Here is a 143026-nt window from a genome sequence, read left to right on the forward strand (position 1 = left end):
TTGCAGTTTGGTTTCCCGCTGTCCCAATTCTCCTCTATGGCCCAGCTGGACTGCATATCCCATGATGTGTAGGGTGACCAGACGTCCCGATAAAATCGGGACTGTCCCGATTTTGAGGAGTTTGTCCCACGTCCCAACCGGGCCTTTTTTTTTTTTTTAATACTCACCCGTCCTGGTCTTCGGCGGCAATTCGGCAGAGAGTCCTTCAGTCACTGATGGTCTTCGGCGGCATTTCGGCGGTGGGTGCTTCTGTCTTTGACGGCAAGGTTTATTACCCGCCGCCGAAATACCGCCGAAGACCGTCAGCGACTGAAGGACTCTCCGCCGAATTGCCACCGAAAACCCGGACGGGTGAGTGTAAAAAAAAAAAATGCCCCCCCTGCGGCGGTCCCAATATTTTCCCCTTACCATCTGGTCACCCTACATGATGTGCCATGGCCAAGGACTCTGATAATGCAGCCCCATCCCCTCAATAATCATGAGGGGAGACCAGAGTATATCAGGGGAGATGCAGTCTGACCAGGGAGCCTGGCCAAGAGAGAGGAATGGAAGCATAAGGCATCACAGCAGCATTTCAGAGTTGAAATATTCGGGGGGTTGGTTTTTCACTAGAGAGCGCTAACTTTTCCCTGGGAAACCAGATTTTTTTTGTTTTCAACACAATTTTCCACAAAAAAGCAGCTCTCGTTACAACCTATTGCGACTGAGTGGGTCTAACTGTCCAGACAATGGAATAGCCATTCTCCTGGATAGATGCTCCCACTGAGTGGAATGAAGCAGTTTGAACAGAGAGAGAACCAGACTGAGGGTTTGTCTACACTATAAATGTGTCTACGCAGCTGCACTGCTGTAGCGTAGACACTTACTACACCGATGAAAGGGGTTCTTCTGTCACTGTAGATCCTTAGCTGGTTTGAATCAGCGTAGCCTGAATCTTCGCATTTTCCCTGCCTAAAATTCACCCATGCTGTTTCAGTTCAGTCATCTCCTTCACTTCCTGCCCAGCACGGTTAGCAATGCACTGGTCCCGCGCTCTGTTAAATAGTTGTTGCACTCTACCCAGTGCTGAAATTCCCCCACCGCTGGGGAACGTGATCCCTTTCACAGTGAAAATGTAATAGGAAGGGCCAGTGCCTGTAAATGGAGCTGCCCAGAGATCTGACTCAAGTGCAGGGGTCTGTCCACACAGATCCAGTTACAGGATCTGGCCCTTAATTTTGAATTTAATTTAAAAAAATAAAAATCTCCAAAAGTGGAACGGGAACAGTTTTCAACAATGTATGTTTTAACAACACTCTTAAGAAAAAGACAATTCTTCTTAATGGACTTAGGGTACGTCTATACTTACCGGAGGGTCCGGCGGCAGGCAATCGATGTGCTGGGATCGATCCCGGAAGTGCTCGCCGTCGACGCCGGTACTCCAGCTCGGCGAGAGGAGTACGCGGCATCGACGGAGGAGCCTCCCTGCCGCGTCTGGACCCGCGGTAAGTTCGGACTAAGGTACTTCGAATTCAGCTACGTTATTAACGTAGCTGAATTTGCGTACCTTAGTCCGAAGTGGGGGGTTAGTGGGGACCAGGCCTTACTGATGATGTAGCTCTTTGCACTGTACCTCAACACCAAAAACACCACCTGGGGCTAAATTCAGCCCTGATAATAACTCCATTGACGTCAGTGGAGTTAACCAAGGGATGGATTTTGCCTCAGTCCAATTGTTGCAAATCTATGAGCATGGTGACCCAGAGAATGCCACCGGCTGGAAGCTGTTATCGACAGGTTTCTGGGTTAGACCCAGATCCTGCAAAGGCTTATGCAGGTGTACTTAGCTTTACACATGAGTAGTCCCATTGAAGTCAACAGGCTTATTCATGCGAACACGTATAAGCACCAGCACAGGTCTTTGCAAGATCGAGGGCCTAAGATTGTAAATAGTCTGTCACTTTTCTCATGCATTATCCTTCATTTCCACACTTATCTCAACTCAGAGATGATTTAACACACTTTTGAGGAAGGATCCACTCACTGAGTTCAGGGCCGGCTCCAGGGTTTTGGCTTCCCCAAGCAGCCAAAAAAATTCGGCAATTCGGCGGGAGGTCCTTCGCTCAGAGCAGGAGTGAGGGACCGTCCACCGAATTGCCGTCGAATAGCTGGACATGCCGCCCCTCTCCAGAGCGGCCGCCCCAAGCACCCGCTTGCCAGGCTGGTACCTGGAGCCGGCCCTGACTGAGTTAGAGGTGTTAGAGCAGCAGTTCTCAAACTTCAGCAACTCCAGGACCCCCATTTTAATTTAAAAATTTTCGGGGACCCCCTAGAGCCTCACTCCGGCCCAGGCTCTGCCCTCACTCCACCCCCAAGTCACTACCCCCACCCCACCTCTTCTCACCCTCGTTCCACCTCTGCCCCTCCTCTTTTCCACCTCTTTCCGCCGCCTCCCCCGAGTGCGTCCCATCCCCTGCCCTCCCAGCGCCTCCTGCATGCTGCTGAACAGCTGTTCCCCGGCGTGGAGGAGGCGCTGGGAGGGAGGGAGGGGGAGGAGTTGAGGGAAGGAGGGGGAGGAGTTGATCACTGGGGCCCACGGACCCCCCTGGAGTACCCTTGTGGACCCCAGGGGTCCATGGACCCCAGTTTCAGAAACGCTGTGTTAGAGAAAGTATACGCCTCCAAGTTACCAGGACTTCTTTTGACTCTGGGTGACTCCAAAATGGCTGAACTTTAAAGCTTCAGTGCTGACCTGTGTCAGCCATAGATATCACATAGATCTGGAAAAGTAATATTGAAAGAAAATGTATTAAAAATCTGGATCCACAGGATCCATAAAGAATTCTATGAAGTGTTTCATTTCATAGCTGTCTGTAGTGCTACTGCATAACTACTGCACAGCTCTGCACTGAGAGGCAGTAAGGTCTAGTGGCTAGAATATTGTACTGGGATCAAAAGAGCTGGGTTCTAGTCCTGGTTTTACCACCGACCTGCTGTGTGTAACCTCCAGAAAGTGGTTTCCCCTCTAACTCTCTTTGTGGTGCCTATTTACATTGTAAACTCTTTTGGGGGGCAGGGAGTGTCTTTTATTATGTGCAGTGCCTAGCACAATGGGGCCTTAATCTCAGGTGGGTTCTCTCGGTGCTACTATAATACAAAATAAATAAAAACACTATTTCTAGATATCGTCTATACATACTTGAAAGTGGGGCTCAGCAGGGAATAGGACTTATTATGGGCAATATTAATAGGACCAATGGGATAAAAATAATCAAGAAAAGGAGGATCTATCTACCTCCGATTTTTCCCAGATTCCCATTAGCATAGTATTAAGCACTGGATTTGGACTATCTCGGAAAGCTGCACAACCACGAGCTCTTTTAGCTTGTGGAATAGTCTCCCAAGGGAAACAGTGGGATCCCCATCGCCTGAGACATTTAAGACTAGACTGGATAAAGCCATTGGTTGATCTGGACCCAGACCTACTCGCTTTGACTTTAATGCGATCAGGTCGTAGGTTACCCCGTGGGATTTCTTCACCTCGTATTTCTCTGATTACACAGTACAGCACTACAATAAATCAGGTGGAGATGCCCAATAACTACATTCCTAATACAGACGCATTGGCGTGTCACAAAACAGCGTGTAGTGTTGCTCATCCTTAGATCTCACAGCAGTATACAACAATGGAAGTACATCATTAACAGTGTCACAGCTAATGCCCCCCTCTGGCACTTCGAGTGCACAAGGTGGGGACCCGCAAGGATTCTAAAAATTAAAACTGGCCACTCCAGGGCTGGTATTAAATTCCCAAGGTTACAGCTTCTCTCTGACCTTGGATGGGTAGATGCTGCCACCACCCAAGGGCAAAACCTCTTTGAGAGCCCAGGAAAGTGCACTTGGGAATTCCTTCCTGTGGGGTACCCTCAAGCCCTTTCACCCCCGCCCCCGGGGAAGAGCTGAGAAAGAAAAAAAGGGAATCAGCTGTTGCCACCAGCTAATTAAACAACATGTGCACAAACCTCTTAGGACACAAAAATCCAATCGTGGTCTTAAAAAAAGTAAATTTTAATAATAAAATAGAAAGAAAGAAAATACATCTGGGAACTCAGGCTAGTGCTAGATTTTAAAAGAGCAACTACAAGGACTAAGCACCAAGAATAGCTTTGTTGAGGTCCAGCTTAAAGGTTACAAGCAAAACAAAAGCACCTGGGGTTAGCACAGAGGAATCCACAAGCCATAACAAAATAAAAGGGATAAACCTAATCGTGTCTTCCTAGACATTTCCTGATCTACTTACATATCTGGGGTTTTAAATAGGTTGTTTCTAGGTGTGATACTGATGATTTTTTCATCCCTGGCCCAAGCTTCTTACAACATAGCTCTGCCCCATCCACCTCTCCCCGGAAAACAACCAGAGACAGACAAAAGGGGAGTCTTTATTCTATTTTAAAAAGTTCTAGCCTTCCCATTGGCTCTTTTGGCCAGGTGCCCACTCATTTCCTTTTACCTATGCATAACAGTGAGACTTTTTAACCCTTTACAGATAGAGCAATTAGAGAATAGCTACTAAGAGGGATTTTATAGCTACTGGCTGGCTAGGTGTCCATAAAAGGAAGCCACCCCCCCCCCTTCATTATCACAAGCAGCTTACAGATGGGGATACTGAGGCACAGAGTTAAGTGATTTGTCCCATCAGTGGCAGAGTTGGGAACAGAACCCAGGATTCACAATCCTTTAGATCACAGATGCCCTCCTATTGTTAAATGGGAAATAGTTGTATTGCAGGAACATTAGCAACAAAAGACCTTACATGAAGTGTTTGATGTGTGCAACACAAAGCGTGCTGCATTAGGGAGCACGTCTAGTGATTAAAGCCAGGGATTAATTTTCAGGACACTGGGGTTCTATTTTTGGCCCTGTCACTGACAATCTATACAACCAGGGACAAAGCCCCTCTGACTCAGTTTCTCCATTTGCAAAGTGAGAACAAGAACACTTACCTCCCCGATAAAAATTGCTTTGAGCGCCAAAATGCACAGCGCTATAGAAAAGCATAGTATTTCGGTTAATTTATTATTATTGGCCAATGTTCTCAAACTCAGGCTCCTAAGTTAAGCACCTATGTCCACATTTAGGCACCTAAATAAAAGTGACCGGTGTTTTTAAAGGTGGCTTCTGCTGGGAAGCTGTGGGTGATCAGCATCTTTGAAGAAGAGGCTACTTCTGCTTAGGCGCCTAACTATGGATTTAAAGGTGGGATTTGCAAAAGTGTCCCGTATCGGTCCAATCCAACTGCCTCCCCTTTACCATTGACTTCAATGGACTGAGATTAAAAACCAATCCATAGCACTACCTAATCTCACCCTCCCTGCCTCAGATCTTTCACAACTGCCCCATTCGTTATTTTTATCAATCTTGCAAGACACTCCAACCCGCTGGGGGGGGGTGAGTGTGTGTGTGTGTTGGAGCCACTGCTGTACTGAATCAAGGAGAAAGACTGAGTGATAGGTTTAATGGATTAGCTAATCCTCAAATATGACAAATGATTCTGGCTGCAACTGATACTGTACAGACCTTTAGAACTCAAGTCAAAAACAACATGACAAAGGTTAGAGTCATTACATCAGACGTCTGGGGAAAATACAGATTGTTGTGATGCACATCCATGCGTTATTGCCCTGACTCTGGTCTGAGTAATGAGTCCCCCTCTGCTCACGTCTCCTTGTTACTCACACTCCAGGGGTTTTCTAGAATGCTTTTTAAGTGTCTCAGGTTTCACATTGGTCATGCTACCACTTCCACCGTCTGCTTTTCGAGCATGAGAGCCGGCTATAAAGGAAAGGCAGGCTTTTGAAATCCTCCACGAAGAATCCAGGCCTTGAGGGGTGACATGTTCACAAGGCGTGAATCACACAGGATCCTCGATTGTTGGCAGGATTGCCCAGCACTCAGCTCTGACTCCTCAAGTCTTTTCTATGCACAAAATTTGCACAGACATCGCTTTCTTTCTTGTGGGGGAACTGTCTTGTGTCTGCACCTAAATTATCCCCCCCTTCAATATGTCTTGGATCTTAAATCAATATAATTAACCATAATTAAAAAGGCTTTAAGACTCTGAAGAGGCAGGGGCTGATCTAGCTAAGAGAGAATGCAGAAGCTATATATAAAAAAGGCACAGGGAGATGGAATTTTATCTTTCGGATACTTAGGCTGCTAAACAACTGGATACATTTTTTTTTAAGCTTAAATTCCATTGATTTTCCATGCGACTTAGGCATGATAAAGTGAGAGCTTTATGCCTATAGTGAAGAGGCTTGTCTGCATTTTAAGCACTGTATATTTATGGATATAGGCGGTACATATTATACTACATATGCACATTCCAGAATTTCCAGTGCAGTTCCGAGTTCCCCAATAGCCTAACGAGTGTGGGAACTGAGCCCTGTGAAGTCCCCACTACGCAGAGCCAGGGATGGACAATTCCAGAGACATGTTGCATTCATTGTGTCCATCTCGGAATAGCAGCCTGATCTGTCACTATAACCATCTCTGCAGGAGACCCTCAGTGGACACTTAAGGAACAGGAGGAATCAAACTCTAGAGGGAATGTCAGGCCTGACTGGTTCCGGGCATGAGGTCACATCAAGTGAGGCTCATTTAGAATATGTATTGATCGGGGAATCCGGGGAAGAGGGACTTTCCTGCAATTTCCTTGGAGCTCTGTGGCTCTCCTTACTTCTCTCTTCCACCCAAATGAAGGAGGACAGAAGAACAGGACCGCAAGTCTGAGCTCACAACTTCACCTCTGAGCAGGCTCCACGGGCCTAAACTTCCCAGCACAGCAACAGCAACCACAACTGGGGATTCACACCTCTGGCTTTTTTTTTTTTTTTAATGTTGCGCTTACTGGCCGACACACCAGCTGCTTTCTGACTCCCTGCACACAGTCCTGTGGCAATTCAAATTTGAAGACACAAGGAAGCTTACCCAGAGCTCTATTTCCTTTCTCCCAGGCCTTCAGCTGTTCCCCGAGGGCTCTGGGAGCTGAGAGGCATTCCCTGTGGAGAATCTGACTCGTTCTTACAATGGGGCTTCTTCAGCTCTTCTATAGGCACACATCCCATAGTTCGTTTCAGAGCACCCGGATCCTAATGACCACATGGTTCCACTTAGGGCCTCATGACTTGCAGGAACTAGAGGGCAGCAGGACATGTGGCCAATGCTCACCTCTGCCTTCTCTCCCCTTTGGTCAGTCACCCCTGGAGCACTGGGATAATAATGCCAGCTTCTCAGGAGAAGCTAAGGGTTGCATTGTTTTGGAGAGTCCACAGAGGGAAGCCAAAGAACTGAATTCCCAGCTTGGGAACCAAGAAACACGCTTGCATGTAACACGTTACAAGCTCATGGAAATAAAAGGGGAAAGATTTGGACATCAGAGTTCTTCGACCCCTGAAAGATCTTCTCCTGAGTCTGAATTACTTTGCCAAGCATTGAATGGAGTGAAATCTAAATTTCACATCCCTCTTCAGCCTTGTCAAGGAATATTCATAATAGACATGCATAAAACAGGTGTATCGAACAGCCCAGATGGCCTGTAGGAATGTAGTGTATAGACCCAAAGGGAAAGGCAAATATATAGAGGAAGTGCGTGGGAACTTCTCTTTCTGTTTCTTATACAGTAGTCTGAATCTGCATGCATAGGCAGGGCCATCAAGGAGAACTCAGGGAGTGGAATGGTGAAACTGGAGAAATCATCACTGTGACTGTGGCATCTCAGAGACGAGATCCGGGTAGGAGACCTTAGGGCAGTGCCTTGCATAATGACAGGTTTCAGGGTAGCAGCCGTGTTAGTCTGTATCCTCAAAAAGAACAGGAGTACTTGTGGCACCTTAGAGACTAACAAATTTATTAGAGCATAAGCTTTCGTGGGCTACAACCCACTTCTTCGGATGCATAGGGCAGTGGTTCCCAAACTTGTTCCGCCGCTTGTGCAGGGAAAGCCCCTGGTGGGCCGGGCCAGTTTGTTTACCTGCCGCATCCGCAGGTCCGGCCGATCGCGGCTCCCACTGGCCGCGGTTCGCTGCTCCAGGCCAATGGGAGCTGCAGGAAGCGGCACGGGCTGAGAGACGTACTGGCCGCCGCTTCCAGCAGCTCCCATTGGCCTGGAGCAGCGAACCGCGGCCAGTGGGAGCCGCGATCGGCCAGACCTGCGAACGTGGCAGGTAAACAAACCGGCCTGGCCCGCCAGGGGCTTTCCCTGCACAAGCGGCAGAACCCTGATATGGAGGTGATATGTCAGGACCACATGCAGTAGACCTTATCAGAGGGCTGACCGGTAGGTTCCCACACTGCCCCCCTCACCCCTCAGGAGCCAGACACAACTGGACAGCGTTCGAGGGTTGGCAAGTTCAGTCACTGGCATAGAGAACAGGTTCTTTGTCAATTTCCCCAGAGAGGCTTTCCCTGCAAATTAGACTTTAGAAAGACAAGGAACCTTTCTCTCTGTTCTCTCCCAGGCCCTTGTCTGACTGTCTCGCTGCTTCTGGAAAAGGAACAACACATGCAACTAGAAATGAGATACAAAGGATGTTCTGCAGGGAACTTTCCTCCGGGGGTATGGTTACCCTGCAAACAAAATAAAGGTCTGACTGCAGCATGAGTAGGCATACCCGTGTTACTTTTAATCTAGCTAGCACAGGTAACAATAGCAATCGTGGCATTGGGCTAGCAACCAGAATATGTACCCAAAGTCCCTGGAAGTCTTGTACTCAGGTTGCTAGCCCCCGCTGAAGCCTGTGCCACCATGTCTACATGACTATTGTCACCTGTTACCTGTTATCTCTTCTGAGGCTGCATTGCAAATCCATGGCCTACCCATGCTACAATCAGACCTTCACTGGCCGTGCAGACATACCCTTAAAGTACAGCTACGCTTGTGGTGGCACGTGGAATACAGACACAGCACCCCTAGCTAGCATGGGTATTTCAATAGCAATGGAGACAATGAGGATATAGCTTAAGCAAGTAGAGTGCCCTACATGCCTGAACCCTAGGGTATATACACAACTGAGCCCCACATGGCTCTCTACACACCCAAGCAGGGCCTCCCACGACTACACTGCATGTAGTGAACCACTGCCTCCCCGCTGCCTCCCTCAAGCCACAGCCATGCACTTCAGCACATAGCTACGCGAGTAGTGCCTGACGTTACACGTCACTAAGTGTAGACAAAGCATTAGAGAAGTGCTTGCCCAATATCCCCACCTGCTCTTCCAGAGGCAGCGAAGGCCCTAATGTCCCCGGGCCACACAGAGAGAACAGAAAAGCAGCTAGGTTCAGGATCAGAAGGACTTGAAGATACAAGGGGTGATGGCTTGTCTCTGAATTCTCACAATTTGGCCAGTCCTGGGTGGAGCACAGAGCTGCAGTGTCTGCTGTGAGGAGAAGCAGAGCATGGCGTCCCAGGGGAAATGCCACACGTTTGTCCATAAATTTGCAATACAGCCTCAGAGGAGATAACCCTGTCACCTCCGCTGTGGGAACAGTGGCTCTGCAGTATTAATATCATCCACAGAAGAGGGAAGACACTATTTAGTAGGAATGGGTGGTGCCCTGGAATCTCAGCGGCACTTTGCAGAGGTTGGACTTTAGCACCATCAGTGAAGGGGAACTGCTACTCTGATATTGCATCTGGGAATGTACAATGAATTTCATAGGCATTAGAGATGCCAAAGATTTTGAAGATCATCCCCGTGATGATGTGAAACTCTTACCTTTGATGGATTTCAAATCTAGTTCTAAAGTCCCACGAGATGGGTGGGGGTTAAGGACTCCCTCCTTGGGAAACTATTCCACAGCCCGATGGACCTCAGACTCAGGATACCCTTCCACATATTCCTTTTACGTTTTCCTTTTCCTCACTACGTCCCATTATTCTTTGTTATAACTCCCCAGCCCTAGTCTAGGAAATTCCTCTCCAACCTCCTCCACAAAAGGGACTAGCAGGGGCCTAATCCCCAACAGCTCCAATACAGCACACACAGATCATCCTTCCCTCTAGATAATGGGGAAGTCACCTGCCTACCATTAAAAAGTCAGGGAGTCCCATCACAAAGTCAGGGAGCTGTAACTCAGTGCAAGTTACGGTGCCCAGATAGCAAGTATGAAAAATAGGGAGGGAGTGTGGGGGTAATAGGCACCTATATAAGAAAAAGCCCCAAATATTGGGACTGTCCCTATAAAATCGGAACATCTGGTCATCCTAGTGCAAGGAAGGCAGCAATATCATCAGAACTAAGTTACTAAGGAAGGATCATGTTGTATCTCAAACTAACCAGCTGACGCAGCCACTCCTTTCCCACAAAGACAGGATCAGAGGAAGCCCTTGTAGGAGGCAGATGATGCAGCTGTGGGAAAGGGAAGCATCAAAGTCCACTACAAAAAGGTCAATTCGTTATCTTTTCCCCATTTCTTCCATCCCTCCAGCCCATCAGGCTATCAGCTGTAGGGACACATTTACAACAATGGGCCTCTGCTAAGGCCAGCTAGGATTCCAATACCATTATCTTCACCATAGCAAATATGGCTCATTGCCAGCTGCATGACCTGAGCTTATTCAAGACACTGCAGGGGCATACTGAGCACATCAGAGTAACCATTGCTCCACTATGCAGCTTGTGAGCTACCAAGGTGCATTTCCTCCCACCAATGCCGACTAATTTTTGGAGCCCACTGATTTCTGCCAACAATACAAAGGGTTTAATAAGAGAAGGACATCTCACGCAGTCTCTGCATGGAACATTCCCCATTTTGTACATTCCTTTTGCACATTTCTTGCAAACCCCATTGCCCAGGTCTCATCAGTCTCTCCCAAAGCTGCTGTCGTCTGAAGGGCTGGCCAGATAACAAGAATTGTTTCATGAAAAAGTTCAAGGTTTTCCCATTTGGTTTTGTTCCAGCGTGAAACGAAACCACCGCTGCTTTTCAGATATTTTTTTGATAAAAAGAAGAGAGAGAAGAGCCTAGAGCAATCACCTGGAATATGAGAGACCCCGGTTCAAATCCTTGCTTTCCCTAATTTGGAGCAGGACCAGGAACCTAGGTTTCCCCTAAGTGTGTTACCCGTGGAAGGAGCAGAGCTCCGAGACCTCCATGAATCGTTGTGTTCTATCTGGTGGACGCTATGCTCGCTCGCTCTCTTTCTAATACCCATTTCCTGGACTGAATTGGGAGGATCCCTTAAAAAAAAAAAAATCTGATCCTCTGCATTCCACCGTTTGAGGGAGTGGAGAACGTTCTGTGACTCCGGCAGACCAGGTGCCAGCTCATGCCAAGGCCCTGGGCCTCACTGCACACTGACAAATGCACAGCTAGGAACCAGTCTGGCTCACCCGTGTGTTCCTATTGTTGTAATAGATGGTAAGTTGATAAGAATGTGTTTAGTGTTTAGACTTGATGAAATGCTTGTAGGGTGCTGCACGGACCGGTTTCACTTATAACATCTGTATCCATTGAGTGTTTGCATTGTAAATCTCTGTAACTGTGTAACTCGCCAGACAGGAAAGAAGCAATCATGAGTATGGAGTGCGGGTCCTGCACACAGTAAGGCCCTTTGAAACCAAATGAGCCATTGTGAAACATCGAAGATCAATGACTTTGTTGATTGCCCCTCCACACACACCCAGGAAGAGGAGACAGATGCTCTAGGGGAAGGGAATACAAATCCCTGACCAGAAGGAACTTGATCACCCTGCTGCTTGGAAAGTGGAGAGGACAAGAGTTCTAAGCATAAGCGAGGGATCCACACGCTGCTTTGCTTAGCTCTGGAGGTCATAGAAAGCTCGAATATCGCAGCCGTTTCTATTACCTTTTGGGACCTAAGGCTGTAACTTGTGTGTGTGTGTGTGTTTACCTGCTTTAACCTTGTACATAACATTTCTTTTTCTTGGTTCATAAATCTATAATCAGTTTATTACAGGATTGGCTATGGGCGTTGTCTTTGGTGAGAGATCGAAGGTGCAATTGATCTGGGTAAATGACTGGTCCTTTGGGACTGGGAGTAACCTGAATGATGATGTGATTTTTGGTGGAAGGGACCATCTATCACAGGGGTGGCCAACCTGAGCCTGAGAAGGAGCCAGAATTTACCAATGTGCATTGCCAAAGAGCCACAGTAATATGTCAGCAGCCCCCCATCAGCTTCCCCCTCCTCTCCGCTCCTAGCACCTCCCACCCACCGGCAGCCCCGCCGATCAGCGCCTCCCCCTCCCTCCCTGCACCTCCTAATCAGCTGTTTGGTGGCAGGCAGGAGGCTGGGGGGGAGGAGGGAGGAGCGAGGGCACGGCAGGCTCAGGGGAGGGGGAGGGAAGGGGTGGAGTGGGGGCAGGGCCTGTGGCAAAGCCAGGGATTGAGCAGTGAGCACCCCCCGGCACATTGGAAAGTTGGCGCCTGTAGCTCCAGCCCCGGAGTCGGTGCCTATACAAGGAGCCGCATATTAACTTCTGAAGAGCCGCGTGTGGCTCCGGAGCCACAGGTTGGCCACCCCTGATCTCTCACAAAGGCAGGCTTGCCTAGGTGGCAGGATAGATTGGAGTTCCTACGAGGACTGTCTGACTCCATGTTAAGGCTGCTGCAGTGTTTGAGGAGTTCACACTTGATTACTTGGCTGGTGAAATCTACGTATAGACCCCCCCCCCAACCAGTTTGGGCCCTGTTTCTTAATAGGCTGCCCTGAGGTTGGCACACAGTCATGAGCCACTCTAGACAGCCTGACATATACAATGGGGCCTAAGTGAGGTAATAGGAATTACTGGATAGATATCATATGAACTCTGGCTCATTCACACGTGTCTGGATGAGATCAACATTCCCCATAGGCTCCCATAAGAACTTGATTTTTGTTTCTGGGCTGCCACTTGGTTTCCATTATGGTCACCTTCTCCTGAGCTGAGACTTTGTATCTGACAGTATTCACCCTCAGCCCAGGCCAATGACGGACTTCCCTGGCACCATGTGTCTGTCCTGAATTTCAGCTCCTGGAATATCTTGATCATTCGGTGTGTTTACTTCAATTTTCTCTCTTCAGGATACGGTGACCAGATGTCCTGATTTTATAGAGACAGTCCCGATTTTTGAGTCTTTTTCTTATATAGGTTCCTATTACCCCTCACCCCCTGTCCCGATTCTTCACACTTGCTGTCTGGTCATCCTAGTTCAGGACCCTGATCAGAAAAATTGCCCAGGAAAAGATAAGTGAAGTTTCTTCTTCCCTAAAGCCAATATTAGTACTCCCCTGATTCTGGAGACAGATCCTGAGAGCACATCACATCAGTATAGCATTTTAATATGACTAAATGTATGTAAACAAAGATTGTGTACACTTAAGACAGACTTACATGCTTGGGGACTTTATTCTGGGCAGCAGTGACTTAAAAAGATTTGGGGGTCAGGATGGATAATCAGCTCCCAGTGTGACGCTGTGGCCAAAAGGGCTAATGCGAACCTATAATGCAGAGGTTGGCAACCTTTCAGAAGTGGTGTGCCCAGGGCCGGCTCTAGTGTTTTTGCCGTCCCAAGCAGGGAGGGAAAAAAAAGAAGCCGCGATCGCGATCGGCGGCAATTCGACGGCAGTTCTAGCGCCGCTTCATTCTACGGCGGCAATTTGGCGGGAGGTCCTTTGCTCCCAGAGGGAGTGACGGCCCTGCCGCCGAATTGCCGCCGAACTGCCGGACATGCCACCCCCCTCTTCACTGGCCGCCCCAAGCACCTGCTTGCTATGTTGGTGCCTGGAGCTGGCCCTGGGTGTGCTGAGTCTTCATTTATTCACTCTAATTTAAGGTTTCACGTGCCAGTCATACATTTTAACGTTTTTAGAAGGTCTCTTTCTATAAGTCTATAATATATAACTAAACTATTGTTGTATGTAAAGTAAATAAGGGTTTTAAAATGTTTAAGAAGCTTCATTTAAAATTAAATTAAAATGCAGAGCCCCCTTGACCAGTGGCCAGGAGACCCAGGCAGTGTGAGTGCCACTGAAAATCAGCTCACGTGCCGCCTTCGGCATGCGTGCCATAGATTGCCTACCCCTGCTATAATGCATAAACAAGGGAATCTTGAGTAGGAGCAGAGGTTATTTAACCACTGTGTGTGACACTGCTGTAACTGCTGCTGGAATACTGTGACCAGTTCTGGTGTCCTTAATTCAAGAAGGATGTTGATAAATTGGAAAGGGTCAGAGAAGACTCATGAGAATCATTAAAGAATTATAAAACATGGCAAAGGTGATAAATAAATTGAGCTCTTGGAGTTTATCTTAAGAAAGAGAAGGTGAAGGAGTGACATAGACTAATCAAAAGTACCAACATAGGGAACAAATATTTAATCATGGGCTCTTCGCTCTTGCAGAGAAGACACAACACAATCCAGTGGCTGGTAGTGGAAGCTAGACAAATTCAGTCTAGAAATAAGGTGTACATTTTTAAGTGAGAGTAATTAACCATTGGGACAATTTACCAAGGGTCCTGATGGATTTTCCATCACGATTCAATCTTATATTCTAAAAGATATGGCCTAGGAATTGTTTTGGGGAAGGTCTATGGCCTGTATTATACAACAATCAGACTAGATGATCACAATGGTCCCTTCTGGTCTTGGAATCCATGAATCAAGGAAATAGTAATGACAGAAGCTAGGGAAAGAAAAAGGCTGCCATCCGTATGCAAAGCATAAGAATTGTTGAGGATGGTAAATGCTTTGAAGATAAATCTCCTGTAGGAACTTAGTTAGATGTTTCAGCTGGGACCCTGCTCTGCTTATCCCCGATTCTCTGCGGCTAGAAAAAGGATGGGAATTGGGTTGTAATGCTCTCCTCAGAAGTAGATAACTGACGATTTCACTTATATTGTGGCATTTTGAGGAGTTGCCGAGACTGTGAATAGGACACAGCTGTTCCTGTAATTCTTGCATAACTCCATAGGTTACCCCTTCTGGACCATGCCCACTGACCTCATTTGATCAAAGCTTTAGGCAATCATTTGCTCCTAAATTGAAAGAGCCAGCCACCAGTCCAGCCAGGGTTGGTGGGAAGTCAGCAGATAGCTCTGAGACAACTGAGGGGCAGCCACTGACCTCGCCTCACCATCCTGCGCTTGTTCTAGCTACCGCTTGCAAAGAGGTAGAGTCTCTTGCTTCACCTTGCCCTGTGACCTGTATTCTTTTCCAGAGCATCTGGCAGGAGCCAGGGTTGTAAGTCAACTATTCCAATGACTCTGAATTGTCTCAGCTTTCCAGAAAGCCACCTGCTGTAGCACTAAGACAGCCGGGAACTGATTCTCTTGAGTGTCTGAGTTCTAGGACCAAAGCCCCATATAGCTGCATGAAACATTTGTATCCCTGTGTTCTCCAGGGAGAAGCCTGTGGGGCAAGAGGGTTTTACATAGGAGGGACCATGTTTGCAGTACTTAGGGTGACCAGATGAGAGGAAGAAAATATCCAGACACATGGGGGGGGGTGGGGGTCAGCCGGCAGAGCCAAAAAACCAAAAAGCCAAATGCTGCCAGTGGAGCAAAAAAAGCCGAGTGCTGCGGGCAGAGCGAAATATTGGATCGGTCGGCACACGGGACAAACACCTAAATATCGGGACGGTCACCCTAGCAGTACTGTCCAACCATGTTAGTATTGCTTGTGGGGGCATGCAGGGTGTCAGGTGAAAGCACATGGGGGCACTCGGGATGTCATGTGACAGTTCATGTTTATTTGGCCTGATGCCACTTGACTTTTCATGCCTAAAGGAGGGGGGCTAAGGCCAGGCCTACCACAATTTGAGTGCTTGTCAAGGCCCTGTATAGGGAGGAGGCTTCTCCTTCAGGTAAAAATCTCCCTAATTTATAAACAGAGCGTCTCTGCCCATCAGGGGAAATTACCGCAGGTAAATGTGGTGGTGACACCAGGACAAATGGGGACTAGTACATACTGCGGAACCTTCTGGCCTTATAAAATAGAAGGTGGCAGAGCTAGAAAGAAATGATGGGCCAGGCGGCCCCTTCCTACTTACTTGTTCTTTCACTTCTGGACTGCTGTCCTCCTTGTCCCTCCATGGGCTGCTGGCAGGGGAGGAAGGTCACGCCAGACATGGCACCTTGCAGCAGGAGCTGGGAACTACCTGGTCATGAGGGCGTGGTGACCCACAGCAGCAGCTGGTGACAACAGTCTGATACTTTCCCAGTCTTTCAGGAGTGGCTGGAAATCCCCATCCTCTGTTACATCTGCCCCGGGAGCAGGAGCGGGGGATTGACAATTATACTTTGTCTAGGGCTGCTGTTGACATCCTAAGCAAACATTCCCAACACGCCAGAAAGTCTGGCCTCGTGCATGTGTTTGTGGCTCCGTCTTATCGCACAAGAACCTGAGCGTGCAAGGCCTGTCAATAAGCACCAGTGGGACCGACCTGTATTTTGCCAGCGCCGTGAGAAAGGTGCGTGGGTTGGAGAATCCAAGGGGCAAAAAACTACTTGGGCAAAGTGCTCTGCTACAGTCTTCCTGGGTGCCCTTGGGCAAGTCACTTAGATCCTCAACGGTATTTAGGTGCCTCAGGCTGCTGTTGATTCCAATGAGTGAGGCACCTAAATACCTTTTGAGGCCTCAGTGTCCCCATCTGCACAAGGGGGATAGGAGCACTGCCCACAGGGGGGGCTGTGAGGATAAATACAGTCAAGCCTGTGAGGTGCTCGGGTGGCAGTCACAGCAGCTCCATGGATGGATAATTTGTACAGCGCCACAAGCTTGTGTTGTATTTAGCTGGGGGGGGGAGAGGGAGAAGCCGGGGGCGGTGCAGCAGGCGAGCAGAGCCGCCGCTGTGCTGTTTGCACGCTCCGGCTGGCTTGCTCCGACCTGCCAGACGGGGCGGGATGCCCGCGGGAGCGGGGCCGGGCCGGCTGCAGGAGCAGCGGAGAGAGCTAACGCCGCGCCCTGGTTCCCCGCCGCCCCCCGGGGGCCCCGCCGCGGCGCAGCGCAGGGCAGGGCCGGGAGGAGGGCGCCTCCCCCTCGCGGTTCTTAGGCACCAGGTGCTGGTGGAGGGAGCAGCCGCCGGTCTGGGAGGCGAGAGCTGCCCTTGGCCAAGGCACGTGAGTGTGATGGGTGGGGAACGACCCTGAGCAGGGGCAGCTGGACCTAGGGTGACCAGATGTCCCGATTTTATAGGGACAGTCCTGATTTTTGGGTCTTTTTCTTATATAGGCTCCTATTACCCCCCACCCCCTGTCCAGATTTTTCACACTTGCTGTCTGGTCACCCTAGCTGGACCCCTTCTCCCGTGGGCAGCTCCCCCAGGCTCTCCAGCCTTTGCTTTGCTCCCCAGGGCTCCCCTGGCAGGAGTGATCGAAGGGGGGGAATGATCCTTCCTTAAAATCCTACTCTGTTTGCAGGTCTCTGGGCAGCTCCTGCTATGTGGGTGGGAGAGACCAGGTTGCTTTGTGTGATATCTGTAACCTAGGGGCAAGTGGCAGTTAGTTGTGGGGTGACGTATTAATTGTAGGGTGTTTTGGTGGGTTTTTTTTTTAAGCCTAATGGCCTTAATGGGTCCTTTGGAGAATGAGATCTAGATACCCAAGGCTATGTCCTCTGCTTGCAGAAATAGGCAGTGGAAGTCCCGGGGAGCGTTCTTGATTTCCACCTGGCTTCTAAAGACTTCTGCGTGTAAAAACCCGCTTTAGAACAAACAGCGGTTCCAAGTTCAGGCTGAAATGATTGAGTTGGAGGGAGGGATTGGAGGAGGAATGTGGGGCAACCAGATTTTCTGACTTTAACTGCTGGTAGCCTTTAAATCCAGAAATTGTCCTGCCTCCTACACTTCTTCAGTGTCACTCTGGGGTAGCCCACAAGTGTTTGCTGTTGAAGAAATTTGGACCAGATCCTGCAGTGCTGAAAGCCAGTAGAAGTTTTGGTATTGACTTCAGTGGGTTCAGCAAGCTGGTTCCTAAGGGTTTTGCATGATGTTTTAAAATTTACATTTGAGAGTCTTGATTTCCTAACCCAAATATCATGGTTTTTAAATAGGTGCTATAAATTTTGGTATCAGTTCTTAAAGGCCAAGGCCATAGGTTCTTAAGAAATACCTACAGTAAATAGAGTTCATTTTGTTGTTGTTAATATTTTTATTTTATTGTTGTTTGTTTTTGTTTTTTGCACTGGTGTGATCATTTAAACTAAGGAAAACCCCACTTTCAACTAGTAGGAAAAGAAACAAAATTCCCATTGGCTTCAGTTGAAGATGGGTTGGGCCTCATGCCAGTTTGTTTACTCTAAAATTAATGAAAGGATGTAAAGTTCGGAGCAGTAAGGGCTACGATTTATTATCTGTGCAAGTTTGTGTTTTCTAAAGAAGGTAACTGTAATGTGTTTCCCAGCAATTAAATGATTTCTATTATGTTGTTGCTATGACACTATTTAGAACCATTGATTTAATACCTTCATTCATATATAAGCCCAGAAGGCACCATTATCATCTAGTCTGACCTGTAAAATTTCACCCAGTTACGCCTGCATTGAGCCCTGTACTTGTGTGTGACTAAATTATATCTTCCAGCAAGGCTAGTGTTGATTTAAAGATGTCAAGAGATGGAGAATACACCATTTCTGTTGGTAGATTGCTCCAGTGGTTAATTGCCCTCAGTGGTAAAAATGTAGGTCTTATTTCTTCTTTGAATTTGTATGGTTTTAACTTCCAGCCACTGGTACCCATTATGCCTTTCTCTGCTAGATTATCTATTACTGTTTGTTTTTCTTATCACAGACAAAACCTCTGCCTTGAAAGGGAAATACTGAAGAGAGGCTTTAGAGAAATAAATCAAACAAGGCGCCTGTCACAGTTACAGAGCTAGCTGTAACTAGCTCTGTAACTGTGAAATAATAATAATCTCCAGGGTGAAATCATGGGATTCTCCTACTCTTTGACCAGGCCTGTGGCTGCAATACTCTGTATATCAACCGTGCTTTCCCAGCAGGTCCAGCTGGGTTCAGCATCTGTGGTTCTTCCCTTCGGGGGTCTGTGAACAGAGTGTCCAGATGGCCGCCTTAAACCAAAGCATTGTTTGATTTCAACAGTAATAATAAAGCACAACATAAGGGGGGGGAGAAGGTTTTGACATGGATCTAGGCCTTCCTAGGGATGGTCTAACTTCTTCACGCCTCCCCAGCAGGTGTCTGTATGTGTCTGAGTCTGACCAGCTTCTCAGCAACAACGGTCTCCCTGTCTTAAGTGAGAGAATCGTTTGTAGCATTCTTTGTTCTCTCGGTTTGTGGGCTTTGGGTCCCTGCTGTCCAAACGCAGTTTTGTAGGCTCAACGGGAGGTCTCCACAGGGCCAGTGGCTCTCCCCACTGCCTTGTAACAACCCCCACGTGGGCACTGAGGTATCCTCTCAAGTCATTCTTTAGCCTTCCTGTTTAACCCAGTGTAGTCATACAGCGAACATCCCAATAACCGGCTCACGGACGGCATTCTTAAATTATTACAGAGCAGCCCCTGGCCATCTTGGTGCCCAGCTGTGCTTGGATTGGTGCAGTGGGATCTTGGGCCCACAGGGAGCTCTGTGAAAACCAGGGGCTCTCAACCCAGATAGAAGGTTCCATCCACATGAATGTAACTTCAGGATTGGGACTTGAATATGCCTTCCTAGCTTTAAACACAACCATAGGTTTTACAGTAACCCAAACTGAAGAGAAGGAGGAAGAGTATCTAGGTGCCAGAGCTGTTAGTGATCAGTGACTTTAACATCCATGTGGATGACAAGCCCTCTGAATGGGGTCCAGGATTTTGTGGCTACCGTGATGCTAACCGAGGAGGCTGTTGGTTTAACTCGCAGTGAGTCCCAGTTTGGACCTTGTGTTTGGGATGGGGGTGAGTAATCCTGAAATCCCTACCCACCTCATTGATGGACCATTGCTTCCCTCAGTTTCCCTCTCCCTCACGAGGGGGCCTGTTTGGATGGTTCACCCTCAGAAACTAATGACAGTTGAGTGGGAAGCTGAGGGAGAATGCCCTTCCCCTGACAGACTGTGCTATCTAGTGAAATGTCATGTGAGAGGTTGTGGGATCATTCCCCATGTTTTCCAGCTTGCTACGCCTCGGGACATAAAAGCTTTCTTTGAAGTTCTCGTGCCTGTGTTCTACAGAGGGTGGGACTAGATGAGCTAATCATAGAAGTATAGGGTTGTAAGGGGCCTTGAGAGGTCATCTAGTCCACACACACACCCCATCCTGAAGCAGGACTAAAATCGATGAATCATAAGGCTAATTTTCCTCCTCCATTGACCAGGTTGCCCCTAGGCATCCACTTCTTGGACTTTGGTCTAACAGGTCACCTTGGCTTAAGGTGACCTGTGGCAAATGCAGCAGGAGGGAAGTGCTGGCGTTCCAGGGCCAGAAATCCTATCCTGAATCTGATCAAATGGGATACAAAGACTTTTTAAAAAAAAAACTTACATTGTGGCTGTGAAGTAGGCAAAGAAATGGTTTGTCTCTGCTGCAGGGTCTCCACTAGTGGGTGGTCACCAGTCTGCTGTACTGGACCCAGTCTTTGGATCCCATGTGCTCCCAAGCCCACGGAATCTGAGCAGCATCCAGAGGCTATCTCTAGTCCTTACCTCTTGGGCACATTCTGTCTGACACCCTTCTGTGGGATGGTGGGACCCAACAGTCCAGCTGCCCTAGGTCCCAAAACCAGTTCTGAACCTGCCCCAAGTCCTATGCACACTCTCCACAGAGCTCTACCTTCATGGGCGCTCCAGCATGTAGTTTAACTCTTTGGTGACACGTGACAGATAACGCAAGGTACTCACTCAGGCTTTGCCAAGAACTTCTTAAACACACATGCACCTTACCTATAGACGGCACAAGACAATTACAGACCTATGGGAAAAAACAATGCACAGCTGAGCGCATTTCCCTCCTTCAGAGTCCTCACCACTCCTGAGTGTCCTTTAGGGTTTGGTCATAGGGGACCAGGTCCATCTTGCCCCCCCACATCTCCTTCTCGGTCTCCTCATTCCGGTGATGGTCTTCGTCCCTTTGCTAGAGAGCCTGTCCTTTGAAAAGCGGGGTCGGACACCTCTTCCTGCTTCTCCTCTCATGTTGGGGGATTTTCCATTCTCCCCTTCCCTCACTTTGAGTGGCAGAGGATTGCTAAAAACTAGTGGCTCTGTCTGGCACCCCACTGGAGTATCTTGGTAAGACTATACAGTTGCTGATAGCCCTGTTTCAGATTTTCAGATGTGGTGCATTTTCTACCATAAAATAGAAGCTATAATCCACACCAACGGTCACAGTCATAAACAGAGTGCATAAAATCAAATGGAATTCATGAGTTTACATAGACAGAGTGACAAAACTTCACAGCCTCCACCATAGCGTCTGTAAAGTCGTGATCAGTGGGTTTTCTTCGGGGAGTGGGAAGCTTGCTTGAACAGAGTTGTCTCTGCTCTTTCGCTGGTTCAAGTTCCCCCTGTTCTGAAGAAATATCTCCTGACTTTGTGGCTAAAATCATTCAAATCCAGTGGGAGCAGATTCTGGAGGAAACATATGCCACACCTCTGCTTAAGTTTCTGCTATTTCTCTGTCTGAGCTGTTGCCCACATCAGGCCCTTAATTAAGTCTCTTTCTTGATTATTATTTTTGTTTAAATGCATTTTATTTTGAACATCTGTTGATTTATACTTTCTTTTACTCTGTAGAACTCACAGGTGAGGTTGCTGAGATGACTTCCTCAAAAGAATATGGATCCAATTCTTGGGAGCTCATTGTCACAGTCGATCATCAGTATGAAGAAGAGCAAAAGGAATTTACGCTTCGGGTCTCGGGAGATCTACATATTGGTGGAGTGATGCTCAAATTAGTAGAACAAATCAGTGAGTAGAGAGAGAGTTAATTTGCATGCTGTTATTGAAATTACATGTGTAGATTTCCCCCCTCCTCCCCTTCCTTGGCTCAATAGGCAAGGCAGAGGAAAGGTTCAAGAGGAAACAAAGATGCAGCAAGGTGAAGTAACTTGCCCTCGATCCCACAGCAGTTCAGTGGCAGAGACAAGAATAGAACCCAGATTTCCTGAGTCACAATCCAGTGTCCCAGCCACTAACAAGCTGCATCCTGAAATAATTATCCCAGGGCCCTGATCTTGCAGTTGGATCCATACAGGCCAAGAAGGAGCTTCCAGATACAACTATACCTGAAAAAATATTGACTATAAATATCATTGTCTCTAGATTTCCCATAATACAGATATTTCCTCCACCACACTCTCCACAAGCATGATTCTCTCTCTCTTCAAATCTAGCAATTTTTGGTTACCTTCTTGCTGACTGCGGAGCAGGGCTTGTCTATATTAGTCAGATGTGCATGCAGCGGGATTTGCATTCCTCAGACTTGGAACCGCTACAGAGTGGAGCACTTGGTGCAGAAGAGGTGTTATCTGGGCACCACTATTCATATCTTTGACTTCTCGTCTTGCTTCTGTGACTCCTGTACACAACAGAAGTGCTGCTGTCTTCTTTGGTCAGCTTGCTCAGGCCATAGCATGGCCTATCGTGACTAACTGTCTGTACCTCTTTTGTGACTGTGAATTGTAATTCAGGATAGGTTTACACTACACATTTACACCACTCTAGCGCTTCTGGTGAAGACGCTCTAAGCTGCCGGGAGAGACCTCTCCCCTCGGTGAATAACTCCACCTCCGTGAGAGGCAGTAGCTAGGTTGGCAGGAGAAGCTGGAGCGACGTTGTTACATCGAAGTAATTTTGTAGTGTAGACCAGTGTCATCCAAACTGAGAGGCCAGTTCTTCTGGCATGCAGCCGACACAAGGCTGCCAAAGAATTCACACACAAGAAAGCCCTGGCATTTCACCATCAAACATGCTTCTGAGTGGCTTGTTTCTTTTCCAAGGTGGTAGTTGTTATAGAACAGAGTTCACTAGATTCATTTGTAAGAGCTTAAAGAGTGACTATATCCTATTCAGCCGGGAGCTATTGAAGCTGATGGGGAAGCCGGGGTAATTTCAGAACTCAAAGGAAAATAATAAGGTCACAAAGTCCATTCCCTTAATCCCTCGCACTCCACCCCTTTAGCCAAACAACCGCATGGACTTTTACTTGTGACGTTTAACAAAAAGAAATCTACAGTACTAAGTGAACTAGATGGTCAGCAACACGGCCCCCAGATCCTACATGATCTGTGTCTGTTCTTTCGATGTTACAACTTTCTGGAAACAAATGAATTTGCTTTGTTCAATATATTTTTAATTTTTTGTTTTAAAATGAGAGCTGCTTCTTAGTTTAAGGCCAGAAGGATCCAGTCGGACTGCCTGTATAACACAGGCCATTAAAAATCATCCAGTTACCCCTGTATTCAACTCACTACATTAGATTTGGTTACAGCATATCTTCCAGAAAGGCATCCTGTCTTTGATTGAAGACATCAAGAGGTGGAGAATCCACCATTTCCAATCTTTTCATCAAAGTTTTTCATCAAAAAAGCAAAATCTGGTGGTGGTGGCTGTTGTTTTTTCAGGTTTGGCAGCAGAAAAACCAACTTTTTTTTTTTTGAAAAATATTTGGCTTTTGAGAACCAAAACCTGAAAAATTTCAACCAGTTGGGCAAAAATTTTCAGTAAACCTAAAATGTTCCCACTGAGCAACAGAAAAATGTCAGGTTGGCAGAAACTGAAACATTTCTGTGTTTGGAGTGCTGGGGGAGGCAGTTTGTTAGTTTTTCAATAAAAACTGAGGAGAAAAAATTAAAACTTGACATTTCCCACAGAAAATTTCATTTTGATGGAATAGATGTTTTCCATCAAAAGCACTTCAGAGCTGGTCCAAAATTTACCATCAATTAATAATTTTACCAGGAAACTGTTCTGCCAGCAGTGGACTAGCACTGTCACTAAGACGTGCTGCAAAACACAAGACCTTGTCTCTTTCTAGCAGCTCCTGCATTTAAAAGATAATGTATCCAACAACGTTTTAAATTTCTGGTTAAATTTCATTAGGTGGTGGGTGAAATGATGCTCAGGTTGTTCATTATTTAGAAGCTCTTTGTAAGAAGTGTGTTCTTGCAATAATGTAGAGAATTCTGGATTAAAGGAACATCTGTCAAATCATACAGCTACCAATTTGCTCTAGTTATGTGTGTGTGTGTGTGTGTGTATATACACTTATATATACAACTATATATATATAGTTCCTAAAGGTCCAAACCAAGATCAGGGCCCCACTGTGCAAGGTGCTGTACAAACACATAGTGAGAGATGGTCTCTGCCTTGAAGAGAGTATAATCCAAATAGCTAAAATGGGCAAAGGATGGGAGAAATCTTAGAAGATGTTAGATCTTAGAACTCCTAGCTCTGCTGTAGCCGCCTTGGGCAAGTCACTGCATTTTTTCAGTTCCTGAGTCCCCCGTCTTTCCCCTTGTTCCCCTTCACAGACACCACTGCAATCCACAAACTTCCCACTCGGCTGCCACCTAACCCTGTAGTAGCTAACCTCACTTGGTATTGCAAGTTTTTCCCATCTGGGCAGGTGCACTGCAGCCTCTCTAAGTGCCTGTCTCCTTCCTGAGCGTGCACACTACTGCCTCGATAGGCCTCTGAATGCCTGTTTCCTGCTTATGCCCTGGAGCAGTTACAAACTGGGGAAGGGGTGTGCAGCTCCCAAGTCGCATGCAGGGGCCCAATCCAGTAGGTGGGTTTTGAGCCTGCCTCCCAGCTCAAGCCCCTCCGGTGAGTTCACACAAAACAGTTTGGGTGGGACTTCCCTCCCAAGCTGCAGTGGATTGGGTGCTCATCCCAGGATGTGGGAGACCCCCAGTTCAAGACCCTCCTCCACCTGAGTGGGAGAAGGGATTGGAACAGAGATCTGTCACCTCTCAGGTGTACTAGGCTGCCGAATCTTCCTCACGCTCTCTGGCCCAATTAATATTTAATTATTAAATTAAAGAGGAACAACAGCAAAAGGCGAGATTGAGGGAACCCTACACTAGAATAGCCCGATGGTTAGGACACTCGCCTGGGAGATGGTAGATCCCTGTTTAATTCCCTTTTCCTCTTCGGGGAACTTGAACCAGGGACTGTCTCTTACTGGGTGTTTGTACAGTGTGTAGCATACTGGGGCCTTGATCTCAGGGTTTCTAATTATTAATATTTGTACTATGGTAACAACAGTCTCATTGTTCGTCTGATCCGTAGCTCCGTGTTTCAAAACAAGACTTTTGAGTGGATCCGCTTTATAGTTTGTTACTGATCGAGTACTTTGCATTCCCTTGTTTGATATTGCCCTAGACTTATCCCGGGACTGGTCAGACTACGCTCTTTGGTGGGAGCAGAAGAAGTGCTGGCTTCTGAAGACCCACTGGACGCTGGATAAGTGTGGGGTGCAGGCAGATGCCAAGCTGCTCTTTACCACGCAGCACAAGATGCTGCGCCTCTGCTTGCCGAACATGAAAACCGTGCGGCTGAAGGTCAGCTTCTCTGCGGTGGTGTTCAAGGCTGTCAGTGACATCTGCAAAACCCTCAGTAAGTGACGCTTCATCTCTGATTGCAGCTGTGTCTCAGAGCTTCCTGTTGGCTCGGTGTCTGCAGCCCCTACTCATGCAAAACTCCTACCACGTTCAAAGAGACCCCTCGTATTCGAGGCCGGGAAGAAATTTCCCCCCAGTCGGATTGGCAGTGACCTTGGTGGCTTTTCGCCTTCGTCTGTAGCATGGGGCGAGGGTCGCTGGCTAAGACCATGTGGGCATAGCTCCCTTAATCACGTCCCTGCCGCTACCAGGGTCCCAGGCATTGGTGCACCGCTGTCCCTCCACGGTACTGCAGCAGAGAACAATAGTTTAGTCTCCTGAGGGCTGTAATCCTTTGGTCTCATTCCGATTGTTGGGCTTGGTGTGGGGGTGGCTGGGTGGTGTTGGTGGCCTGTGCTATACAGGAGGTTTGATGGACCCTTCTGGCCCTAAACTCTATGACCTCAGTCCCAGACCACAGGCCTGGACCTTTCTGAAGAGAGCACAGACTTTTATGTTCAGTATCCAGTGCAGGTTGGCTAACAGGGTGAGTCTCCGCCCTTACAGATCCCTGATCCATAACATTATCAGGAGCTTCTCCTGCGACCCACGTGGTTGCTGATTAGTGAGAGTTCTGAGGGTGGCTTTAGGTGGCTGAAGCCACCAACTTCTTTCACGCTGTGCGCAGAAGAGTTTGAGCCCCGTTCTGCTCTCACACCGGCCTTACCACAGGGTAGCCCCGCAGGGTGGGTGGAGTTACTCCCAGAGTACATTAGCATAAATGAGGTGAGACTTGATCAGGCCCATTGCCTTTATTTCTTTCCTATTAAGAAGTGAATTTTAGTGCTTGAGAAATGTGTAGCACTGCTCAGACCAGGACATCCATCCTGCTTCCCCGCACAGCCCTGTCAACATACTACGGTCCTGAGCCACATCAACCCTGGTATGCCAATGATGGATTTCTCCCAAGCAGCGATTAGGAGTGGATTATTACTTGCAGCTGGATTGTGGGTGCTTCCATGGAGCTGTGTTGTAGGATACAGCCCTGAACACGGAGGAGTCCCAAGTGCCGTTGCCGTGTGTGGTTTTTATTGGCCATTATCTAGTAAGATTCCATAGCCTTAACTTCAGCACTTATCATTGTAGATATTAGACGGCCGGAAGAACTCTCTCTGTTGAAACAGTCGGAAGATACTTTGAAAAAGAAAAAGAAAAAAGACAAGAATAACAAAGAACCCGTCATAGAAGACATTTTAAACCTGTACAACTCTCCAGTGATTTCAGGATCACCAGGTAACGAAAACCCAGGTGGACTTTATTCAGCTGATTTTTTTTTTTTCTTTTAAAGAGAAATATTTTGAGGCCGAGGAAGGGGAAACCGTTCTTCATGTTGTGCAGTTAAAACAGGAGGCGGCACAGAGGTGTGCAGGGAAGCAGAAGTTAAAGGGTTGCTGTTGACATGAAATCTAGCCAGATTTTTTTTTTAAATGATTTGAAAGTAGTTTCAGGTCCTATCCCAGCCTTTGAGTCTCCATGCCAGCGTTTGTGGTTTTATGTCACTATTTTTTAAATAGTTTTTCTGTCCCGGTGCTCCTGAAAGGCCCACACAGACAAAAAGGGTATCTGACGAAGGCCCCAACCCTGCAAACAGTATATGCTGTTGCTTCATTGGCAGTGTGAGCCCGGCTTTGGAATGGTCAGTCATTTCTGACATGCTGCAAGAGAGAGAATGGAACTCCTGATTTTTTTATTTTTTTTTTAACATTTTATATATCAGCCAAACCTGAGTGGAATTTCATGGGACAAAGAAAAGGCACTTCTCTACCCAGCGGGCATTTCCCCAGGCAAATATCTAAGGCCTGCTTTGAACAATGGAGGTGTGAGAGCTTCTCAAAGAAATGGTTTAGAATCCTGTATAACAAAGTGCTAGGCAACATAAAGATAGCGGTCACTCCCAGTTCCCCTTATAATAATACATTCTTGTTTTTAACTTGCAGCAAGTCCTGGTTTATACAGTAAAACTATGATTCCCATTTATGATCCTGTCAATGGAACACCAGTCTCTTCTACTATTACTTGGTTCAGTGACAGCCCTCTGACCGCACCAAACTGCAGCATCCTCGCCTTCAGCCATCCCAACTGTTCTCCGGAAACACTGGCTGAAATGTATCAGCCTCGGACCTTAGCTGACAAAGCCAAACTTAATGCAGGGTAAGGATGCTTCTCTTTGGCATGTCAGCTCGCTTAGCTGAATTGACGCTAATCCAGCCTTTTCAGAAATGAAACACACAATTTGAAAACCTAACTCTTGTATTTAGTTGCATGGTATCTGTGACAGTGTACCCCATAAGGCTTTATGGGGAGGGGGTGCTTATAAATGTATGTATGACATAACTGGAATATGTTTTGTGCTGCCTGTGCCATGTAACATAGCTCCGTAAGGGTTGTGGTCTACTATATCTATTCATCCTATTTGTACGTATATATCATTTTCTACTCGAGCTTAAGAATATGGGCTGTATGCTTGCCTGATTTCTAAGTAAGCTTTGTGAGGCATTTGGTCAGCTTCTTTAGGAAGGAATTTGCCAGGTTAAGTACCTGATCAGGAGACACTTAGGGAACAATGCATCTTGGAATGCTCCAATCCACATGAGAAGTCTTCCTGGAGACATGCAAGATGCCATGTGGACAATGCAAAGACTGAGTCATGCAGGGGCATGTGACTTGCCCAGGTGACTCCAAAACTCCATCTTGGAGCTGGGCTTTGCAGAGGAGGGAGGTCTCCACCCACAAGAGAGAGTCTACTTAAACCTGTGGGAGACCCCTCCATTTTGTCTTCAGCTGGCTAAAGAAGGAGCCTCTCCACCCCCCCCAGGATACTTGAAGGAGACTGAAACAAAGGACAGTAACTGCAGGGGGTGTGAGTGATTGCTGGACCCAGGCTAAAAGGAGATTAGCCTGTAAAAGGGAGCACTCTGGAACTGGTGAGGAAATTATCTGTATTCAGTTTGATTAGTCATAGATTCGCGCATTTTATTTTATTTTGCTTGGTGACTTACTTTGTTCTGTCTGTTACTACTTTGAACCACTTAAATCCTACTGTCTGTATTTAATAAAATCACTTTTTATTTAGTAATTTACTCAGAGTATGTATTAATACCTGGGGGAGCAAACAACTGTGCATATCTCTCTATCAGTGTTATAGAGGGCGAACAATTTATGAGTTTGCCCTGCATAAGCTTTATGCAGGGCAAAACGGATTTATTTGGGTTTAGACCCCATTGGGAGTTGGGCATCTGAGTGCTAAAGACAAGCGCACTACTGCGAGCTGTTTTCAGGTAAACTTGCAGCTTTGGGACAAGTGATTCAGACCCTGGGTCTGTGTCTGGAGCCAGACAGGAGTGTCTGGCTCAGCAAGACAGGGTGCTGGAGTCCTGAGCTGGCAGGGAAAACAGAAGCAGGGGTAGTCTTTGCACATCGGGTGGCAGCTCCCAAGGGGGTTTCTGTGATCCATCCCGTCACAGTATCTTTAAAAGGGGTCCTTTGATCTAGCTCTTGTCTCATAAATGCTTCTTTGACTCTTTTCTACTTTTTGCCTTTATGCCACTTATTTTGTTTTAAGTGATCAGCAACGTAACATAAAAAGACTCTAGACTAAATTTTTCTTTATCAGACCACTGCAAATCCACTGAAGTGTGTAAGATCACATTGGTGTAATTGAGAGGAGAATTTGGCCCTCTATCTAGTAATGGTGGCTTCTCCTTAAATAAAGCGCTGAGGGCATGTGTGATGGCTGCCATCTTCATTGACACAGTGGGGATTGAACTGGGGACCTCCAGAACTAAAAGCGTGACCTGCTACAGTTTGAGCTAAAGAGCCAAACTCAAGAGCTTGGACTTTAACAGAAAAACTGGAAATTTTTCAATCAGCCCTACTGTAGACTTAGATTTTCTGCTCTGGAGGACCCAGTTTCAATCCTTAGTGTATTGACCAAGATGGCAGTTGCCGTATAAGTGAAGGCTGTAACAGACCCACATCCTCTGTAGATCATGTGTCGATCCTGCTCCTCTGCGTGCATGCCTAGACTTCAGCCATAATTGAAGACCTGGCAGAGGAATCACTGAGCCTGAGAGCGCTTTCCACAAAGGAAAACTGCATTTTTTTTTTAATTTAAGCTTTTTGTCACCTAAGCAGCTCCACTCCCTCCTCTCAATAATTGCAAATCAGTAATTCCTCCCAGGAATGCACCTTGACTAAACAATGCACTACTGCAGGCCACAGACAAATTCTACTCAATAAGATTTACAAAAATGACTGTGTTGTGCTCCCTCTGCTGGCTCTTCATCCCCAACAAAGACGACTCCTAGGTCTTTGCTGACATATGATGATATTGGTGCATGCTTTGGCATGAGATGACCACCAAAGTGCTCTTGTTAGATGGGGCCTATCAGGATTTGTAATCCCACAAGCTGACCTACTGCACACTGACAGTGATCCTGTCTTTTAGCGTTTACATTGTCATTTAGACATTGAGGGAGCTGGTCAGCAAAGCACTTATGAGTAGCCCCATTGACTTCTGTGCTTAAAGTTCATACTTCAAGGCTTAAATAACATCTTGCTAGTAGGGGTCAGGAGGAAACTTCTCTGGGGGGGCAGGTTACCCCATAACCGCCTACTGCAGGGTTTTTTAAACCTTCTTCTGAAGCAACTGGTCCTAGTTACTGTTGAAAAAGAACATAGTGGATTGGGTGGATGTGGGGTCTGACCCCTTTGAGCAGTGGGTTGGACTAGATGACTTCCTGAGGTCCCTTTCAACCCTGATATTCTATGACCCAGCCTGGTAGTTCTTGTGTTCCTTTGTTTAAATACTTTAGACACCCATGCAAAAATACAGTGTGCTTTAGTTATGTGAATTTGCCTGTGCTTGTAGGAGCCAAAACTATTTGTTCATTAGAGTTACTCTGTAGCTTTGTATCTGACATTGTTTGTTTTCCTGGCACAACTGAATTTATTTTTTGTTTTTTCTCCAGCTGGCTGGATTCATCACGATCGCTTATGGAACAAAGCGTCCAGGAGGACGATCAGCTTCTCTTACGCTTTAAGTACTACACTTTCTTTGATCTGAATCCAAAGGTAAGAGTCTCTTAACTCTTGGTTTCTGTCGTTTCTCTTTGTTTGGCCAGCTTTCGTGTTCAGGAGCTGCAGCACAAGCCTCTTGCGATTCCTAGCTAAAACGCAATAAAGGGTTGCTTGGAAGTTTCATATTCAGTGAATTCTGCTCCTTGCGGATCTTTCAGCTAAGAGTTCGCCCTCTTCGCTGAGTATTTGATACCCAAGTGGCTGTTCGCACATTCTGGTCCCCTCCTGTATCAAAGGGCCTGATACTGCTCCTGCTCCATTGAAATCAATGGAAAGGCTCCCACTGGGAGTTAGGTTGGGTCCAGAGAGGCCAGAAGAATGGGAGAGAGGCCAGAGCTGTGTCCCCAGGATTGTCTCCTTTCAAATACATTCCTGATATCTGTTGGGATTGTTGCTGGGGGTCCTGTTTCCTCCTCCCTTCCTGACTGCATGCCAGAGAGGTTTTGCATCCCCGTGGGCTGTTCCTCTCTGTTCCCCGCGTTCCAGATCTCCAGAGCTGAGACCTGCCCCCCAAGCCTCCCTCCCGGGAGTCACTAAAGATTCCAGTCCCCAGGCAGCAACCCATCAAGGACACTGAACTCAACCAGGATCCATGCAGTGCTCTGTGAGCAGGGAGTGTAGCCCCAACTGGGCTCCGGGCCCTTAAGGTGGCACTGCCAAGATATGGCTCAAAGATTTTCTTAACTATAAGGGCCTGGTCCAAAGACCACCAGAAGAAGTGGTCAGGCTTTCAAAAGAGCTTGTTTATTTCCTGCATTTCTCTCAACGTAGGCAACAAGAATAATCGGGGTAACATTTGCAAAAGTACTTAGGAGCCTAAATCTCATTTTCAAAAGTCACTTTGGGTCAGATTTTTAAAGGTATGCAGGTGCCGAACGCCCATTGAAATGCCACTGGGAACCTCAGTCTCCTTGCCTTTTAATAGGCCTTAGACTCTTATGTGCCTAGGTCGGTTTTGAAACTGGCACTTAGGCTCCTAAAGTTACTTGAGTGCTTTGGTAAGTTTGCGCCTTAGTTCTTTGCATCTGCACTGATAGTGACTTACACAAGATTACAGGAAGTAGAGTTCTGCTTCTGTTTTATTTTTAAAAACATCAATTAATTAGGGCCAGATCCTTAGCTGGTGTAAATCAGGAAAGTTCCATTGTAAATGGTAGCTGTGCCGGCTTATACCAGCTGAAAATCTTGCCCCCTTTTTTTTCTATTGGTGAATTAATTTTTTCCTTTCAGGCATTTTAGATAAATAACAATGTGCTTTCTAGTCTGATTAAAACAAGGGGTGAAATCCTGGCCCCACTGAAGTCAATGAGAAGTTTGCCATGGACTTCAATGGGACTAGAATTTCATCCATTGTCTCCTCCAGTCAAGGAGTTCCTACATGAACTAATGCAGCATTTTGTCTCTCTGCCTCCAGTATGATGCGGTGCGAATAAACCAGCTATATGAACAAGCCCGGTGGGCCATCCTATTAGAAGAAATCGATTGCACGGAGGAAGAAATGTTGATCTTCGCTGCATTACAGGCATGTACTTGATCCTAGTTGAAAAACCGGTTTTCTCAAGGGGGTAAACACAAGCTAGGGCAGGAACATAATGGAAAGAGCACGAGCTAATTCCTCGACTTGAGCAGTTGTTTGCAGTTGTGCTTAGAGTTCTTCCAGAGATTGATTGTTGGATTCTGTAAAGCGTTTCATGCTCAGGTTAAAACAATGTCCATTATTTACATGCAACACATATGCCTTATGTAACCATTTATTAACCGTTTCTAAAGCAACTATAACCACATTAAATCAGAGCTATTTATTTTCCATTTCAGAAAGCATTTCTTCTTCAGTATTAACTGCCTACAGGGTAGCCTTTTAATAATGGCTTCTTTGGAAGGAGGTTTTAGACAAAGTTGCTTTATTTACTACCTGTCAAAATCCCACTTTACCCCGGAGGGTTTCTACAATGCAGTTATATTTTGGCAATATAAAAATCTGCAGCACATTGAAAACTGAAAATGTGGGGACAGGGTCAAGTACATTTGAGATTAACCTGACAATAAATAGCACAAGGAATAGCGTTGTGGTGATATAACACTGCAGGGTTCTGGTCCAAGACTGGACTACTGCCACACAAATAATAGTTGATGATAAAACCCCTTCATTTTAAAATGGAGTTTCCATGGAATTCAAAGTTTGCCACCTCTGAGTGCCACAGAATCCTGCAGTCTTGCTGCAGAATTTAGATCCAGTTTGCCCCAGAGTATGGATTGAAGGCTGGAGTTATGGATTTGTAGGTTACAAAGCCAGAAGGGACTGCTGTGATCATCTGATCTGACCTCCTGTATAACGCAGGTGTCACAGGGTGTTCTACTTGCTGCTGGAGCGCCTCCTTCTGGCTGCATCTGGGGATTAGTTCTGCCAGTCCAACATCCCTCCAGCTTTTGCTCACTGCACTTTCATCGTGGCAGTTCCCATTAACTTTGGCCCAGAAAGTTAGGTCCAGTAGTTTTGTTCACAGCGTAGCTGCAAGTGAAATGCCAGTTATCTGTAGTGCACATAGAGGTGTTGTTCTAAATGTGCCACACACCATTTGTAGTGCCTGGGCTTGCGTTAAATCTAATTTTTTAAGATTTGATTTTGGTGCTGACCCAAAAGCTTGTCAGCCATAGTCCATAACTGGTGTGATTAAGGCTCTGTATACCATCAGCAGTGTTTTCTTATCCACCCCCAGTTAGTCTCAAGGAGCCTTGGACCCAGTTTCATCCTTCCTGTATATTTATCTTTAACATTGTTTGGATGATCTTTCCAAAGTAATTTAGTATCAAATATTACCCCTAAGAATTTGAACCTTTTAACTATATATGTTCTCCATACAGATACTGTTTACATTCCTTTTTCTAAAAAACAATCCTTTGGTTTTAGCAACAGAGAACTTGAAACCCCCAGGTATTTCCCCAGCCAGAGGTCTCTCAACACTTTGAGTCGCTTTTGTGTCACCTCAATAGTCCTGCTCCTCGTCCACAGAGCCAGGTGAATAGAGTGACACCTACCCCAGCACTTCCTTGTTTTGGGAGATCATAATATTAAATAAGGTCAGGCTGATAACACTTCCCTGTGGCGTACCATTTTTAATATTATACATATCCGATATAACTTTCCCAACTCTGACCTGCATGGTCCTTCGACTCAAAAATAAAGACCCTTGAACCTCATACTATTTTTGTATTACAGTTTCTAATTGTGCCATGTGATCAGTGGTGCATCTTCTTTATAATGCCACTGTTTTCCAAATAGGCATCCAGTTTTCCATTCAGCATTCTCTCCATAATTTTACCCAGACTGGATATGAGAGCTCCTGCCAATGTGGCTACTGCCTTTCACGGAGGCAGGAATGATTAAGCCAATGGGAGCGCTCTCTTTTGTCGGCTTAGAGCATCTTCACCAGAAGTGCTACAGTGGCACAGCTGTAGAGTAGACATAACCTTCGTCTGAATTCCATTCCTTCTCCTAATTTGCCTGTATATTTCTGATGTCTTGGGATCTTAGTTTATCCACCCACAGTACTTACTCCAACTCTTTCTTTGATTTTGTTTTTTATAATTCTTTGTGCTATTGCCTTACTTCTTTTATAGTTCATTAGCTCTTCACTAGTCATTGTATTTTTTGCTTTTTTTATAGGATTTGTTCCTTTCTTTAACTGCCATTTTGCATTTCTCATTCCACTAGGGAAGTGATTTTTATTTTTATTTTTTAGTTTTGGGGGTATTTAAATATCCTAGGTATGGTTACAGTAGCTGCTGCTATTAATCCCTTTGTTACATTATTACTGAAATTCTCTGTCATCACTCACCCAATGATTATTCACAAATTACTTGTAAATGGCTCCCAGTTATCTTTCTTAAAATTCCAGGTGGGTAACTTTCCATTATCTTCCACCTTACTTTGCCCTTGAAAAGTAATAAGTATAGGGAAATGATCACTCCCCATTCCTTCTTCCATATATACTTCTCAGTTGCATTTACTTGCAATACCTGTTGTTATAATTCCCTGATCTAATTAGGAAAGACTATTATCTGCTGCATTAAATCTAGTTGGGATGCCATTGTTTAAAACTACTAGATTGTTTTCATCAATGAACTTTTCTAAGCATGCATCATGTTTACCAGTTGTCTGTCTTCCCCACAATTTAGGTCACTGCATATAACATATGGTCTTAGCATTCTTCACTATCTCTTGTAGCTCTGAACTTCCTAATTTGCCACGCGTTACAAATATTATAAATCCTTAAAGAAATATTACTCTTCTGCGTTGGGATCTCAACAGTATTGTATTTTAGGCTTGCTTCTTCATTCTCTACTGCAATGCAGTTTAATCTTTCCCTTTTGAAAGTACAGAACACTTCCTCCTCTTCCTAGTTTTTGGTCTTGCCTAACAGCAATATACCCTGGAATTTTAAAGGCAAGCTTTTCAACCAACCATGTTTCCTGGGTACGTATGACATCTGGTTTAGCTTTCATTTCCAGGATATTTTCTTTTAGTTCTTGACCATGTGCTATCAGGCTGTGTGCATTGAGATCCGCATACTAGTCATATTTCACCATTCACTTAATTCAAAATTGCACGAATGTGGTCTATTGACAAGTTGCTAATATACAAGTATTTCTCATTGCCCTTGTGATAATTTTCATTTTTTCTGACTTTTTTCCCCCCAGTTTGTGATATATAGTTCATCACTTCTATCACTAATGCAATAAACCTTTCTTTTTTCATTACTGGTAGATCATCACCTATTCCTTATGTGGTGTTTATCATATTCTTTATAGAACAAGGCTATGTCTGCAGTTCCCCTTTTTCTGTGCCGATTGTCTCTTTCTTCTCCACCTGATGCTTTGAAAGTCTCCTTACAGTTTTCACATATGTTATTGACAGTTTTTGTCTTTTGCATCTCTTTAGCTTGCCGCAATACACCCTCTATATGCCAGTCTGTGGTTACCACCACAGTTACTACATTTGACCTCTGTCTCTTCTCTACAATTTTCATAGGAATGCTTTCCCCCACATTTACCACATCTTGTTTTCCCTTTACAAACAGCCACTACGTGCTCATACCGTTGGCTGTTGTAACACCTGAAGAGAGGGGGGTTATATGGCTTGGTTCTCAATATCTGAAACCCTAGTGTTACTTTCCCAGGTAGAGTCGCTCCCTTGAATGTAATCAGTACAGCTGTGGATGACTTGCTTTCTTCTCGTTTACTCATTAGTCACTTCCGTACTAATACTTTATCTTCTCCTATACTTTTGGTTATCTCATCATTGGTCAGCTCTAATCGCACTCCGTCTAATACCCCCTTTATTTCAGTCAAATACTTGGGGAGTTGGCAACTTATTTTAACTTTCCCCAGCATTTTAGTTTTTAGCAGTTTATCAGCTTGCTCTTTGTTTTTACATTCAACTAGAAGACCATCTCGCAGCTTCCTAACTCTTACAATATCCCCTACACTTTTGTTTTAATCCAAGCAGCGACTTTCACAGGGTTAACCTCATCTAAGCCTGTTTCTTTGGCTAGGGATCTTACCAATAGAACATTTTGGTTTATTTCCTTCCTCAGCTTTGCTTTTTTGCTGATATCATCTGCTTTTATTCTTTTCTTTTTTCCCCCTACTTTGCCCTGACCTGCACTACAACTACAAACAACTGTCAGTACCACTACATCGCTCAGGGGGAAATCTATACCCCTAGTGTAGGTAGTGTCTTCACTAACTGCTGCAGCTCTGTAAGTGTAGATGAGCCCTGTGTATCCATTCTCCCTCTCTAATAGATTCTTCTTCAGTTTCTAGAGTGACTTCATTTGGGGTCAGGGAATCCTCCATTGCCCCGGCCCCTTCTGCTCTTAGCTATGGGCTTTATATAGGCTCCCCCCATTCCTGTCCAGTGGAGCCTCCCCTTTAATTAGTCCTCCTTGCTCCCTGGGTCCTCCTCCAGGTGTAGCCTAGGTGGGCAATTGGGCCTCGCTTACCCCCTGCAGGCCTTGTGTGGGGGTGGCTACCCCATCACAACCGGCCATAGAACTTCCCCAGCATAATTCCTGTTTGAAACAGAACATCTTTTAGAAAAGCTTGCTGGGCCAGGGTGAGATCGTTAGTCACGGGGGGCACCCTGACAAAATGTAGAATTATCCAAGAGTGGAATGTCACCGTTGGCAATCGCCATACAAGCTCTTTGGCAATAATTGTATTCGAAATCCTATTGTATCTACCCCACTGTTTACAGTCAATGGAAATTCCATCCTAATTCCTCACTATGGAGGCCCACACCAGGTGGACCCCGCCCTAGAAAATTGATTGCACTCTTTTCAGAGTCTTTGCTTACAGGTAGCCAGTGATATTTACAGTCCGTTTTTGAAATAAACTAGGCCTTTCAATCCAACTCTCTCTATTTTATTACAGTATCACTTAAGCAAGTTATCGTTAGCATCAGAGGCACAAGACTTCACAAATGAATCTGAAGTTGATGAAGTGGAAGCTGCGCTTTCCAATCTGGAAGTGACGCTGGAAGGTGGAAAAATGGATAACATTTTGGTATGTCATTTGGGGTCCCGAGGTTGCTCCCACTGAAGTCACTGAATCAAATACCTTGGCTTTATATCTTGAGAACTCTAGTAAGAAAGCAGGACCTGAAGGGTGTGACAGCCCTTTAGGAAGTGTGTTGTAATAAAATTTATCCTTGATTATCCTTAGGAGGACATTACAGACATACCGAAACTTGCAGATAATCTCAGGCTCTTTAGGTGAGTAAACACAAAAAGATTAAACAAAAAACAAAGCTATGCATGTGAAGATTCCTTCAGTTTTGTTGCCTTTTAATGCTGTCCAAGTGATCTCTAAGAATGATTTTGAGGAGAGCAGTGAAGATATCTGATAAGTGTATATAACAAATTACAGAACTGACACTTTGGCATAATGTCCTTTTTTGCTGCTGCTGCTTCTTCCTCCCCTCCCCCTCCCCCCCCCCGATCTTCATCTGGTATAAATCCATTGCAGTCAAGGGAGCTAAACAGATTTACATCTACTGAAGAGCTGGCCCTTTATACATAAGAGTTCACTGAAAATTCTCCATCAAAACTTTTTTTGACAAAAAAAATTGCTTTTTTTCCCTAAATCAAATATTTCACAAATTTTTGTTTTTTCCAATTTTTCTGTGGTTCCCCCCCCAATGTGAAACCAATTTTTTATTTTTTGCCTCCAAAAATGTATAAATTAAGGGGAAAAGTCCTCCTAAAATCGTGCATTTCTTTCTAATATTTTTAACAGTAAATACTGAAATATTACAGCTGGTTAGAAACATTAACACACACAGGGGGCCAGATTTAAATGATTTCAAACGGAGTTATACCAGTTTGAAATTGGAGTAATGCTGTGGTGAATCATGTCTCTAATATCTAGCCTTCAAAGGGTTAGATTTTTATTGGTAAAGGTCAATTTCACCATACACCCACAAACCGATGAAAAATTATTTCTATTGATAATAAAATTTGCAGATAGGCAAAGTTTAGAAAAATGCTACTTGAGAAGTTAGTAGAGTTTGAATTAAGGCTATTTACTTTGTATATTTTGACATATGATGTGGACAACTTGTGTTAATGATTATAAAACTTAAACTTTTTTAATCTCAACATCGATTGTCATTAAATAATTGTCTGACCTTCCCATCATCTGAACCCCTGTAGGTTCCCACAACTGTGAAAATTTAAGTTGATTAAAGGTGGGGGAAAAGCTTTAAAATAAAAATGTCAAAAAAAAATTTTAAATTGAATTCTGCCAAGCCTAATAACATGTAACCTGCACAAGAAACAGTCCAAAAAGTACAATTCCATCATCATATTACAAATGATCATGAGTAGGATGTTGTACTGAATCACATCACAGCGACTGCAACGTTTGTAATATTTGTTGTTTCAAAACGGACCCAGTTTTTAGAGAAACAAAGCCTTCTATTGTGGGATTATTTATGTTTCATTCTCTGGACAAATCATATTGCACTGACCTCACTTGCTAAATGGCTCAAATAAACCTGCAATGTAGAGCTGTCATATCTGCATATGAAAGTTGCCTGGTCATTTCCAGTAAAGAAATCAGTTCAACAGTTATGACGCTTTCAAGGTGTGTTAAGATGAAAGCAAACTCAACCCTTTTAAGTGCTATCAGTTCCGTAGTTTTAGTAATGGATTGTTTGTTTCTCCCTTCCCCCTCCACCTCCCTAACAAGGCGGTTATCTTCAGACAGCATTCAGTGGTTATTTTTAACCATTAAGAATGTTATAAATCACACAGTAAACCAAAGGCATTTCAAAGGATATATGAAAATCAGATTAGATGTAAAACATTCCTATAAAAGGCTAGTAGTGTTTTGTTACTAATACTTGCTTTGTTGCACTGCTAAATACACAGTTTTGCAAACCTGAACATGTTTGCACTGACAGATGCATTCACATGCATCATGTTGAATCACAGTGTGTGTCATTGCAACATATTGGGAAAACAATATTTGCATTTGTATGGGTGATAATATTGGGTAGTTCGCTCACATCTGGCCCAAAACTACTGGACTATATTTTTTATTTTAAATGAGTAATAAGTAAGGCTGGTTGAAAATTTTCTATCCGAACTTCTTTTTTGGAAAATTGGGTTTTTGACTAAACAAAAGTTTTCACAGCTGGTGTCCGCTTTCCTCTGAAATGTTTGTTGCTTTTGTTTTTGTGGTTTGGGGTTTTTTTTTCCCCATCAGAAAAATGAAAACCAAATATTGTTCATTGCCAAAAAGTTTTTTAGGTTTTTTTTTTGACAAAAAGTCAAAATTTTCTAGATGGAAAAATTCTCATTTCCCAATCAGCTCCAGTACTAAATGGACAGTAGTGTTCTGTAATTCTTAAAGATCAATAATGACTTTTTAGAATTTGTACATGAAGGGTTTCACTACTCAAGTCAACAGTATTTTAACTAGATTATGTTTTTAACTTAAAATAGTGATTGTTTCTTCAAACATATTAGGTTTGATCCTCCTCTTGCTAGTGTCTTATCAGTGGAGTTACTCCTGATTTAGACCAGTATAAACAAGACGAGAATCACACTGAGTTGTGGATAGTCCTAGAGAAAATGTTACTCAATTAATTAAACAATTGCAACTCCTCCCTAAGGTAGATGCATTTAAACTGGTTTAAGAGGTTTAGCTTGCATTGGTAAAGTACTGAATTAAATGAAACTGATTAAAGCCAGAGTCAAACCGGTTTAAGTGTGTCGATGAGGGGTTTACAGCAGTTTTACTAGATTAATTTAAAATGATTATTTATTATTATATGCCTAGGAGCCCTAGTTAAGGACCAGGACCCATTGTGCTAGGTGCTGTTCAAACACTAAACAACAAGACAGCCCTTGCCCCAGAGATTGTACAATCGAAGTATAGATTAATTTAGATGCAATTTTTGTAATAAAGACAAGGCCTCGGAAACCACAGTGGAGCATTGGAATTAATGTATACATTGTATTAGCAGTAGTGTATTTATCAGACAAAACCTCATTTAGCCTTTTTAGAAGAGATTGATACTGATTATTAATGTAAAACTTTAAAGATGGACCTTAATCAATATTCTGGGTATAAACATCCCTGGACTTCAGGGTAACTTGGAGTTTGTTCTGGACAATGGGGATTGAGCCTTCTCTCACTTACACAGGTTACACAAATCATGAGTAACTCCTCTCAAGTCAGTAAATGAATGACCTCGGTGGAGGTACGCTGGATCTATACTGGTGTATCTGAGAGCATTCTATGGCCCAGCGATTTGTAGGTTGTAACGTAAGCCATAAAACTGATTCACATCCTCTTTATTTGTAGGCCCAAGAAGCTAACGCTAAAAGCCTTCAAGCAGTATTGGTTTGTCTTTAAAGACACTTCAGTATCTTATTTTAAAAACAAGGAAGCTGGCCACGGAGAACCCATTGAGAAGCTAAACCTAAAAGGTAGGCCTTTGTTTTTCCTTTTCCATAGTATGGAAAAATTAATCGAGAACTCACTGTAAATTGTATACTAAAAGATCAGTATGGTAGCACTTAATCCTACGGCTGTTTACAGATATTGGCCTATTTTGGGCCTGATCATACAGGCTTTACCTGCAGAAAGAGGCCCAGGTGAACTGTACTAGCCCAAAAGGATGTGTTCCCAGCCTATCTGGCCTGACTTGCAAAGTGCTTAGGGCCACTGAACTCAGTGGAAATTGAGAGAACTTGCAGCCATGAAGATCAGACCCTCTGTTTGCGACACTTCTGTTTCCAAATATTTGTATACTGTATGTTTAAGGCAAATTCTCACCCCTGTCCTTGCAAAAAAGTAAACTGGTAATAGAGGATTTGGGTAAAATTCCAAAAAGTGCCCAAGACCCATTTTCAAAACCAGTCACTTTTGAAAATGGGCCTTAGCCTCCTAAATCACTTAGGTGCTTTTGGAAATTTTACCCTATTCCACTAAACACATTTCCATTATAATGCTATATTAAATTATTGCTAACCTCAATGTTGAGAATTTCAGACCTCTTCTTTACCTCACTGGTCATATTCTTGTGATTCAAGTTACACATTGTGCTCTTAGCACTACAGGTGCTCCGCACTTCTGCAAATTAGACCAGTCATTTAGGTGCCGTGCTTTGGGTTAATGTTTGAAAATCTTGCCCACGGATCTCAAACGATTAAACACCGCCTTTCCACAGCTATAATAGTTACTGCACCTCTGATGTTAACTAAATACATGTATCCTTCATTTCTTTTTGTCCCTCCGTCATTTAGGATGTGAAGTTGTACCAGATGTCAATGTAGCCGGGAGAAAATTTGGAATTAAATTACTAATTCCTGTTGCTGATGGCATGAATGAAGTGTATTTGAGATGCGATAATGTGAGTAATGAGACACAAAGCACATTCCTTATTCTGGATGTTTATTATGGCCCTTCCTGGGAAGGCAAGTCACAGAACAGCACCTGTGATAGACCCTGTACAGATAAATAAAGATGCCCCAGAGATATCACAATCTGTATGTCAGATAGGATGCCACAAGTGGACAAAACAGGAGAATGGGATGTGGGCTGGTAGAGGGGATAAAGTAATGAGAAAATAGAGTTCATTCATGTATTCACATGTAGAGCCGTTTGAAACAAGTAAGCGCATGGTGAAAAACTTCAAAATAAATGAAAATGTTTTGTTTTGAAATTTTCAGTGACACATTTTTTTCCTCGCTTTTTTCCCCACTGGAAAAGCGGGCAGCGGGAAGGATAGTCGAAAAGTAAGAGTGATTTACACACACACACATTTTTTGAATTTTATTGTATCGAAATTTGTCATTAAAACATGTCGACCCAAATGAAGATTCTTTGTAAAAATTTTCATTCTGGTCCAAAAAAAAAAAAAAAAAAATTCCCTGGAAAATATCCTCCCGGCTCTATTCCAAAGCATTTTATTTTACTCGGTAGGCTCAGTAGCCACTGCTGGAGCCAGGATAATGTATCAAATGGTTTCCCACAATATTCACTTGGATAAAATATTGAATTTGCTTCTGTTCTGTTTATGTCCGTGAGTCAGCTACGCTGAGCCCCCACAGTTGCTACTGAAGTCAATGGGAACTACAGATGCGAGGCATTTCTCAGTCAGGCCCTGTGTGAATGTTCTACCAAGCAGGAATGTTAACAGCTGATTTCAAATAAACATCCAAGAATATTCCATGGAAGCAGCTTTGGAACTCACTGCGGTAATCGTGTCCCGGGAAGCTGATTTCGAGTTACATTAGCCCAATCAGAGAACAGCATTGATACATGTGATCTGTGTGTCCAAACTTAACTAATCGGCACAGCTTGACTTTTGGGTGTTGAATGATCATAATGAACTGCGTGTGAGCAACAAATGGCAAGAAGTTGGCCAGTAATTGCAAACGATTGGGGGTTTTTATTGCAGGAGAATCAATATGCGTGCTGGATGGCTGCTTGTGTCTTAGCTGCCAAAGGCAAAACAATGGCAGACAGCTCTTACCGGCCCGAGGTGCATAAAATCCTTTCATTCCTGAAGATGAAGAACCGGAGCACGTCCCCGCAGGCGGTCTCCGATCCAGAGAGCGTGGACATGAAACCGGAACGCTTCGTCTCACCACGATACGCCAAAAAATACAAGTCCAAACAGGTACGGCTGGCGTCCCCGAGGTTAGGCTGGCCCCTGGGAAAGGAGAGATGACAGATACACTGTGGGCTGGAGCCCAGGGTCAGACTGGCTCAGAACGGTGCTGGGAGACTACTCAAGGGGCTCCTTGCCACAGCCTGGAATATCTTACAACAATAATTCTCTTCCGTGTTTAAAGAGAGGCCTGTCTCTTTAAAACAAGCACAGAGACAGGCTCTCAACACTTGCTTTCTCCCAGGAAGCCCCCTGCAGCCACCCCTCTGTCTCCAAAGCCAGTGGCTGCCTCCCACTGATCGTGCTGGCACCCCAGAAGGTTGCACGAGGGACAGGGTTGTCTGTACCTTAGGTAGATAGGATCCTCCTTTATAGGGCCGCAGCCTCAGAGGGGCCCCCTGCTGCAGGACTCATGCGCTTCCAGCCCCTCTGGCATTAGATCAGGAATCAGCGTGGTAAAACTGCTCCCTAGCAAAGGGCACCTTTGTTTGCACCGATGTACTTGTCACTAGATTGTGCAAATGGAGCCCTAGAGCTTGCTAAGTGCCGTGACTGCAAAGGGCATGAATGAGTACCAAATGTAACAGCCTGGTGTCATAAAGGAGCCTGCTTCTCTCATTGGCTTTAAGCCTGATCTGCAGGTGATCGGGGTCCATTTCCCCAGCGCTCTGCAGGGCTCCTTGGTAGCATATTTAGCATTCCAGCAGGATTGCTCAGGAGTGACGCTGCGCACAGCAATTCAGTTTCCACGCCATGAGCTCCTGCGGTCACCAGGCCGCAAGTCGGGGTAGCAGCCGCAGGTGGACCCAGCACAAAGCAGAAACAGGGAAGTGCACCGGGCCAAAACAAGGATGTAGGATGAGAACCAGAAATGAGCCAGCCAAAGAATCGCTAGCCTGAGGCAGCGTAGGGTGATGGAATGAGCCGTCGCTCCGGGCTAGCTGGGATCGGAGGGCCATATTGTACTGAATGTGCAGCTTGGAAACTCAAAGCTCTTCCTGTGCTGTCGCTTTGTTGGCAAACAATCGACAGAGGGCCGGATTCCCTCCGTGCACGCCAGCTGCTCTGCACCAATCAGGCAAGGTAGAGCAGTCGTAAATCCATTAGGTCTGGCTTCATGAGGCTCCTGCATGCCTAGAGGAATCCTTGGGTGGCAAAGAGCCACTGTAGGAGCTCCTACACCACCCGACACCTGGCCTGCAGTGCAGGGGATGTGGCCAGAAAGAGGGGGAGTGAGTGGCCGGGGCCTCCTAACATCCCAGAAGTCTCCAGCTATGGAATGCTCCTTAGGGGAGGTGGGCAGCAAACCTAAAATACAGCAGCCCTGAGGTTGCTCTGCTTTATGTTGGATCCCAGCACAGCAGAGAATGAGGATCAGGCAGGTATCTTTATGCCCCAGACTCTCCTGATCTGCACTGAGCAGAACAAGGCTACAGGTCAGGATTTGTCCCTGAGTGAATATAGGACCTTGTTTACTTAGGAGAGTGACTACTTCCTCCTGAACCATTTGTGTCTGAACGTGGCCTTGGAGCTGATACTATTTTATTTAAAGAAAACAAAGGATATTTTTGCACTGCACTCATCAACCCTCTGAAATCCTCCTCTCTCCTGTCTCTCTCAGTTGGCCGCCCGCATTCTGGAAGCCCATCAAAACGTGGCACAGATGCCGCTAGTGGAAGCCAAGTTGCGCTTTATCCAGGCGTGGCAGTCCCTCCCTGAGTTCGGTTTAACATACTACATTGTAAGGTAATAATGTCAGACTGCCCTGCTGTTTTCCTGGTCAGTGATTTTCAGAGACTCCTTTGAGTCACAGTTCTTAAGAACATGATCTGACACTTTTTTTAAATTCTGGAAACCTGCATGCTGTTTTAGAACCAGCTTTATTCTTGGTTTGTACAGCACCGAGCACTATGGGGTTCTGGCCCAGGACAAGGGCTCTTAGGCACTACAGCAATACAAGTAATAAATAGTAATAATATTTCTATTAGGTGGTAGCACTTAGGAGCCCCATTACTCCCCATTGTGTTTGGCATTGTACAAAACATGATGAGTTTTGACTGAAGTAAGGTGCCCGGAGGAATAAACTAGACTTATCACTCACACAAACTCAAAGATGGAAAAAGCACCATTTCTTCCACTGTGCATTGCATCTCATCGCTCCTGCTCTTTCCCAGTAGCACTCGAGGCAACACTGCATTTCTTTTAAGCATCACACCTGCTTTGGCAATTCATTACATACTATATGCATTCAAATAGCAAACTGTCAGCTCCTCCATATCTCAGGGCTTGTCTCCACTTAGTGGGGGATCGACGAGCGGCAATCGATACACCGGGGGTCGATTTAGTGGGTCTAGTGAAGACCTGCTAAATTGACCGCCAATCACCCTCCTGTCGACTCCGGTACTCCACCGGAATGAGAAGACTAAGGTAAGTCGACAGGAGAGTTTCTCCCGTCAACCCAGTGTGGTGTAGACACCGCAATAAGTCGACCTAAGCTATGTCAACTTCTGCTACGTTATTCACATAGCTGGAGTTGCATAACTTAGGTCGACTTAGCCCCATAGTGTAGACCTGCCCTCAGTTGTCAGCTGGAAGCTGGGGTCCGAACAAATAGGGTCCAATTCTGCTCTTAGTTATTGCCTTGCAGCATCCATCTCCCACTGCTCTGGGCCTTCCTAAGGTTTCAGTAGGGATATACGGGTGCATCTGAGGGCAGAATTTAGACCATTGAGTCACAATTGCTCTCCCCAAAAAGTTCAGCAAAATTTACAGAGCAAAAAAAAAAAAACATATAAGGCACATCCCTTATTTGGTGCCTACTGTCCTGTATAAAGACAATTTAGGATGCACTTTGTCCCATGTTTCATCAATAATTCTGCAAAAGGTCCTAAACTGTGATACAAATGCATGATTTTGTAGCGTAGATAACATATTTGTGCAATGATGTTCTGTAAACTGATAGGCAGTTATCTGATATCTCTCTCACACACACACAAACACAAAAATTCTGATCTGGTTCAAGTCCTCTCCCGCAGGGCCAGCTGTGTGATCTTAGACGAGATTCCAAAATAGAATCAAAGTAACACAGGGGGTGGGGGGAAGGAATTGCTTTTCCTAGCTATCTCCTGGGCCCCTTGCCAAGTTCCCATGGAAGGACTTTCCTTGGTCTTACCTCAAATGCTTATATCCTCCAGAGTGAGGCAGGAGCATTCCTTTATATAGTTTCCTGCAGGTGTCACATGACACTTTGTCAATGGACCCCCCCCCTTCTCCATTATGTGATTTGTGTGGAAACTACAACTCCCAGCAGCCCCCAGGCTTAAAGGGGCTGTGTCCCTGTATCAGCTTCTTTGGAGCAAGGATCACCTTTTTGTTCTGTGTTTGTGTAACATTTATCACAATGGGGTCCTGGTCCATGACTAGGGTGCCAATGTGCTACCATAAGATAAATCGTAACAATAATAATAAAGATGTACCAGCCGTGCCTGTGTTTACAAGCCAGCACTCTTACATGTCCCTTAAAATAAGCTTTTTTTTTTCCTGTATTTTTCATACAATCCTCCTTTATTTCCCTAAAATGTTGGTGGCTGAATAGCTACATTCCCATGAGAATACACTCTTCTGCTGTATTTTCATAGCCACTGCCATATTTTACCAGGCCATATTCTTGCCTTGTGCTACGCACCTCAGCAGAGAAGGAGCCAAACTTTCCCAAGCTCCAGGATGTTGTGATCAGCGGGTTTGATTCAAGCCCGTTACTGCTCCAACCTCCTGCGTTGCTCAGGCTGCCTCTGGGTGCTTGCGTTGTGGCTTACCTGTGGCCAGGCAGCGGAAGCCTCCTCCCCCTTTTTGCCACACTTGCATAAGGGACAGGTGAAATATCTCACTAGGGAAATGTGCTGCAGAATGAACCTGCTTTTCCCCCCCCCCCCCAGATTTAAAGGAAGCAAGAAAGATGATCTGCTGGGAATTTCCTATAACAGGCTGATTAGGATCGATGCAGCCACTGGGGATCCTATCACAACGTGGAGATTCTCCAGTATGAAGCAGTGGAATGTGAACTGGGAAATACGTCAGGTAAAATCAGAACAGCTCTTCATGTCTGATTCCTACATTGCAATCACCTGAAGATGCTTTCACCAGATCATTTTTAAACCCAAAAACTAGTCTGATGTCACGACTTATTAAATAATCCATTTGTGTGACTTGGTATTATACTAGCAAGACAAGATGGGTGAGAATCTCTTTTATTGGCCCAACTTCTGTTGGTGAGAGAGACATGCTTTTGAGCCACAAAGAGCTCTTTGAAGCTTGAAAGCTTGTCTGTCTTTAGCCCATAGGGCTAGTTTGCCTTTATTATATTCACTGCCTTGTCTTTATTATATTCAGCAGTAATGCGAGGAACCTACAGGCCTGTACCCTGTACGACATTAGCTTCAGCACTTAGTATAACGCTTAAGGCCTATGAACTTTGGCACAGATAAATGGCCCAATGGTAACCCCCACATTTTGGGGAACTGAGAATACCAGTCAACCACAGGAACATGAGTTAACATCTGCAGATGACTGCCCACAAGAATGCCATGGCAAGGAATTAACATATATGACAATAAGTTGAGATCATTGATATACTAACCTATAGGAGAAGGGCACCTCAACATTAATAGGGTGAGGAAATACAAATAAGGAAGAGGGGAGGAACCCCTACTGAATAGGCGTTCGACTTAGTGGCATCAGCGTAACATATTATACAAGTTCTATCCCAGCCTGCAGACAGTAGGAAAGAGATGTAGCCTTTGGGAGGTGCCAGAATGGTGCCCACTGGTGATGGTGATGAGGAAGATGATGGCTAACATTTCAGGTTGTTCTACAAGGGATGGTAAGAGTACATGGATGTGCAGATGGACATTCTATATTATCACTATCTATCTTACTGAATTAGGGTGTTTGTGATTGTGCTAAATGTACTAATAAATTATTGTAAATATAGACGTTTTCCTATAGTGTGAGTGTTGGAACTGTGCATATTGGGGTTCCCACCTCTACAATAATTTTAATAATACTGGGCCTGATCTTGGGACAAGAACCTGTCAACCCTCAAAGTGATAACTGGAAATTCTTAAGTAATCAATATAATTAATACAAGAATCTATAGATCAGGCTACATTCTCACCAGTAGAAGTTGATCCAATAAAAGAGATTACCTCACCTACTTTGCCTTTTTAATATCCTGGGACTGACGTGGCTACAACGACACTGCATACAACATTGGTATTATGTTTTTTTTTTTTTTAACAGGCAGAGACTGAAATTTAAAGCAAAATCAGAAAAATGCAAAAATGGCACCTGCTTAACATGTCTCCCTGTATGCCTTTAAGTCAGATCTGCTCATTGTAATTCACTAGAAAAGGGACAAATTCGGCCGTCAGTTAAATTCTGCCCCTGATTTCATTGGGATGGGACAGATGAACTCAAGAGCAGAATCAGCTTCCAACGTGTTTTTAATGCTTTACCAGTAAAGTGATAGCACAGTCAGATGGATTACAGTCTGCCTGACCCATCATTCTCTACACTCCAGAGGCAGATTCTTGATTTCTGGGAATGATGTGAGATGCAGAAAGAACCCAGCTTGACTCTCAGATCCCAGGCTGAGTTTGCAGGGCTAAAATGGAAATAATCTTCAGGCTCTGCTACTTCAATGCATAAGTCACTGAGAGAGGGGTAAATATGGACTGCCACAATGTCATTTTTACAGAGATTCTCAGCTTCCTTGGTCCAGCCAAGCTTTGCTCAGTGTAGGATTTGGTAATTGGAGGGCAAAGGTGGCTTTAAGCCTTTTGTGAATCCTAGATTCAGGGGCCAGAGAGTAGCCTAACTCGTGATATAAGTTAGTGAGACATAATCTCAGTGGTTCTCAGCCAGGGGTCCGGGGCCCCATTGCTGCGAGCAGGTTTCAGGGGGTCTGCTAAGCAGGGCCAGTATTAGTCTTGCTTGGGCCCAGGGCAGTAAGCTGAAGCCCCCGCCGCATGGGGCTCAAGCCTGGGGCCCCGAGGCCTGCCCCCCAGGGCTGAAGCCAATGCCTGAGCAACTTGCATGCAGAAAAAACAGTTGTTGTGGCACAGGTGGGCCATAGAGTTTTTATGGCATGTTGGGGGGGCCTCAGCGAGAAAAAGGTTGAAAACCCCCACTCTAGCTTACACCTGGCTCCCCCTAGCTCCAAGGGCCTTTCCAGAAGCCAGGGATAACGGAAATGTGAGATGCTCCAGCTACCCCCCCAAGAATGCCCCTTGTGTGCCAGGGTGCGGTGAGGAGCTGCTAGGCCAGGATCACAAGGAGGCAGAATTGCCCAAAAGCCAGTTCAGCTGGATTTTGTGGCTTTGTACGACTAGAGTTCTAGCCCCCAAATGACACTTAGATTCAGCACATGACATCATGAACAACAATTCAATAATAACGTTCTTTAACTTGTTTGTATACAGACTCAAAGTAGGGTCGTTCATGCTGTTTGCAACATTCCCACTGAGACATTTAAAAGCTGGGAACTTCCCCAGTTACCTTAGTGATCTGTGATAGGGCTTTTTGTTTGGGCTGTAAAAACACTGAAGGGAGATTTGACCACAAGAGGGCTCTAACTGAACAGATGCGGGGAAAAGGCTTACTGCAGATTCAGAAATCCTTTTCCCACACCACTGTTATTAGCAATGCCAGCTATAAATTATTTAGGTATTTATAGTCCAGCCAGTATTTATTGGGCTCAGTCTATTCTAAAGATTCATGTGATCACTGGGACAGAGGTGATCTTGTTTATTTTCATTACTGATTTTTTTGCTGTTCATTTTCTCTTTAGGTTGCAATTGAGTTTGATCAGAATGTGTCCATTGCTTTCACGTGCCTGAGTGCAGATTGCAAGATTGTCCATGAATACATTGGAGGTTACATCTTCCTGTCAACTCGTTCCAAAGACCAAAATGAAACACTGGATGAAGATCTGTTCCACAAATTAACTGGAGGACAGGAATGAGGTGAAGCCAGATGTTTGTTTGCTGGCAAAAAGGACCAGACAATATGTAAGGTTTTCTCTCTTACACTGTTACGTCTGTTGGCTGATAGAATAGCACAGACAGTGTACTTATCCTGTGTCAGAGGGATGGAATAAGGTGACTTTTGATCAACATTAGGGAAATAAGATGACTTTGGTTGTTTTTATGCTACGTGAAGTTTTCACCAAAGGTTCACTGTATCTTGATTGTTGACGGACATTTCCCATTCTTTCCTGTTTAACTTAGATGATCTATTTTAGCATCCTGAACAAGGAATTTGAGGATATTGGGATACATGTCCTGTTCTCTATTACACTGGTGCAACTGCCGATGATCTCTCAGGATTAATAGAGCTAAGGCTACATAAATATACATTTGAAATCTATATTACTGGAACAAAATACTACCTATCCTGTGCATAGTATGGTCCTTTCTGTACTCTGTGATCTGTCTTGTACATGGAACTATCAAGCCGTGAGTATCAGTTAAGGACCCAGTCCTGTGAACACTTATTGCCATTGTTGGACTATTCACAGCCATGAAGTCACATTGAAGTCAAAGGGACAACTCCTGTGCATAAAGTTAAGCACAGGTATTAATCTGGGCACCTAAACATTAATCTTTTGGGGAATATTTTCATTTTGATGTTAAAATCATTGTTTTAATTGCTATTTCTCCATTATTAACACTTTTTACAAAGGCCTGTAAACGTGCTTCCTCGGCATTTTACAAACGTAGCATTAAATTCGGGGCAAAAGTTATTACATGCCATTCTGTAACTTGAGACCTGAATTATCTGTGGGAACATTGATACTAAAATCTGTAATGCTGAATGCTTTGGACTTGGGTTTCAAGATATATTCTTCCGAACAACTGCAAAACAAAATCCCTCTTGGTTGGACAGATAGGTCCACTGGAGTTAATGGTGAGACTCATTGACTTCAGTGGGCTTTGGCTCAGGCCTGTAATGCTCAACTGTCAGCAAAGTGCTTGATCACTGGACAGGCTAATTCAGGTACAGTCGTAAAATCAGTGACTTCCACACACCCCAACATTTCATGCATCCTGAGATGTTGAATTTGTCGCTACAGCATCACTGCTAGGTGTTGTTTTGTTGGGCCTGATTCTTCTCTCACTGGGTCCGGTTTTATTCCGGTGTCTCTCAGCTGGCTACAGTGGAGCTATTCCTGATGCATATGGGTGTATGCGCATGAGGGGTCAAGTGCATTGAAACAGGAGGGGGAGCTGTGGAGGAGCACTACAAACCCAAGCCAGGGAGAGGAAGAGGAGCGTTCCCTCCTCTTTTAGTAGCGCTGCTCCCCTTTCTTTAACGCTCTGTGGGAAGAGTCAGACCCAATGGTGTTCTGTTAGTGAAATTCACTCATGGTGCAGAGGGACCATACAAGGCCTTCTAGGCTACTTAATGCCTGCACGAGAGCTGCTAACAACAGAAGTAGGTAGTTCTTTTCATCAGTAGATCTCAAAGCACTTTACAAAGGAGGGCAGTGTCATTATCCCCATTTTACAGATGGGGAAACTGAGGCCTGGGGGGAAGTGAAGTGACTTGCCCAAGGTTGCCCAGCAGGACTGTGGCAGAGCCAGGAATAGACCCGTGGGCGCTTCAGTCCTTGTCCAGTGCTCTACCCACTAGGCGACACTGTGTTGAGATCAGAGGGAGACAGCATGAAATGATCTTGTGATCCAAGGTGCAGGCTGTGTCAGGCTGTTGATTTTGAAGCACTCTACGCTTCGTTCCGTGGGGAGTTCTGCCTACACCCTACAGCGTGTTACAGCTGCAGGCAGCAAGGGGGAACCACATGGTATGCTGTGTATATCTGAATGTTTGTGCAGTAAGATTTTTTGAAATGTTTCCCACTCTAGCCCGGCTTGTAACACACTGTTGCTGTTCCAGCCCTTAAATAAATACACACTTTTTTGTATTCAAGGAAGGCTGTCCCTGGGATTGTGTATCGAACACGTGGGTATCTTTAACTTTCATTGTTTTGCGCTCATGCTAATACTTTGCTACCCTTCAAACAATGGTGTCCTGCTAGTGCGGGGAGGATGGTCGTGTATACACATCCAGGAGCCCGTAGGACGTCTCTCCCCTGTTTATCCTTTATAGTCGTGAACTCTCAAAAGTCTAGCAGCGTGCAAACCATCCTCCCGCCCAAGGAGTGCTGGAAATGGTACCCCGTATGGCCCGTTGACATCACTCCTAAGTGAGTTAGAAGGGTCACGCTAAAGATTCTCTACCTCCTGGGTCTTTGCCAACTTGAGTCTCATCCCCCGGTATGGACTATTGTCCACCGCCTCTGTGATCCCTTTATCAGGGGACACACATGTTTGCCAATATTTTTCTCTGCACCCTCACAGCTGATTTGACAAGCAGTGTGCTGCCCCTTCTGTTACAAAAGCACCATTGACTACAGTGACCACAGGTATTCCAGACTTCCCTTTTTTTCCCCCCTATTGTGCAAACGCTGGCACTTCCAACAGCACAGCGCCCTCTAGCACCTTGCTGGGGTATTGGTTCATGACTGACTCAGGGCTTGTCTATTCTGGGATCTTACTCACTAGGGTCTTACCTTGGTTTAAAACTGTGGCAAGCGGCACTGGTACAAGTAACAAGTGCATCTACAGTAGGGACTTGCATTGGTGCAGTTACGCTGCAAAGCAGGAAGGTCCTGAGACGGAAGGATACCAAATATCCTACATGCAGTCCCCTGTGCTTTTCTTGGAAGTGTCAAAATCCTGACCAAGTATTGACAAGGCCCAATATTTTCACTTCATAATTAGAAAATGGAAGAGCAGGTGATCTTTCAAAGGGGCATTGCTGTCCCTGATACATGGTTAAATCAGATCAGTTGCTTGTGAATTCTCAGGCTGACCCCTGGCATTCTCACGTAACATGAAATAGTGTATTGCTGCCCTCCTGCACGTACAGCTGTGACATTCACGTCTTCATCAGAAAGGTTCCTTGCTTCTCCGTTCCCCTCTTGCCATGCTGCTTTGTGGGACACCTCGCATCAAAAGCAAACTAAACGGCAGGCGAGGCTCTTCACGAGTTTCCAGTATCTCAGTCAGAGCTTTCCCCGCAGTATGAGATGCTTTGTGTAGCTGGGCCCTGATTCTCGGGTGCACTGGGGACAGATTTGCTTTGCCAGAAAAAAGCTGCCCTAAAGCCCGGTGAAAATCCCCTCACTTCTACTTCCTGCAAGTGCGTGTGTGTTAAAGGTCCCCGTGCTGGAGTGTTTTGGCTCTTCAGCTGCTATAGCTTGAGCTAATGCTTTTAGCCCTGGTTCAGTCCTAGGTGCGTGGGTCAAATAGAGCGTCTGTCACACAAGCAGCACGGGGGAGCAAGACTACGAGCGGCGGAAGTGCACTAAAAGTGTGGGGGGGGGGACCACAGGCACCTGAACTGTGGGGCCGCCCCCAAGGCCCTGCCCCTTCTCCCCCGCCCTCGTGACACCCATTCCCTAGAAGCCCCATCCTCAAACTACTTCTCCCTGAGCCTCAGTCCTCTCACTGCCCCTTCCCCAGAGGCCCTGCTCCCATTCTGCCTCTTCCCCCCTCCCTGCTCGCTTCTCTCCACCCCTCCCTCTGTCGCTCGTCCTTATGGCCAGTAAAATGTGAGGGGCCTGGCCCCTTGGCCCCCCATTCCAGTGCTCTGATCATGACCAAGTATTCCAAGCCATTGCAACCGCTATTGGCAGCTAGCATGAGTTTGGCCTGCTTTAACTCGCACCCCATGAGCACTGGGCCAACTGCAGCTCAAAGCCTTTTGCATTGCCACCCACGCTGTGCCAAGTGCTGCTTTGCTAGACGCCACGAACCAGCCCTTTGTGTGACTTGGCATTTCAGATCCTGTGTGTCACAGCCTGCTTGCCTTACTCCTGCAAAAACCCCGCTGAAGTCAGTGTTTGCTTGCAGATACCAACTGGTTTACTCAAGTGAGTCATGGCTGCAGGATCAAACCCTTCTAGCTAGATGAGTTATTTACATAGCCCCAAAAGTGCCTACAAAGTCCGTACCCTGAATTTAAAGAGAAACTCCAGGGAAATAAGATTTTGCATTCAGAGACAGAATGGAGACAGATGTATTGTCTAGATGAAAACAAAATTCATTATGAAATTAATACTCTGGCTCTAAATAATAGTCCATTGTTGCCACCCTATTCTGTATGTCACAAAGCAAAATCAGATCAGTGTAAAACATTACACATGTCTTGCATAGCTGGGGCCTGCTCCAACTGCCAAGTAATTCCACAAAAGAGATTTACCACTGATTTGCTAATGGAGTCCTGGCCTATAAAGCATGCGTACAGCAAATAGCATGCAATGCACCTACCACAGGCTTGTTTAGACCACAGGCTAAATAACCGTGTTCTTGCTTTTATATTCCTTGTAGGAGAAGAATTAACTTGTGCTCACTCTGGCGTTTGATTGGCCTATCCGAAAATGTTTCTTCTTTTATCAGCTTTTGATGTAATTCTCTGTTTTTTGGATACTTCCATTGTTAGACTCATTTTAAAAATTCTTTGCCTTCCTGGTGGGGAAACACTCATCTCCGGAGCCTTTACAACCTGGTACCATGTATTGCTCCCTCCTAGCTTCAGCTTATCTCACTGTGTCATTAAGGAATGCAGGCCTCATCCTTAACATTCCAGCTCAGACAGTCAGGGGCTTTGACTCAGATCAAGGGAGAGGCAGAGGTGGGATCTGTTTTAGATTTCAAAACCCAACCACATACACGGTCTGTGGAAAATGGCCTGATCAAAACCCATGCCCAAACTGAGATCCTGGCCATTCCCTTTGCCTTGTCGCTGGAAGCCTTGGGTAGAGTTGGAGAGAGGAGAAAATAAGTCAGTTAAAGAAACAGCGGAGGCTGGTGATGTGTGAAAGTAGGTGGATGAAACTGACGCACAGCGAAGTTTACAGCAGATTGGAATGTGTTTGTCTGATTCAAAATAGGGTGATGGCAACACTACCTACCCATAGGACCTGTCATCAGTATGACTGTAGCTATTTATTACTGGTCAGATCAGGTCTCCAGTGTGCTAAGCACTGTACTAACCTGTGGGGAGGCACAGTCTGTTCCCTGGAGAGCTGACCATCCAAAATGTAGACAATGGCTGGGGAGAATACTGAGGAAGAACAAAGGCAAAGTCTGATCCTGCAAGAGATCAGTGGAATAAATTGCCTAGGGAGGTTGTGGAATCTCCATCTCTGGAGATATTTAAGAGTAGGTTAGATAAATGTCTATCAGGGATGGTCTAGACAGTATTTGGTCCTGCCATGCGGGCAGGGGACTGGACTCGATGACCTCTCGAGGTCCCTTCCAGTCCTAGAATCTATGAATCTATAAGAGCACTCAGCACCTTACAGAACATGCTCAGTGTCTTTCTGAATTGGGCCCTGACACTGGCAGGAGTTGCGAGTGCTCAGCGCTTTTCAAGAGCAGGCCCGCAAAGGGCAAGATTAAGGGTTGTTTTCCACTCTGGTTGCACTGAATGGCCCCGTTGTTAGTTACCGTGCTGTCTTCTCAACTCTCCAAAGGCTGCCTGGTTTAACTCCTGGGGTGAAATCAGTGGGGCTGACTGAGTGAAAAGTGAGGGCAGAGTTTGGCGCAGAGTTTAGTTGGGCAGCCTTTTAAGAGTGTGAAGTGATTAGTCCATTTTCTCATGAAGATACATTGCCCATAAATACCAATCTCCCAGTAGCAAATGCTCCAGCAGTACTTCCTGGCTCAAGGCAAAGCGAGTGCATCTCCCTCTCTCTAGGCTGTCTGGAGATGAGGGACGTCCAAAGAAAAGTAGCATTTAACGCTTTGAGGATGGAGTTTTCATAAACTCTAAGCACTGGTCTAACTCAGCTCCCATAATGAGCGCTTTGGCTAATCCCGCTTTAAGTGGTAATTCAATCAACTAACGGGGGCAGGTACAAAACAGCTGAAGCCACGGACAGTATCCGACCGTGTCGTTAGCAGGAGCCCAGACTACACAGTCAGTCCCTCAGAACTGAGGGCAAGTCTACATGAAGATGTAGCTTTCCCATCAGCGTTGTTAATCCACCTCCCCGAGAGGCAGTAGCTACGTCGACGCTCTCCCGTCAAGATAGCACTATCTACACGGGGCGTTAGGTTGGTATAACAACGTTGCTCGGGGGTGTGGATTTTTCACACCCCTGAGCGACAGTTATACTGATATGGGGTTGTAGGGTAGACCAGACCTCAGTGGGGCTGCTTGTGTGGGTGAGGCAGCAGGATCAGGCAATAGGTCGGCAAACCCTTTGCCTTGTCTTGTTCCTCAGACCTCCGGAGATGGTACTTGAGGTGAGAACTTTGATTTCGACATTCACTCGGGGCCTCCTTCCAGGTAAGGCTGCTCTTAAAAGCCACTTGCCTGGTGTGGCTGTTTCCAGGGTTTGCACTTTGAGTCTCCAGGCGCCTGTGGAGAAATGTAAGCGGGCGGGAGCGACTTTATCTGCTGCTTGAGAAATCTCAGGGCTGGTGTCAGCAGACAAGCGTCAGCATCGGCCCTTCTTCACCTTGACCCTTTAGTGAAGAGACGTAACAACACCCCCCACCCCAGTGTGGGTGGACAAAGAGGAGCTGAGTATAGAAATTGTTCTCCCTCCTCCTTCCCTCCACCCCCTCAGATTTTGGGGGGGAGGGACTGGTCCTGCCTGGAGAGGGGTTGTTAGGAAATCTTCCCACCACCTTGCTGGTAAGGGTGAGGGAGCTGGGTGTGTGGAGAGGGGAGGAGAGTGGGCCTATCCCCTCCCCCGCCCTCCTGGGGAGGGTGGGGAAGCTGGCATGTGGGGGAGTGAGGCTAGGCCAGATCTCTCCCCTAGCTGCGGGAAGAGGAGAACGGACACAGTCACTCCAGTGTATAAAGCAAGCACCAGGCAATCAGAGCAGCGCAGACCCCAGCAGGAGGCCTGGACAGGTATGTACATGCTGTTAAGGCTGAGTGGGTGGGATTGGCTGTGGGCACTGACAGGTCTGGGTTTTTACAGGCCCATTTTCCACCTGTCCCCCTGGATCTGGACTGGAGGCAGAGGACCCTGAGGCTGTTCTCTCTTGGGCTGAGGGCGGAGCAGGCTCTTGCAAGGCCTCAGATATGGGGAGCATAAAGGGGACATAAAGACCCCATTTCCCCTGTGCCTCTCGCAGGCAGAAGGCAAGCGGGACTGGAAAATGCCAGGCCTAATGCAGGGGCTGCAGCAGCAGCAGCAAACGGTAACCATTCCTAGCAGAGCAATAAGGGGAACACAATTGAGCTCTGGGTGCCATATAGTAATGGTCTTGAATCACTCTGCCAATGAGATTTTTTTGGCTGAGGGTTCAGCTTCAAGATGCCAGCAGAGCAGGAATGATGGTCTAATGGTTAGGGCACTCGCCTGAGCCCCAAGACTCCTGGGGTCAAGTCCCTACTCTGCCACAAACTGCCTGTGTGACCTTGGGCTAGTCACTTAGGGTGAGACTTTTAAAGGTACTTGGGTGCCTAGTGAGATTCTCAACGTTGCCTAACTCCCTCTGATTTTAAAAAAATCCAATGGGAGTTAGGCACCTAACCCGCTTACACCCTTTAGAAAATCCCACTAGGCACCTGTCTGCATTTTTAGGCACCTTCAAAAAACAGCACCTAGTCTCTCTCTGCCTCACTTCCCCATCTGTACAGTGGGGATAACAGCACTGCCCTAGCTCACCGGGGGGGTTGGGACGAAAAATACAGTCAAGGCTGAGCTGCTCAGATACGGTGGCAATGAGGGGTGGGGGTAATAGGTGCCAGAGAGAGCTAGCTCCGTGTGCACTCGCAGCTGTCGCTTTGTTCAGTTCTTCCCACTTGTTCCAGGCAAAGGCTGCAGGCAGGGGCAGCAGAATAGGCTGTGTTGTACACAGCCAGCACGGGGGTTTTGGGGAGGCAGCAGATGGAATTTAGGGAGGGCATCTGCACTTCATGGAGCAGCCCGGCAGCTGCTGTTGTGGGGGTGAGGGGTGAAGGCTGCAGCATACTCGCACCCAGCCAGCGCTGACCTAGAGTAAGCACTACAGAGGAGAGGGATGGGGAAGGCAAATGTAACCAGAGATGCTAATGACAGGCCAGATCCTCAGGGCCGGTGCAACCCATTAGGCCCCCGCTAGCATTTGGGGGTCGGCATTTCGGGTCCTTCGGCAGTGACTGCGGCGGCCGGATCTTCGGCCTCCCTGGTCGTCGTCTGCATTTAGATGGAGGGAGCTGGGGTAGGGGGGCGCGGGGAGGGCCGCCTGCAGCAAGTAAGGGGGGGGCGGCATGCAGGGGAACTCCCCGCCCCAGGTCACCTCTGCTCCGCCTCCTCCCCGAGCACGCTGCCCCGCTCTGCTTCTCTCCCTCCCAGGCTTGTGGCGCCAAACAGCTGATTGGTGCCGCAAGCCTGGGAGGCGGGAGAAGTGGAGCGGCGACGGCGTGCTCGGAGAGGAGGCGGAGCAGAGGTGAGCTGGGGTGGGGAGCTGCCGCATGGCTCCCCGGGCTGGGGGGAGCTGCCGCGGGGGGGCACCTTAGGGTGGAGGGAGGGGGCGGAGAGCTGACACAGGGCTCGGGGCGGCGGGGGGCGCAAGGTGCAGGCTCCTCAGCTCCCGGCTGAACAGAGGGTGCTCCTCACTGTGGAGGGTCAGGCTCTGCAGACACACACGAGGAGAAATGCAGGGCTGGGAGCTGTATACAGTTCTGATGCAGAGTGCTCCGGGGAGGGGCAGTGGATCGAACCCACTGGTGCTGCGCCCATGGCAGTGTGAGGCATATTACGGATCATCCACCGCAAGTCCTCAGCGGGAAATCCTGGCCTTGCCTAAGGGACCCCTGACGGCTATGGCTGTTAGGAGATTTGTATGCACACTCCTTTGTCTGGATGGGGACTGGTGAGGAGCAGGCTCCAACCAGAGCTGCACAAAAGGAGAACGAATACCCAAACCCCCTTGCCTAGGTCACAGAGTCCAGAACCAGCAGTTCAGAGGCTGGGGTTTTTCCAGGTAAAAATCTCCAGAGCTCAGGTAGGGAATGGGAGCGGAGTGCGCTAAAGCAGTGAGTGACCAAGGGAGCAGCTTCTTGCTGACAGGCCTCTTTCTGCAGGGGGAAACGGCCCTTCTTGAGTTTGGGCCATTTTGGTGCAAGGCAACAAGGACCCCTGCATACACTGTAATACCTCAATGACACTGGAAAATCCCCTGAGTCCGTGACACTGAATCCTTTACTACCAGGAAAGTCACCTGCTGCAAAGCCCCTGCCACCACTTGGGAAAGGGCCATTGGTGTAACTGTCAAAGAGCTAGAAGCAGATCTAGGGGAGAGATTCAAAAGTGCCAAAGGGATTTAGAAGCACAGGTTTTCAAAAGCCCTGAAGTGGCTTAGGCAACGGCTACACTACAAAACTCTGCCAACATAGCAATGCTGATCGGGGATGCGAAGAGGGGTGAACCCTGATGTATGTATGTATGTACATATACAAATGTAGCTGTGCTGGCCAAAGCCCCAAGTGTAGACTCGGCTATACTGGCAAAAACACGCAATGCTGGTAAAAAGCTGTGTCCACACTATCCTCCTGGGGGAACTCTGCACCACTAAACGCGCGCAGAATTCATGTTCCCCGCAGATTTTTTTTCTCTGCAGAAAATACATTCCGCCAGAGAGGCGCTGCAGTTACACCTTTCACCGACCAGGGAGTGCTGTGGCACTCGAACAGACAGCAGACAGCTCACTGTAGCAGCCAACTGCCAATAGGGAGGAGGAGAGGCTGTGTTCCTCATAGCACCCTGCCTGTGGAACCAGTTGAGGAGGCATGGGGTTTGGGGAGACAAAGTGGAGCACACGGGACTGCTGGGGGAATTACACAGACCGGGGGGTTCAGAAGGGCTAGTGGAAGGGACAGACTGGGGCAGAAGCTGAATGGAAGTGGGGGGTGCAGGGACACCAGGGGGGCAGTGAGGTACAGGTCCACATGGGAATGGGGGTAGCTGAAAGGGGGTTCAGGGCCACATGGGAATGGGGTTGGAGGGTGCAAGTGGGCAGGGCGTGACTGTGGGTGCAGGGATACATGGGGATGCATGGGGACAGGGGAGGAGGGATGACTGAGTGTGGGTGCAGGGACACAGGGGGATGGGGGAAGCGGGGTGCAGGGACACAGGGAGACGGGGCAGATGTCCATTGGAGAGATTAGGGATCAGCCAGAGTCTGCATGGGCGAGGCACCCCAACTCACTAACAATCCCTCCTCCCTCCACAAAACCTGTTCCATACTTCTCCCACCCACACCCAACGCCCTCCTGGTTCACTCCCAGGCTCCTTCCCAGCAATTATTTCTCTCTTCCTCAGCTCCTCTGTTACCCCTGACTACCCCAAGCGTTTGCACTGTGTCTGAGGGGTGCGGGAAATAAGTTTCTGCATTGTAGTTTAAATTAACTATTACCCAGAGTTCTATATTAATTTGCCTAGTAAGGAATCTATTTGTCAAAAAACATTTCCTGAATCTTTTTTGTTGTCTGTAGGGTTACAGACATACCTGTTGACAGGTATTTTCATAGAATCATATGACTGGAAGGAACTTAAGAGGTCATCTAGTCCAGTGTCCTGCACTCATGGCAGGACTAAGTATTATCTAGACCATCTCTGACAGGTGTTTGTCTAATTTGCTCTTAAAAATCTCCAATGACAAAGATTCCACAACCTCCCTAGGCAATTTATTCCAGTGCTTAACCACCCTGACAGATAGGAAGTGTTTCCTAATGTCCAACCTAAACTGCCGTGGCTGCAATTTAAGCCCATTGCTTCTTGTCCTATCCTCACAGGCTAAGGAGAACAATTTTTCTCTCTCCTCCTTGTAACAACCTTTTATATACTTGAAAGTACATAATGCCTCATCTTTTATGTCTTTTGAAATAAATTACCAAAATAATTGAAACTGGAGTGATTATATTGTGTTACTTTGACAAATAAAATACGCAGAATTTTAAAATATTGTGCGCAGATAATTTTTTGGTGCAGAATTTTAATTTTTTTGGCACAGAATTCCCCCAGGAGTAACACTAGCACTCTGCCAGTACAGTATACTGGTATTGTTATACCATCAGAGCACTCCTAGTGTAGACCTTGCCAAAGGAACCTGACTTTCAATGGAACCCAGCTGCTTTTCCCCACAAGCTCCAGTGAAAGGAGAGTCAATGGGCCTTGTGCTCCTAAATCCCCTGGGGGCTTTTGAAAATCTCCAAGATCATTCTCTTAGAACCCATAAGATTCCGACCCTTGCATTCTGCAGGCCACTTCGTAGGAGCCACCTTGCCATGGGCACGCCTGACCTTCCAAGCCCTGGCTGCCCACTGCCAGTGCACCACGTCATGAGAGAACAAGCCCATGGCAAGGTGGAAAACATGATTACCATGCAATTGACTTTTGGACCTTTAGAGGCAAGCTCCTGTCTGCTCTGTATGGTGATTAAAGAGCCTATTGAACTTCACATAAGAGGAGACGTTTGCCCATTCTCTTTGACCAAAATTATCCCCTCATGCACTTGCTGTGTATGTATTGTTTTTACTACTTATTTATTTGTATTGTGGTAGCACCTAGGCATCCTGGTCACGGCCCGGGAACCCATTGTATTAGGTGCTGAACAAACACAGAACCAAAAGAGGGTCCCTGACCCAAAGCATTTACAGCCTCAGGGTGTGTCTGCACTAGAAAGCGCTATGGCTGTAGCGTAGACACTTACTACAGCAATGCAAGGGGTTTTCCCATCGCTGTAGCAAATCCACCTCTCCAAGAGGCGGTAGCTAGGTCGATTGGAAGAATTCTTCCATTGACCAAAAACTGTCAACACTAGAGACTTGGGTTGGCTTAAGTACGTAGATGGGTCAACCTAACTTTTGTGTGTAGACCAGCCCTAAGTTGACTGCTGCTCTCCTCTCAGACCTTCAGTTCTGAGTATACAGCTAGGCAGAGATGATAATGCTGCATGTGTGTTTGTACAGCGCCTAGCGTGATGGGTTCCTGGTCCGTGAGTGGGGCTCCTAGGTGCTAGAAAGATAATACAACTAATAAATAATAACAGATACAGTTTGGGACACATGTTGGTTGCCTTTGGGATGAAAGATTTTATGTACCTTTAAATATGCTCAGATGAGACTTCCTTCCCAAATGCCTGATCTTTATGGCAGTTTAATTACAGCAGAGACTCTAATTATCACCTCCACCATCTGCAAGCACAAGTAAAACATTTATTGGTGTTTTGTTTTCACATAGCTTGTGGTAGTCCCAAAGGGCTTTAATTTACTTTTCTATATTGCTGTTTTGTTTCCCCCACCCTGAAAAGCAAAAGAATGTTTTCCCTCCTGCTCGCTCTTTCTCTGCTGGCGTGGGAGGTGGCGGCCGGCCTGACAGACAGAGCAGCTCCAGCTGCGTTGGGGGATTTCACAGCTCTTTTCCAGTTGACCCAGCAAGACCCCTGGGAAAACGACGTTAATCTTACCAGCATGTCCTGTGAGGATCTGAGGAACAAGACATGGACCCACTTGCAACTGAACAACAACAGCCTGCAAGCCTTCCCTGCCTGCCTGCCTGGGGGACTGGAGGCCTTAGACCTCAGCACCAACCAGTTGCCTGCACTGAGTGGCGTGGAGATAGCGAACTTCCCAAAGCTGCGCACCCTCTGCTTGAGGCACAACCACATCCAAGAAGTTGCGTGGGGAACCGGAGCCCTCAGTAGCCTCCAGTTCCTGGACCTAAGCGCTAATAAATTGTCCTCTCTGCCATCATGCCAGACGGCCCACCTGCCAAACCTGAAGTGGCTGTCGCTGGCCGGAAACCCCATCACTGAACTCCAGCCTCTGGCTTTCTCCTGTTATCCACAGCTACAGTTCCTGAACTTGTCTGCCACTCTGCTAGGGCATGAGAGTGGCGGAGGGATTAGCGCATCAGCCTTTGCCATGAACGTGTTGCAGGGAGACACCGGGAACAGAGCGAGGAGCACCATTGATGTGCTTGACCTGAGTGGGACCTTTCTTGAGAAAAGTAAGTTTGAAGATTTTTGTGGTACACATGGGGCCTGATCAAACCTGATGAAGCGAAACCACTGTTAGTGTCACAGCCACCAGCAGTAGAACTGGGGACCTCCGGAGCTGTTGGCAGGAGCTGCAACAGCTTGAGGTAAAGGTCACTAGCTGGGGCTGTAACAGACTCATATCCTCCACGGATCAGGCACAGCGGAGGAAGCTCTAAAACACACCCACCAGTTGGTTACAATAAGCAGTGGTGGGAATTCTCTTGTGTAGACAAGACTTCAGAGGGGAAGGTGGAGAAATAGCTATTAGCACAAGCCAAGCAACTACACCTGCCCACAACAGAATTTCTCATCTGTCCTCATAATCCCTCTATCCCCATCCACTATCCTCTCCGATTATCCAGCTCTCAGCCTTGGGCTATCTTTAACTTCTGCCTTTCCTCCTCTTTTCCTATCCAGTCTTCCCAAAGCCCTTCTCTTGTTCTTCAGTGGCATATCCTATCCTATCCTATCTCCTAGAACTGGAAGGGACCTTGAAAGGTCATCAAGTCCAGCCCCCTGCCTTCACTAGCAGGACCAAGTACTGATTTTACCCCAGATCCCTAAGTGGCCCTCTCAAGGATTGAACTCACAACCCTGGGTTTAGCAGGCCAATGCTCAAACCACTGAACATCTGCCTTTCCTTTCTCCCCCGCCCCCCGCAGCTAAACCCTGCCTAATCCCTTCGCTTTCTCCTCTTATTTTTGGCACAGCCCAGAGAGGCTTCCACCAAGACCAGGGCCTCGTTGTGTTAGGCATTATCAATCCACAGAGCAAGAGGCAAGCCCCGCCCCAAAGAGCTTACAGTCCAAATAGACAAGATAGGACCATGGGAGAATGATCATCCCCATTGTATAAATGGGGGAGCTGAGTCACAGAGGCAGTGACTCAGAGTCTGTGGCAAAGCCCAGACTGCACCCCAATCTCCTCAGTCTAGTCCCTTAGCCGCAAGACCATCCCTCCTCTCTCTGACAGTCTGTCCCCTCTCTCTCTCCCTCCCTCTCCCTCCTGGGCTCCTGTAACATTTCATCCAGTCAAATGGGTACAATAATTCCAACCTGGTGAGGTTCAGTGAATGGATAATTGCTCAAATCCTTTGAGGAAGACAAAGGGAAGTAGCTGTGGATGTGTAAAGAGGGACTATAAACCTGCTGTTCTCATACAGCCCAATCCAGGGATTCCCTAGCAGAGGTTCCAGCCCAGTCACTAATCAGTCCAGCACTCTGCGCTGTGTGAGGGCACTTCGCCTTACACGTGTGCTGCTAAACCGCTGGGGAAATAACTAAAGCCCTGGGAAATTCTTCTTGTTACTTTTTGGGAATTTCACATTAGTTTGATTTATCCATTTTATCCATTTTATCCATGCTGGGGGGGGGGAGGTCCTGCCCTCAGGAGCTGAGAGGACCTTGGGGGGTTGGAGTCCACCCAGTACTCACCACACAGCAACAGCTTCTGTGCCCCGGGGCTGGGCCCAACTCTTCACTCTGGGTACCCGGGTCACAACGCTATTCAGTTTTGGCCCAGCTGCCCCCCATCATGACAGAAGGCAGCCAGGCCACACCTGAGCGGCACTGTGACCGTGTGTGTCGGGTTGCAATACCCGGAGCAGGGAGCCAGGCCCAGCCCCCCCAGGAGCCGCCACTGCAGGGTGAGTGTTTTGTTTTATTTCGTGTTATTTTGCATTTGCTATAACCAGCAGGTGCATCAGTTTGTCAGTAAAACTCAATCCACTGCAGTCTGCTTACTGGCCAGTCCTAAATCCAGCACAGTGCTCTGCTCACATACCAGTCACCCGGGTCTTCTCTGCTTCAGTTCAGCAGGAATGGGCCCAGGACTTGGTCAGCCTTAGGTCGCTCCACCTTGCAAGGATGGCCCAGCTGAGGAGCTTCGATACGGATCTATTCAAGTCACTGCCCAGACTGAGAGAACTGAATTGCCAGGACTCCCGTGCGCTGAGCGGGGTGAGGACGGAGCTATTTGACGATGCTCCTCACCTGACCTTTCTCACCTTCCAGAAGTAGGTGTTTTCTTTGCTCACCCGTGTGTTAAAATGCCGCTGTCTGCTGAAAGTGTCTAGTGACAGCTGGGTCCCCTCACTGCCCCCATAATGCCCCTGGAGTCATCCGAATAGGAAGGTCTTTAGTGCATGGGGGAGATGCCATTTCAATTCACATGGAATTCTTGCACAGCAGAACTAGGATTTCCCAGGCTGTGTGCCAGAGTCTCTTCCCTGCTCCAGCTGGTGCAAAGATGCCAGCAAGATGGCAGATCTCTCCATTGTTGGGGAGAGTTCCCCTATAGCAGGAAGCTGCATAGCTGGCTCCTATGCTACTCGTCCTGCAGCCTTTAGCAGAGAGGGCACGCCGGGCACCTGTTAGAGAGGTGTGGCTGGAGTACACTGCACTCTGGAGATCTCTGGCTGGCAGAGAGGGCCATAGTCAGCTGTGCAGACTAGCGCAGCCATGAAGTTGCTCTAAACTTCACCAGCGCTGTCCTAGAACTGTCCCCAGAATCAGAGACACGACTGACTTCTTCACAAGCTCCCAGCCTTGCTGCGCCAGTGGATACTGGGAGTAGCAGAGAATCTGGCCCCATGGGCCAAACTCACGTTATGATGCAGAAACTGCCTGAAGCTGCCTTAATGAGGCCTCCTGAGCCTGGTGCAGTTGTTGGCACCTGTCGGTGTGCGGCTCTTTCTGTACAGCTTCCTTTCCTGGGCAGACGGGTGACTTAGAACAGTCTGTTTCACTGAACTCAAAAGGCCACAATTCCCTCTCAGCTGCACTGACTTCAGCGGAGATGCAGGAATGGAACTGAGAATCTGGTCCAAAGTATTAATGACCCTGCAGCTTAATCACACCTGGGTTGTGGAAAACCCAATGCCCCCCCATTCCCTTGCCTTTGGAGTATTTAGCCTCAACCAGGCCTACGTGCACTCAGCAGATGTTATAAGGCTGATGGACTGGAGATTTATGGAGCGAAATCCCCTGCTAGTGTAAACTGGCATAGCTCCATTGACTTGATGATTTCCAAGTTTGTGAGAATGGGCTTGTCTGCATTGTGGGCTAAATTGGCGCTGCTGTGATCGATGCCGCGGCTGTCGATTTAGCGGGTCTGGTGAAGACGCGATAAGTCAATGGGAGAATGCTCTCCCGTCAGCTTCAGTACTCCACCTCCCCAAGAAGCGGAAGGTAAGTCAGCAGGAGAGTGTCTCCTGTCGACATAGCGCAGTGTAGACACCGCTGTAAGTCGATCTAAGCTACGTCGACTTAAGTTACGTATCTTACATAATTTAACTAGCGTAACTTCGATCGATTTACCTTGTCAGTGTAGACCAGGCCTAAGTAATTCTACTGGGTAGACCACAGGAAGAGAGATGGGAACAATAAGTGAGACATGCTCAAACCAGGAACTTGAAATATCTACTTAGGCCTGGTCTACACTGGGGGGGATCGATCTAAGTTACGCAACTTCAGCTATGTGAATAACGTAGCTGAAGTTGACGTACTTAGATCGACTTACCGTGGTGTCTTCACCGTGGTGAGTCGACTGCTACTGCTCCCCCGTCAACTCTGCCTGCGCCTTTTGCAGCAGTGGAGTACAGGAGTCGACGGGAGAGCATTTGGGGGTCGATTTATCATGTCTAGACTAGACGCGATAAATCGAGCCCCGCTGGATCGATCCTGCCCGCCGATCCAGCAAGCTCTTTGCGGCAGGGACCCTCCTTTTGGTCTGTATGTGTACGGTGCCTAGCACAATGGGGGCCTAGTCTACAACTGGGACTCTTACGCATTACAGTCATACAAATAATAAATGATAATAAATACCTGCCTACAGAATTCACTGACTGCAAAGACTAAAACAGGAGGATTAACATACCTGGGAAAGGGGACTGTCGAGACCGGAATGGAAATGAAAGGTTTGGATGACATAAGCAAACGTAGTTTGGATAGGAGATTCGAGTCAGCGGACCGGGATAAGGAGGGTTGACTAACTGCTGTCATGCTGGAGCTCTGGCAGCTTCTCTCTGCAATGAATGGTGGAGAAGGGAAACACAATGTTACACCCTTAGCTTTCTTAAGAAGATTTAATTAAAATAATGAAGATTAATTGTTAAACTCTGGAGTCAGGGCAGACAGGTGCGAAAGGCAAGTGGGGAGGGGGAGCTGGCTCAAAGAAGAGAGAAAGCTGTGGAATGTGATAGTAACATGTGACACTGCATAAAGCTAAGAGCAGGGTCCCCCCCAAGGGGCAGCTTGGAGCCACTTTGTGTATCCTCTAGATCAGTATCCAAAATTCTCATGCCAGGCATTCGTGCAATAGCAAATAGCGAGGAAAACTGCAGTGGGACATGGGATGTTTTAGGGAGAGGGAGAAAGGGAAAGTATTTTCATCATAAGTTACATCTTCAGTGCACCTTGCAGATGTACCTAACTAACCCTCTCATCATCCCTGTGCTACAGGGAAGTATCATTAGCACCATTAGCTGGGGAGACTGAAGCATATTGGGGCAAATTCTGCAGTCCTTAAGTCCCATTGATTTCAAGTGACTTCTGCCTTGCCAACCACATGCCTTCAAAAATCATGAGCTGGGCCCTCCAAAATCAGGAGATTGGCTTAACAATCATGAGATTGCTTTAAAAAACAATAGATGTGTGGGGGGAGGGTGTCTTTTGCTTTGCCTTCTGTTTTTTGAGCTTTTGGGATTCAATTCGGGTCATGTTTTCACGTGTTTTTTCTGCAATCACAGGGGTGAAAAACTCCTGGGGCTGGGGTTTGAGGTAAGAAACGCCAAATACTGCGAGACTCATGATAAAATTCATGAGAGTTGGCAATGCTGGAGTTTGGCCAAAGTCAACACCGGGTCACTAGCAGAAGCCGTTGGCTCTTGTGTCTACTCCCATAATCCACTAGACTATGCTAGTCTGTACCTCACTGCTGGTGTCCATTGTAACCTGTGTTGCAACAGAACCTCATACCAATCTCTTAAAGTACCAATATTCCATCGGAATAGCAGCAGTGCTTCATTTATGGATGGTGTTAGGGTGACCCGATGTCACGATTTTATAGGGACAGTCCCAATTTTGGGGTCTTTTTTTTTTTATAGGCTTCTATTACCCCCCCACACCTCCCGATTTTTCACACTTGCTATCTGGTCACCCTGATGGTGTACAGGTATCTGTACTGTTTATTTAAACTTCCATCAGAAAGCCAGGCAGGAGGAGTTCTAGGTAGAAACTGCATTGCAGCAGAGAGAGACAGTAGTTATTGCTTCTTGGAGAGTTTCTTGTTCCATGTTAGGAGAAAGCAACTTGGTGATTCTTTACAGGGAAGGGTGCAGCGCTAAGGATGTATTTTGCATCACATACCATGGGTTACACAGTTCTGAAGTAGTTAATGTAGACAAAGATATAACATGAACAGTGACGGCAATGTACCAGAATAGCAAGTATATTGTAAATAGAGCAGTCAGGGCTGATTAGGAAAGGATTTAGAGGATATTGTGGAAAATCCTTTAAGCCACCAGCCAGGAATACGAATGCAGCAGAAAATGAAAAAAACAGGGCACTGGATGCGTGAACAGAGAACTGAACACAAGTCTAAGTGGTAGTGAACAAAGAAAAGATCAGACTCTGCTCTCAACTATACTGCTGGATTTTGGTACAGAATTCACCCAGTGCTTGTACAGAAGATGGGCAAAGAAGGCCTCCCTATTCACAGAGCTTAGGTCTAACTCAGAAGGAAAAAGCACAAGACAATTCAGGCACAATAAGTTGCAGAGACAACAGCAATGTTGCTATCCCCAAGTGTTCAAAGCTCAGGAATAATGCTTAAAAATCATAGAGTGGCTTAAAATCCTGAGATTTTTAAAACAACAATAAATGTGGGGTGCTTTTTCTTTGCCTTCTGGTTTCTGACCCTGTCATGTGCACTCAGGTCACATTTTTAAGCTTTTCTCTGAAACTATGAGGGCTCAAAACTTACCTTTATTTTTATTTATTTTTTTAAATGAATGCTGAGATTCTCAAATTGTTCCCTGGACTCCAGGAAGTGGAGCTTTCAGAAAAACATCCAATACGTTGGTAACACTGTACCAATGAATACAGCCCTGCACGGATACAAAATGTGTATCCACATCTGATCCGCGATTTGCAAACATGGTCCGTGGATATAAAGTGGACATCTGCAGATTTGCAGGGCTCTATAAATGAGTCAACGTAAGGTGGATGCTTGGCATGCAGAAACTGAAGCTATTCCAAACATGGCATGAAGGGGTTGAAAGGAGGCTGGAGAGTGAATTGGGAGCACCATAGGGCAGGAGAATAGGTGTAGGATGAAGTGAAAGCCAAGATAAATACAAGGGTTCAGGGATAAGACAAAACTTTACCAAAGCAGAGTTGCTAGGTACAGGGTTCTTTTCCTTTCCGGCTGCCATTCCTACTGCATTCTGGGAATGCCTTTAACATAAGTTTGCTGCAGAGAATGAATCTAAATTGGGGTGAATGTGATGATGCGTGAGGGAGATACGTGAGCAAATGGGGTAATATGTGAGAATGAACTTGGTTTTCCTGAGGGGGGATTAGTAATCTGCTACGAGCCAGGAACAAATTACTGCCTCCCCAGGGAGCAGAGAAGGCTGCATGCCACCCCTTACACAGACTAGGCTATTAAAGCACAATCCAGTCCTGGGGCCTTAGCCGATACTTGCTAAAGATTCTCAAAATTTTCATCTCCTAGCTGTAACCTGAGTTCCTTTAATCCTTGGAATATCAACTCATCAGGTAGCATCAGCATCAACCTGTATGGAAATCCTTTAGAGTGCAACTGTGGACTTTCCTGGCTCCTTTCTGATCCGGAGAGAGTTGTACTGCAAAGGTAAATGACCTGTCAGCTGCATATTACTCACACACCAGGAATGTAGGAGTGAGCATAAAGATTATCCTGAGCCTGTTTACTTCAATTTTTGCTACAAGTTATGCATGGATGGTGTAGTTTTCCTGTTGAAATACAAACCCCATCAAAATTAGTCAGAATCGCCATCTGTTCCTCAAAGGTCAGACATCTAAAATAAAGTTTCCTTCAAGAACTAAGTATGGGCTAATTATATTTGAAAGCAGCACTATGCTGGTAACACAAGCAGAACTATAAAATGATGGCATCTACTGATAATTTATTCTCTGCCTCCCCCCATTAGTACTTTACTGTGAGTACAGATGAAACGTTAGCTAGCTCAGAGGCCTTAATGACATTGTGCCCTGGAGATCTGCAGTCAAATTGTGAGCTCTGATTCCTGAGCCAGTTGGGGCTAAGAATACTGTGGAAGTAACTACACCTCACTCTACACTGCCCCCTGCTGTCAGATTTGGAGAGGCATTACTCAACATGGCCTTGGCGCTTAATGCTTTGTGTGGTATGCCTTCAACTTCCATGGCACCTTGTTGAATCAGACCCGTGGCCTTCCCAGTTAGGGGATATTTGCTGCCCCTTGCAAAACATGTTGGTAATATGGTGAGGAAAATCAGCCTGAAAATCAGCCTGTAGTCAAGACTCTGCTGGGCTTTGGCCCCAGATTTCATGTGCGAGAACAGGTTTCTGATTGGCATTAGCAGTTCACTATCTGATACGTTTCATAGATGCTGATGGCACCGTCCTATAACTGTTAGGTCGATTCTAACTCGTTTGCTTCATCCTGCAGGGCATCCGACACAATTTGCAACACAGCCTCAGAAGACAGAGAGAAGCCTTCATCCTCATCGTCTCTTTCGTTGTTACAACTCTATGATGAATGCCAGGCCAAGAGAAACACCACGTTCCCCACATCAAACACTCCCCCTCTCACAGAAGACTCTTCCAGCCTTCCCATTATTGATTCCACTACTGCGGCAGCAACAATGGACTCTACTCTATTTGCCGAAGAACATTACAGCGACTCCTTGGTGTCACGAAACATGATAAGTATGACGCAAACAGCTCAGGTGAAGAATGATCCCACAAGTGCAGATGTTTTTTCCAAATCTACTACCTATCCCACTACTGAAGGAACCACAGCCACCTCTTCAACATTTCTGGGAGAGCTTTATAGCGACTCCTTAACTCAACAAAGCACTGCGAGTACAATCAAAACAGATCCATTGAAGAGAAATGCTACAATGACCACTGCTCTGTTTCCCCAAGAGGAAACATTCTACCAGTCTACTAATAACCCTTCCACTGAAGCGACAGGACCAATAGGGACAAACTCTCCTCTTTTTCCTGGCACAGTAAGTCCATCTCAGACAGATCAACGGCCACAAAACCCCACAAAGGCAAACCCTATTCCAAATCCTACCCATGCTGTAATACACGTGGATTATGAAGATGACTATTATGATGATCAACCAAAGGAAAGCATAACTCAACCCATAATAGTCTCTTGTGACTACGACCCCTGCCACCACCTCCAGAAGCCATGCTCTGAACTTCAGAGGTTGTCCCCATGTCTGTGTCCTGGTGTGTCTGGAGAAGACACTGTTCCAGATCCACCGAGGCTCAGAGAAGTGTCTGAAACGACAGACACATCAGCACAGATCCACTGGTGTGCCCCCAGTTCAGTCGTTCATACTTATCAGCTTGCATACCATGCCAAAGGCAGCGAGAAGAGCCTGGTTGATGAGATCTATCCCACAGCAAGGCAGCATACACTATACAAACTTTCACCAGACACCACCTATTGGGTGTGCGTGATTGCTTCTAACAAAGCAGGATCGAGCCAGACGACGAGTGAGAAGATTTTGGGCAATCCATGCACCCAGTTTACAACAAAGCCCAGCTATATAGCCATCTTTGTGGTCTTGTGCCTAGCAAGTGGGGTCTTCCTAATCACCACCATGGTATTGTCTGTGTGTCTGTATCAGAAATGTAAAAAGCCTCACGCTGAGCAATACGGCACACACCTCATCTCTTATAAAAACCCAGCATTTGATTACCCCTTAAAACTGCAGCCATGTAATTAGCCCCAGGTAGTTTTGTCAACATATTTTGCAGTAAAACATCTTATAGCAACACATCTAAGTGGAATCCAGCTGCTCACTTGGTTATGAGTTCCTCACAGGGCTGACTTCATCTCTGTTGTAATTTCAAAGAAATTACACTGGGGACAGCTGTGGCTTCGAATGCTTTGTTTTGTTACAACAGGACACCACCTGGCCTGTTTCTGAGATCTCTATTTTCCATTTCCAAAGATTTGTGTTTGGGGTGAAGTTTCTCTTTTTATTATAATTATTTTCTGGCAGCTGATCGGGAGGTCCCAATGATGATGATTTAAAAATGAAGTGAGGAGGGATACGGGTGGCACAACCTTATATGGAAGGAGGAAGAGACATAGTCCTGACGTTCCTTGGCTATAGTACTTCTCTAAACTAATCTAAGGTGATGTTGAAGCACCCAGAAGAAAAGCCCTGATAGAAATAATCCCTAGCATATGTATAGTGCCTTTCAGCTGTAGATATCAGTGTTTTACAAAGGTGCAAGGGTTTATAGATTTTAAAATCGGAAGGGACTAGTGTGATCATCTAATCAAACCTCCTACAAAACAGTGACCATAGAATTTTGTCCTGTGAGTCCTGCGACAAGCCCCTAATTTCTGGTTGGTAAAATATCTGTCATATCACTATACCCCTTGTACAGATGGGGAAATTTCCAAGAGGAATGGCTAGATATTTTTTTTAAAAGGTCTTTAGGTGCCTAAAGGTGCCAATAGCTTTTGAAAATCCCTGTAGGCCCCTCTCTGCATCATTAAGCACTTAAAGACCTTTTAAAAAGCTGGCTCAAAGTCCACAGCCCTATTTAGGTGGCTAAATAGCAATGTCCTCTTTATCAAAAATGCTGTGCACACACAAACCCACTTGCCCCTTTGAAAATCAGGCTACCCTATTTAGGAGCCTCGCTATGGATTTAAGAGCCTGACATTAGGCACCCAGCACTGGAAATATGGACGTTTGGGCTTTTGTTTAAATACCTACTCATCCCCAAACACTTTTCTTGAAAGTGTTACCATCCTGCCTTATTAGTGCATGTCCCTGGGACTAGGTCTACATCACAGCTGGCTGGTGCAACAGGGACTCGGTTGGGATTGTACTCGGATAACTAGACTGAGCCACGCTGCCATGGCCACACTGTTGTTATTAAGTATCAGAGGGGTAGCCGTGTTAGTCTGGATCTGTAAAAAGCAACAGAGTCCTGGGGCACCTTTAAGACTAACCGATGTATTGGAGCATAAGCTTTCGTGGGTGAATGCCTACGATGCAGCCGACGAAGTGGGCATTCACCCACGAAAGCTTATGCTCCAATACACCGGTTAGTCTTAAAGGTGCCACAGGACCCTCTGTTGCTTTTTACTGTTATTAGGCACTAGCAGAGTACTCTTGTGTACATTTACCTGAAGTGAGAATTACAGCTGCTGCTGTGTAGCTGTACATTGAGCCTCCTCATGTGTCTTCCAGCAAATGATTGAAAATGAAGGATGGGAACGGTCTTGGGGTCCTCCATTGAGAGGGGCCGCACACCCACGATGCCAGCCGACCTCAGTGGGAATGGCAAATGGGCAGCACCCGCCACTTAAGAACAAGACATGAAGATTTAATGAATAAAAACAAGTATATTATAAGCTCCTGGGGGCAGGGACAGTCTTTCCGTTCCATGTTTGTACAGCGCCTAGCACAGCGGGGGGTTCTGGCCCATGACTGGGGCTCCGAGGTGCTATTACAATACAAATAATAGAATGTTGTGTGGAGTCTCCAAAATGAAAGTAAATGGCTATAATTATAATGTGGGTCACAATCATTCCCCCATCAAAAGAATGAAACAAGTGAGTTAGCACCATGATAAATGATCAAAGCCTTAGATTGATCTGCAAAGGTAGTAGAATAGTGATAGTGAGGTTGACTGGACCTGTCATTATTATACTGAGGTAGATAACTGAGTATCAGTGCAACCTGGTAAGGGTTGAAATAAATCCTGTCCACTCCAGTGGACATTTAGGATATGATTTTCCAAGATGCCTAAGAGATCTGGATTCCAATTTATTTAATTTAAATAGGAATTGGGCATCCAAATCTCTTAAGCAGCTTTGAAAATCTCAGCCTTAAATCACCCAAGGCCCTGTTCATAAGAGAGTGGAGTTATCCCGCTGTCTTGATCAAATATTTCTCTCCCTGCTTGTTGTTCAGGATTGCAGGTGTTCATTAGCAACAGCCCTTTATCCTTTAGAGGTGGCTACATATCAGAGTTGCTGTATGAATGTGATCGGTGAAGCCCTTTGGGATCCTTGCAGATGAAAGGTATTTGTGTTGTGATGGTTATTTGTACCATGGTAAAAATAGCACATGCCCTGTACTAATGGAAATAAAAAAATGCAGCATGATAATGAAATAACCCCAGTCTTGTTCTTGTTTTAAAGGCAACAGACAAGTGTACAATAACAAGGTCAGGACTTTTTTGCCTGTTTGATCGGAGTGAAATCTGGAATCTCTTTCCACAGTAGTTTTGGAGCATACAATAAAGTATCATTTTTATTGTGGTATACTAGCATGTACTCTGATGGCAAGATTGTTGGGTTTTCATTCTGTTTCACAAGCATTAACATATTTACTAGTGCCTGCTATCACTTTGAGTCCCAATTTTTTCCCTCCTACTCCATGCCAGCTGCAGTTAATGTTTGGCACCATCTTTTGATAACTACCTTATGCCTTAGAGAATACCTTTTATACCACTCTGAGTCACTGAGGTCAGTTATCCTCACTAACTTTCCATAAACCAAACCTATATTAAAGGTGACTTGCAAACCGAAAAATAGACGCAAAAGAGCACAATCCCTATGATATAGAAAGGAAGCATGAACCATTATTTTAATTTTTTCAGGCATTGGCAAAATGGAAACATTATTTAAAAACCTGCAAATTAAGTTTCCTACTATCTTTAATGTTTAATTTTTTTTTAAAGCTGTTACACACCTATAAAGAACTGTTAATTAGTCTGACTTTGGCTCTACTTGTTCCAGCAACATGCAGCGTTAAGACCTAAATAACTACACCTCTACCTCGCTATAACGCTGTCCTCGGGAGCCAAAAAATCTTACCACATTATAGGTGAAACCACGTTATATTGAGCTTGCTTTGATTCACCGGAGTGCGCAGTCCCGCCCTCCCAGAGCACTGCTTTACTGCATTATATCCGAATTAGTGTTATATTGGGTCACGTTATATCGAGGTAGCAGTGTATGTGTCTGCAGGGAGAGTCTAAACTATTTCCCCCGTCAATCCAATCTCATGTGAAAAAAACAAACCAAGGCAGCATTAAATTGTTTCTCAACACCATGCAATGTGGAAATGCAGCCAATAACCGTGCCACTCTGGGGGGTCACTACTTGTTCAAAGACTCTTCACTTGCAGAATGGACCAAGAAGGACAGCTTTCATCCTGACAAATACAGCCATTTGAACTCAGTTGCTTTTCAGATGTATGCCCCAAGGTGATTATTTTTGCACAACAAAGAGCTGGGATGCGGAGTCCATGACCGTTCTCATGGGTAAGGTGGAGTATCATTTCTGTACCTTAGCTATATTTTATTAGAAGCAGTTAATATCCAGAATAAACCAGTAAGGACAGAAGGAGCAACTAATGTACATGCTAGAAACAGCCAACAGCTCTGCACTGTTTAACAACTTCATTTAATACAAATACCTTGGAGACAACTCCAAATACTGTACAATAAGCTAAATACAAAGACAAATCATGAAACGGTGTAGCCATTGTATTCATAAATGTGCTGAGGCACCTGCATGCTGACATGATCCTTCATTAGCCTCAACATTTTGCCATTCCCCACCAGAACATCATATTCAAGTGTACCTCACTATACTTGAGATGGTGGTAATGAACAAAAAAAAGGAATGACCTGAATGGACTTTGTCATCTCTCCATTTTAAAATTGTGTTGCTGAAGAAATACAATACTCCCAATTAACCAAACGTGCACATTAAGAAGAAACATTTTATAGGATCTGCTTTACATTTATCCTTCCGTTGCAAATAAGACAGAGTTGGACTGCTGGATATGGTGATAGCTAAGAGACAGGTATTGAATAAAAATTAAACGTTGTCTGTGAACCATTTCTATACAAGTTAAAAGATAAAAAATTTAAATGTTTTATATACTCACCTACAACCACACCCCCTCAAAATCAGTATGTAGCTACAATAAATTCACTTTTGGTGATAGAGCACCATAGTCCAACATATATTACCTATTTTCAGTTACTTTACCTCTTCACACCTCAGTTCTTTGCTACTACATGCAAAACATACATCTGGTTCCAAGGTATTTAATAAGAAGATTTCATTACTGTTAATATGAAATCTCTTGTCCGATACTTTTTGTAGCTATCAGAGTATAAGCAAGGAACGGGCATTTAAGTCTGTAACTTTAAATAGTGTTGCTCTATTCTTTGATCACAGGTAGTAAATTGAGATCATAGCAACACCTGATAAACAACGCAGTCAGAGATATAGGAGAATCACGCACAGAATATGCCGCTTTAACAGTTTCTAATGAATCCAGTGATTTGGACAAGCATTTAAAATGCCTTGATTTTTCTCATTTCTATTTACGTTGATATTTCTGCTCCAAGAAGATCTCAAACTGACCAAGCAGTTTTAAAATAGCCAGCATAGTTCACACAGGAAGTTCAGTATCTTGGTTTCTCAACCACTATCAACTAGCAGTACTAGAAACATGCTTCTATTTCAGAACTCAATTTATCTACGTCTGTGACACTACACCATGAGCCCTAATGTCACTAGAACCTTCTCTCTGGGGACAGATAGTTACCTTGGTATTTTTACTGAAGAAGAGAATAACTCTGAAATACTGTATGGACTATTATTCATATCACAAGGAGGATTTAAAAACTTGGGGCGAAAAAAAAGGATCACTTTACGTTTCTGAAGGTATCATTCCCTAGTGATTTAATGCTTTCCTTTGCAGCAAACTATAATATTTAGTAAATTCTAATAAGTGATTCTGTCTGGAGACAGTATACAACAGTTTGTCTTTATAACTCCATGCATACCGGATCTGAGAAGAAAAGGGAGCTTCGTCAGCACGCTATTAGAACCTAATATACTGTTCAATTCTGTGGGAAGTGTGCAAACTTTAGCTTCTGAAAAGCAATATAAAAAGAGATACAAGATTCAAAATGCAGGACAGCCACTGGTGACTTAAAAGTGCCTAAGAACATTGTGATTTTTCTTAACAATTATATTTTTATTTATAACTTTCAAAAATACATTGAAAATTCAATACATTTACAGTACATGATCAGACTTCATATCAGTCCAATTGTGATGACATGGTTTGAATTGAAACAACTGTCCTAAAGAAAAAAAGAGTTCTTATTCATAGGCCAGTTATATTGTCCTTTGCAATATAGAAAACAGTGATGTCAGGAGACGGTCCTTTCTGTAACATTTCATTTGTTGTTTATTACCTGGACTGTTTTCCGACCATAATGATAATAACTGTATGCAGACGCTGCTGTTGTGAAAGCTGTAATACACCTTTGGGGGGAAAATGGTTAATATAAATTAGTTTCTTTGTGCTTAAATATTTGAATAATGCCCCAAGCTGTATTTTAAATGGTTTCCCTATTCTTTGCTACAATCTGAGAGTGTATATTATGGGACAGCCTATGCTAGCCACAGAGACTGAGGTCAAAGATTGAAGAAAGTGTGATTAAGGAAATTCTCACCCGCCCCTTCTCATTTTAATGACTAACTTTGATTGTAAACAACAAATCTCATATTCAAAACTAAACCTCACTGCAAAGCAAAGCGTATTCACATAAGCAAACTTCATTGTTCAGTAGTCTGCTTCACCACAGACTTCATCATGTACTGGGCTGAATTTTTAATCCAGTTATACTTGCAACAGAAAAGTGGGGGACGAATCTGGCTCAGTGTATCTGCAGTGTTAACCAACTTGAGAACTGGCTGACACTGAAAGACTATTCCCAGACCAAATGGATTACTTCCAAGGGTTTCTTGTTTGTTTGTTTTTAAAAATATATGCATGACAACTGCTACCAAAACCACCCGCCCAAACTAAAAATCAAGATCATAATTCTTGCTTGCTACATCTTAAAATATACATAATGCTACTGTTTCAAACAATTGCACTTCGATGATGGCTACACAAGCCATAGTCAAATCTCTATTCTAAAACTAGTATAATCTAATCTGTTTTTATAGTTAACTCTTGTGAGACCTTTTAAAAATTCTGGTAAGTTATATCTACCAGTTCTTCTTTATTCACTATTCTGTTAACTTTTAAAGAATCCTAATATGTGAGAGCAAAAATGCCTTTTACAGAAGCTATCCCAGTTTGCTTCCATATAGTATCAGCTTTTAATAAGTATATTTTTCAACATATTTACTTGGTTATTGAAATAAAGGTCACTAATTCCTCAGAACCTTTTAAAAAAATAGGTATACTGGATCCACCAGTTCTTTAGTATAGTTTCTAACTAATAGTAGATTGTGTATTTCTATTAACTGCTCAGCCACTTCATTCTTATAGTAAGTTCCTTTAGAATTCATGGACAAATACCATCTAGTCTGATCACTTGTCGCAATTTAAATTATCTTTTCTTCTAAGCATCCTAAATTGACAGTGTCTCACCTTTATACCTGAAAATAGCTGTGAGAGACTTGGGCAATTTCCTGCAATATCTTTGGGAGATCTTGCTATATTAAGTTTATGTATCGTGAGTCAGGGACTGTATATAAGTTCACAGGGAAGGGAAACCACAGCTCTTCTGGGAACGAAGAACAGTAGGGGTGATTAGGCAAATTCACTCAGGTTGTAACACCTCCCGAGAAGTACCACACCACCTAGAAAGGCTCATATATACTAGTTCAAACTGGATTCACCAGAGACCAACTGACAAAAAAAGGACTCCAAGGGGACTCCCAATTCTTCCTGGGAAAGATTGAAAGGACTTTGGCCTACTGAGGCCCTATAAGATTGATAAGTAATTTATGGTGAGCTTTTCGCATTATCATAGTTTTTTTTTGTTTTCTCTGTAATGCTTTCACCTTAGGAATAAATGTGCTTGCTTCTAAAGAGCTGTGTGGTAACTTGTAACTGCTGGCAATTATACTGTTCATAAACCTTCAGAGAGCAAGCAAAGCACAGACACTGGTGTGTTTAGTCAATCTGGCTTGCTGGTAATATCACAGTATAGCTAGGGAACTTTGCAGCCTGGAAAAACATGAGGGTCTCTGCCAAAAAGAAGTGACTGCTGAGGAGCTAGGAGCCTAGAGGGGGTGCCCTTGAGGGCCCATGCAGGGAAAATACAGGTGCAGTTGCCCTGAACTGTGACAACAGCTATGCCAGGAAAGACTGATGGAAATAAACCATTGTGTTCTTTTTCTCATAGATTGCACCTATACTCCCTGGTAACCTAGTAGACATCACTGACTCCCTCAAGCATCTTATTTCAGAGATATTTAAAGAATATCTTTTTTTAAAGTTATTTGCTCTTCAAATTGGTTAATTTCTAGTTTGTTTTACCTGCCATAGTTTATCCATTTCTACTGGCATCACTTGTGCTACAATTTTAGCAATGAAACCTTTTAATTGGAAAAAATGCCAAAACTTTCCATTTAACAATATCAGATTTTTCCTGACCTTTCCACATTTAAGTATGTATTTTAATTTAGGGATGTGCATACCTTCATGCTGATTTGGAAGACTTTAGTTTCTTAACTTTTCATCCTTGGGTTTTGACTGGCTTCCTCATGTGTTTAGCTATTTCTCTCATAACAAATAAAGCACTGATATATTGCTTGGTTCTGTTTCAGCCAAAAAGAAAATGTCATCTGGAAGAGTTCAACCATACAAGTCTGTAACCTAATTTAGGCTTACTGAGGCAGACCCTTCCGTTCCACGAATTTAACTTTTTAATTCAATCGGAATTGTTAGTTTCTTTACAAGTACATTACAGATATCACAAAAAATAAAAATGTAACTTACCATAAAGTCTGTAGATATATGCTATCTACGTAATCGAAAACAGGAGCCGCTAAAGAAGCTGCCACCAAGATTAGCTGAACTGCTGTGTTCATCTGGTAAAAATTAAATATAAGTTGTGGCTGTACCGAAATAGAACTTTACCACACTCAGGTCCTACACGTTACTTAAGAGGTTATTGATAACCTTAGCCAATATATGGAAAACCAGGCAAAATACAAGTTTTGAGATATAGCTGCTGAACGTTTGCTTTGTTAATCAGACAACTTATGTGCTTATAATTAAACATGTGCTTTGCTGGATCACACCCAGAGTACTCAGGACTTTGTGGAAAAAAGCCCAATATAAGAATGTGTCAGTATTAAGTTAGGGTTACCATATTTCCACAATCAAAAAAGAGTACAGGGGGTAGAAGCCCCGCTCTAGCCCCGCCCCACCCCCATCCACTCCCTCCCACTTCCCACCCCGACTGCCCCCCTCAGAACCCCCAACCCCACCCCCTGCTCCTTGTCCCCTGACTGCCCCCTCCTGGGACCCCTGCCACTAACTGCCCCCTAGGACCCCACTCCCTATCTAAGCCTCACTGCTTCTTGTCCCCTGACTGCCCCCTCCTGAGAACCCCCCACCCTAACTGCCAGACGTATGGTAGCCCTAATTAAGTGCTGCCGAAGACAGCAGTCAGAAAATTAAGAGTGCTTCAGAATGGTGAAAGCTCCTGGATGCTGAAGAAACAGTAATTTAGAAACTAATAAATGATCACCTTTACCTTGCTGATGAAAGTTGGTTTTAACTGGGCAGTGGCATAACAGGGATTGAAATATCTACTAAGTGTTCTCTGTGAAAGAAAGATAAAGATTATTTATGTTTAATGTGTGTGTTTGAAACAAATCTCCACAAAGAACACACTACAGAAAATCACTCTCAGCACTGGAGAAACAGTTACACTAATCTATTCTTTGACAAACTGACATTTAAAAAAAGTATGTAAGACATTAAACTGAAATATAACAGTACAAGTGGCAATACACAGACAATAAAAGGGTTACTTAATAACTAGTGAAGTGATGGAACCTTGCTTTTGTGCCCTGATATAATTGCTGGATTTCATTTTGTAAAATATTAGTTTATGGTCTCCTAAATTTCATAGTCTCATATGCAATGTTGTTGTTCTCTTGCCAGGTAAATCTTCACTATTTCCCCCCAAGTTTTGGATCTGCATCAAGCTGCATAACAAAGCTTTGGCCAATATGTTTGTTAAATAATTGCTGCTTCCTACCCCTGCTATATACACATCCTAACAGATAACCTATTCAAAGTCCAAACCTATTTGATTTCATGTCCATCCACAATTTGTTTTAAAGCCAAACACTTACCGGTGGGGATAGTGTTTTGTATCGCACATAAAAAACAGCACCAATTAGCACTACGTCCCTCAAAATGATCAAAGTAGTCAGTGGAACTGAAAAACAAATCAACAAAATATAGATATAGAAGAAATTGTCTGGATTTGAAAAATCTGATTTAAACAGGTTTTTAGCTGTAGATAGACAAAGTCCACCATGATACCCCACTACTACATGTTCACATGTGCAATCCCCATTAACACAAAGAAAATACAAACTATTCGTCTTTTCCATCTAAATAAAAAGCAATTCAAATTTGAGGGGGGAGGGTAGGGGGCAAAAATGTATGATTTAGCATTCAGTGGCAACATCTAATGGTATCAGAAGAGCATTACATTATCCTGCAGCACTTCCTGCAACCAGCACCTTGCCTGCACAGTCAGACCCATGCAGATGGCAGAGGTGAATTGGTTCCACTGTTGTCTGTGGAGAGAAAAACACCCTCCTGCCAGAATCATCATCTATTTTCAATAACTGCCAGTAAGCATGAACTCCAGAGCAGCCAAGACAAATCTGAATTAACTGGCAAGGGTGGCCCCAATCATCCCATTTCGGATTGGAAAACTGGAGTCTAGCACAGAGATTGATAAAGAGAGAAATATCAGTCTCAGAACAGTGGTTTGATGTAGTTGTGTATGACGTATGTTTTCTTTTAAAATGTGAGTTTTATGAGTGGAAAGTGCAATAAAATTATTCTTTGTTAAAAACAGAGCAAACTACTGCTGAAGCTGAACCTAGTGAAAGAGACTGTTCAGGTGCTCAACAGCAAAACAGAATTAAAAGTAAGTCCGAATTTTATGATTTAATATTTAAATAAAGTTCTTTAAACTTTCTTTTAAATAGCCAACAGTAAAACCCAATAGACAAAACTGTTGTAAGCTAAAACTAGTTTTCCTCCTTGACAACATAAGAAGTGTCTTCCTGCATTAAGTCCACTTCTCCATACTATTTAGTACTATTTTATGAAAAAAATAAAAATACATGAATTTAACATGATCTTACCTGGAATAAGACTTGCATAAGTGAGGCTGACATACAGGACACTGATAAGAATTTTATCAGCTAGCGGGTCAAGGGCACTTCCCAAAGCAGATTTCTGACTGGACCAGTTTCGTGCAATAAAGCCATCCAACTATAAATACAAGTTTAATATGTGAATGTTTGATAGCTAGAAAAAAAAAAAGCAGCATCTACTACAGTTACCAGGATATGTGATAAGCAAAATGAATATAATGTAGGTAATTAAAAAGTTATAAAGTATTATCAGAAGGGCTGTAAAGCGATTTAAAAAAAATTAATCGTGATTAATCACGCTGTTAAACAATAATAGAATACCATTTAAATATTTTTGGATGTTTTTCTACATTTTCAAATATATTGATTTCAATTACAACACAGAATACAAAGTGTACAGTGCTCACTTTATTTTTAATTACAAATATCTGCACTGTAAAAAACAAGAAATAGTATTTTTCAATTCACCTAATACAAGTATTGTAGTGCAATCTCTTTATCATGAAAGTTGAACTTACAAATGTAGAATTATGTAAGAAAAAAACCTGCATTCAAAAATAAAAATGTAACACTTTAGAGCCTACAAGTCCACTCAGTCCTACTTCTTGCTCAGCCAGTCACTCAGACAAACAAGTTTATTTACATTTGCAGGAGATATCACTGCCCGCTTCTTGTTTACAATGTCACCTGAAAGCGAGGAAAGGCGTTCGCATGGCACTGTTGAAACGTATTTAATCTGCATACACAATTACCTCTTCTGGATGCAGAAATTCTTAATCTGCATTTGCAAGCAGCCAATTGCATGAGTAAATACAGTTTATACACAACTCACTGGGGGATTCTCAGTTACCTGTTGAGGGAATCTTTAAGGCTGTTTTGCACCAACAGAGCAGCACAAAACAGCCTTAATGAGTGGGAGAATCTGGCCGTCTTGTCATCATGGCTTTCTCAGGCACTTCTACAAAATAATTTGTATACTAGCTGATCTCATTTCAAAATACTGACTTAAATTTTAAGAGAATTAGCAAACTGTTTATACATGATGCAGTAAGTGTGATTTTAAATTAAAAAACAACAAAATAAGTGTCAAAACTCTGTTATGCAACATACCAAGTCTGTTATCCCAGCCAAAGCAAAAACACCCAATGCAATGTTGAAATTTTCTTCTACAATCAAATAACCCAAAACTGGAGCCAAACCAATTCTTGCCAGAGAAAGTATATTTGGGATTGTCCATGGGTTTTCATACTGGAAAATAAGAAAATGTTAAAAAAAGAAATCAGTCAAGCCTTGCATGTGATTTGAATATTCAAGGTAAATACATATTTGATTGAAACCTGGATTGCCAGAATGCCTTGAAATACTGGGAAATAAACCTCAAACCTCTCTTGACCAGACCTAAACCGATAACCGAGACAAGAAGGGGAGCCTGAACAGCTCCAATACCACGTGCCATTTTATTCTGATACTTGACCACCAATGAGCAACCTTTTTTTTTTTTTAAATAATAAAAGAACCATTTATATTAAAACATGCGAAATGCATCTTGGTAAGTTTGCTAGAAAAAAAAATGTATAATGCTCGTTATTAGAATTTTTTTATTTGATAAAACTGAGCTGTCATTAGCTCCAAGTGTTGTGACAGTTTAGTTTTAAACTATAACGCCCCATCACATATAAATTAATATTAATGAATTAGCAGAATTAAACAAGCTTTGTATCTTTAAAGGTAGACTGAGTTGGTTTCATGTTAACATGAAACCATGTTAACATGAAACCATGTTTTAGCGTGCAAAACTAAGCACAGGTGAGCAAAGAACAGCTGCCCAAGGAATGGGGAATTTTTGAGACAATATTGAAATGTATGCAAAAAAATAAATAAATACCGTAATGGATGCATCTGCAAAGGAACTGATTAAGCTGTAAATATGGACTATGAAAGAGAGGAACCAAAACTGTTTATGTCATAAATATAAAACACAGGACAGACAACTATCATGGATATAGAACAGACGTGGCATAAAAGATAGGGGGAACCTACTGTGTTCGGGGTGCCTGGTAAGATAATAAACCAAGTGCACCAAAGAAACCTGGAAAATGTAATGTGTGTGAAGTCAAGTAAGGAAGAAAATGGCATAGGAGACTTGAAATAAAAGGCTAGCAAGTATGGCCTACTGGAAAGGGAGAAGGAAATCTCTTACATTTCCAGAGAATACATTAGTCAATGTAACTGTGTCCTCAGTGAACCTGTCTAGATGGGCTTTGGCAGAACTGCAGATTAGGTACCTTATGCAAACGGATTCTTTTGTATGAATCTCATTTTGCTAAATTCTTAATAAACCTCACCTTAGATCACTCAAACCTCTGGCTGCTCAGGAATTCCCTACAGCTGGACCCGCAAGTTATGACTTCACTAGGGGAAAGGGGGTGCTCTCAACTCAAGTTAACGAATTGGATGTGAAATCCTAGTAAAGACAGGGCAGTTTGTAGTTTTCATGCGACTTAGCAAGTAGAGATGGGGGAAGCTCCGTTTTTACACTCCACCTGCTCACTGTTGTGACAACTCACGTCTTCACTAGGATTTGATCTTGAGTGAGGAGCAGAGGGCGGACACGATCCTAGAGTGGTACAACAGGGACAGTTACTAGCAGGCCCCTGACGAGTTCCTCCGGGGCAGTGTTAGCAACACCACCGGACTGCGGGGGGGCGGGGGGAGAGGAGTGGTGACCCCGGGACCGGCAGCATCTGCTTCTCAAGCACGTACCAGCTCCGAGTACCCGCTGGCGGCTCCTCGGCCCCTCCGCGCCGCATCCCCCCGCGGGCCGGCCTCGCCGTCGCTGCGCCGCCTCGGCGGGGGGCTGTCCCCGCCGGCGGGGCGCGGGGAGCCGCTCGCGAGCCGCTCCGGGGAGAGCGGGGCCGGGGAGGGCGCGCGCAGCAGCAACAGCAGCCGCCGCGGCTCCCGCCTCGCGCCGCAGGGGGAGGGGGAGGAGGGCGCCCGCGGCGCGAGGCCGCTCAGCGGGGAGGAGCCCAGCGCGAGGCAGAAGCCGCGGCGGCTGAGCCCGCCCACTTCCCGGTTTGCCAATACGGCCCGGGACCGGCTCGCGAGCGGCCTCGCGCCGCTGCCCCCCAGGGGCCGGCTCGCGCCTTTCAGGAGCCCCCAGGAGCACCTGCTCAGCCAGGCGGCGGCCAACATGGCGGTGTCCGCGTCCACCCCCTCCCCCCGTAAGGGCGCTGGGCGCACTTCAGCCCGGCCAGACGCAGGGGAGGGGGCAGCCACGCCTCAGCCTCCGTTCACCGGACAGATGTGTGCCTGAAGGCGTTGGGGTGGGTTTGCGACTTTTGCGACAGCTGCCTTTATGCTTTACGGCAATCGCCTCTTCTCGCCCCCCGCCCGGGCTGTTAAAGGCGCACACACGCGCCTTGAGTCCTGCGGCCCCTCCCCCGCAGGAGCGAGGCAGGCGCCTGCGTGCTGCCTGCCTGGGGGCTGCACCGCGCTTCCAGCCACGGCAAAGCCCCCGGGGGCTCAGCCCAGCCCAGCCCCGGAGCGGTTTGTTTAATGGCTGCCTCCGCCCAGCCGGCAACAGCCCAACTCGATTGGAAACTCACTGCCCCTTAAGAGTGAATATAGATATTAGGACCCTGCTCTTAGCTCCTGTGTTGCATATTTGTGGCTTAGAGTATCTCACTCTTCAAACCGGTGTATGATATCAAGTACATGCCAGGGCTTTGATACTGAAGCAATAATGAGTAGCTTAAAGATTTTTTGAAATGTTAAGAGCCTTTTCATTGTTCACAAAGGCTCAAGAAAAATTACAAGAATGCAATCCACATCTAACTGAAGTCAGTGAGACTTTCCGTTGACAGCAGGGGGCTTTAGACTCATAGACTTTAAGGTCAGAAGGGACCATTATGATCATCTGGTCTGACCCCCTGCATGCTGCAGGCCACAAAACCGTCCCTACCCTTCCCTTGACTCTGCTGATGAAGTCCCCAAACCCTGTGTCTTGGTGACTTCAATTGGCAGAGAACGCTCCTGCTAGAGATCCCTGCCCCATGCTGCAGAGGAAGGCGAAAAACCTCCAGGGCCTCAGCCAATCTGCCCTGGAGGAAAATTCCTTCCCGACCCCAAATATGGCGATCAGTAAGACCCCGAGCATGTAGGCAAGAGTCTCCAGCCTGACCCTTGTTAGCCATTATACTATTTACCTGCTATTGCTCGGTATTCCTCATCTAATATGTTTTACCATTAAACCATTCCCTCCATAAACTTATCTAATTTAATCTTAAAACCAGACAGGTCCCTCGCCCCCACCGTTTCCCTCGGAAGGCCGTTCCAATATTTCACCCCTCTGACGGTCAGAAACCTTCGTCTAATTTCAAGCCTAAACTTCCCCACTGCCAGTTTCAGCTCCCTGTGCACCAATGTAGCTGAAAAGGGGGCTTTAGCAGGAGGAGAGTCAGGCCCCACGATTTAAGCCACTTTTAAGGCTAAAGTATATTTTTTCTTAACTTGGTTATGACATGGTTTGTGTCTTCTCCACCTACACAGGATCATAACAATTACAGGATAAACACGCAGCAGCATGTACCTTTTAAAAAACTCCAAAAGCAAAACCCTACTAAAACAAAACACTACACTGCACACACAATTTGCTCTCTAGGCAGAGGATAAGAACATACCCACACATGACAGACATTAGTCATGTCACAATGAACAAATGGAAAGTCCTTAGGTTGTTTTAAGGCCAGTCATTTAACACTGTATTCTACTCCATATAGGTTTTTATAGTGCACTCATCACTCTAGTGTTTTACAGTGCAGATGGGCATGAGCACACAGCTGAACGCTCTAAGTAAAATTTTTGGTGGAACTTGGTGCAGCAAGACCCTCTGAGTATTTTTAACAATTATTTTGTAAAGAATCTTTGCAGATAGGCAGTTTGGTACAATACACAGAACAGAAGAAGCCACTGAATGAGGCAGGCAGCAAATGCATTTACATTTTTCCTTGTTTACAAAACAGAGCAGCAAAGTGTCAGTTGGCAGATTTCCTGTGTCTTCTAAGTGTAATTGCCAATGGCTTCAAATGAGACCATCAAGCTAGTATCCTAGCATCCATTGTGCATCAACTGCTGGAAAACTACAACAGAAGACATTTCAAAAAAATGCTTGCTTGTCTGCCTAAACTCCACGTAACCACATAGCATGTAAATATTTTACCACATATGCTCCTTACACAAATGTTATTGAGATGTTGGTCTAGGTAGAAATCCAGTACAAAGAGGACTAACAGACCTGGGAAACAATGCAGGAATTATGCCCTATGCAGAGTTTTCTGGCATATTTTTCACACTATTCCTTGCTCAGTTGCCCTGGAAGCAAGCTATGAGGAGTCCAAGTTCATAGACATAGTTAAGGGTCTACTCTTAAACAATGCATAAATATCACCTATGATATGAAAATGGCCATATTAACATCTTTCCCCCAAGCAACGCACAAATATGCAAACAAAACAAGGTAATTTAATCTTTCCTCAAGAAATGCAAGCAAATAAAGACAAGGACCTGTTTGCACTGTGATAATGCAGTAGTGTGTGTTAGCCACTGACTTCCACTCACAGGAGGCAGACTTCCATCACTTTTGCTCAAGCAGGAGGGGCTGGGAAAGTAGTACAAAATGAAGTTGGACAAATGTAGATTGCATAGTTCAAAATCTGTGCATTTTCATCTACAGTCCTATTACTGCACAAAAAGAAAGTCACTAATTATAGCTCATTTAGCTACTAAGAAAATAGATCTGCACTATGCAAAAACTATGAGTCCTCCCAAGATTCATAAAATGTGTTCCAGAAATCCACAAGTTAATCATCAGATGGAACAGGCCATATGGTCACTTTAAATGGACTCACTGACAGATCATAGTCCATATGCTGGTGTAAAAATAATTATGCTTTGAGTACTCTTAGGGAGCCATTTGCTGCATCTCTTCATCACCCCCTCCCTTTTGCAAACAAATACTCAACCTTTAATGAACTCATGTACGGTTTTTACCCCTTCATTAACTATTCCACAGTTGATAAAGCAGTTTCTGAATTACATCATGGACAATTCAAGCATAGGGTAGGCTACAGAAAAGTTACAGTACATTTGTGTTAACAGCTAGATGACCAAAGCCAATAGAAGCTTCTACAGAAATAAGTAGCCTCTCTAAAACCAAACCAAAAAAAAATCAGTATGAAAAACTGGCTATAAGAATGGTGTAGTTTTTTGAGCAGATTAATTTTACAGACCCAGAAAATATTAAGGTATTTGATAACTGAAGATCAAATATGTCTTCAGTCAAATCTTGAACTAGATAGTCAATGCAGTCAATATACTGCACAAGGATTCTTTAGCACTAGGGAATTGTCATACACAATAAATAGAAAGCAGAACAATCAGGCTTTCCAGTTTTAGATTCAAGTAAATAAAATGTCATAAAAACATGTTGTTGGTGTTTTGTTTTTTAAATGAAGACCTATACCTGAATTACCTCTCATTTGCCTTTTTGCTGTTAGGTCATGATCCTAAGAAGAGTTCCTAATGGATAGATCCTTATACCTACAAATAATTCCATTGATTTCCCATGTTAGTAAAGGAACTGCTCGGTTGGATCCCTTTGCAGGATCGGGGCTTTAAACTGTTTGCTGGTGAGAGGATCCTAAATCTCTCTTTCACACTCTGGGATTTCATCTCAAGGCACAGAACTTCAGAGGCACAGGACTCAACTTTCCTCAAATTATGTTTAAAGAAAATAAATAAATAATAAATTAATGGACATATCCTATCTCCTAGAACTGGAAGGGACCTTGAAAGGTCATCTAGTCCAGCCCCCTGCCTTCACTAGCAGGACCAAGTACTGATTTTTGACCCAGATCCCTAAGTGGCCCCCTCAAGGATTGAACTCACAACCCTAGGTTTAGCAGGCGAATGCTCAAACCACTGAGCTCTCTCTCCCCCCCTTTGAATTTGTTTAAAAACCAATGCTTCCTCTTAAATAAGGAATAATCTGCCTCAACACAGAAACAAAGATGGAAAAGATCAGAACCAAAGTCTTAAAACAGAAAGCCTTCATATTCACCTTTCTGATAAAATCATCATCATCTTCATAGTGACCTCAATATATAGCATTTCAGACATGTTCGCCATCTTGCATTTGTATTATGGGAAGAATTACTTTAGGAAAAAACTGGATTACCAGGCATCAAAACAGCAGATCTTATATATACACACACATTGTCTCACTTTTGTTGGATGTCCTTATTTAAGTCAGTTTAACATACATCAGGAATAATACAAATTAATGCACAAAATGTACATTATATTTGACAAAATTGCTTTAAATTTCCATGCTATTAAGTATTTAATATCATTTAAAGACAAATTTGGGATTCAATCAACAAGTTAATAGATTTTAAATGAAGTATGTATATAAACACATTCTATTTCACTTCTATAATATTTAATATGTACAACTAGAGTTTGATTTTTTCAGATTAACATTTTAAATAAAAGCTCAAGTACTGTATACAGCTCTTTAAATAGTAAGCTGCAAAAGTGAAACTTCAAATAAACAAATTAAATTTATTTCAATTAAATACCACGTTCCTTAAAACTATACATTGCATGGAGCCTCAGCATGAAAAAGTTATCAATTTCTTGAAAACATTTCAAAATAGTGCTAAAGCTATTTAATTGATTTAATTACACTGCTAAAATCTGGGTTACTCTCAAATCTTTTCAATATTACCATTTCTGATTGAGAAAATACTTTCCGTAACATTTCTATTCATTTTAAAAGTAACACCAGGCATCATGAGTTATTTGAGCTAGAAGTAAAATCTATGATTGTCCTTTGATAGGATGAATGTAAATACACATTCTCCTCTTGCTATTATCTTTGATGATGGAGATCCTCGTCTCAAATAACTCTTATTTGAACTACAGTACCTCCAAATGGCAGCACAAAATATCATCTTCTCTGTTAACACTTCTGGAAGTAAATATGTAAGTGTCACTCATTCCTGAAAGTATTGCTTTTAAAAGGGCAGTTCTTCTGGGAGTGTCATGTCTCAGCTAATAGAAGCTTTGGAGATGTATAACATTTAGGAATATCCTTAGTAGACTGCAGGTTATAGGGTAATGGATTCCTGTTGCACCATGTCCACCAGTTACTCCATTTCAAAAAGGATTACTGTGCCTCAAGAACATTTGCTTCCATTGTGGTGGTTCCTTCACATAGTTTGAAGTTGATAAACTCTTGGACCTTTTTTCAAAAGATAACCCTGGTCATTTAGAGAGCCAACAAAGCTTTCAAAATCAGATACCTGGAAGAAAAATAAAGAGTGAAATATGTTTATTCAGTGTGAGAAACAATATTTATTATGTCTGATGTAAAGCAAGGTATGTTGCAATTCTTTTAAACATTTTTAAATGAATCACAGAAAGGAAATTAGTGTGAAGGGTTTAAACTTCCGCCACAAAACTTTGGATCACTTGAAGGCTAAGTAAAAGTTGACTGTATCTTTCCTTGCTTTATTTCACCTCGCTAAAAAAATTTACAGTTTATAAACATCAACATGGAAAATGCTCCTGTTTTTGCCACATGGAAAATTAGTGAAATATACCTAAATCAAAGTTTCATGACATTTCATCTGCGGAGGGAGTTTTCTGGAAGAAAGTGTTTCAAAGGGGGAAGATAGTGTGGGTTTAAAAAAAAGGCATGAAAATCTTTTGCAAATAAACAAACACAAAAGCTCTAGGGAGAAATCCCAGCCCCTCTGAAATCAATGGCAAAACTCCCATTGACTTCAAGTGGGGTCAGGATTTCACCTTAGGTCTTTATGCTATGAAAAGAGGTGGAATTGAGGGTGTGGCTAAACATTTTACACATACAGTGAAAACAGTAAATTGTAATTTTTCTTTAGTTTCACAAAAAGGTAAAAAGAGGAAGGGTGACATGTTTGTGAGTTTTGAAAAAGGATTCTGAGCCTTTACCCCAAGGATACTGGTTTAGAGTGGAAATAGTCACCAAATGACTGATGGATGGCCCATGTAAAAGGAGTTGGTAATCACAATTGGACAGGTATCCACAACATTTAACCTGATTAGCAGCCTCAACAGAGGGGACTTGGCAACTGACCCTACTATCTCATCCTTAGAGGAGGGCCCTCTGACTAGAGGGGGGCTGACCTATGTTAAAAATAATATCAATGCCCACATTATAACAGTTCTATGGATAGAGAAATTCAGTTTCCAGCACTTTTCACAAGCAGAGAAATCTTTTCTGAAAATATGTAAAAGTTCACTTTTCACTGGATGTTTCAGGTATTCCAGCATGAAGTGAAACACAGAATTAGCTGACAATTATTTTCACTTAGAGAAAATCAAATGTGTATAAGGTGAGTTGAAGATCACAGGATATGTTGAACTTGCTGCCTTACATGTTTTTGATATGCTTCCCGTCTGATTAGCAACACTTTCACATTAGGAAAGTTTGGAACAGGAATGAAAGCATACAGACATCAGAAGGAAGACCAGAACAGAAACACAGGAACATCATTTTCAGTATGGCAGGCACAACTTTTGGAGCATAAATTGGAGTGATCATAAGAATTATTATTAAGAAGAATTATTTGCATTATCATAGTGCCTAGAGGTCCCAGTCATGGACCTCATTGTGCTAGGCTCTATACAAACACAGACCAAAAAATTGTCCTGGAGCCAGAGGAAGCAAAACATTCTGGGACCAACTTGTCCTTGGCCAAAAAAGTCAGAGACAAATGTTAATAATAGCAGCAAAGTTAGTGCTTGTTGATGCAAGATGTTGTAGTTAGCAAGGCTAGCGACATTAGAAAGTTTACGATGGAAATGTCTCCACGACAGAGCGCAGAACAGCAGCAATATGTTTTGCTCATCCCTGTTTAATGGAGAGATATGGCACTTGTCTGCGGTTTCTGATTTTCATTTCTTCATTTAATTTTTCAGCTGATAATTTTAATGACTCCTAAACTGTTTTTCAAGAGAATCTGGATTTCCCCCACTTACTTTTATTTGTAGCTCCTTTGCAATCTGCCGAAGCTGTTGAAATGCAAAGAGATTGTTGTAGGTTCTTTCTGCAATATTGTTGAGTGCAGAAACAAATCTCTTTGCCTGTGACCTATTGCTCATACCTGAACCATGCTGTGAGCGTTCAAAGTTCAGTTTCCCAAACTCATCAGAGTAAGTTCCTAGCATGCTAAAAAAACACAACCAAATGAGAATCAACAGAAGGTAAAGGTAGAAATGAATGAATTGGTTGGGCAGGGTCTTGCTATCTATCTGAAATATAAGAATGAGTCATTGAAGTCTCAGGTCTCCAAAGGGGCTCACAAATTGCGCAACTCCTCCCACTAAGAATAAAGCTAGCAGTTTGGAGGCCTTCACTAGGGGTCTGTTTGAACCACCTTTGGCCTTAATCAGTTCACAGCAAGAATTCAGCCTCTGAGTAAATGGAAAGACATTTAGAGGTATCTTTTCTAAAAGGCAAAAAGGACTGAATCTTCCCTACACTACAGTGTGATCATATTCTTTGAGTTGTCTATAATCATAGTGGTCATGATCCACATGATAAAATTAACATAAAAGGCAGGGTTGTACATTACTACCCTGTTCAGCCAAACCCAAAAGATAGACAGTTTGGCAATAGAGTTTGTATATAAATATCAATGGTCTGAACCATACCATCTAAGCATTCTCTTAGTTGTATGAAAAATAGTATTTTTTTAAAATGAATACCACTATTTGTTCTGATTTTAACACTGTACATCACCTGTATTTCATTATTTCAATTACATCCTTAGCATCTTCTTTGGTTGATTTTTCCCTTAATTCCAGCCTTGATCGTGCCTTAAACAAAAACCATATTTAACAATTAAGCTGAAGTTATGTGGTAGCCACCACATAAAAAAGGCTTAGTCTCCATCGTTCAGTCACAATGGTTGTGTCAAGCTCTAAGGACATACTTGGGACCTGATCCTGCAGGACTCACAAACATAGCCACATTCTTCAATGGAATTTCCGACTAATAATTGCAGGATAAAGCCCTATCAATAAGTAGTTTTGAAGGTAGGAGTACTGCTATGTTAGTGGGTTGTGGTCTGGAAATTGCTGATTTGCTTTTTAACACTGCATTCACTGCACAACAACAAAGCACGACTAATGCTATTAGAACCCAGCTTTAAAATACATGGCAATAGCGATAAGGCCTGGGAGGAGCAGACACAGGTCCCTCTCTATACTGTTAAAAAAAAAAAGTTCTTCTGAAAAGCCAGGTGGGTATCCTTGAATCCTGCTCCTCTCCCTATTGGCAGATACAGCAGGGGGAGAAAAGGGGAATAGGGTCTAGGGAAGGATGGGCAAGTTCCCAGCCTGGTAGATTTTTCTGTGATGGAAAGGCTGGGGAAGCCCTCCACAGCTCCTTATACAGCTCTTCGGGTTTTATGCCTCTCTTGCGACCAGCCATTTAAAGAGTCATCAAGATTTAGTCTTACGAGTTTGACAGTTATTTGGTTTAATGTTATTTTGGTCCACTTTCAGAGTGGCATAAAGGGTGAAAAAAAATTAAGATTCTTTGTCTGGGTGTACCTTATTGCCTTGTCAGGCTTGCCTGACAGTATAGGCCTAACACAAAGGCTCCCAATGTTTCATATTATAACCTCACATTGAGCCTCTTGCCTCTGGTTTCCTCTAATGCACCCTGGAATCCAGATTTTGGGGGGAGGGATAGTTCAGTGGTTTGAGCATTGGCCTGCTAAACCCAGGGTTGTGAGTTCAATCCTTGAGGGGGCCACTTAGGGATCTGGGGCAAAATCAGTACTTGGTCCTGCTAGTGAAGGCAGGGGGCTGGACTGGATGATCTTTCAGGGTCCCTTCCAGCTCTATGAGATATAAATATATGGAGATATACCTATTTCAAAAGAGAAGCTGGAAGAATCAGTGCAAGGACTAGGCACTCCTTGTGCTGTGAAGGAGTGGTTACAGGGATCTACAGCAATTCTGATCAGCAGAAAACAGAGGGAATAGAAGCAGGTTGGGAGCCACAAGTCAATTGCTGGCAACTCCTAGGAGTGTTAATAGCTATATTAAAATAATACTTCGCGTGCCAGAAGCAAGCAGGATTACAGCTGGAAATGTACCTCTGTAAGCCGAATCAGTGACTCCAGTTGCCTTGTGGTGATAGGTGTGCTGTCCACCCCTTGGTTCTGTTTCCGGAGCTCAAGATAGAATTCTTGGAGGACCTGAGCAGCTTCTGGAGATAACTTAGGGTGAACATACTGCCGAGCATATCCAACATACTTCCTCAATAGCTGGTGTGGAATAGCATCAAAATTTTCTCCAGGCATGACCTAAGCCAATTACAAACACATCTTTCATGTTCATGGACTCTAAATTACAACAGGATGACAGTATTCAGTAGCTTGTATACACTGGTCTTTCTTCTATGAACTCAACTCTCAGTTCTCAACAGGGTGTGCATTATAAATGACATTAGTTTGGTCTCTTCCAGACAGTACAAACCTCTAGTCTGCAGTGAAGAAAAATGAAAGTGCCAAATGCAACTTGGCAATATCAAGAGTCCTCTTTCGAAAAGACTCTTCACAATGAATGAGAATGATACTGAAAAGGTGACTATACTGAATCAAATCATCAGTGTGGTTTAAGATTAGAATCTGGCTGATATTATCATTTTATGGCCAAAAAATAAATAAATAAGACACAGTCCCTGAAGAGTTCTGATCCTGCAATTAATCCCACACAATGGACTTCTGTGCCCATATGGAGCCTGTGATGCATGACCAGAAAGGGTTAAGCATCTTGCAGAATAAATGACTCAAATTCAACCCTTAAAAACATACGGGGAGATAATGTTTGTGTTTTTGTGTATTTACATATATATTGGGAGTGGTCAACAATGTAATCAAACAGTCCCTGTCTATGCTGTATTCTGTTAATTCAGAGATCAAAAAAAAATCTTAACATTTAAATGAACTCTAAACATAGAATATCTGTATTCATCTCTCTTTGAAGTGTATAGCAAATCATCTGCAAATGGTGGGAAAATGGTGCCTTGTGTTAATCTGTGTGGATAATTACCAGCTATGCTTAGCAAATGGGTCCACTTCAAAGTCCACATGAGTGCCTATTGTTCAACTAAGGACTCCAACCTGTCAAAGAAGGCCTGGAATTGTATAAAAGATCTTTGGGTCCCAATTCTTTTTACTTCAGTCTGCTTGAGGTTTCATGAAGGGGAAGCCTAAACTATAAAGATTGAGATCCCAGTCCTAAATTGGAACACCCTGAATAAGATATTGGACAATGGACTATAACCTATGGACTAAATTCTAAAAGAACTCTTTGCAACTTCAAAGCTCACCATCTCTGGTATAAGAAGAACAGGAGTACTTGTGGCACCTTAGAGACTAACAAATTTATTAGAGCATAAGCTTTCGTGGACTACAGCCCACTTCTTCGGATGCATATAGCTATATGCATCCGAAGAAGTGGGCTGTAGTCCACGAAAGCTTATGCTCTAATAAATTTGTTAGTCTCTAAGGTGCCACAAGTACTCCTGTTCTTCTTTTTGCGGATACAGACTAACACGGCTGCTACTCTGAAACATCTCTGCTATGAATCTGAACCTCAAGAACTGAACTCATATCTGTATGTATATTGATTTTTTAATCATACTCTCTCTTTTCTTTTTTAATAAATTTTAGTTTAGTTAATAAGAATTGGCTGTAAGCGTGTATTTGGCTAAGCTCTGGAATATTCATTAACCTGGGAGGTATTGTGTCGTATTCTTTGGGATTGGTAGAATTTTTTATATGATGAATAAGATTTTCATTAATCCTCATCATATCTGACGTGGGTGTCTAGGAGGAGGCCTGAGGCTGGGTTACTTCAAGGGAACTGTGTTGTTGACTTCTTGAGTAACCAGTGAGATAATAAAGAATCTGTTTTGTGCTGGCTTGGTAAATCTAAGTATTGGAATATCCACCAGCTTTGGGGATTGTCTGCCCCATTCTTTGCAGTTCACCCTAATTGAGTGACCTCAGCTGGCTCCCCTGGGAATCCGATCACAGAGCCCCACAGACATCAACAGGTACCCACCCACACAGAGTTCGTTGCAGGATCAGGGCTAAAGACAGAGACACACCAGTGAAGAACCAAACAAGGAGGCAGGTGGGACAAGTGAGGATAGGGTAAACAAAATTATATGGTTATTTGGAAGTAGCCCACGAAAGCTTATGCTCTAATAAATTTGTTAGTCTCTAAGGTGCCACAAATACTCCTTTTATTTGGAAGTTAATCACTAACACTTGTTTTCATTTAGGAGAGAAACCAGGGTTGAAATGGGGGAGGAGAATGTAGGAACAAGACAGGGAGTAGAGAGTGGAAACAGGAGGAGTGGAAACAGTAAGGAGAAACCGGAGGAGGAAGGGGTAAGGAAGGCGAGGAAATCCATGAAGTAGCATTGGTAGATGAAGGAAGGAACCACCATCCCTGACAGCAAAGTTAAAAAATTGAGCAAAGTCTGAGCCTCACTAGGGTGGGATGGTGTAAAGGTGGTTCTGTGGGACTAGGCTTGCCCCAGTTTACCATCATCCACCCTACAAGAACTGCTACTGCAGGCAATTGGCAGGACCTGTGGAGCATAGGGACTTCCTATAGATATCCCATGGCTCTTTAAGGCTGGAGTTGGTTCCCCACATGGAAAGTGGAAGGGGAAACTGCTGAGATCCAACACCAGCAGACAGCCTGCACTGGTTCCAATGGGACACGCAGGGTGGGGAGGTGCAAAACAAAATTGGAGGAGAAAATTCTACCTTTAATTTTTCTGATAATGGTTTATCTGAGACTGCTTCAAGAATGGAGGTGTTTGAATCCTGTGTGTTGATGCGAGTCACTACAGCGCTGCTGTGTACTGCTTGTTTTCCAGCTCGCATTGCCATCACATGCTCAGAAAGCAAATGGTCATGATCTTCATTTGGAGTGTCCAGCAGGATAAATACCAAGTCAAACCTGGACAGTAAGGCACTCCCCATTCTAGACAAAAATAATACATTGCTTATAAAAACAGACACAACGGAACTCTATAGCAACTTTACCTATTACCCTGCTTCACAAGTACAACTCAAGAAATAAATCAGTGTTGAGAGCTGAAATCAAAGCAATATTATAATAAAACCTACTTTCATCCTCCAGGAAACTAAAGTACCATTATTCACAAACGGACCAAAAAAAAAGAGCACTTCCTCTTGCAAACTACATAATTAACATTTCAAAAAGTGCTTACTTTAAATTCTCAGAGACTGTTTTGGCTTTGTTATAATGTCCCCCAACTGGATTTGCTGCAGCGATGATAGATGTCCTAGCTGGCAAGCTGCAAACAATGCCAGCCTTAGCAAGGCTGATACTTTGCTGTTCCATGGCTTCCAGCAAAGCTTGGTGTTGGCTTCCCATCTTATCAAATTCATCTATTCCACAAATACCTGGAAACATAATTAACACAGAATAAAAGGTATCAGAAAACACACAGGTCATTGGTCAAATATTGATCCAGTATGCACCTTGAGCTCGATCCAAAGTCCACTCATTGCAATGTTCCCCTCAGCTCTGTCAGCATGGCTTGCTTCCATTCCATGCTGCCCCTGGGACTCTACTGGTGGATTTGTAAGTCTGGAGGGGCAAGTATTAGAGGCAGGGATCAAATTGGTCTGGCTCACAACAGCTGTCTGGGCAGTGCACTATTTTCTGATGACTGCCAACTTGCACTCCAGAATCTAAGCTTTCATTAAAAAAAGTTGGAACCAAGATTCTTTAAAAAAAAAAAAAAAAAACTGTGCCGAACTAAGGAGCCTCTCTTTCAAAAGTGCTAAGCACCCAGTAGTTCCCAATTAAATTTTGAAAATCTGGCCACTTAAGCACCTAAATAAGGGCTTTCTGCAAATCTTAGAAGCCTGACTTTAGGCCCTCAATCTCAACTGAGTGCGTCACCTAAGCCTCACCAACAGGGACCACAAAGACCAGTGGAGTCTATCAGGGCTTTCAAGAACCCACCAAGAGGAAGCCAAGCTGGAGGAGACCAGCAGAGAATGAGGAATCACATTTTGAACATTTGCACAAATTTCTTAACTTTATTTTCAAGCATAAGATCTTGTTTAAAAAAAAAAGTTAGCCACAGATCTGTAGTTAGTAGTAGCATCATACATATGTTAATCCTAGACTCAATATCCCAGTGCTATCCCCCAGTTTGAGGGAAAATCTGAACAAAATGTTTAGCTAAAAACATTTGTCCATTCAATTTAGTTGCAGTTTAGTGTGTTACCTTGATCTCCAAGTACCAGAGCACCAGCTTCCAAAGCAAAATCCCCAGAGGTACTATCTCTAGACAGAGTCACAGTCAAGCCAGAGGTGGTGGTGGTATTGCCACAAACATACACACCGCGAGGGGCAATATTGCACACTGCCTGTGGAAAACAATCACAAATGTTTAAAAAGTTACAGAAACATATTATGTGGAATTGTAACTTACTCATACTAGAAAAATACCACAAATGGGAAAACATTAATGTGTTTGACCTTTTTTACTATTTTCAGTTCAACATGAGTCAAATAATAGTATAATGGTTATTAACTGAGTACCCCTAGAGATATACATCCAAAACTGCAGAAGGTGGGAATTATTTTTGGTTTGCATGCTTGGGGTCAAAGTACTATCTGCTGTATTATTGTAAACCCTGAGATTATGCTACATGACATGGATTTGGATGTACTAGATTAAGGCGCTGTAAGGGTTAATTAGATCACCTATATTAAACAGAATCTTATATTGATATTATTTTTCAAAAACAAAGCAGTTCAGACTTAAACAGATATTAAAAAAAAAAAAACACCTAAATACAGCATTCTCCATCACTGAAATGCAGCCACATCACAAAGCAATTGCCAGACTGGAGGTCCATCTGGCCTAGTACCCAGTCTCTGATAGTGGCCAGCACCAGATGCTTTGGAGGAAGGTGTAAGTAGTGCTCCCAGAAGTAAGAGTGGGATGTGGGATTATCTGTCCCCCAAACGAGATCTCCTCATGGTCTCTAATAGTTAAGGTACTGTCTTAAACCTTGAAGCATTAGGTCTCTACAGAAGTTTATGAGAAAAGTGAAAAAGATACAGCATAAAATTTCTCCAAGTTTCATTTTTATGCAGGATGGCAGACAGAATGCAATGGCTCCAGTTAAATTTGGCAGTGCACTCCAGTTAGCATCACTGCTCTTTTCCAAAGAATCTTTAGTGGCAAGTGACCAGCACCTGTTTTATTAAAAAGAAGCACAAATCTGCAAAATGCTCCTGAAGGTTATGCCAGAACAACATTTGTTCAGCACTGACGCTAAGAGAAAAGTATTGACTATTGAACCACCAGCACCAGCTCCTACTAGAGTTTCCCCATGAAAATTCTGATCTGGACAAACCTTGCAGTGTGATCTTGTCATATCTCAGAATGGCTGCAGGCCAACTTTTTGTGAATAGCATCAAAGTATTTAGTAAAGAAAGAGAAAACAAATCTTTCAGTGTGTGCAAATGGAAGAACAAGTAGTTTAAATATTTCTTTATAAGCCATTTATACAAACTTGGCTTAGGTATGCTAAACCATTATCACAGCTTTGCCAATATCAGAAATTGAACTGATTCAAAAACTTTTTAATAGGGCTGTCAAGCGATTAAAAAAATTAATCGTGCGTTTAATCGCGTTGTTAAACAATAATGGAATACCATTTATTTAAATATTTTCTACATTTTCAAATATATCGATTTCTATTACAACACAGAATACAAAGTGTATAGTGCTCACTTTATATTTATTTTTCATTACAAATATTTGCACTGTAAAATACAAAAGAAATAGTATTTTCAATTCACCTCATACAAGTACTGTAGTGCAATCTCTATCATGAAAGTTGAACTTAGAAATGTAGAATTATGTACAAAAAATAACTGCACTGAAAAATAAAACAATGTAAAACTTTAGAGCCTACAAGTCCACTCAAGTCCTACTTCAGCCAGTCGCTCAGACAAATAAACTTCGTTACAATTTGCAGGAGATAATGCTGCCCGCTTCTTGTTTACAATGTCACTTGAAAGTGAGAACAGGCGTTTGCATGGCACTGTTGTAGCCAACGTCTCAAGATATTTATGTGCCAGATGCACTTAAGATTCATATGTCCCTTCATCTTCAACCACCATTCCATAGGAAATGCGTCCATGCGGATGATGGGTTCTGCTTGATAACAATCCAAAGCAGAGCGGACCAATGCATGTTCATTTTCATCATCCGAGTCAGATGCCACCAGCATCTGACTCGGATGATGAAAATGATTTTCTTTTTTGGTGGTTCGGGTTCTGTAGTTTCCGCATCTGAGTGTTGCTCTTTAAAGACTTCTGAAAGCATGCTCCAAACCTCGTCCCTCTCGGATTATAGAAGGCACTTCTGATTCTTAACTACAGCATTTGACCCAGGGTTTATTTTTAGAAATCTCACATTGGTATCTTCTTTGCGTTTTGAAAAATCTGCTATGAAAGTGTTCTTAAAACACGTGCTGGGTCATCATGCGAGACTGCTATACCATGAAATATATGGCAGAATGCGGGTAAACAGAGCCAAAGACATACAGTTCTCCCCCAAGGACTTCAGTCACAAATTTAATTAACGCATTATTTTTTAACAAGCATCATCAGCATGGAAGCATATCGTCTAGAATGGTGGCCGAAGCATGAAGGGGCATATGAATGTTTAGCATACCTGACACATAAATCTCTCGCAATGCTGGCTACAAAAGTGCCATGCGAATGCCTGTTCTCACTTCTAGGTGACACTGTAAATAAGAAGCAGGCAGCAGCATCACTTGTTTTTCTGAGAGATTGGCGGAACAAGAAGTAGGACTGAGGGGACTTGTAGGCTCTAAAGTTTTAAATTGTTTTGTTTTTGAGTGCAGTTATGTAACAACAACAACAACATCTACATTTGTAAGTTGCACTTTCATGATAAAGAGATTGCACTACAGTACTTGTATGAGGTGAACTGAAAAAGACTTATTTTTACAGTGCAAATATCTGTAATAAAAATAATATAAAGTGAGCATGGTACACTTTGTATTCTGTGTCGTAATAGAAATCAATATAATTGAAAATGTAGAAAAACATGAAATTTATTAAATATTTTCAATTGGTATTCTATTGCTTAACAGTGCGATTAATCGCGATTAATTTTTTGAGTTAATCGCATGAGTTAACTGCGATTAATTGACAGCCCTACATTTTAAACATAAAGCTTTGTGCCAGCAAGTGAAATATTTAAAGATTACTGTAGAGAGCACTCAGCTGTACTTGGTCTGAAAAGGAGCACATAAGAATCATACCGATCAGAATGTGATTTGCAAATACTGTTCATAGACTAAGGTACATGTGACAAGATCCTGCTCTCGATAGAAGATGCTTTTAGGGAAAAGGACATCAGGAAAGGGAGAGTGGAGCAAAGATACGTGTATTCCATTATACTTGCCTCTCCTTTAGTTCCTTCTTTGAATTCTACCTCTCTCAGTCACATATTCTAATTTTAAAGATTCACACATTATCTACCCATTTTCTGGATTTCTCGGTCAACACACCATTTTCCTTTCATTCTGCTTTTCTATCATGGTTCTTCTCTCTCATGAAAGATTTATGCCAGATTTTAAAGCGTATGACCTCGGTTACTAAGTATTTTAAATTAAGTGCATATTATCAGTCCCACAGAAAATAATGACTTTTTCCTGGCAATAGTACTTACAATTACTGTTTTTCCATCTTAATGCAATTTCCTGCCAGTGATACGTTATGAAAAACATGAAATGATCTCGATAATGCACATTTTAAAATATCTGCACAAGCACCTTAGAAATATGAGAATTCTAAATGAATGTACCAATAATCAGACTAACTCCTCTTAGATGACCACTGAAGCAATGCGTCATTAGGACTTACATGTCACTCAAAAATACTGTCAGTAGATTTACCAGGAGGTCTCAGATATAGCCCATAACCTTGCTATCATAATAGGTTGGGCAGTCTGAATATGACCATTCCTCAAAAAAGTAACTCCAACAATAATACTACTTTGTCATTCTCTGGGACCTTCTGTCCAAATATCTCAAAGCCCTTTTTACCATGGGTGTTCTCAAACTCAATAAAATAATTGTTGCAAACTAAGTATTATAATCCCCATTTACAGATGTGGAAACTGAGACAGAGACACTAAGGCCTGGTCCACACTAATCCCCCACTTCGAACTAAGATACGCAACTTCAGCTACGTGAATAACGTAGCTGAAGTCGAAGTACCTTAGTTCGAACTTACCGCAGGTCCAGACACAGCAGGCAGGCTCCCCCGTCGACTCTGCGTGCTCCTCTCGCGGAGCAGGAGTACCGGTGTCGACGGCAAGCACTTCCGGGATCGATTTATCGCATCTAGACAAGACCGAATAACTCGATCCCAGAAGATCGATTGCTTACCACCGGACTCGGAGGTAAGTATAGACCTACCCTAAGAGGGAGATTTTCAATTAACATGGGAGGTCACTGAGAGCTAGGTGCCTAACTGCTGTGTGTGTCTTTGAAAATCTCTAAGTGATTTTCCCAAGGTCACACAGGACATCAAAGGCAGAACCAAGAATAAAACCCAGGCTTCCCAACTCTAAGTTCTGTGTCTCAACCACAGGTCCATCCTTGCCCTCATTCATTATATAAAAGCATAGAAGTGACAGATATTCAATTTGCATGAGTTATACTGGCTGCTGTACTCAACTGACTTCTCGATGTCATTGTGACAAATGAAAATAAAACGAGAACCCTTCCGAGAGATGTATTTTATATTTATCACAGAACAGAAGGGTTGTGCAATTATTTGGAGAACTACTGATGTTTAACAACAGTGAATGTCTAAATGAGAGTATGACAAACTGAAAAAAATGTGAGTATTTATTTTAGTCAGAATTCACAACAACTAGGAACAAAAATGTGGGGCTTAGTAAATTATATACTTTAAAAGGGAGACTTTATAAATTATATACAAAGAGACAGTCTCTCATTGAACGAATGGTTGTGTGTAAGTGAAAGACTAAACATAAAGGTTTAAAGCAGAGGTTCTCAGACTGTATTCTGTGGACCACCAGTGGTCCGCAAGCTCCATTCAGGTGGTCCACAGATAGTTCCCTCTAAGGTGCGCGCCTGGGTGGCTGCGTACAAGAGAATGAAGGGCCACCCACCTAATTAGTGGAGTCGCGCAGGCGTGGCTCCACTAATTAGGTGCCTGGACCCTGGAGAAGATGCACATGTAAGGTGAGGTGGTGGCCTTAGAGTGAATAGGGTGTAGGTGGGAGGGGGCAGTGGGGCGAGAAGAGGGGGTGGGGGGAATTTGGGATATGCAGGACTGCGGCGGCCAGAGAAAGAGGCGACTTTCCCCAGCTCCAGGGCTGTGGCTGCTGCGGCAGGGGAGAGACCCCCGCCTCCTTCCCAGCCCCAGCTTGGGGGCTGCCGCAGCGGGGGAGAGAGGGCACATCAATCGCATTAGAAAGGTAAGACTACTGATAATAAAATATGAGTTGTGTGCTTTTATTTGTAGAACAAAAAAAGTTAAATTATTAAATTTTTTTATATAGCGCTTTTATTCAAAGCGCTTTACAATAGTTAGCTAACGGTACAAACATTTGGAAAGATCATTAAGTGGTCCACTGAGACCCTCAGAAATTTTCAAGTGGTCCGCGAAAAAAAAAAAAAAAAAAGTTTGAGAATCACTGGTTTAGAGTTAAAGAAAAAAATGTATTCTGTCTCCATTAGCTAAGTTTAATAGTAGTAAATGAACCCATACTTGCAACATTTGACTCTTTCCCAATCCAGGATCTCCAACCACCAGAAGATGTGGGTCTCCTCGCACTGGAATTCTGTTTTTGTCATCCACATACTTTTGGCATCCTCCAAACAATGCCAGTGCCAAACCTGCCTTTACAATCTATAATGGTACATACAAATGCTAGTCAGCATTAGACAACAGCTACCATTACTAACAATTGCTTCATAGTAAATTCAGACACACAGAAAGAAAACATTGTGTCCTGCAGAAAAGAACTTACAAGGGACTGAACTCCCACCATTGCCCAATGCACTACCTATTTCTCATTTGGGGGTTTCTATGGGTATTTTGACACAGGAAAAATAAAAAAAACTGTTTATCCAAAAATAAACTTTAAAAAAAATATATATCATTTTTTCCACCTTGCCAACCTTTAAAAGGTCTTGGAAGTTTACTGAGGCAAATTTGTAATGAAGTTTAAATTTAGAATGAAAGCAGAGTTCTAAAATTACTTACCTCATGGCCATAGATAGTAGGACAAAGTGAGCTGAAAAACCCAAGACATTTGACATTAGTATGTGATTAATACAAAATCTCTTATTACCATTAAATCATAGAATATCAGGGTTGGAAAGGACCTCACGAGATCATCTAGTCCAACCCCCTGCTCAAGGCAGGACCAATCCCCAGACAGATTTTTACCCCAGTTCCCTAAATGGCCCCCTCAAGGATTGAACTCACAACCATGAGTTTAACAGGACAATGCTCAAACCACTGAGCTATGATCATTTGTCCCATCTCAATTACAAAAAACTAGTTTCTCCACTGCAACAAGTTCCCTAGAAATTCACTCTCTTTCCTAATTCCCAACAAAACCAGGGTTGTTGGTTTTTTTTTAATGCTCTATCAAAGTTCTTGACATTTTTGGATAGTGAAGCATGCTTGTCATCATAAAGAGAGCAGTACTCCACTTAAACCTGTACACACACAAGAACCTGTTACACCCCCTCATATCTGGAACAGAACTACTTTTAATCATCATAAGTCCATTGCTCAACTGTGCTGGAGTTTGAAGGAGGTCTTGTATTCCACAGGCTTAGCTGCAGCCTCCTGGAATCCTCCAATGGTACCGCCCGGTCCTGCATTGTCTGTTTCATGCCCCCGGCTTGGCGCTCATATCCCCTCCCCCAGTGCTGCAGGGGCCATAGGCAGAGCATAGAACAAAACAATGCAAGATGTGGAAGCTGCCGAGGCAATGGTCTCAGACAACTAAAGAGTGTAGCAGTTGAAAAATAGGGGAAAGAGAAGGAGGGCAGAAGGCACGAGATAGCACAGGAGTGAACATGTGTATATACTTATTTTAAGAACAGTGTTCTTTTGAAGTACAATATTTATATCCTGGGGCAAATGAAAGTTCAACTAGTTAAGACTACAAATGTATTTGATTGACTCCACCTCCCACCCTTGGGCTACAAGAGGGACCATAGGCACAAGTACACAAGGGTGTACTTCGTTTAGGTTACTTGTCCCAGATTGACTGCTTCGGAGGGATCAAGATGTAAGATAGCAAATAATGAACCACACACTTGAAAGTACAAGAAGGGAAAAGCTGTGGCGCTTTTATATCTAAATTACTAAAGGTGTCAGAGACAACATACTTGACAATTAGCTTGAACAGATTGTCCTCAGCTTGAATCTCTTGAACAGCATAAAGATCTTTAAGTGAAAACTCCATGCATACTCGGTGATTAGTCCCATCTTCAGAATTCATGACTTTTTGTCCTTTACTGTTGCTGACAGAGTTTGCCTCAATGTACAACAGGAACATACATTTGTCATTCTTGTTTCTAGATGCTCCTGTTAGATTACAAAGACTGTCAAAAATAGGAATCCATGTTTTGGGGTTATGCACGGGTAGTGATTAAAATAATTCAGAAATATTAAAATCCATGTGCTAATTAAAAGTTGGGACATATTTATAATGATAACATAGCAAATTAAAATGTCTAAACCCATGATCACAGTTCCTGAATACTGGAAGATATAGCCCTTGAACAATTTAGTGGAAACTATTTTGAACAACTGCTTTCTCAAAGCCTGATAAAAAACCAGGAAAAGCTTCTGGTGACACATTGAGATTCAGAGCTTTATAAAAGGGAAAAGAATGCTGTTTAATTTACTTAAAGTTCAGCACATACTCAAGTGCTTTGCTGGATCAGGGCCTGAATGAAATGCAAGATCAATTTTATTCTATTCAAAATTTTAACCTTGGAGAAACAGAGAGCATTGTGCCTCTCTGAACTGACTACATTTTAAGTGTCTTTAGCCTGATCTACTATAAAATTAAACAAATACGCTGCACACATACACTATTTTATTCTTAAAACAATTTTTTTAAATAAAAAGACTTGTAGCAGAAAAGATAGAAAAATGTTGTTAAAAATTAAACGCTATCTGTATCCTTAACAGAAAATTACTGATCTATCATAAAGCAACATGGTTCACAAACTGATTATGACAATTCTTTGTAACATTCTCCATTAAGAGCATTTGTAAGATTTCTTCAAGCAGAGAGAAGCAAACGATGAAAGAATGTGCAGCCATAACAGTTCCCTTAATATTTCTTCTTTTAAAAAATAATAATAACAACAACAACAACCACCACCACCATGATAACCACCTCCTTTAAATGAAAGATAAAAAGTGTCAAATGGCTAACCTCAATGAGACTATTCTAGAAACAAATCTGGAAAACGGAATCCATCTCAACACCTTGTTTCCTTTACTACTGTACAGAAGATCTTTCTATCCAACTGACTTTCTAGAACATGAGAAGACTGTACTGATAGTTGAGACAAATTCCTCATCCTTAACAGAGCACGAGTGCTGCTACAAGACATACCCACTGCCGACTGCACCAGACTCAGTTAAGGTCAGGGGATGCTAAGGTGTACACGGCTCTCCTCTCAGTTGGCGTATTTTGTCCTCTCTCTTTTTCACTACGGAGCCTTAACTGTTCGATAGCTTTTCCCTATACCTTTTACTTATTTCTAAAAAATGCAATGAATAAGTGACTTTAGGCTTCGAGAGAACAATCAACAACTAGAGAACGAAGAGTAAGCTTTTGTTTAGCATTGTGCAAGATACAGAAGGTGATCAGAAAAAATTCAAACCAGATGTATTGTACCTTCTTCGGTGTTTGACACCTTAACAATTCCTGTGATCGTGACCATATCTCCTGGGACACAACTGTCTACAAGATCCTGAATCAGCTCACATTCTATTGTGCGAGGAATTCGACCTGCTTCTCGCTGATCATCTGACATGAGCTCCTGAAGCCTAAAATACACACAGCATACCAATGACCAGTCTGCAGTGTTTCTGTTTAAGTTCTTATATAAAGTCCTCACATTTAGGCTTCAAATCAATCATTTTTGATTTGATGAGAAGGGAGAATACAGATTGAGAACATTGGAAAGAGTGCTGTTAAAAGAAAGTCAGGAAATTCCAAAAGTTTTAAGTGTTTCCAGGACCAGAGACTTAATAAGCACTTCAATTTTTCTTCTGCAAACACTTCAAAACGTATTTCCAAAGAACCTTAACCTTATGAACTCTAGATTAAAACGGTCAATTCTACAACTCAGTGAGGTCCAATTACATGTAAATTCAAACTGTAAAAATGTTGTCAGTTTTCAGTAATCTGCATGAGGTGAGCAGGGAAATGCTGATAATGCTAATATTGTATCTTATTTTCATCCTCTAACTTAAAAAAGGGTTTACTGCAATTGGGTCAAGCGTTCAAAAAAATCCATATTAGAGCCATGACAAAGCAAAGAAATCATCCTCCTAAAGGGAGAATTTTGGAGGTGATTATCAGAGAGAGAAATCAGTTACAATTTTATGAATTTTGGCAGTTTTACGGTAGTAGTCACAAGTATAATCTTGAGTTACAAAACAGCCATGTTGGTTTTCCTACCATCACAGCTTTGTGTGGACAAGCCCTGATGTTTTTCCTGATTGCAGCCTCTAGGTGCTACCAAAATACAAATAATAAATGATAATTTGCACTGTAGGCTACTGTAACTCTTCTATACGTTCCAACATAGATAAGAGTGTTACACTTGCTTAAGTGAATTTCTTTCCCTTTTAAATACATTTACATTTATTTATAAATATATATCCATCCTTTAAATATTCTTCCCCCCCAGTCTTTATCATGGATTATATTAATTTTATAATCTTCAAAATTAAATACACCTCCATCTAAATAAAACTAAAAACATAGTGATATTTCAAAACAAATTAGACAGTTTTCTTTTAATTGTCTTTTTGCCTATCTATGTTGTATTTTAGTCCTGCTAAATAAACTCTAGGATGTGTATGTAACACTTGTAAGTACCAAAGGTTTCTCTTCTGAGCCCTTCTTTATATGAAATATTAATAGCACTCCCTGGTGCTACTGTTAAGAATCTGTCAGTGCTATGGTACAACTTAATTTTCTAAGGGTTTGTAAATGAAAAAAGAGTGGAATTTGGAAAAAAAAAAGGGGGGGGTCTCAACATTAAGAGTGTGCTGCTCACAATAACTTGTTTTAAAGTTTTTAATACTCGGGTCTGTAAAATTTGGATACAGAATGTCAGCTTGGAAAATATGGACTCTGACCGAAACCTCCAAGACAGGTAAATTCAAGAGTCCCATTTCTCTATACTGATATTCCACCTATTGTGCCTCTAGCTGTGTTATGGTATTGCTGCACAGAAGCAATGGAACATCATGAACTTTTCTGAGCATGCACTCTGCTGTAATACCGGAGATGGTACGAGTGCAGTGGAAATGGGGGAATAAGTGTTGGTCTCCTTTGAAGTGATTCTGACATGCTATTGTGGGGTGATATCTTTACTGCCTGAGTGATTTCCTTTAATGGGATTGCACAAATCTGTAAGTCTCCTCCAAAGACAAAAAAGTGCCTGTGAACTGGGCAACTGGTTAGGGCTGTATAAAAGTATTTGACTAGAACCACAAAACTACCTGAACTCAGACTGAAACAGGGTCCTCCTCTTACCTGTGAACATCAGCTCAAGTCCACAAACAATTTTCAGACATGCCCTAACACTGCTCAGAGCCTTAGCGCCCACCCCCAAACCATAATCCATTAGCTGCCACTGCCCACCACCCAGAAGCCTTAATACTGTTGATTTCAGTGGGGAGGGAACCATGACATGAAACTATCCCTCTCCCTGGTGGAGCCAGCTCCCCCAAATTTCAGCTTTTGGGGGAGAACAGAGGGGTCATTGCTCCCCATCCCCCAATCCGTAAGTCTTAATTATGACTTGCTCCCAACCCCTTACTCCTTCAAGGGGGCAGCAGTAAAGGGGAAAACCTTATCACAGCATGGCTGGGTAAACCATGAGGGCATATAACACCCCCTAAGCCTTACAGTAGTTGCTATCAACCTCTGCAGATGCACCAGCACAGTTGCACTTTTCCTGAGGGGTGGGAAGGCCCCAGAGCTCGGGCTCCAACCCAAGCCCAGAAGTCTACACAGCAATGAAACAGCGCCCCCAGCCCAAACCCCCTGGCACAGGCCAGCTGCGGGTTTTTATTTGCTGTATAGACATACCCTTAGGGTCTGCTTTCAGGCTCAGCAAGTGCACAGAAGATAGCCTCTTTTCATAGGTAGTGTGGAGCACACTAGCTTGTGAATGAGCAGTGCATCCCAGGTGCTGCATACTAGTAGGAAACACACCCATTAGTACCAGCAGTATGGCTGAGGCTGGAAGCCAGAGCAGGCAGGCAAAAGTGGGTCCCTAGAGCAAAGGCTGCAGAGGACCTGCATGTGAGGCTTTTTCTCACTTGGAATGGAGAGAGAACAGTTCCTGGAAAAAGTGGAGCAAACTACCTGTGCCCTGAAAAAGTGCCCATAAAGATTACCAGCTGAGACAAGCAAAAAGATCATTTTGGAACCAAATTTGAATCCCTTGAAGCATTTCCTATACTCTGTATTTCAGGTAAAGCAGGAGATCTGGGAACCACCTCTGGCTACTACTATTAGGAGACAGTCTGTACTGTCAGTTGTGTTATGTTCCTGAAGGAGAGACCTAGCCCCTTGCCTGGTGATTGACAGGTCTGATCCTCTCTCTTCAACTTCACAGCAGAGGTAAAGCATAAGAAGAGAGAGCCTAAACAAGGAAGAATTTATTTTAATCACTAAAGTGAACAGGTAGGCTGATTATACATAGGGAGCAGATCTGTTGCTGAGCAACAAGGTGACATTTTCACAGTCTATTTTTATAATAGTAAAATAATCAATTTTTTGTTGTTTCGTCAGTCTAAGTCAGACCCTTAACATTGCTGTAGTTTACTATAAACAGGTTACATTCTTATTTATTTTAAAAGAAGGCAGGGTTACAGCAAGTATAAAATATTACTTCTGAGACACTATACTGATATTAGGACGGCACAGGATATCAAGTTATTTAGTCCCCCTGATAACTTCTGTGGTAATCTGACAGGTGGATGTTGTCTAACAATGGAGGTACTGTACTAAAAAAGCCCCAAACCCACAATGCAAACAAGTTAGGACACCAATTCTAAGAAGACTTACACATATGCTTAATTTTACACACATACAGTGAAATCCTGGCCCCTCTGAAGTCAATGGTGGAACTCCCATTCACTTCAATGGGGCCAGGATTTCACCCTGTGAGTAGTCCCATTGAAGTCAACCCACAAATGCATAAAATTCAGCTGTGCTGGAATAGGGTCTAAGAGCTTTTCCAAATACTATGCTACTTAACTTTACACCCGTTCTAAAAAAAATTGTAAAAAATCAATTCCAGAAATAGTTTTGATTAGTTTAGACTAGAAGGAACAGTTGACGTTTATATTATTTATTTCTATTGCAGTAATACCTAAGGGCCCCATTTTTTCTATTCTTGTACAAATAAAAGACAGCAAGCCAGTCCCTGCCACAGATCGCTCACAATTTAAGGTACTGTATATTTACTTTATTAGATGTAGAAAGCAGAAAAATAGGGAAACAATTTAAGTATGTGTACTTCATTCCTATTCGGATTAGCTTGTGTTTTCTTCAATACAACTTTAAACCAAGATTTTGACACTAAAATTCAATACAACTCATTCAGCTCTCTCAGTTGACAGCTGTCATGTAACAATGCCCTGCTAGCCAACCATTGTGATGTTTTCCTTACAGCTCATTCATTACAGAAGGTAATTTATAATGGATGTGATCACATTTATAGAATGGATGCGATCATGTTCACAGCATGACCTGAAACAGTTCACAATGAAGCCATAGTCGAGATAAGAAGAATTTCAATGAACCTATTATACTGAGTAGGGACAATATATAATATGGAATAGTGCTTTGGTGAAACAATTATTTTGTAGCATATTCTTTTGATCAATGCTTCTTTTTACACAATGGATAATATGAATAAAAATGCACATTTGCTTTAATAATGGGATATCCTTTCAAATCTGTTAAACTAAATTTGTTTGTGAAAGGAACAGACACTCTAAGGTTGCTTACTTAATAGACTGCCAGTCCACCGTAATTGTTAAAGGAGAGCTTCTATCTGCAGCGAATGATCGTCCATGGCACTCAGGCAGAGGACACTGTAACAGTATGAATTCGTGGTCAGGATTCACAAAGAAAATTATTATCTTTATTACAATAGTTTAAGGTGCCTAATTTGATTTTGAAAAACAGTACTCTGTGTGCAGCTCATTAGCAGCATATAAAAAGAAAACCTACAGTTAAGCTTAGATTAGGGATACCAACTGGCATGGGTATAATTAATGGAAAACTGTCACACAAACAGTCGTTTAAACATCTAGCATTAAAATAGATTCATAGATTCTACGACTGGAAGGGACCTTGAGAGATCATCAAGTCCAGTCCCCTGCCCTCATGGCAGGACCAAATACTGTCTAGACCATCCCGGATAGATATTTATCTAACCTACACTTAAATATCTCCGGAGATGGAGATTCCACAACCTCCCTAGGCAATTTATTCCAGTATTCATAGATCATAAAATCGTAGAACTGGAAGGGACCTTGAGAGGTCATCTAGTCCAGTCCCCTGCACTCAAGGCAGGACTAAGTATTATCTAGACCATCCCTGACAGGTGTTTGTCCAACCTGCTCTTAAAAATCCCCAATGATGGAGATTCTACCACCTCCCTAGGCAATTTATTCCAGTGCTTAACCACTCTGACAGTTAGGAAGTTTTTCCTAATGTCCAACCTAAACCACCCTTGCTGCAATTTAAGCCCATTGCTTCTTGTCCTATCCTCAGAGGTTAAGAAGAACAATTTTTCTCCCTCCTCCTTGTAACAACCTTTTATGTACTTGAAAACTGTTAGCATGTCCCCTCTCAGTCTTCTCTTCTCCAGACTAAACAAACCCAAGTTTTTCCAATCTTCACTCATAGGTCATGTTTTTTAGACCTTTAATCATTTTTGTTGCTCTTCTCTGGACTTTCTCCAATTTGTCCTCATCTTTCCTGAAATATGGCGCTCAGAACTGGACACGATACTCCAGCTGAGGCCTAATCAGCGCAGAGTAGAGCGGAAGAATTACTTATCGTGTCTTGCTTACAATACTCCTGCTAATACATCCCAGAATGATGTTAGCTTTTGTCCTCCCTGGGCTTCAGAGGCTGAGCTCTAGCCAAAGCATGAACATCTACCCGTCTATTTTTAGCACCACAGCACAAGTTCCATGAGTCCAAGTCTGTAGAACCGCTGCTGCAGGTGTTTTTTTGCAGTGTAGACACACCCATGGGCTACTCAGGCTCTGTAGCTGGCCAGCTCCTCGGCTACCCAACTCACTGCCTCCAGGGCAACTAGCCAGCCAGAAAGCCTGTGGTGGGCAGCCGGCAAACTGAAAAAAATCCATTTGGTAGTCCCAAAATGGAATTTTTCTGGAAAATCCCTTTCTGCAAAAAGATTTCAATTTTTACTTCTCATCCCAATTTGGGGCAAACTTTTTTTTTTTTTAATTTCTCACATGAAGGGATTTACATTTTCCAGCCAGCTCTAGTCCTAGATAAAACTGCTAAATACAGTCAGAACACTAAATAGCCCTTTCTAAAACAGGATGGGGGTGGGTTCAGGGAGAGGAGAAGAGAGGAATTATTTTAAATTTGTGGAAGTTTCTATACTTTTGGTTTTCCATTTTAAATGGCACCCAAAATCAAGGAAACTTTTTTTTTTTAAATGCCTACCTCACATGATGAAGACTTACAGTAACGTTGGGATGTACAGTGATTTTTGGGGATCACTAACTTATTCTAACTTTGCTGAAGTATTAAATCCATTTCATCCCTCTTTAAATACTATAGCTATTTTTTAAAATCTAAACACCACATGTGTTGACAGTTTCCAAATACAGGAGATAGCAAAGGGGAGGAAAATTTTAAAATAAAAGTATTTTAAATTACCTTTGTGGGAAGGGAATATTTTCCATCAGGCAGAGGAAAACTCTGAATATACCCACATGTGCTGCATATAAAGGCCATCTTGGTGCATAGAGGTTTAATGTTGCTGACACGCACGACAGTGCCACGCAGGGCAACATACTTCCCATAACAATTAGCCCGAACATTCTTCAGTTGAGTCAACGGGTCATAGTTGTACACCCTAAATAAAAAGGTTGCCACACAACTTTAAAACTCTTCTTATCCTTAAAGAACAAAAATATTGTTATCAAATATGCATGTATGTACTAAACACTAATAGAGATACAGCCAGATGAAAGGTTTTATGAACAGAAGACAAATCTAATATTTTATTGTAAATCTAACCTCTCCCCAGAATATATGACACAACTGTTAACTCCTATTACCCTAAGAGGAAGTGAAGTGAAGACTGCCCAGTCAAATTCTAACATTCAGAATTCCCAAACTATAAGAGAATACATAGTATACACACCTTTCATTATTCTTAACAAACACTCTTAGGTCTCATTTACTCTCTAGAAACTACCATATATGGGGACCCTGTAATAATACAGTAAACCCCAGCCACAGTTTAACACATATTTCAGTCTTGCAGCACAGAAAGGACCAACGTTTGATGGCAATTTTCCATAAGAGTTTCTTACTCTCCCTGGGCAAATGAATCTTTCAAATCCTAATAGAGAATTAATACAGAACATCCTTTACCTTGCATGAATATGTGGCACATTTATTATAGGTTCTTCATCAATTGGTAATCCTTCTTGTTCCTGTAGTTCAGCTGCATACCTTTCCAGGTCCTTAGTTAATACCTAGATAGACAAGAAAAAATAAACACCGGCTAGGAAGAACCAGCTCCAAGGAATGGGTAATAGTGTTTATTGAAGTGTTCTCCTTTAACATGCTGCTCTCCCCCCTGGGTTTGGCATGATAGTTCATTTGCAGTTGAGCTTTGTTACGTTATCCTGCAGTTTTAAACCCCTACACAACTCTGCAGAAGGTCTCATTGACTATTAAGCCCAACCAAGGGGATTATTTTACTGCTTTTCTACTTTTCCATTTGACAACCATAGATTTTCCTTTCATATTTTACATGGATCGTTAAATTAACATCTTTGTTTTTAATTTCAAAAAAAGGAATGCATTGTACCCTTATCAATGGATTGGTGATTGATTAATCTCTTTGACCGCAGTAGTCAAAAAAGGTTTGGTCTCCTGAGGACTACAGCATAAGGAATATCAGCATCACTAAAATAAGAAACCCTACAAGCGCATGAGAAACAATTCCAATTTGTCACAAGTCCCTTTATTAACAAATCCACTAAGCAGATAAACAATCCCACAGCACTGAAATATGATAGCAGATAGACAGTGCAAAGTGTTTAGCCCTATGATTTGCATTGCTCACATCTCCCACTGGGAGATCCTAGAGTGGAGTGCCCATCATTATCTTCCTCCTCCTCATCGTTATCATCATCTGTGGCTGTCATCTTGGCATCGCCCAATGCGTCTACTCCCAGCACACAGGCGAGGCAACACCTTTTTATTCTGAGTTATGTTTATGCCTGCTAAGGTTCAGACATATGCATATAGGTTCCAACCCCCTTTTCCTTATCCATACTTCCACACCCCACTAATTTAGAGGTGTTCTGTTTCTCATTGGCTATCCCTTTAGCTCCCCTTATTCTCATTAACATCTATGTCAATGGGGTATCATAGCAACTTGAGGTTATAACAGAATCCTGCAAAATGTTACTATCTGGCATCTTGCAGTATTAAATGGCACATTGTACCATATTTTTCAGTCTATTGCTGCATAGTTTCCAGAACATCAGCACTTAACACATCTTTTATTGTAATCTTACACTTTAGTTGACCAGAAGATAGATAACCTTGTATTAGTAATCATGCCAACCTGTTTCAGGCTTAAGGCCTTGTTTGGCTAAGAACTATAGGCTCACTGTTACAATATTAATAAATACTTATATTTCACCTCTATATCCTAAAAATACTTGGTATCTTTTTTCTTGGCTACTGCACAGAGTAACCTCCAATTCTAAACTATGTGCATGTACGGATATCATTAATGTCAGCATATCTGTGAGCACATTTGCTGCTACTGCAGAACCAGCATAAGGTGGCTAGGACTTTTTAAAGCACAGGACTGAGAGCCAGGAGATCTAGGGTCTGTTCACTGTTTTCCCATGTGACTTTGAACAAGTACTTTAACAACTGTGACTCAGTGTCCCGTTTTAAAAAATGGGAATTAAAAAAAATAAATAGAGTTGTTATGAGGCATAGCTCACTAAGCCCAAAGTATTATCAAGATATGATTTTGTAAGACACACAGCAATGGTGCAGAGAGGAAGAGGGTGGTTGTTGTTGTTTTTTTTGGGGGGGTGGGTGCGGGGGGGTTCAGTGAAGCAGCAGATTTTTATAAGTCAGAAAACCTACATATTTAACATTTGGAGGACTTACTTCTTCTACTTCTACTCATAACAATTGTAAATTAGGTCAAATTTTTGGCCCAGAAAACTTGATGCATTAAACTGTTTAATCTTTAAAAATTAAGGCCCCAATCCTGCAAAATGTACTTGGGCTTCACATCTTTTGAAAGCCACACACTTCAAAACTATCAACCTTTAAGAATAAACTACGTTTTTTAAAAGTCACTATTTCTAAATGTAATAAAGAGTTTAAAAACACCAATTGAAACTTTCATAGCTGTAGTAATTATACATTTGTTTCTGGTTAAAAACCCTTCTGACAGTGAGAATTGGTCTTCCATATAAATATGGTTTAAAACTTAAAGTACAAGCCATAATTACATACATACATCCTACTACTTAACATCTATTTGGATTCCATATTTACCTGATGTATTGCCAAACCCATGCAGTCCAGTATTTTCTGAGGCATATCCCTTAAATCAGTAGATATACTTGGTATCAATTCAATTAAATCTTTATCTTGTATCAGCTCTTTGTAATCCACAAGAATACTCCCTTTTCTTTCTATTTCATCCTACAAAACATTTCAAGTTACAAAACACATTTCATTCTGAGATAAAACAAAAGGTTTTGATTAATATTATTCCTGAGATACTGTAGTTGAAATATAGACTGAAGAAAATATATACAGATCTATTATGCTATTGTAGCAACAGTTGTGGGTGTCTTACCTTATCATAAAGTTCAATGTGACGTGTAAAAAACTTTTCAAATGCTTGAATCTTCTGGACAAATGGAGAGCTGCCATCATAAGCTAATCAGATACACATCGCATTAGTAATTAACCCAAAAATAATTATGTACATCAACACATCATATGCTTTATTTGTAGCTAGAAATTTATTATAGAAACCAATTCATCCATTAAAGACATTGATTTTAAAAAAATGGGTATTTATTTAAATAATCCTTCTTTCACATACATTTTACCCTCCATGGTTTTTGCACCTTTCTCTCAAGCATCTACAGCACAGCTACCTTCCTTCAGAGGACTGGATAGAATAATTTCTCGAGTTTATCACAATACAATTAGAGTTAATGAGACAGAAAAGAAAGGAAAGTTGGGTGGGGAAGGGATGCCAACTGTACCAACTTGTAAGACATAGCCCTATAAGAAGATATGGTCATAGCAGGTCTTATGCCATCATGATGATGTCTTGCAGCATTTCACAGGACTGGAAGAATAGGTTCAGGTTGCCTTTCCTAGAAAGGGTGATATTTTTCCCCATTATGTTGTTTGTGCGCCAAGATTGGGGAATGTCTCAGTAATACTCCTGTTCTTCTAAGTTAAGAACTATGAGGATACATACTTTTAGCCAGGATGATATGGGATCAATCCTCAAAGCAAAGGAGGCAAAATTTAATGGAAGGGGTATTTTAATGCTTCTGAGGGTACATCTACACTACAGCGGGGAGTCGATTTAAGATACGCAAATTCAGCTACGTGAATAGCGTAGCTGAATTCGACGTATTGCAGCCGACTTACCCCGTTGTGAGGACGGCGGCAAAATCGACTTCTGCCGCTTTTTGTCGGCGGCGCTTACTACCACCTCCGCTGGTGGAGTTAGAGCGCCGATTCGGGGATCGATTGTCGCGTCCCAACGGGACGCGATAAATCGATCCCCGAGAGGTCGATTTCTACCCGCCGATTCAGGCGGGTAGTATAGACCAGACCTGAGTTGTGGAGTGCAGATGGTTGTCCATGTGGGGGACTATCAAGAGGCAGGACCAACGGAAGGCTGATGGTGAGGCATTACAGGAAGTAATTGCATCTCCAGCAGACAGCAGATTTAGTATGATTTGTGAACTGCAATCTGATTATCGAGCATCAGAATTTGTTCAATATTTTGGCTTGCGTTTAACATAGGTTGGATGAAGATGGAGCGCATTTTACATTGTACAACACTCATTTCCAAGCCTTTGCCCACACAGAGATTACAAGTTGTTCATTCAAATTTGTTTTGGATATGGGGGAAGATGAGCAGTAGATAACACTTAGTCCCTGGCAACACTGGCCAGCAGTCCATGTGATTTGGAGATAGAGTCCTTGAGTGAGAGTATGTAGCTCTTTCAGGGTCTGTATACACTCCAGGATCTTCTCCGTTAGCTATTGTGGTATTTCAAAGGTGTTGTCACAGCAGCCAACTCAAAGAATCCTGGAGTGCAACCAAGACCCAAAATCACTGGCTTGGATGGAAATCACAAAGCTACTTAAGATTAATTAGAGCTTCAGATCAGCAAAGGCTAAGATTGCAAAAAAGGGCAGAAAAAAGGAGAATTCGCTCATGTCTCCCTCCATTTTTAGAAGACCAGATTATTTAAATTTTTAGTTACCATCTTCCTCTACTGCACCTTAAAAAAAGGTTTTAAAAAGGATCTAAGAATGAACTGGTTTCAGAGTGGTAGCCGTGTTAGTCTGTATCAGCAAAAACAAGGAGTTCTTGTGGCACCTTAGAGACTAACAAGGACTCCTCATTGTTGTTGTTTTTAAGAATGAACTGTAATGTCACTCATTTCTTCAACCTTCTAATCTATTTTCCCTCCTATAATACACACATCTAGGGGGGAAAGGGAGGTAAAACATTTATTCTAAATTATTTAATATACCTTCAGAGAAATAAAGCTTCCAGCCTTTATATGGAGTAATCTGATCCAATGTTGACTGAATTAATCGAGGTTGTGCTGAAAAGTATGAAAATAAGATTGGTTAAAGCAATGTAAGTACAGTAGCATCTCAAACTTTGTCAGTTTTACTTATTTACTGTTTAGAGCACTAGTAAGCAAACAGCTGCAGCTGTTGCACAGAAGAGCAGGTAAACATGCACTGCTGCTTTAAAATGCTGCATCACTGTATTCTAGCATCAGAGATTAATGATCATCTGTTATGTAGAACCAATTTACCAGACTCAGACTTTCCAGTGTTTCTTTTCCAGTCTCTTCCTCCATCTCCTCTGCCTTGCCATCTTCCTCTCCAGCCTTGAAAGCCACCTCTTCCTCGTCCAGACCCTTTACCTCTTAATTCATTACTCATGTTACCGTGTGACTGAATTTGCAAACTGTGGATTAAACTTATAGGGTAAGACTGTCAATGAAGATTTATAGTAATAATTTATGGTGATTATAATAATTTAACTAAGAGTTATTAGTATATTTTTTTTTTTTTTTTTTTTTTAAGAAGAGAGGACCAGCCATATGTGGAACAAGTTCAGGATCCTCCCTTCTCAAAACAACAGGTGATGGAAGTATGATTGGCTACATACTCACAGTGGGTGTGAGGTTAACTTTTCAAATTCTATAAAACATTGGCTGGCTGCCCAGCCTCCTCATAACAAATAAGGATTGCAAGTACAGAATGTATTTTTTCTTATTTATACTCTCTAGTACACCTCTACCCCGATATAACACGAATTCGGATATAACGCTGTAAATCAGCGCTCCGGGGGGCGGGGGGGAGGGAGGGGGCTGCGCACTCCGGTGAATCAAAGCAAGTTTGATATAACGCGGTTTCACCGATAATGTGGTAAGATTTTTTAGCTCCAGAGGACAGCATTATATCGAGGTAGAGGTGTACTTTCAACTAGAGTTGGAATCTATCTAGGTTCTCAAATACCATAAAGATATGGATCATGTAAATGCCTTTCTCTTACGTATAGATTGGTTTGGGGGATAAAGAGCTGTGCACACACACCCAGCCCCCCCATGCAGACATAGGGAAACACTGCTGTATATTTTCTTAATGATAGGTCTTCTCCATTCTTATATGCTTTGATGAGCAGTAAATAGATAACGTTGACATTTACCGTAACACCAGTGCCATCTGAGGTAGCATGCATTGAAATGCAAGGGGCAATTCACCCCTCAGTGCTTTTCCAGGCTCTCTGCAAACTCAGGCAGATGTATCAGATGATTACATTTGCTTCATGTTTTGAAAGTTTTCTTTGCGACCACAACAAATAGAAACTGGCTTTTTTGTTGTTGTTTTTGTTTTGAATGAAAAATGGAACTCCAGAAAACAATTTAGAAACTGGTCTGCTCACTTCCACTCTGAACAAATCTTTTGTGACCCATCCTACACATTAAGAAACACTGATCTAAAGTCACAAGATCCTGTTATCCTAACCTAAACAGAAGACAAAGGCTAGGCATCTTTGTTCTGGACATGGACAGATAAATTCAAGTTCCTAAATCCTGTGACCGGATGCTCTTAAAGAAGGAAATATGTGTTTGTTTACCATGAACAGGAAAGTTGTCATACAGGAACATTTAGTAACTGGTTTTCTTAGGACATGACCGTTATTTGTGGAAGCCTTGGTCAATTCTACTCATTTAATCCCTATATTTACCCGAATGTTTTGTTAGACCTGCAAATAAAATAAATCTATTTAATTACACACACACCACTATCCCTTGTTGCATCCCACCTACAGCCAACTCTTAGTATAGCCTGGAGGATAATGATCAGATGAGAGTTTCTGAGTTTATTAGGGTAAGGCCAGCGGTAGCATAGTAACACAGGTGCTTTGTAGACAGATAGAACAGTTTTCTTCTGTCAGGAGAGATAATTCACCTCTCTGGCAGTTGCTAGGTCAAGGGAAGAATCATCCATCCCAGCTGTTAGGTTGGGGGTTAGGTGGAGTTGATCACAGTGCTCAGGCTTTTTCACAGCTCCCAGCAGGGGAGCTAGATTTAGGTGCAGGCCAGGCCTCTTAGCACCTAGGCTAGCCCCCCTATTTGCCCAGGGAGAACGTGGCCCAAGTGCAGCCCCAAGGCCCCGAACCCCACGGACAGAGCCGGCCCAGATCTGTTCAGCAAGATCCCAGCACCCAGGCCTGGCGCCGGCTGCCAAGCAGGCACTAAGCAGAGGCCTGGCACTGGTAGGCTGCTCCCAGCCCCAACGCGAGGCGGCTGCTCGCGGAGTAACCCGCGTGTCTCGCGCGGAAGCCCCGCAGCAAACGGGAGACATGCAGCGGCCCAGAACTCACCGTAGCACCTGCTGGGCCAGGCCAATTGATATACCTTAGCCCTTCTATTTTGGCGCCAGTTTTGTGTTATTTCCGCTTCCGGTACTAACACCAATCACAGGGTCGGGTTGGGTCGATGCCCCGCCCCACCACGTTGCCATGGCTACAGCAAGGGACTCCCCGCCCTCTTTCACTGATTAAGGGAGGTCTCATCTGCCAAGGCCTAGTGCGCTGCATGTCACGTGATATTCCCTTCCCCTCCTCCCCCCCGCTCCGCCTCCCACGCCCCCGCTGAGAGAAACAACGCTGCGCCTGCGCACCCGGCCGCGGCCAATGAGAACGTAGGTCCAGGTTCGCAGCGCGTGCGCAGTGCGGGTCCCCACCGGAAGTGGCGCGAGGGCCCAGCAGGCAGGCAGCAGGTGGCCCAGGGAACCGGCAACGGGCGAGTGGGGGACGCGCGCGCGTGGGGCCATGGAAGAGAGCGCGAAACCAGGTCTGCGCATCTGCGAGGGGGACTGCGCCGTGCTCAAGCGGGACGAGGTCTTCAAGGCGGTGCTCGTGCTGAGGCGGAGGTGAGGGCGGGCCGGGCCGCGCTCCCTCACCCGGGCAGCCCTGTTCCCTGCTGCGGCTGTCCCGGCATTGGCGCCGCGGGGCACGACTAAGCCTGGGCCGCCGCCTGGGCGAGGAGCTCCCCTCAGCGCGGCTCCGTGTCCAGCGGTCCCGGTGACACCTGACGGGGGCCGCGGCGGCTGTGCCCAGCGCCGTGCGGTGCTGGTGGGTCGGTGTGTCCATTGGCCCGTCAGTTACAGTCTGCCCGGCCCAGTTCCTGCGTGTGACGCTTCCTCCTGCTTACACCAGGGGGGGAAGAGACGCAGTAAACAGAAGCACGTGTTACTGTCTGCGTCATGTAGTCAATGAAATGCATCTTTTCCCTCTTGTCCTGTGTCTGTTTCCTCTCTCTCATCCTCCCCACCCTGTATCTCTTTCTCAGCATTGTTCTCTTCCTTCTCCCTGTGTCTTGTGTTGCCCTTCCCTCAAAACGTTGCTCTATCAGTAGTGCGTTTCAAACTCATCCTATCAATCTTGCCTAGTCTCTCTTCCTTGCCCCTAGACATTTAATAGCCAGAGAGAGAGAGAGAGATCAAAAAGTGATGGTGGGGAGGTACCTATTGTTCAATGGCAGTGCACAGGTGAGAAATCAATCTCTCTCCCTGTAGCTACAGGGAAATAGTTGCCCCTCGTTTGGGGTCTGCATTCTCGTATTATATCTGATATCTTTGAAATACTTTGAATGCTCATATTTGCTCATACTGTTGCAAAGTAGAGAAGAAGCCCTCTCTCTGTCCCCTGTCCCTGGCTGCAGCAAAGGTTTGTGTCTGGGGAATTATGTGGGGGGGGGGAGGAGGTCTGCTACTCAACCTTTCTCTGCCCTAGCATCCTGGCTTTGGTGGCAGGGTACCAATAGTGAAAAAAGCTGGCCACACTTTGTTGTGTTTGCTCTGCAGCTATGAATAGTTACAGAGCCTCTGGAGCAGACTGTAGATTTAGGAATACATCACTGCATTCGTTTATATTTAGTTCACATTTAGTGTGTTATACTTTCAACCGAAAAGGCTAGAAACTTAACAGAAAGCTTCAAGTATGTAGAAGTTTTTGTTGCTCACTATGGGAAAGTCAGTTTTTCAAACTCCGGTCACTTTTCAAGTTAGGCTTGCTCTTTCAGAATTGGTCCTGAAAACCAGTGTTGTACACATAATGTAACTTTGATAGGAAAGAGAAAAAACACATCCAGGATGCAGATTTTATGTGTAATACCATTTGCCTTCTCTGTTAATGTGGATAACTGGTTAGAACAGAAGTCTGATCTGCAGGACTCCTGGAGTCTGTTTCCCATCTCTGTCATGTCTGCAGATGTGCTACTTACCTTCTTACCTTGTATTGCTATCTTGCTAATGTAGTCTACATATCACTCTTAAATTTTTAGACAAATTGTTGGAATAAGTTAGTGTTGAATTTTTAAAAATAATTACTAAAAACATCATACTTAGGTAGAGTGTTATATCATTAAGAGCAAAATCTTCATACCAAGAAGCAGGGCTGGAAAAATCCACTTGCCAAGATTGAGTAGCAGTCTTTTCTGGGCAAGTACCAAGATTTTATTTTTGTAAGTTTCTAGTTACTGTGGTTGTAAACTAGCTTTCCTAGTATGAACTGACTGCAAACCAATGTTGTGTTGAATCTGTTGAGACGGAAGTACCAGTTCATCCCTACTCTGATGCTGAGCCCAGTGCAGGGACCAAGAAAAAGGAGGCAATGCACCATCAGAAATCTGGGGCTGTCAGGGTCTGCTTTGGCTCCTGGTACAGTAGAGTAGCCTCAGGGACAGCTCTAACTAATTTGCAATTTAACTGCAACTCTGGACTGTTGTGACCAGGATGTAGGACTACGCCCTACGCCAAACTTGCCTTCTATGCCAGGGAATCCTATTGGGGCAAGGAGGCTTCTGGTTATGTTGTTATAAGAAAAACGGCCAGGTATAAGGAGAACTTACAGTTACTTTGTGTTCACTTTATGCCTTGTACATGTATGCAAAGTGGATGAAGAGTAGCAGTTAATTGCTCGCAGAGAATCTGAAATAATCACTATGAAAGGGATAAACTCTGTCTTGCATTGGAGAGTATTGCATTTGCACAGCAACGGGATATCAGTTTTGATGGAGATACAGTGACATCTTCCTGATTGTGCAGAGAGACTGTTTCAGTGCTGTCACTGCTTTTCAGGTGGTGGGAGAAAGCCAGCTATTTCTGCTGTGGTGTACAGATGCTATTGTTTTGGTAAAGATGCCTTGGAAGAGGGGCCTCCCACCGGTTCTCTGTGGGGGAGGTGGTACAGTGGAGAATGCCACCAACAAGAGCAGGAGTTCTTAACCTTTTTCTAAGGCTCACCCGCCTATGCCCCAACAACTCTTTTTCTGCATATCCAGTAGATTAAAAACCAGGGTTGGCATTAGGGAGTAGCAAGCAGGGCAGTTGCCTGGGACCCCACACCACAGGGGGCCCGCAAAGTTAAGTTGCTCAAGCTTCGTCTTCGGCCCAGGGCAGTGGGGCTCGGGCTTCAGCCCCAGGCCCCAGTGAGTCTAACACCGGCCCTGCTCTCTGGTTTATTTTGGCGGACCTGAAACCTGCTTGCAGCCCCCACAGTGGGCCCCGGACCCTTGGTTGAGAACCACTGCCCTGGAATAGGTGTCCAAATTACTTCCATATGTGTCTTCAGCTCTTGCCATTCCAGCAGATGACTGTGGACTTGTGTGTTTTTCAAAAACTGCCAAGTAGCATGAACTCTAAAACAATAAATCTTTCTTACTGTTACACAGCACTGTTATTAAAATCTTTTGTTAAATCCCAAAAGTCATAGACCTTTTTTTTACATTCAATTTCCAGGAATCTCTTCCCCACTCTCAACCCAAATTATAAATGAAGGCACAATATATCCGTAAGAATCAATATTGCTACAGGAAATTAAATAACTTCAGCATTAAGCAGGTTATTTTATTTTGACAAACTGATAAGAGTCAGCAAATTCAAAGTCTGACTTCAGGCTTATGAATTCTGTGTAGGTATTCTGTCTTGAGTGCGTCACCATGAAGTACGAGGACACATTTATATACATTTGCCTGGCTTTTATTAAATCATAGCCTTTCTAGTATTTAACCTTGCAAAATTCTATTGATCTGTTGCCCAGGGGCAAGCGAGTATTTTAGGTAAGCAAGTAAAATACCATTAGTTTTTCATTGTCATTATTAAGATGAATACACAAGTAAATTTTGTATTTGGACCATCATATTTTTGATTATTTTTGCATAGTCAATTTAAATATTTGATTGCATTTGGAAGTACAATAATCATTGCACACTTAAAAATGTATATGAATTACAAATTCCAAGCAAAGGAGTGTTAGAATATGAAGGAATTTAACGTTTCTTTGCTTTGTGTTTTTCGATCTAAAAACTTGGTCCTATTTGTGTTTCATTGAGTTGGTAAGAGACAGTTTGGATACCAACCAATGTATGGCACAAAAACTGGTAGATATATTGCTTAAACGAATCCGTGAGGCTCTGCTCAGCATAGAGGTCCATTTGTACAGATCAGTTTGCTGGATTAGGGCCTCAAGGAGTAATTTTGTTGGTGGTGGTGGTTTTTAATCTCAGAGGTTAAACCAAAATGCAAGGTTCTCTTAATACTGTTTTAACTGTAGGGAGATGATAATTTGCACTTATTTGAGTGTGTGTTGGGAAAACTAGTCTTTCCATCTGTTTCTTAGACCTTCTTCCCAAGTCTTTGCTAAAGTCCTTTCAAAGGGACACTGCAGGATTTATAAAAAGCAACAGAGAGTTGCATCCGACAAAGTGGGCATTCACCCACGAAAGCTTATGCTATAAAACATCTGTTAGTGTAAAAGGTGCCACAGGAGACTCTGTTGCTTTTTACAGATCCAGACTAACATGGCTACCCCTCTGATGCAGGATTTATGGATTTCTAAGTCTCCATTCAGCTTTCCTTTCTGAGTGACAGGCCCCAAACTTACCCTATTTCTGCTGTATTCCTCCATTTTCATGCTGACATTTTTGACCCAATTCTTATTCTAAAACCTAATTCAAGACATACCATTACTACATCCTGCTATGTTACCTTGGCAATCAGTATGTTGTTAATACTTCGGTGAACTGAAAAAATATTTTTTTTCTTTTAATCTCAATTTCTTTAGTCATTTAAGTTTGCTGCACTCCTGGGCAGTTTCATGCTAGCATGGAAGTATAGATAGTGATAATAAACACTTATTTACTACACTTAAAGGACATTATATTTGAACTTGAATTTTATAGTACTATGTTTAATTGTAATTAGGTTGTAACACCGTATCTTGGGCAAATTGATACTGAAATGATTATTTTTTATTAATTTTGTTAAAAAATTATTTCAGAAAAGTTATTTTCGAAAAGCAGTGGTTCTATCTGGATAATGCCATTGGACATATTTATGGAACGACATTTGAGGTATCTAGTGGTGGGAGCCTTCAGCCAAAGAAAAAGATGGAAGAGACTACCACAGGTATTTGATGGGATTGGCTTGTGATTGGAAAAAGACGGTGCCAAGTAAATGGCTTCCTTACTGAGAACAAAGAGAGAGAGAGTATTTTTCCATTAAGAATTTTATGAACTTTCAGTAGCCATATTTTGTCTGTCACAAGCTGCACTTTTTTGTCCTGCTGTGCTAATATTTCAATAGTACTCTGAAGAGTAAAGAGAGATTTTTAATATTGGTGTGAGAGAACTTGATCTTTAACATGGGTAAAGACATACTTTATCTTTATTTTATATATTATGATTTGCTGAATGCTTAGGAAATATAGTGTAAAGCCACTAAGCATGTGGGTTGAATCCTTAGAGGTCTGCTTTCTGTGAAATTAAAATCATACATTTCTCCAGTTAAAAAGTATTTAGAACTAGAGTATTTTACAAATTTATATCCTTTTCTTTAGAAACAAAAGAAGCAGGTACAGATAATCGTAACATAATTGACGATGGAAAGTCTCAAAAACTGACTCATGATGACATAAAGGCTTTGAAGGACAAGGGTATTAAAGGACAGGTAACATTAAGGTTTTGGTGTCATTTTTGTGCTACCCTCATGGTTGTATTTGAGTTTATGAATTGGGGCAATTTTTTAATTTTAGTAGAAATACAAACTTCAGTACTTTTTCTTTGACATTTTGTTTCACTTTTCCTTTCTACATAACTTCTCAATATGTATTTTTACAAAGACAGTATTTTCTGGAAAGTCTTTCATTTAAGTTGACAATTGTACAGTTAAAGAGGAACATGATTTGTGAACTCTTATCACATTAAGAATTGTCATGACAACAAAAGAAATAAGGGGGAAACCCAGAACATCAGAGAGAATGTATATAATGTGCACAGTATTTTCATTCAATTTTGACCTTCATTTAAATAAGGTCAGATAGATAATGCAATATTTTCATGGTACAGATGCATATTAAAGGTCATACAATGATACATAACTATCAGAGATCCAAGAAAGAGTTATGGATGTGAAAGTATGCAAATGTTAATGTGAATATAGTACCACATACTTTTAGGTTGTACCTAGAAACAGACTTCATTGATACATTTGTTTCTGTATGTATCTGCATAGATAAGTGTTAAAATTAAACATTCTCAAGATGTTAATTTTCTTTCTTGAAGAAGGAATTACCCAATTTCATACTATGGTAGCAACAGATAAAGGGATTTTAAAATGTTTAATTAATGACTTCTCCCACGTACATTTTGCGTATGTCTACACTGCAGTTAAACACACATGGCTGCCCCATGTCAGCTGACTTGGACTTGTGAGGCTATTTAATTACGGTGTAGAAATTCGAGCTCGGGCTGAAACCTGGGTCTGGGACCCTCCCCGGGGTTCCAGCCCAAACCCGAACATCTAATCTGCAATTAAACAGCCCTGCAAGCCTGGGTCAGCTGAAAAGGCCCAGTCATGGGTGTTTAATTGCAGTGTAGACATACCCTTCATTATATAAAACTTTTAAATTTCTAGTGTTTCCTTTCTAGTAGAGTTTGGGGGATCTCTTATGTTTATATCAAATAAACTTGCTATATTCTCCTTGCAAGGTCCAGTTTTATCTTCCTGTTCAAAGCAGCTGTCGTGTTGCTTGTGTGCCTGCCTTGTACAGTTATTTGTTTTGTTGTGCAACTGTTGATATCCATCAGTTCCAAAGGAATGCACTAATCAGTTTGAGAGCTTTGATAACTTCTGTTAGTTCTCATCTGTGATAGAAGACATCTCATGTGGATAATTGCTTTCCTGTGTATCATCAGCATCTCTGTGCCATATCTGTGCTATATTGTTAATACAGTTTATTAGAATATTCTACTATGGGGTGACTGATTTCTGAAGTATAGCCATAGACTTCATTTCGTTTGTGATGTTAGCTTCCATAGACAGTGTTCCTTCATGAAATTGCAGTTGAAGTGGTAGAAAGTACATAACTATTTGTTAGCTGCATTTTCTTGTGTCAAAGTTTTCATAGACTCTCCTAAATTAAAGATGGAAAAGGCTTGTTCCTTGAGGGGACAAGATTTTTCAACAGTGATCAGCACCTTCAGTTGGGACCAGATTTTCAGAAGAACTCAGCACCCTGTTAGACAGCTAAATGAAGCGTCAATTATCTGGCATTGTTCTCAATGGAAGCTGTTGAGTACTTCTGGAAAAACTGGCCACTTAATTTAGATGCCCAATACAGAGCAGAGTTCTTCTGAAAATGTGAACACTTTATTGTAGGTTGGGCTGGTGGTAGAATGGCACAGATTGTCATGTACACTGGAAGAAGAACACTGCTTCATGTTTCACAGAATTATAGCGTTAGTGATTGGAAAAAGCCATCTAGCCAATTTCTTGTTCCTGGCAGTTTTAATTTTCTTCCCTGGTGTTATGTCTAGATGTTTAAATGTCTGTAGGTAGCAGGCTTCCCCCATTTCCTTTGGTAGACTTTCTTTAGTATAGATTTGAGTGGCACGTGTATGTGTTACTTGAAATTAGAACACAGTTCTGTTGTCACTTTAGAAAATGTTTAAAAACAAATTGCCCAAACTCCCTAAATTAATCCTTCTCCTGCTACCTCCATCATCCAAAATACATTAAAGAGACACTATTAATTTGAAATCTAGTTAATTTTTTAAAAATGAGTTAAAAGTAGTTTCAAATACTATACATGCCCCTGAGATTCCCTGCCAATTTTAGTGATTTTTGTTACATTTTCCTATTTTAAAAATATTTTTCTGTTCTCTGTAACTTTGCATGTGACTCATACAGAGGAAACTGACTCTACAGGGAAAACTATGAAATTGACTATAAACAAAGTGTTATCAATTGCCTAAAGTAAACAATCTGAAAATATGGTGACTCTTTACTATTTCAGTTACAATGTTCTTAGGTGGTGTTATAATTGTAGATTGCCATATATTTACATTGCGGTAGCACTTGTCAAGATCAGTGCTTCATTTTGCTAGGCATTATACACACACCCTGAAAAGACAATGCCTGCACCAAAGAACAACATTCTCACACTGTAATTTTTAAGCTGCCATTATTTCTTGAAAGAATGTCTCTCATTTGTGCTGTTTTGTTTTGTTTTTTAATTCCCATTTGCAATTACATAGTACTGTTGAAAGAGACAGATGTTTTATGTGCTCCAATAATGAGCAGGAATTTACCATGCAAACTTTCATTGATGTTAATGGCAACTGTATACATAAATCTTTAGTGAGTGAGAAATGTTTATGTTAACGCCTCCCTTAAAATCTATGCTGTGTGTGAAATAAGTGGGGAAATAACTGGATACAATAAAAATAATCTTTAATCTCTCTCTTTCAAGGAAATAGTTCAACAATTAATAGAGAACAGTACAACGTTTCGAGGCAAAACAGAATTTGCCCAAGATAAGTACATAAAGAAGAAGAAGAAAAAGTAAGTTAAGTTCACAAAACAGGGAAGTTCAGTAGTTTTCTAACTTGTAGAGCTTTAAGAATATTACTGTGCTTTTAATTACAGATATGAGGCAGTTATTACAATTGTAAAGCCATCTACCCGCATTCTTTCGACAATGTACTATGCAAGGGAACCTGGGAAAATCAAGTAAGTATATTTTAAAAAGTAAATTCTTAAAGTATGATTGGAAACATGATTTTTTTTAAAGTTATGAATTAAAAATGATGAATTATACATTTATTTTTTCCTGTCAATACAAAATTTCTAAATAATGAAAAATAATTGAGGAACTAATATCCCCTTGGACTGGGTAAAAAAAGTAAAACATCTATATAAGACCAATTGTACCTCTATCTCATCACATAAATCACCTCAGCTGCTGCTGAACACATTCTGGTGAGCTGCCAGTTCCCACTTTCTGGTCAGATAGGATTCTGCCTGTGTATTGTGGGTCAGCAGCCAAGAAATGGGGCCACCTAGCAGAAATAAAGAAGGAAAAAGTAAAATAAATAAATACTTGTTTTTTCAAAATTTAAAAAACATTATTATTACTTTCCAGAACCTCCCAAATTTTAAAAATGCAGTTGGGGTTGAAAACAAACCAAGCCACATTTGACTTAATTTAAATATATAATGGAATAATTACCTATTGGTGTGTGTGTATGTATGTATATGTGTGTGTGTGTATAGTTTTGTTTTTTGCTCCCAACCTGGACTTATTCATTGTTTTTTAATCATACAAAGTAGCTATAAGATATTGAGACTGTTGATTAGACTGCTGCTTATTATGTTAGCCATGATTGTTTAATTTTTATCTTTTCTTTCCCGTCCATTCTTTCTTTCATTTATTTTATTCATCTGTTAACTCCTGTCATGTTGTAAGCTCTTTCGGGCTCTAGCTAACTTTCTTATTACATGTATACAGCACTGCGCACAATGGGGCCTTGATTAATAATAGGGGCCTGTAGGTTCTACTGCTCCAGAGAGAGGGAATTGAAAATATTATAAAAATAATTACAGTGTGCATTATTGGGAATAAAATTGCTTTTAAAGACACTTCATGTCCTTACAAAACTGACTCTAAGGTATTTCACAAAATTATACAGGAACTTGCACTCTGACTGGTGCACATTTAGATCGGTGCGTCAGTACATTCACCGTTTCATCTCCTACCCTTCAATACTTCCACTGAACACTCTTTTGTATACTAAATGCCTCACTGTGTCTAACTGCATGTTTGTTTTGTTCTCAGTGTATCTTGATTAACAGACTTAGTTGTATTCTACTGCACTCTGACCCTCAATGTCATTGATCTAGTTCCTGAACAATTCCTTTTTTAACCTGCCTCTTGCTGATGACAGCTTTATGGGCTGATGCACAATGCTTTTAAGTCTAGGCAAAGCTGTTTAGCACTGAAAGTAAAAGAACAATTTCTTTTCTAGCCATTTGCGATATGATACTCTAGCTCAAATGTTGACTTTGGGAAATATCCGAGCTGGCAACAAAATGATTGTGATGGAAACTTGTGCGGGCTTGGTTCTGGGTGCCATAATGGAGCGAATGGGAGGTAAGTAGTACAGCGGCTCTAGTGAAGAACAAAACTGATGCTTGTTTGAAACTGAGACAATAAATGTTTATTTACAGTACTTTACAACACTTTATCTTAGTTTAAAACAATGCTTAATGTTTTGCTTGTATTTTCTGTGGTATTTAAAGGGACAGTGTCAAATTGAAAATCACATTTCAGTTTGAAAAGTTTGTACTTAAGGTTACTGCAATTGAAAGAACATAGAAAAATATATTCTCTTTTCATTTTGTTTACTTTGTACATGTCACAGCACTTTGTCTATAGTCCGTCTCAATGTTGTGTTGATGGTCCATTTCAGTTCCGTCTCATGCATCACTCTCAAAGATGGCTTGGGAGCCCACGTGCAAACTCTCCCTCTTGCAGGACCTGGGGAAAATTACCAATAACAGCAGCAGTAAAACTGCAATTTGAGAGGCAGCAGTGGGCCCCCAAGTGTGTAGGAGATGTTTTTGGGCTTGCCCACCCTGCCAGATTGAAAAAGACCTTTATAAATATCAGCAGGGAAGCCAGGGGGAAAAACCTCCTATTTTATACAATAACTAAATAGCATGTGCAGAATTTATTTTCTAAGGGAGTGCTATCAAACTTGATTTTTATTTAAAAAATTCAACTTGACAGTTTCTTATTAATAAAGTGAAGTGTTAGTAAATGGGACATGTATGTAATGGGCTGTGTGTTTATCATCTGATATGCCCACACCTGGTGTTTGTTGAGGCACAAGTTGCAGCATAATGGCTTAGTACTCAGGGTTCCTGTGTATTAGCTGACAAACACACACCACATTGTTAGGTTTATTTTAATGTTTTGACAGCCTGTTTTTCAATTCCCATAGAGCTGCTAATTTGTCATGGCATTTTTTAAATAAAAAATCACAGAGCAGTCCAGGTAAATGTAGTAGAAGTCATGGGTTGCTAAACTAACTGTGATTGCTCCCTGATTTTTTATTTAAAAAGTTCTCCTCATGCTTTGGAGTGGGCACCGACCACATGTAGCAGCACCACCGTCCGCCCCCAGCTCGCCAACCCTAATCCCACCCCGGTCGCGTGGGAGGCCTGGAGAGAGAGAGAGCCTGCCCCGTGCTCACCTGGCAGTGGCCGCTCCTGTGGCTCATGTCCCTCAGGGCTAGGCCCGGTTCCCTGCTCTGGGCATTGAGACCTGGTGCGCAGGGAGGGTTGCAGCGCAATGCAGCTCAGCTTTAGTCCCTCTCATCATGACAGAGGGTCCAGCATGCGAGATTACCATGGTGCTGCGACCCCACGTGCCAAGTTGCAACATCTGAAGCAGGGAGGTGGGCCCAGACCCACTGGACAGGCACCGCTACTGCCAGGTGAGTCATGGCCACAGGAAAAAGATCACTGACCAATGGGAATCACGCTATCCATGACTTTTCTCCCACCATTACAAACCTGCAGCCCTAGCCAGTGACTTTGGAGTAGTAGGGTTACTCTCTGAAGCAGAGGGACGGAGGTAGTAATTCCAAATTAATTATAAACATTTGATAAATGTTTGTCTGTGGTGGAGTAACCTTGATGTTGAAGAGGCTGTATATCTCACTGCATTTTCGAATGTCCTTTAAACTGGGCAGATTATACCTTTCAACCAAACCATTTGATAGATATAAACAAAAAAAAGTAGCCAAAGGAAATTTTCAGTCTTCTTTTAATAGTTTCCAACTTTTTTATAATGCCAATGTCATTAGTGAGTTTCTGCTGCTTACTGATCACATACCATGGGGGAATACAGCTAAACTTAAATTACTCCCGAGGCCATTCTGTGCCAAAAAATAAATTCTGCACACAATATTTTAAAATTCTGCAAATTTTGTCAAATAAATGTGGAGGCTCTACCATGGCATTGGGGAGCACTCTGCATCCTCCCCCCGGGGCTTGTGTAGGTGGGAGGTTTCTGCCCCACAGTGATTTACCTCTCTGCCGGCTGTACTGGGCACCTGAAACATACAGCTGGAGAGGGTTGCATGACCGCTCTTGTGGCTTCCCTTTTCTTCCCTGTCAGAAAGTAACTTTTCTGCTGGGAAGCAAAGAATTCTGTAGAGGACATAAATTCTGCACATGCACAGTGGCTCAGAATTCCCCCAGGAGTATTAAATGCTTGCTTAACAAATACCTATGGTCTTAAAGGGGTACATTGTGCCTTCTGAATTGTAACCTATTACCCATTCGGCAGGGCACTCCCCATCTTTCCTGGCAGTCAAAAACTGCTTACACGTTAAGTTTTGCAAAGGTTACATTAACATTAAACAGCTTATTTCTATATATCTAAATTGAGATTTGAATCCAGACCTGCAGTGATGATACTGTCAATAGCATTATGGTAAATCTGGTTAGATAGTGAGCTCCTTGAGGGCACTAGATTCTGTCATTGATTACTTACAAATTTGCTTTTATTTATTTTGTATTTAAAGGTTATGGATCCGTTATTCAAATGTATCCAGGAGGGGGACCTGTTAGAGCAGCCACAAGTTGTTTTGGATTTCCAGAATCTTTTTTCAACACTCTTTATGAATTCCCTCTCAGCAAAGTGGACAGTCTTGTCTCTGGAACATTTTCTTCTGAGACTTTGCCTTCAGAACCTGAATATAATGTTCCAGTAGAAGAAGAAAGCAATGGGTCACTCGATGAGAAGCAGACTTTGATACAGGAAACAGAAGAGGAATCCAGTACTGAAGCAGTTATGGAGAGCAATGAAACAGAAGAGCAAGAAACAATGGACCTTGCTGCTGAAGATACAGAATATAAAGAGAGCAAAGAAAAGGGAAATAAAGAAAATGTAAGAGTGTGTCTTTTACTAGCTTTCCCTGGAGCCATTGTAACTATAGACAAGCAAACTGTATTGTAACTTGGAAAAGATTAACCAAAATGTTAGTGAAACTTTTTAATAGTCCTCAAAGTGCAGTTTTAAACTATATAGTGACTGGGAGGGAAAAAAAGCAGGAGAAAAGTATTTTACAATAATATATTTTGGTTTAAAACCTGTTGTCCCCTGAATCAGGACCATCAAAATAGACTCCCCTTGTATCCATCAAAATGGAGCTTCGGAGCGTTGTATTATTTTGTAAATTAAAGACCACAAAGCTGCATAAAGTAAAACCGTCTTGATGTTTGTGTGAACTCTCTGATGTATCCTTGCCATTTAAAGTGTTATTTCTGTTCTTGTATGCAAAGATTCGGGAAAAACAAAGAAAACAACAAGAAAGGAGGAGAAAATTGGTGGAAACTGCTGCTTTGTTGGAAGAGAAAAATGCTGATGGGTGAGTTTGTTGCAGACCATACTTTTATTCTTAATATAAATATTTGGAAGGACGTAGCTTTTTGCTCTGGAATAAAAGTGAACTATGCTGCTTGAAAACATGCATCAGTTTATATGGAATAGCACAATTACTCAGTGTGTGGTGTCTTATTCATCTTATCCCTCTGCCTTCACTTTCTTAAAAAATGACAACTGCTTCTTAATACTGAAGTATTTGCTAGGAAAAATAGTTTCCCAGAAATGTGTTATGATTCTTGGTGGGGAAGACAATGGGCCACAAAGCAGTGTATTAAGATATGGTCTACACTATGAAAAAGTTTCAGATTCTCGGTTCTAGAGGTAATAATTCTCACTAAATATCAGTATTCTTTGCAGGAAGGGAGCAGGTATATTTCGGATTTGAAGTTGGTGATTTCAGTTAAAATCGTGGGTTTCAATTGGATAAATTAGATCATCAGTTTGCTAAGTTGTAGCTACTCCATTCAGACAACATCATTTCTCTTCTACATGTGAAACACTTTTTTTTCTTCATTTAATCCGTATTTGTCGGAATTGGTTGCACCAAACTGGTAATTATGTAAAGACTTTGTATAAAAAGGTGATAGCAAATGTGATTCTAGAAACCCAAAGCCAGTACAGTATACATGCTTCCTACAAAAGGCCATTTTTTCATGCTAACCTTTACAAGTGTGAATCTTTAAGTGACTCAGGTTGGGTTAGTTTAATTGTAACTTCACAACACTGATATTCATTTTTTTCATGCTAAAAGCACTTACAGATAAGGAAGACCTAACTCCAAAAAATATTTATTCTGAAGCTTATTTGGTTTCTTTATGCTACTCATACTTACAGAGATCGTACTGAGGATATGTCTGAAATACTTGCAGGTATTTAAAACATCATGATGGAGCAGAAGGGAGTTTGTGTGGTGCATAGTGACTGGTTTGGTTTTATAAAGAAACAACACTTTTTCATGTTTTGCTGTGTAATAAATATTCTAGTGTGTTTTTCACTAGGTGCCATGAGTTGGCTGCCATTACAAAGCACTTGTATTTTTTATGAAGAATCAGATGTAGATAATAATATGTTTCCACTCTTGTTTCTGTTCTAAAACAATCAGAATGACAGAAGGGCAGTAAAAAGAATTTCTTATTTATTTGCTGACAGTGTGATCTACAGTGCCTGCATATGATGCGTTATTAAACAGGCTGAATAGGGCCTTTTACTACTGTCCACCTTGTGCACTTACGAATAAATGTATTTGACTATATATGAGGGTCTGGTGAGGATTAGAGTACCAATTTTTGCTATTGAATTTTTCTGCAGTGAGGAGTACTTACTGTAAACCCTCTTCCATTGCTGAGCATCTTCAGGTATAAGGAGTCACATTTATGGTTACCATCTCTTGTTTCCTTTTGTACTCTTTCCAGACCATATTGGGTTTTTTAGGATTTTTACTTAAAAGGTCATTCAAAATAGTCAATGAAATACAGCTACCATTTCAATCATTTGGGTATTTTTTTCTTCCTCCTCTGACACTTTTATGACAATGGCTGGTAATAACGTGTTATACTTTAGGGACCAGCTTCTTAAGAATTGTCTGGGGGTCACTAGGGAGTGTTTTGGTAGGAGGAAACTGAACATTTCTGGCTTCTGAGAGGCAAACCTGTTCCTGGAATCTTGCATAGAGAGAATTCCAAATGGCTCTTCCAGGGACACATTTCTTCCTTTAGCCTGCCCTGCCTCTACATCCCTCAGGCTGAGAACAGTGAAGTGGATGGTGGCATACCTTGGGGAAGTAGGCTGGGGCAGAAATAATCTGGCATACAATCCAGAGTGGCTCAAGTCATCTTGTTAGTACAGCATGTGAGTGGAAGCAGGCAGGGATCTTGGAACTCTTTCTGCTATCAGTGGGGTATGGTCTTGTCATAGGAAGCAAGGGAGGGCTAGAAAGGTAGAAGTTATCTCACTTTTGAGTTAGAAGGGAAGGACTCAAGGCTTCTTGCTGGAGAAGAAGAAAGATGGGAGTTGGGTAAACTCAGCATCCGTCTTTGGATGAGTTTGCTCTTCTCGGGGGTTGTAATCATAAACTGTGTTCTGGATTTACTTCAAAGTGAATGAATTAATTTTTATTCAGTTCAATTTTTCAGCAATATGCTTCTCTCCTTTCCCCCCCCCCCCCCCCCCCCAGTTTTTTGCTTGTCTGTGATCATAATGCTATGTTTGTACTGGGGTCCATCTCTCTAATTCCATTCAGGAGATTTTAACCCCATTTCATAGGATGGAATGAAAGCGTTCTGAGGTGTTTTTAATAGAAGAAAGTGGTAAGCAGAAATATCATTAGATCTACAAATGTTATGAAAAATAGAAGTTAGTTGTATCTCACGTATAATGTATTTCCAGAATTAGTCCACCACATTAATCTTGAGGCAGGCCAGATTGCCTGGTGGCACCAATATATGGCGCTGTATGAAAGAAGAAAACAAAATTTGATTATTGGACTTTACCTCATCTTACGCTTATCTTCCTGTTGTCTATCACAGTCCCTCACAGTATTTACGCAGCACTCCAAACTCTACTAGATAAGACTTGGGAATCTTGTTTTTAAGTCATGCTTGGTTAATTCATGAACTGATGGGTTTCCAAGGGAATTCAGCCAGCCTTTGCATCTGAAAGGAAGTCCTTGTTCTGTGTAGCTTCTCAGCAGAGCAGAAGGGCTTATGGGCTGGAAAGTAGTAGTGATCTCCCCCCATTTTGGCTTCGTTTTTAGTGACCTGGGCATGTGCATCAAAATAACTGTCCCTTCCCCATGTTGGGTAACCTTGACTCTCTCCAGTATTGCAGTCTACTGGAGAACAAGTTAATGAGTTAGAACTTTAATGTAGTGTTTGGAAACTAGAAGAAGAGCTTATATAGACGTCTCCCTAAGCATAGTTACCAGAAGATGTTAACAGTATCTTGAAGTACGGTTTAGCAGGGTAACTTTTTTAATTAAAACTTTGGAAACCGGTAAGAGTAAATTGTATCATGCTGTACAATGGACTATTAAATGAGGGTTGAAAGAGATAGTGAATGTGAAGCTATTAAATAGGCAATGACTTGATTTCTTCTTTCAACAGCTCAGTGCGATGTGATCTTGAGTCACAAATATGAATATAAGGATTAGGTTTTAAACCTTTTTAGATAAACAATTACATTTAAATAGAATTTGCCTGGTTTAAAGACTATCAGGTGAAAATGCATTGAAATAATAAGCCACAGCCAATGGTTAACGGTAAAAATGTAACAAGTGAATTTGGAACTAGATCTCTGTTTTATCAAATCATAATGAAGGCAGTTTGGAGAAAGTTGGATGTGGCAAAAAACTCCAAGGAAAGACATTATGACAGGCATAGAGACTTTTGTATATGATAAAAAGGATGTATTAACGAGCAAACTTAGTACACTTTTGTCCACATTGCACAATGCTGAAGAAGCAAAGAAAGGAAGCATTTTAATTCTGTAGCTCATTGGGGTCATTGTGGGTCTTTAAATTGTTGCATAGTGACACAGGCCCTTCTGTGATGCCATTGGTATGTTACTTTAATTTATTTTATTTATGAAGATTACTTATAAAGCAGTGGATTATTTAAATCAGCAAGTCGTGAACCCCGATGTAAATAATTGATTTTAATCTTGTTTTGCTATGTACGTTGAACCTTTCTTTAGGAAAATAACTTTCTCATTGGTTGATACAACCATTAAAACATGTCAATTTGCAACCAAATATAGCCTTTACATTAAATTTGGCACTTTTTGTTAACCAGGAGGATACACTATATTTATACTTGGTTATTTAAGCAGTTATACAGCTTAACATAGATTTATTCAGATTCTTAATTTTTTAAAGAAAATGTATGTTAGAAAATGGTGAATGACATTTCTTATTTACTTGATGATGATTTTGTGTATGGATTTATGTCAGGTTACATTTGGATCGAAACTTGAATTGAATAAAAAGTATACAAAAACCTAGCATTTTAAAAAATTTATTAGCTAAATGAAACTAACCATCTGGTCATCAAAGAAGATATTAAAACCAATGCCCTTAATAGCTATAAAATATTAATAAACTGGAAATACACTTTTGATTCTTTGTTTCTAGAGAACTGCATTATAATAATTAAAAGTGTATTTTATGTGTTTAATGCAGTCAGATGACTGATGGTTTTTAACAAGTCTCTTGTCCCTTTGGAAGCAGAAAACTAACCTGTAAAATTTCTGTTACAGTTTAATTGTAGCCAGCAGATTCCATCCAACTCCTTTGTTACTGTCTTTATTGGAATTTGTTGCTCCATCCAGACCTTTTGTTGTCTATTGCCAATATAAAGAGGTAAATCAAATCTATATATGTTATAGTTATTGTTGTATTTTAAGTTTGAGAGAAGTTTAGTTAACTCATTTTTTTTCTTCCAGCCATTATTAGAATGTTACACAAAGCTGAGAGAAAAAGGTGGCGTTATTAACCTCAAACTCTCTGAAACCTGGCTACGAAATTATCAGGTAAGAGCTGCAGGGAGTGCCTATATGTCAGGGAAATGCAATCTTGTAGAAAATAATGTCAAATACTCAACTGCTCATGAATTGGTAGTTTTATCCAAACTGTTATCTCCTTGTGCCTAATTCCTGCAGTGTTCGGAGGATAACCTAAATAGCAAGGGACATGAAGGGCAATAAGAAGAGGTCCTGTACATTAGGAGTAAGGGAAGGACAAAGGAAAATGTAGGTCCACTACATAGCAGAGAAGGAGAGCTAAAAACAGATGACAGCAAGAAGGATGATGTGTTTAATGCCTATTTTGCTTCCGTCTTCACACTAAAAAGGTTATTTGTGACCATAGGCGTAACACGATTAATATTATATATTTTTATACTGTTAACAACAGCTTCAAGAATATTTAGGTGTGTTAGATATACTCAAATTGGCAGGACCTGATGGAATTTATGTTAGGGTACTTAAGGAGCTAGCTGAAGCAGTCTCAGAACCATTAGTGATTGCCTTCAAGAACTCCTGAAGGACAGGTCAGATCCCAGAGGACTGGAGCAGGGCAAACACAGTGTATCTTTTAAAAGGGTAACAAAAAGGACCTGGGGAATTATAGATCAGTTTGCCTAACTTCGATAACTAGAAAGCTAGTAAAACAAATTATTGAACAATCAGTTTGTGAGCACCTATGGGATAATAAGAAATAGCCAGCATGGATTTGTCAAGAACAAATCATGGCTAACTAACCTAATTTCCTTCTTTGACAGAGTTACTGACTTAGTACCTGGGGGAAAGCTGTAGATTTTAGTGAGGCTTTTGACACAGTCATACACGACATTCCCATAAGCAAACTAGGGAAATATGGTCTAGATTAAATTACTATAATGTGGGTATACAACTTGTTGCAAAACTGTACTCAAGGAGTAATCACTGGGGTTCACTGTCAAACTGGGAAGACCTATCTAGGGGGGTCCCACGGAGGTCTGTCCTGGATTCCGTACTATCAATATTTGCATTAATGACTTGGATAAAGGAGTGGAGAGGATGGTTATAAAATTTCTGGATGACACCAAGCTAGGAGGGGTTGAAATCACTTCGAGGGATAGGATTAGAATTCAAAACAATCTTGATGAATTGGTCTGAAATCAACAAGATGAAATTCAGTAAAGACAAGTGCAAAGTTCTACTTAGGAAGGAAAAATCAAGCGCACAACTAAAAAGTGGGGAATAACTGGCGAGGCAATACCACAGAAAAGAATCTCAGGATTAAAGTGGGTCACAAACGCAATATCAGCCAACAGTGTGATGCACTTGCGAAAAAGGCAAATATCATTCTCAGATGTATTAACAGGAGTGTTGTATTTAAGACACAGGAAATAATTGTCCCAATTTATTCACCACCGGTGAGGCCTCATCTGGATATTGCGCCAATTCTGGACACCACATTTTAAGAAAGATGTGGACAAATTAGAGAGTCCAGAGAAGAGCAATACAAATAATAAGGTTTAGAAACCTGATCTATGAGGAAAGGTTTAAAAAAAAAAAGCATGTTTAGTCTTAAGAAAAGAAGACTGAGAGGGAACCTTATAAATCTTTCAAATATGTTAAGGGCTGTTGTAAAGAGGACAGTGATCAATTGTTCTACCATCAGTGGAGTTGGGGAACAAGAAATAATTGGCTTAATCTTCAGGAAGGAAGATTTAGGTTTGATTATTGGGGGAAAATGGTGTAACTAGAAGGATATTTAAATAAGAGAATAGGTTACCAAATGAGGTTGTGGAATCCAGGTCATTGAAGGTTTTTAAAAACAGGTTAGACAAATACCTGTCAGGGATGACCTAGGTATGCTTGGTCCTGTCTCAGCATGGAGGGATGGACTAGAATACCTCTTGAAATCCCTTTCAGCTCTACCTATCTATGAGAACATCTAAAGTCAGCTTTTTAGGTATTGTCATATATGGCACATCTCCCAAAATAAAAGTAGTAACAAGGCTCATGTCTGTACCTGAACGGTGAAAACTGGTTCTAAGCAAGAAAAACCTCTATCTGGCTTCTTTTATTTTTCTTTTTTCCTGTTGAGAAAAAGGGGGATGAGTACAAATCTGAGGTTCCTCTTGGTCTTAAATCAGCAAAAACACCTTTTTGATTTATAAGCAGACTGTCCATCTGTTAAGGAGAATCCTGCATTTTATTGACTCTCTCCATCTGTAGGTTAACTGCAGTCACTGAGGAATTTCTGTACGTTGGTTTGAGGAAATCTAAGGATGATTTAAACTGTGGAAATAGAGAAAGAACTGACAGGAATTTGAAGGGGATTTCATATTCTTATGTGAGCAAGAGTCAGGCTAGCTGTAACCCTAATAATGCGAGACTTGTAGAAGCGAGGATTGTGTGAGGCGAGTGGGAAAGAACTGTGTGAGAAGTTGTTGTGACCTTGAGTTAGATAAGTATGGAATGTAGACTATAGTTTAGAATGGTGAGAAAAATAAGATATCAGGATGACCTATGTATAAACAGAATGCATCTGTTGCTCATTATTGTATGTAACAAAAAGTATAAATGCTTTCTGTAATTGTTTACCTGTTGAGAGACCTGTTTAGCTCTCTCCCTCCACGCAATTGCTAGAGATAATAAAGTATCTGATTTGCTGCACCCAACCTGAGAGTGAGTACTCTGTTTTTCTCCGACAAAACTATCAAAGTAGAAATATGATAAATATCTGATAATGAGGATTTTTTTTCACACTGAAATTTTTTTATTTGGTAAACTTAGCATCTCTGTTAAAGCTTCGTACCACTCCGGTAATTCACTGATGATGGAGATGATAGAACTGGAAACTAGCAGTAGACGGACACTGTCGTGTTTACTATTTAAGTAATATGGGGTGTTGGACCAGTGGGGCTTTTGGGTAGTTTTTGGAAAGGTCCAGTGATTGGGAATACAAAAGAACCTGTGATGCTTTCAGTAATTTTTTGGCTTCACATACCTAGGTGTATGAATTTATAACTTCTATGGTAATTGCATGACAAAACTGTTTTTCACCAGTGGTCACCATGGCAAACGTACAGCCCTATGTATTTCTATTCCCAGAGTCTGGAAAAATGAGTTTCAGCCCTCCAAAGGATTAAAAATCATTGCATAATACAAATGCACTTCTCAGACCTCCTTTGGGTTTTAAAAGATTCTAGTCTCTCAAAGTTTTGTCCAAATTCCCTTTTTTTTTTTTTTTTTAACATGCTCACACAGAAAATGACTCCTCACAGCAAATGTTTTTCTTCTTTGTGAAGGTCTTGCCAGATCGCAGCCATCCAAAACTGATGATGAGTGGAGGTGGGGGATACCTTCTATCAGGTATCACTGTCACCGTGGAGAAGGTCCAATCTGATGCCAGCAGTTTAGAAGCACAGAAAATTGAAGAGCCAACGTCTAAAAAGCGCAAACTTCAAGAGCTTCATTGTTAACATCTGAAGAATTGATGTACTTTTAGTTCCCCGGAAATCTTACAATTAGTAATGTAACTAATGTACTTTCCGTGCTCTTGACAACAAAGAAAAATGTACCTGTTACACATCTGCCAACAGAAGCAGAGTTGTACTGTAGAGAAAATTTTGTCCATTCTCTCTGGTAACAACATGACAGGAAGGAGGAGAGAAATTTTAGAGGCAACTTTGTGTCAGAATATCTTTGTTGACATAATCAAGCAACAGACACGTTAACAATTCAGTAGCTTCAGAAACAC

The 143026-nt window shown here is 42.9% G+C and overlaps 5 protein-coding genes across 10 annotated transcripts in view; 3 read left to right on the forward strand and 2 right to left on the reverse strand.

Moving 5' to 3' along the window:
* Nucleotides 1–16906: 16906 nt before the first annotated feature.
* FERMT1 (FERM domain containing kindlin 1) lies at nt 16907–51829 on the forward strand. 2 transcript variants are annotated; one of them, XM_008173766.4, is made up of 15 exons: nt 16907–17102; nt 21707–21880; nt 25301–25534; nt 26665–26811; nt 27516–27729; nt 30549–30651; nt 32072–32179; nt 37090–37221; nt 37381–37430; nt 40531–40655; nt 41475–41581; nt 42632–42853; nt 44466–44590; nt 46780–46921; nt 49692–51829. In XM_008173766.4, the coding sequence occupies exons 2-15, from the start codon at nt 21730–21732 to the stop codon at nt 49863–49865; spliced, it is 2034 nt and encodes a 677-aa protein (XP_008171988.2). In that variant the 5' UTR covers nt 16907–17102; nt 21707–21729; the 3' UTR covers nt 49866–51829. The 2 variants fall into 2 exon arrangements, with proteins under 2 accessions (XP_008171988.2, XP_005287488.2); XM_005287431.5 differs by having other exon boundaries at nt 16918–17098.
* A 4521-nt stretch (nt 51830–56350) lies between these two features.
* LRRN4 (leucine rich repeat neuronal 4) lies at nt 56351–74358 on the forward strand. Its single transcript, XM_042846783.2, has 5 exons — nt 56351–56833; nt 62224–62921; nt 64762–64966; nt 69688–69825; nt 70646–74358. Exons 2-5 carry the CDS (start codon nt 62231–62233, stop codon nt 71940–71942), a joined length of 2331 nt encoding a protein of 776 aa, XP_042702717.2. The 5' UTR covers nt 56351–56833; nt 62224–62230; the 3' UTR covers nt 71943–74358.
* Nucleotides 66926–85757, reverse strand: CRLS1 (cardiolipin synthase 1). Of its 2 annotated transcripts, none has more exons than XM_065589803.1 (7): nt 85196–85757; nt 83543–83680; nt 82421–82550; nt 81389–81474; nt 80782–80850; nt 80019–80110; nt 66926–66976 (listed from the first exon to the last, which is right to left on the reverse strand). In XM_065589803.1, coding segments are annotated over exons 1-7 (945 nt in total). In that variant the 5' UTR covers nt 85625–85757; the 3' UTR covers nt 66926–66975. The 2 variants fall into 2 exon arrangements, with proteins under 2 accessions (XP_065445875.1, XP_005287554.2); XM_005287497.4 differs by lacking the exon at nt 66926–66976 and adding an exon at nt 75637–77542.
* Nucleotides 85758–89713: 3956 nt separating this feature from the next.
* Nucleotides 89714–121572, reverse strand: MCM8 (minichromosome maintenance 8 homologous recombination repair factor). Of its 3 annotated transcripts, XM_005287432.5 has the most exons (20): nt 121366–121572; nt 120616–120744; nt 119285–119451; nt 118991–119065; nt 117055–117137; nt 116748–116897; nt 114582–114685; nt 113859–114057; nt 111942–112027; nt 107577–107728; nt 106048–106246; nt 104906–104936; nt 104408–104548; nt 98838–98979; nt 97806–98001; nt 97336–97555; nt 94645–94854; nt 93279–93355; nt 92516–92705; nt 89714–90795 (listed from the first exon to the last, which is right to left on the reverse strand). In XM_005287432.5, exons 3-20 carry the CDS (start codon nt 119412–119414, stop codon nt 90703–90705), a joined length of 2478 nt encoding a protein of 825 aa, XP_005287489.2. In that variant the 5' UTR covers nt 119415–119451; nt 120616–120744; nt 121366–121572; the 3' UTR covers nt 89714–90702. The 3 variants fall into 3 exon arrangements, 2 of the variants coding, with proteins under 2 accessions (XP_005287489.2, XP_005287490.2); XR_010599983.1 differs by lacking the exon at nt 93279–93355 and having other exon boundaries at nt 121366–121502; XM_005287433.5 differs by lacking the exon at nt 121366–121572 and having other exon boundaries at nt 119285–119439; nt 120616–120745.
* Nucleotides 121573–121666: 94 nt separating this feature from the next.
* The window catches only part of TRMT6 (tRNA methyltransferase 6 non-catalytic subunit), a 21970-nt gene continuing 610 nt past the window's right edge, over nt 121667–143026 (forward strand). The window contains exons 1-11 of one of the 2 annotated variants that reach the window (XM_005287435.3): nt 121667–121916; nt 126325–126452; nt 126883–126992; nt 129796–129887; nt 129972–130055; nt 131351–131475; nt 133919–134283; nt 134679–134764; nt 139033–139135; nt 139219–139305; nt 142575–143026. The exon at nt 142575–143026 is cut by the window's right edge and continues 610 nt beyond it. In XM_005287435.3, coding sequence (XP_005287492.1) covers nt 121816–121916; nt 126325–126452; nt 126883–126992; nt 129796–129887; nt 129972–130055; nt 131351–131475; nt 133919–134283; nt 134679–134764; nt 139033–139135; nt 139219–139305; nt 142575–142748 — 1455 coding nt within the window. In that variant the 5' untranslated portion in view covers nt 121667–121815 and the 3' untranslated portion in view covers nt 142749–143026. Of the gene's footprint in view, nt 121917–126324; nt 126453–126882; nt 126993–129795; nt 129888–129971; nt 130056–131350; nt 131476–133918; nt 134284–134678; nt 134765–139032; nt 139136–139218; nt 139306–139434; nt 141945–142574 lie in introns of those variants that run through there. The other variant, XM_042846778.2, reaches the window with a different exon arrangement.

This window comes from Chrysemys picta, chromosome 3 (genome assembly GCF_011386835.1).
Source record: "Chrysemys picta bellii isolate R12L10 chromosome 3, ASM1138683v2, whole genome shotgun sequence".
Taxonomy (NCBI): Eukaryota; Metazoa; Chordata; order Testudines; family Emydidae; genus Chrysemys; species Chrysemys picta.

Excerpts from the sequence above, each read along its gene's own strand:
- MCM8 (XM_005287432.5), bottom strand. The coding sequence starts at position 119,414 with ATGAGTAATGAATTAAGAGGTAAAGGGTCTGGACGAGGAAGAGGTGGC. Across the intron at positions 116,898-117,054 it reads ACATTGAACTTTATGATAAG|GATGAAATAGAAAGAAAAGG; the intron begins GTAAGACACCCA and ends AATGTTTTGTAG. Across the intron at positions 104,937-106,047 it reads CTGTTCAAGCTAATTGTCAA|CTCACTTTGTCCTACTATCT; the intron begins GTATGTTGTCTC and ends TGGGTTTTTCAG.
- LRRN4 (XM_042846783.2), top strand. The coding sequence starts at position 62,231 with ATGTTTTCCCTCCTGCTCGCTCTTTCTCTGCTGGCGTGGGAGGTGGCG. Across the intron at positions 64,967-69,687 it reads ACCTTTCTCACCTTCCAGAA|CTGTAACCTGAGTTCCTTTA; the intron begins GTAGGTGTTTTC and ends TTCATCTCCTAG. Across the intron at positions 69,826-70,645 it reads GAGAGAGTTGTACTGCAAAG|GGCATCCGACACAATTTGCA; the intron begins GTAAATGACCTG and ends TTCATCCTGCAG.
- CRLS1 (XM_005287497.4), bottom strand. The coding sequence starts at position 85,624 with ATGTTGGCCGCCGCCTGGCTGAGCAGGTGCTCCTGGGGGCTCCTGAAA. Across the intron at positions 82,551-83,542 it reads TGGCTGGGATAACAGACTTG|TTGGATGGCTTTATTGCACG; the intron begins GTATGTTGCATA and ends TTGTATTTATAG. Across the intron at positions 80,851-81,388 it reads ACAAAACACTATCCCCACCG|AGAACACTTAGTAGATATTT; the intron begins GTAAGTGTTTGG and ends TTTCTTTCACAG.
- FERMT1 (XM_008173766.4), top strand. The coding sequence starts at position 21,730 with ATGACTTCCTCAAAAGAATATGGATCCAATTCTTGGGAGCTCATTGTC. Across the intron at positions 27,730-30,548 it reads AAAGCCAAACTTAATGCAGG|CTGGCTGGATTCATCACGAT; the intron begins GTAAGGATGCTT and ends TTTTTTCTCCAG. Across the intron at positions 40,656-41,474 it reads TGAGAAGCTAAACCTAAAAG|GATGTGAAGTTGTACCAGAT; the intron begins GTAGGCCTTTGT and ends TCCGTCATTTAG.